Source organism: Squalius cephalus, assembly GCF_949319135.1.
Source record: "Squalius cephalus genome assembly, chromosome: 12".
NCBI classification, from domain to species: domain Eukaryota; kingdom Metazoa; phylum Chordata; class Actinopteri; order Cypriniformes; family Leuciscidae; genus Squalius; species Squalius cephalus.
In genome coordinates, this window is record NC_137133.1 from 27,891,861 (window position 1) to 28,036,039 (window position 144,179).

Genomic DNA, 144,179 nt, shown 5'->3' on the forward strand with positions numbered 1-144,179 from the left:
GAAATGAACATTGGTGAAAATTATTTCCTATTATTTTTTTTGATATGCATTATACCAATTTTGTCCCTCTGCAAACACAAAATATCATCTTAATCCAGACATAATTTTATTTTTGTGCAATGTTTAAATTTATATTCACAGTACCTGTCTGTGCTGTTGTTGACACTGTTGAATAAAAATAATATTAGTACAACAAAAATATTAATCTAATTTTTCCTGCATGAAACCAAACAGTTAAAAAGCAAAGGATTTGTCAATCTATAATTTGTTTTCCTAAACATAAAAAGCAATGATTACATTTTATGTATTTATGTCTTAATATTTCTAGAAACCAAACATGTGAAATAATCTGACTTGATGACTTGGTTTTCAATATCTTGGTTTTTATATAATATGTTATCACTGCTGGCATAATATCTGTTAAAATAGCTTACAGTAAGTGTCCATTTAATCAACAGGTTTCAGCAACAGTTCTCAATACTAATACAAATTTTCACCATCATCATACAGTTGTGCTATAAATCAGAATTTGATGGCCATACCTGTTGTTGTCGTTGTTATTCTTGTTGGTGTTAATGGTGTTGTTGATAGTGTTGGAATTAATGGTGTTGGTGTTGATGGTGTTGTTGTTGTTGTTGTTGATGCTGCTGTTGATGGTGTTGATGGTGTTGTTGTTGTTGCTGCTGCTGTTGATGGTGTTGATGGTGTTGTTGTTGTTGTTGATGCTGCTGTTGATGTTGTTGTTGTTGTTGCTGCTGCTGCTGTTGATGGTGTTGTTGTTGCTGCTGCTGCTGTTGATGGTGTTGTTGTTGTTGTTGTTGTTGCTGCTGCTGCTGCTGTTGTTGTTATTGTTGATGGTGTTGTTGTTAACCCTAAAACAGACAAGAGTGGAAAATTATTATTCAATTATTTCATGTCACTTTTAATATCATCTGGACATATCCAAAGGAATTTTTGAAATATTTGTTATAGATTGGATTTTGAGTTGTATCTCCCAGGATACATTGCCCTATAGGGTTTTAAAAGAAAAAAAATGTAATATATACATTAATACATCTTATTATTCATATTTTTTCACTGCTGAACAGTTTTGTCTTGACATTAGTTCCATCCCTAATCAATCATATAATGTGATTTGTGATACAACTTATAATTTTCTAAGTAACCCTGAAGACTTTAGTTAGACTTTTCCGGTGTGTTTGATTGCAATGCAAAATGTTTGCTTTAGGTCAAACTGACAAAACCAGCACAGAAAAATTTGAACCAAGTCATGTGACCCACATACTCCAAACAGACTAGTGATCGACCAATATTGATTTTTTATAACCGATACCAATTATTTGCATGTTTATGTGCCCGATTACGATATGCAGAACCGATATTTATTTACTGTTATACTTTTGTTTTTGACACAATTATTAGCCTACAACACAAATGAACTGAACAAACTATTTTATTTATAACAATCACTCCCTCCTTGCATAAAAAAACTTTATATTTATACACAAATAAATAGAGGGGTCTGAGTCCAAAAAATAAAGTGCACTGTTTCTAAGTGTCTTTGTTTAAAAATAAAAGCTTTGATGAGGTAAAAAAAATAAAGCACAAAAATGATTCTAACATATATTCAAAGATAGTTGAGTGTATTTTAAGTGGTTCCACATGTTGGAGGTATTTTTTGTATTGTATTTTGTATTGAAATGTTATTCATTGTAAACAGTTTTAGAAGGTTTATGTGCCGTTTAATAGGTTTAAAGAGTGAGGAATAATTCACCAGGTAATATTAATTCACTGTAATATTAGCTGGAAAATAACATTGTCAGAAAGTAACAAACAAAACAGCATATTTGCATTTTCCAACTATTATGTTATTAATTATTAATAATGTTTTTGTCGGTCTAGATCATGAAATCCTTTCTGACAAAGTGTTTTTTATCTATGCATTCACACATAACTTAGGCTACTCAACCGCGATCGCGCGTGGAGATAATAAATAATTAATTTCCACAGAGCGGTATTTATTTAGATTTGTATTAGCGAAATAATGGTTATGTACTAAATGATAATATAATTTAGGGTGTTTAAACGAGATAATCTTGTCAAAAGTTTCATTCAGTGGCCGTACTTGAGCATCCTGTCATCAACCCAGTGAGTGCTCAGTATGAACGAACTTTTTTTCCCGAGACTGTAATGGTGATCAAATACAACAGATAGAGAATTAAATTCAGCGCTTTTATTTTCAACATGCACTCATTCATGTCTGTTTTATTTAATTCATGTAAAGTTACGTCTTTATTGGGGCAGGACATGATGGATTACGCTACGTGACTCCATGAGTTCGTCACAATTTTTTAGAGCCAAGCTGCATAACTAAACTATATCAGGCATTTATGTCTCAAATCTCATTTCTGCATGTCTGTTATGTTAAATAAAGTTGAATAATTAAAGCAAAGCAAGCAGAACATATGATTTACCTGTGCACAGAGTTGTTGTTGACTGATCTCCTCAGATGCGGACTGCGATAGCGGAATTCTCAAAACGGCCACAAGATGGCGCCGTTTATCGGCGAATCCGATATTACAAAACCGATACCCGATTATGGGAAAATGCTTAAATATCGGTAAACCGATACATCGGTCGATCACTAAAACAGACTCAACTATGACATTGACAACAGTACTGAATGCAAAATTATTTATCATGCCTAAAGAATATGTATCCCGTGGTGCACGTTGCCTGTTTCAGGGTTAATGGTGTTGTTGTTGTTGATCATGTTTGTGTTAATGGTGTTGTTGGTGTTAAAGGTGTTGTTGTTGGTGTTGGTGTTAATTGTATTGTTGTTGATGGTGTTGGGGTTAATTGTACTGTTGTTGGTAGTGGTGGTGTTGATAGTGTTGTTATTATTGGTGTTGCTGTTGTTGGTGGTGGTGTTGTTGATGATAGGGTTGGTGTTAATGGTGTTGTTGTTGGTGTTAATGGTGTTGTTGTTAGTGTTGTTGTTGATGGTGTAATGTTGGAACTAAAAAAAAAAACTGACATGACTTTCAACATATTTTCTTATATAAATTCTATAAATTGTTATAAAATATAAATTCTTAGAATCTTGTAACATTTTTATAAAGGCATTGACAAATGTGTAACTCATACAAATGACCTGAGCAAACGTTTATTTATATCTGGAAGGGGAATAACACATTTCAGAACAGTATCTCAATATTTAGAATCATTTTCTAATTAGATTTAAAAAAAATTACATAAAAGATGTTGAGCATCAGCTCAACATGCCTGAACTACACTTAAAGGGATAGTTCACCCAAAAAAGAAAATTAGCCTATGATGTGTTGACATGTGACTTAAATTTCTGTTTCAACATCTTAAGACAATGTTCACAACTAATATTAGCAGGAATAATTTTTTTCAGGAAAGAAAAGTAAGATTAATATATGCTTACTTTATACAAAGTCAGAATGTCTAGCACTATAGGTGGACATGTTAGCTTTAGGTCAAACTGACAAAACAAGCACAGAAAAATTTGAACCAAGTCATGTCAGTATTGGATGAAAAATTATTTCTCATGCCTAAAGAATATGTATCATGTGGTGCATGTTGCCTGTTTTAGGGTTAATGGTGTTGTTGATGATGTTGGCGTTAATGGTGGTGTTGTTGGTGGTGTTGGCGTTAATGGTTTTGTTGTTGTTAATGGTGTTGGTGTTAATTGTATTGTTGTTCCTGTTGATGGTGTTGGTGTTGATGGTGTTGTTGTTGATGGTGTTGGTGTTGATGGTGTTGGTGTTAATGGTGTTGGTGTTAATGGTATTGTTGATTGTGTTGGGGTTAATTGTATTGTTGTTGTTGATGGTGTTGGTGTTAATGGTGTTAGTGTTAATGGTATTGTTGATTGTGTTGGGGTTAATTGTATTGTTGTTGTTGATGGTGTTGGTGTTAATGGTGTTGGTGTTAATGGTGTTAGTGTTAATGGTATTGTTGATTGTGTTGGGGTTAATTGTATTGTTGTTGTTGATGGTGTTGGTGTTAATGGTGTTGGTGTTAATGGTATTGTTGATTGTGTTGGGGTTAATTGTATTGTTGTTGTTGATGGTGTTGGTGTTAATGGTGTTGGTGTTGATGGTGTTGGTGTTGATGGTGTTGGTGTTAATGGTATTGTTGATTGTGTTGGGGTTAATTGTATTGTTGTTGTTGATGGTGTTGGTGTTAATGGTGTTGGTGTTAATGGTGTTAGTGTTAATGGTATTGTTGATTGTGTTGGGGTTAATTGTATTGTTGTTGTTGGTAGTGGTGGCGTTGATAGTGTTATTAATGCTGTTGTTGTTGATAGTGTTGGTGTTAATGGTGTTGTTGATATGTTATTAATGCTGTTGTTGTTGATAGTGTTAGTGTTAATGGTGTTGTTGTTGTTGTTAATGGTGTTGTTGGTGGTGGTGTTGTTGATGGTGTTACAGTTGGTACAAAAACTGACATGACTTGGTTTGAAATTTCAACATATTTTCTTATATAAATTCTATAAATTATAAAGCCTAGGCTACATAAATTCTTAGAATCTTGTAACATTTTCATAGCCTAAAGGCATTGACAAATTTGGAACTCATACAAATGACCTGAGCAAACATTCATTTCTATCTGGAAGGGGAATAACACATTTTTTCAGAACAATATCTCAATATTTAGAATAATTTTCTAATTAGATTATTATTATTATTATTATTATTATTATTATATATTATTTTTTTTAAGATGTTGACAACTAGTGAGAAGACTTACGGATCAGTTGAGCATCAGCTGATGGCTGGCTGTCATGTCGTGGTCTGCCTGAACTACACTTAAGCTCCATTAATTTGCTTAACTTAAATTTGTTACATGCTACATAATTTTTACATGCTTGATTCCTATTTGTTACATTAAACCTACTCAAGGAGGAACAGATGTAACAGACTTTCAATTGTGTTGGTTAAACAATGTGATGGTCATGTAATAAATAATGTAAATAATAATACATAAATAAACAATGTCATGTAATTAAAAAAAAAAATATTTATCCTTATGCGTTTTGCCTAAATTTATAATAACAAGCATGAGCAAAACTCTAAAGGTTATAAAAAAATCTGATTATATCTACCTGCACATGTGTTATTGACGGTGAAGGGGAGACTTGAGTTTGTTACAGTGAATCCATCCAAACATGAGCAACTGTAACTTCCTATTTCATTTGTGCAGGTTGAATTTGGACCACATACAGATGGACTGACCAGACATTCATTTATATCTGGAAAAGAAACACATTTCAGAAAAATAGTTTAATATGTCAAATGTTTAACAGTATTTAGAAAATACCTGAATACATGAGACTATTATAATAACTACAACATCACAAATCTGTGATTATGCAAATTCAATGAATCACCTCTCTGGCAAAGCGGACCCTCTGAAGGGAGAGCTTGAATACATCCACAAGTGCCTCCCACAATCTCATCACACTCATGATAGGCCCTGCAGGTGTCATTGGGCCAAACATGACGCTCCTCACACTTGCACTCATATTGTGTTCCATTTAACCCACACACTGTAACACAATGGCATGGTATGACAGTGCAGTTGTTATACATTAATGGTTAATCTTAATATTTGACTTATTCAAAAATAATCAGGTTGATCAGGATCTTGTATCGTGTATGAAGGGGGTTATTTTGTAATAATGACCGGCTAACAGTACATTATCCCATCTACTAGAAGCCTATATTTCCAAATATATTATCACAAAATGTTGATTTGAGATTGATGTATCCTACTATATTATCCAACTAGGATTTGATCTTAAATCTTCCACTAATAAAATACTTAACATACAACATTTAAAACTACAACAATATTGCACTATTAACTGATACATTATTATTAGGATTATATACCATTGTCTACTGTCTAGTTAGCTAACATGTTTAGCAACAATGTTACGTCTTTATCTATTTTACATTTTTTTTTCTCATTAAGCAATTTGTTTCTCTTGCCAGTTTGTTGTTTTCTTCCTTGTGCTTCACATTAAATGAAAACAGTATTCCAGAGAGCAGTGTAATTAAGTTGAATATTTCTTAAGCATATTTTTTATTTTGACCTGAAATGAATGAAACATTCAGCTCTCACCAGTAGTCATGTCGATATCTGTGATATTTATGCTGTTGCTTAGAGTGAAAGGCAGGCTGATAATTCTGGCGAGATTCCGTAAGTAGTTCACCAGGAACAAGTCAAAGACACTTACATCAATTTCAATTTCATACTCAAACTCAAAAAGTGGTGCTGCAAGAACAAACAGAAAAGGTTTAAGCAGAACAATCGGTACAATTATATATTGTAAAAACAACAACAACTATAACTGAATGAATCTGAATAACTGAATGAATCAACATTCCTGAATGCACCGTTCAGATTTCAGTTAAATAAAATCCTAATTCACTTATGCAGTGTTCTTTGAAAACAGAAAACCAAGAATATAATTACTCTTAATAGCCAACATGAGGCTGTTAAAAATAGGAAAATATTGTTTTTGTACAACTTTGCAAGTGTTTCACCTTCGCAGAACTGTCCATCATTTGGAAGGGCATTGATACATGTACATGAACCATCAGTGATGTCATCACAGGCCTCATATGAGTGGCATGTGTCATTCGGCCAAACAAACAGACGCTCACATTTACACTGATACTGCGTTTCATTCAAAGAACACACTGGAAAGCAGAGGAGTGCAATGATTACCAGAGTAGATATCAGTAGGTATGTTAAAGGAACACACTGACTTTTTGGGACTTTAGCTTATTCACCGTATCCCCCAGAGTTAGACAAATCAAATGCATACCATACATACCTTTTTCATCTCCGTGCGTGCCGTAACTCTGTCTGACGCACCCACCGCTAGCCTAGCTTAGCACAAAGACTGGAGGTAAACGGCTCCAGCTAGCATACTGCTCCCAATAAGTGACAAAATAACACCAACATTTTCCTATTTACATGTTGTGATTTGTATAGTCACAGCGTGTATGAATAACAAGGTCACGTGAGACACAGCCATCTCCTAACCGTATACATACTGGGAACTATATTCTCAGAAGGCGAAGCACTGGTACTTCAGAGTTGGAGTAAATCACTCTGCAGAATATAGTTCCCAGTATGTATACGGTTAGAAGATGGCTGTGTCTCACGTGACCTTGTTATTTGTACACGCTGTGACTATACAAATCACAACATGTAAATAGGAAAATGTTGGCGTTATTTTGTCACTTATTGGGAGCAGTATGCTAGCTGGAGCCGTTTACCTCCAGTCTTTGTGCTAAGCTAGGCTAGCGGTGGGTGCGTCAGACAGAGTTACGGCACGCACGGAAATGAAAAAGGTATGTATGGTATGTATTTGATTAGTCTAACTCTGGGGGATACAGTGAATAAGCTAAAGTCCCAAAAAGTCGGTGTGTTCCTTTAATTTTTTATAACTTTAGTAGTATCACTAATTGTAGGTTAAACTATAACTATAGACATCAGAAGGATTTTTAGCTGATGAATGATGATGGTTTTAACAGGCTCACCTGTTGAAATGTTCAAAGCTGTAATTTCAGTACTGTTGTCCACTTGAAATGGAAGTGTAACAGCAGTCAAAAAAGATCTGATTTTGTTGATCTCTACATTTTTAGGTACAGTAATTTCCACAACCATAATGTATTCAACTGGATCTATACATATGGAAACATAATGTGATTTTAATAACCATGTGTGCAATAGGCCTTTACTCCTAAGAAAAACAATGACAATTAAGCAACTCTCTCAAAACAAATGGCCTATTAAATAAAATAATGTATTTTTATTTTTATACAAATAATGACAAACTATTAATAGGGCATTGTATTGAGTAGAGGACAAAACTGTGAATCAGACCTGCACTTCTTCGTCTTATATGATGCACTGGCTCATCTGTGTAGCTAAACTGGAATGATGTAAAAAGAAAGAAGGAAAAAAAAACATTTTATTGCAGACTTTCAATGAAATTTTTCATCATTTTTCTCATACTGAAATTCATTCATTCATTCATTCATACATACATATACTGTATACACCAACAGTGTTCGGATACATACATACATGCACATGCATACACTAACAATGTTCGGGGTTAATGAATACTGTGTATCTTATATATAATAAAAGTCTTAAAATAATCTTAGATTTGATATTTTAAAAAGACAGGAAAGTTCATCATTCTATTTCATGATTTTCATTGTTGTATGATATTTATAAAACAACCTTTCCCTACCTGTAAATCCATACTTATTTCAGAAAAATTGAAAGTTTCCACAACACATCCATGGTTCAGCAGGATAGCAATGAGGACTCCTAATAGGTATTTTAATGTTTTCCCTGAAATTGAGAAATTATACATTTTCTTAAAGTTGGCTTGAAACGGAATTTGCAATTGTCTTTTCTTCTATATCACACACATATCAAAATACAACGCTTCTCTGACACAAAAAAAAAGAAAAAGACAAAAAGTCGGATGGGACATTGTTGGATCACTTTGGTATTGCTGTGATCGCATGTGAGTGACTTTCACAGGTGAGCTGTAGATTAACCATCAAGAATGAGATGTGATACAGAATGAAATATATAGCCAGTTTAATAAACATAGAACAATCAAACAATGTGGTGAGGTGAGGATTAATCAGAAAACCATTTCAACTAATGATGAACTAGAACACAGGCAAAACAATGACAAAAAAAAAACATGACTAGAAATTAAACAGAATTGAAACTAAACATGACATGACTGTGACAGCGATAGGTTGCCCCGCCCTCACAGCAGTCATCAGACAAAAAAGATCTCATTGCAAGAGGACGGGGAAGTTATTTTGGTTAAAGATTATGTGCATTAAAAAAAAAAAAACTTTAAAAAACTTTTAAAAAACGAAAAAAAAAACGAAAAAAAAAAACGACTTTAACTGAAATTGCACAAAATTAACTAATATTTTAACTGGGGCTTCTTTTGATTGTTACGTTGACAACTAAAATGTAATCAAATGTAATATAAAATCTCTTATTATTGATTATGCTAAAAATATACTGCAGGATTTCTAACAAAAGTATGTTTTAGTTTATTGTACCTTCACTGGCCATGTTTCACACTCAAGGTAACTTTAGCATATTTCTTCAAAATGTGGATTTTCTTTTATTCATCCAGACATCCTGTATTTTTCTGTAAAATAGAACAAATACATGACATATCAGAATCTAAAAGCCATAGGTGTCATATGTACAAATACATGATATTATCATCAACATGAGTAGCTGTTGTAAAAAAAAAAAAAAAAAAAAAAAAAAAAAAATCTTCATACTGTATAAAAGTTTATATGTGATAGCACTTTTAAAGACGCTAACGTTTGTTTATACGTTTTGAACAAACAGACATTCAATGCAAGATAAATAAAATGAGAGTATAGCCTTATCGTAGCTTACTTTTGCAATCGCCTGGACTGAAATCAATTATGCTTTTATTATACATACACACAGAACTCTTTAAAGGGGTCATCGGATGCCAATCGGCCTAATCAGAGTTACAGCCCATTTTCATGTCTTCTTGTAAAGTTTGTAACACACTTTGTTCAATTTTCTCAATGGTTGTGTAAAACAACACACTTTTTACCTCCTCAAAAACAGCTCTGTTCACAGCGACCCGTTTCGGTGCATGTCTCTTTAAATGATAATGAGCAACTGCTCACCCCACCCCTCTCTTCCATGGGGGTTGTCCACACAAGACAAATAAAGTGCTGCTTTGGCAACCTGCCTTGGACAGTATACAAATGGCTGAGGGCGGAAATATGCTAATACGAGACAGACCGTCAGTGGTCGTTGAAAATTCAAATGGCTTGATTATTGAGAGTGTTTAGGCTTTTTGACTATTAAAAAAAAAAGAGCGAATGGATTTTCTTCATTGAATAGTGCTGTGTCCATACACTGCAAAGACACATTTATATGCAAACACCATATAAAAGTGAATTTTGCATCCGATGACCCCTTTAAAGGAGTCATAACCTAGTATTACCTTGGATACCCACGCTCTATTATAGTCTTTCAGGCCCTTCTAAAAAAGAAAAGTGGAAAAAAAATAAACACAGAGCTCCTCTGACCCTTATTTCTGAAGGCATTATTGTCTCGCGAGATCTGATGCGATATTTTGGCTGTCGTGGACGGTCATTTTAATAATGCAAATGAGGGGCGCGTTGATTGGTGGCAGGAAGGAGGCGGGTTGACACCGCAGGTAACTTCAGCATATCATTCCAAAATGACATCATGGCGCAAGTTGTGAATGAACCCGACCTGGCCGCGACCTACGGAATTCAACCGTATATGTATGAGCCAGACTCTGAACCTGAGCTGGAAAGGGAAGATGTAGAGTCGATGGAAGGACGTCTACATCAAGATGTCTCTGAATGGTAAAGACAATCATTTTGACTGAGACATACATTATACCTTTTATTTAATGTAGATTACATTAACGGAGATGTAGTCTACTTTTTTTATCAGCTTACAGTGGTTATTGAGATCAACGTTTGGTGGTGTTTTTGCCTTGTTTCACGTTGTGGTTTTTTAGACATTCATTATTTTTGATATCAATATCCGAACGATTCCGGCGTAAAATGATTAGCACAGACACCTAACGTTAAGCCAGTGGGAAGGGTTGTAGGAACCGCGTCATTAAAAATGAATTTAATCCACTGGTCCCTGACAGCTTGGTCCGTTCTTGGGAGAGAAAACACATTTACATGTTGATTCTGGCAGTCAACAACAGAGCAACTCACGTGTGCACTACGTTTCTGCATCTTTCGCGACTGAATATGAGGGGGAGAGGGGCAGGGCGGGCTTCCTGCAGCATAGGTCTGCGGTGTCCATATATGGTATATCCTGCCCCGTCTTGACGTCAAGTCGGGGCAGAAATTAAAATCTCGTATTTGAGTGCACTTGCACGTGGGCTGGTTTACGAACCCAGGGGTAAACAAACGCTTAACTTTTAAATATCGGCTTCCCGGCCAGTGTATAATCGTTAGGCAATCATAACATGCATTGATTCTCGTGGAAAAGTGAAAATTACAGGTCATGACCCCTTTAAGTAAAAGCATTATCAAGATAAAGGTCATTGTATACAGAAGTGTACATTTAAACGTTATGTTTGCCAAATCTTCTACTTCCATCATGTGCAACTAAACCTCTACAAATGATTCAGAATGCTGCAGCTCGTCTTGTCTTTAACGAGCCAAAAAGGGCCCACCCACATCACTCCTCTGTTCATCTCTCTGCACTGGCTACCACTCGCTGCTCGCATCAAGTTCAAGGCATTGAAGCTTGCTTTCAGATCTATCACAGGGTCAGCTCCCTCCTACTTTCACTCACTCCTACGAGTCTACATCCCTACCAGAAACCTACGATCAGTCAATGAGCGACAGCTCGTGGTACCATCACAGAGAGCCACAAAATCACTCTCCAGAACATTCTCATTCACGGTTTCTTGCTAGTGGAATGCTCTCCCCACCCTCATCCGGAATGCAGAATCCCTGACAACATTCAAAAGACAACTGAAAACTCATCTCTTCCATGAGCACTTAACCTCATTAAAAAAAAAAAAAAAAAAAAAACACCTTTCTTTCCTTTTCCTTCCATCCTCCCTTATCGGGTTTATGCTACTCTGAACAATGCCTGAACTTCTTATTTTGAACACTTCTTGCGTTGTTTTTGCCTCTTCACGATGACTCGCTTAATTTAGTCCTAAATTGTAAGTCGCTTTGGACAAAGGCGTCTGCTAAATGACTAAATGTAAATGTAAATCTCAAAAAGGTAACACTTTACAATCAGGGCTCATTCCTTAACATTACCCAATGCATTAGTTAACGTAACATGAACTAACAGTGAGAAATACTGTATATTTTTTACAGCATCTATTAACCTTTGTAAATGTAAGTTAATAAAAATCCAGCTGTTCATTGTTTGTTCATGTTAGTTCACAGAGCATTAATGTTAACAGACACAACCTTTAATTTTAATAATTTATTAGTAAATGTAGAAATTAACATTACCTAAGATTAATGTTTGCTGTATAAGAATTGTTTATCATTAGTTTATGTTAACTAATGTAGTTAACTAATGTTAGCAAATGAAACCTTATTTTAAAGTGTTACCCTCAAAACAAAACAAGAATTTCTATCTTTAATGAGTGTACTCGTAAAACAAGAGAGCAGATATATTTTGATATACAGTACATCAAATATGTATCAGATTTAAGAATTGATTTCCCTGCTAAGACAAAAGCTGAGATAAAACTCACCCTATAAGGACAGAAGATCGCAAAGAAAGAGCACGGGACATTGTCTTGTCCAAACTTATCTCCTTGTTTATATATGCATCCCCCCTCTCCCTCCTCCCTTTCTTTCCCCCTGATTCAAGTCACTAAAAGTTCACTGAAAATGCCTATAGATCACATATGATGTATCTTGTGAATCTATTGTTTTTCCTTTTCATGCTTTGTATCATTTTAAATGTCTCAGTGCGATTGGTAAAATGGTTTTAATTTCATTGCAGTCATTGGTATTATGAGAAAGATTGAAAACTTAGGAGAATCCTGTTCTCCTCTTTGGGTGGTCTCTCTTCAAGATATCTGATAATTCTCTCCTCTCCCCCGAAACCAGGTGTTATCCCCTGGGGTACATGAATTTACCCAAAACAACTCTTTTGTTGTTCTGTCTGGGTATTTAAGGGTAAGTGGCAGAGCAGTCTTTGGGAATCTGTAACCAGGAAAACCCCCATGCAGTGCTGTGTCAGTGTCTTCCACACTCACACCACTGCGTGTCTCTGTCACGAATGCATTTCTTACTCTTGGAGTAATATTTGAGCAAGTGATGTCATGTATTTATTATTTCCTAATTGGCTTTTAATCATTTACTTGTGTAATTGACATGATACAATTTTTACCTGACAAATAAAATGTTATATTTGATTTAGTCTGGACACTCCTGAAATCATTATGACCAGTAGATTATGAGGAGGCTGGTGCTACCGCAGATCTGTGTCCAGCATAGATCAAACTAAAGGCGCATATTTCAACGGAGCAGTAGGCACGTCATCTGAAGACCTTTTGATTTCTGTCTGTCACTGACCTGGCAAGTTGTAAAGAACTGGCTAAATAAACTACACTTTTTTGTATGAGTGAGCAGTAGGCAACCAACTAAAGAGGTATTAGCAAACCCTGCACCCTCTGACCAAGATCAGACTGGCAAGAATGTGTCCGTTAGATCCATGTAAACCCGGGGCGTGTGACTCTGTGCGGCATCGGGTCCCTTAATGAATGAATAAAGTATGGATACTCAGAATAATCAAAGATCTAAATTAAGTCATAATCAATATTTCTGATTATTTTCTAATAAGAAACACGATCTAAATTTGATTATCATTTGAAATTGGAGTCAGATTTAGCGTAGAGCTAAAGTAATATTGAAACTAAATTCTAATAAATATAGTGAACTTCACTGGAGCGCTGAAAAGACATACACGCATTATACCTTCGCCCACACCGTTGGATTCCTTCATTGGGCCAATGGGTGGTCTTTACAAAGATATACATGTTAAAGAACAGAGCATTCTTACCTTGCTTCTGGAAAATAACAACGCTGATATGATGCCCTAAACTCAAGTGATCTGTCTGATGATCTGCATTTTTGTTTCCTTTCTGAAATGACCCACCCACAGAACATTACCCATTACAGATTTTATCCAATAGTTCTAATGCATTTCTCAATAATGAGTGCATCTTTTCAAAACTCATCACAATAATAAAGACTTGCTTAAGTTAGAGTGAGTTATTCAGTTTCCTGACTGACTGCATTCCTTGTTTTTTTGTTTAGCTTTTTATGTATCAGGATCCTTTAGTTTCAAAAGTAAAGTTTCATAGAATGTGATTCTCCAGGCAGGTTTTTGTTAAAGCTTAAATATTCCCTGATTTATACATGAATATATTTAGGGTAACAAAATTGTTATCATAATAATATAATCATACATCATGAATAATCATAACCATCATAATTAGGAGTTTTGGTCTGTTTTGTTTTGGTCTGCCTTTTCAGACCAAAATATGCAAATAATGAGGAAGGACACTTTTATATCTAATCAGCAACAAGGGTTGCACCTGTCAGACAGTAATCATAAAGGTGATGATAGCCCAGCAACATTGCTCAAAAAAGTTGCTCTGTGTATCATCGCCTTTCGTATCGCAACACCTGAGCATTACACCAACAGGGACTGTAGGAACATTGCATTCTAAATAACATAGACATTGAGTTGGTCCCCCCTTTGCAGCTATAACAGCATCCACTTTTCTAAGAAGCCTTTTCACAAGATTTTGGAGTGAGAATTCTGTGAGAGTTTTTGCTCATCCAGCAGAGCTCATCCAGCTGATGTTGGACGAGAAGGCCTGGCTCTCAATCTCCGTTCCAGGTAATCACAAAGGTATTCGATGGGGTTGAGGTCAAGGCTCTGTGAGCCGAATGGGTAAACATGACTTACTCTGAGGAAGAATGTTTTCACATCAAAGTGCTCATCTCCACAAACTTCAAGATTTTATCAAAATAGCTCATAACCTGCTCCTGGTGAGATACTGTCGACGTAAACACACCTGAACCAGCTTTTCAAGGTCTTCAGACTCACTGGAAAAAGAGATGTGCTGTGTCCGAAATCAAATACTTCTCTATTATACAGTAGGTGAAAAACAGTATCCCAAAATACCAATATCCAAACATAGTCTTCGAAAAACAGTAGGAAAAAAGTACCCAGATGACCTACTATACAGGGCACTATTTGAAGGGAAAGCCAGTTGTAGTCGTGTCCGAAACCATAGTGGACATTATCGATTGCACTCATTTAATCCCATAATGCACCGCAATAACGAATGACAACTGGGGCACGTTCAAGTTCAAAACGGTGCGCAACGTTTTGCTACGGTTTCCGGGTTGAACGTCATGTTTCCTGGAAACGGCGTGCACCGGTGTGCAACGGGGTTTGAGATACGTTTTCTCTTGTTTGGTGGGTGTGTCAGAACTGCAGTCCAATCAGCAGCAACATGTATATAAAGCACGCGGTATTAAAGTGCACTCGCACAATGGGTTCAAGGAAAGTAATTTACAAATGTGTTCGATGCAGCTCGGTATACGCAACAACTGAGGATATTAGAAGACATGTTTGTTCTAAGTTTTATTGTAAAAATATAGGATACCAACATAATGATGTAGTTGTTTATATTGTTTGCTTCATTGCAAGTGTATGACATTTGGTATAGAAATAAAAAATGGTAATTAAGTGCTTTTCCTAAAAATGAGAAAGAAAATACAGGGTATTAAAACAGTATGAACTACAAATAAAGTCAGTATGTGAGGCTAAATAGATGTGTTTTAGTCTGAATTAGGTAAGATGTGTGCTTCCATTTCAGTTTCAGCAATCCCTTCACTCGATTGGGATGTTCTCTTTTGTTCTGGGCGGCAAGTGCAGTAACTGTAACATCGGGCATATTTTGTAGTATTAAACACATATTTATACCAACTTCATCAGGCTCCGAAAATTCTTCACAAAGAACACAAAGAATGGCCTTCTCAGCTGCCATAGTTGCAACTCTTGCGTCATCAGAACAGTGTGTTCAACGCATCACCGTTTCTGTTTAAAAAAACGTTGTAAAAACGTAAAAAACGTTTTGTCGGGGCTGAACGCAGCCCTGATGTACACTCAACGTTTAGAAAATACCCATAATGCACTGTGTGGCCATTGCCGAATGAATGATGGAGCTCACAGCTGTATCATCCATCCATCCGACTTGCTGTCATGCTGATGGATCTAAAATGTTTATGGATGAGTGAAAACATTCATGTTTTTTAACATGAATGTGGTATGAAGCAGGTTGAACTGCTAATAAGAGACAGATATCAGCGCCACACGCGAGTCCCACGGATATAAAGGAATAAGGACATTTAATTCTACCGAACTACCCGCAAGTGCACACAGGTCAGTTTATTTGATGAATTAAGCTTGTGAGGTAACACAACGCTGTTTCATTTGGTCTAATGTTACATATCATACTAAACAGCATTTGAGTGTGTTGAAAGTTATAATGTTATTCTATGTGTTAGTTTATTTGCTATATGAGACTAGCAGTAAGCTAGATCAACATTAGAGTAATATACTGATCATATTCTAACATTACATCATGTTGAGCTATATAACATTGATTTGTTTTATGTACATTTGCTCACCTGTCTAATAAAGTACATGCAAGAGCGTCTAAAGTACCCTGTCAAGACATGACTCGTGAAGCTCTGTCAAGTTGTCAAGCTCTGTCAAGTCCAAGTTAGTCGTGGACGTGAAGCTCTCGGCATCTCGAAAACGCCACGCTGATATTAATCCTCGTTTTAGTTCTCCTTTTGTCCCCAAATCTGCTTGCCATGGTCCATAATGTTTGAACGGAACAACAACAGCGTGCCGCAAGACGTTACGCACTACGCAGTTGTCCACGTCTGTCGCCATGGTTACTATGGCAGTACAAGCGGAAAACAGGGATAACGCGGATATTACGTCATTGACAGGCGACAAGTGAACAAGGACAGGCACTTTTTTAAAATTGTGAATTTCTCTGAATTTACAAATTCTTGGAAACATTTAGGATAATGGAAGTACACAATTGAAAGAATGGTTTTTGGATATTTTGATACAAAATTCGCACATATTGTAGCCTACCTTTAAATGGTGGTAAACAAATGTGTGTCAGTATTTGATCCGCGGATTTAAAGCTACAATCCCACCGATTTACGCGTGTCAAACAGAGGAATACTCCAACAACAAAACGATAGAGATGCCTCTGAATATTACAAGACGTTTTGAAGTGGCAAGTTGTAGAAAAACAGAGTCTTTGCATTGCCATCCTTGTGATTCTAACATTAAAGGGGGGGGGGTGAAATGCTCATTTTCACTCAATCTCCTGTTAATCTTGAGTACCTATAGAGTAGTATTGCATCCTTCATATCTCCAAAACGTCTTTAGTTTTATTATATTTATAAGTGAAAGATTGGCTGTACCGAGTCTTTCCGGAAAAAACCGAGCGGCTGGGGGCGGGCCGTGTGGGCGGTGTGCTATAGCTGTGCTAACTGATCTAACAACAACACAGAGAGACATTTGAAGTAGTTTACTCACCGTGACTGCTCGATCCTTAAGCATTAGACGATCTGCAAATAAGTCGATCTGGGCTTTGTTTATAAAACAATCATCGTCGAAATGCAGGGAACAAAGAGTCGTGCACAACCTCCGTTGATGCTTCGAAAAAACAAACTCCATCCACTATTCCCTTAACGCTGGGTTCTTTGGGAATCTGTGCAGGGTTGTCTTGCCCTGCCAACCAAAAACCCACTTCTTTGGTGACATTGACTTCCCTAAAAGCCGAGCATAGCGCTTTGAGGTAACGTACTGCTTTCGCTCTCTTCTCTCTCTGGTCTGCGAGTGCGCGCGCGGCCGCGGAGAAGTGCCCTTAGGACCCATATAAGGAAATTCCGCTCTATCTTACGTAAGACAGAGCCATACTCGAAAAAAACTTTCCGAAACTTGTGACAAACCGGAAGGAGTATTTTTGGAACAAAAATACTCCTTCAAATGTACAACTTAACTTTTGAAACTTTGTCCATGTTTAGCATGGGAATCCAACTCTTTAACAGTGTAAAAAACTCAGTATGCATGAAACAGCAATTCACCCCCCCTTTAAGAAAGAAACTTTTTTTAACGAAGTTCCAGTCAGATCGCGTCAGTAAGACACTGTGTTATGTTGTTCACTTCATTTTACTGCGGATTTGTACAAGACACAGTTTGACTTTTCAGAGAGACTGAAAATAAAAGAGGACACAGTGCCAACTACATTGAATGTCCTGAGTAGTACATTTTGCCGAGTAGGATGCGTTCCTGGGTACATTTTTTTGATCATTGAACAATATTCCTGTCTGAAAATGTAATCCTAACCATATAAACCTGTATAAACCCTACCCTTAAGTTATCCCTAAAATCAGAGGGACAAGATAAGTGAATAACACTGATGCAGAAGCATGAACTTAACATAAATTGTAAACGTGTCCCTCAAATCAGTTTGGTTGATCGGAATGTTGTTCCAGGATCAACAAAGTGAATGTGAAATCTGGGGGCTGTTCCATAAACCAAGATTATAGTATAAGCCAGGCTTATTTCGGTTAGTCAGGCTTATTGTCGGTGGATTCTGTTTCATAAAACAAACTTAAAATAGTTCAAACTCAGTTACCCTGGCAACTTATGCTGGGAAACTAGCCTGGTCCAGGGCAGGCTAACTGTCAAGCTAAGCCTCAGTTGTTACACAGATCCTCTAACACTGACCAATAGGAACACAATGATATTACCACTGACACTCTCTCATACCATTATTGGACTTTATTAACCACTATTAGTCCAAAAATAAATACACAGTATACAGAAAATCAACTTAAATAAGGCTACAATGATAAATTAGACAATATAGACCTATATTGGGAGAAACATGTCACAAACGCATAAAACAGCACACAATATACGCTGTTTGATGGTGGATCGATTTGATCTATGATCGACCTCTAGGGCTGCTTAAGAAACGCGTGCACACGCAATTATCTAGACTAGATAAACCTGGATCAAATTAGTGAGATTGCGTGAGCTTCAATTACCTTTTATGGAACCACTTTAGCCCCAACTCATTTGTTAGGCTCATTCAAGTCCGGTTTTGGAGTTTAATCCCCGCTTCTCTAAGCGTCTTTTATGGAACAGCCCCCAGGTTCTGCTTATCGCATACTGAAGAAAGCACGTAGAGAATGCTGCTTTTGTTCCGGTTTTGATCGCTGTAATGCCATCAAGTAAAAGCTTCAGTGAGTGAGATCTTCTGGTTTGTTATCAGTAAGACATTACAATGTTTCATTTTATTTAAAACACAACACTGCAAATGACAATATACAGTATAGGCCTATGTTTTTCACTTTATCGAAAAGGATGAATGATGAACAGCCTATAAGAACGACGGCGTGAAGACCACATATTCATTCATAATTTAGTTTACACAAAACAAAGCAAGTCATCTTTTGTCAATTATGGAAACTCAAGTTTAAACTTTATTGGCCACAACCAAGACTTTTTAAGCAATTGTAATGCGCATGTTTAACATTGTTGGGAAATATTTAAACTTTGTAACAAGACATTTTTTCAACATCAGAAATTTTCAAAATTCCACTTGTGTAATGACAAGGACGCTGAAAATGATACCCAATATTAGCAGTGGGTGTTTACTTCCAAGTCTTGAATGCAGCATGCCCATCAAAATTTAGGGCCCTATTTTAACGATCTAAGCGCATGGTCTAAAGAGCAGGGCACAAGTGCACATGAGTGTCTGATCCACTTTTGCTAGTTTAACGAGGGAAAAATGGTCGGCGAGCCCGGCGCATGGTCTAAAAGGGTTGTCCCTATTCTCTTAAAGAGTAATGGGTGTGTTTTAGGCATAACGTTTTCAGTTTTTAGTTTCTCAGTTCTCTCCATAGCCTATATTTATGATTCTTTGCCGAATGTGTTGCTTCTCTTCAGGATTTAGCAGCCACTTGAAAGTTTGCATCTAATCATGATGAAAATTTGTGTAGGCTACTTGTTAGGAGATAACGCTGTATAGTCCACATGTTGTACTTGGTACTAATAAAAAGTTGGCATTGTTGGCTTGCTTGTCCTGTAAATCTCAAGAACTAAGAACTTTCTGGACCTCATGCTTAGTAAAACATTACATAACTCATTGCTGCTAAACGTTTACTCTCTGAATTAGCCACTTCGTAAAATTCGTACGAATTGCCGTGTGATCGGATTGAATGAATAGATCATTTTTTCCCCATCATGAATGGATAAAAATGACTTACTCTGAATTGTGCACAATTAAATTGTGCACAATTAATGAAAACATTCTCCCTCAGAGTAAGTGATTTTTATCCCATTTTTTCCCAACAAACTCAAATTAACTTTATACTTTTATCTCACTCAAAAATGAGTGAAGTTCATGGACAAAGCAAAAAATGAAGACATAAAATGAACTATTCATAAGAACATCACATGATAACAACCACAAATTATGACAAAAACATTTAATCATTTGATTTCTCAGGTTTCATGATAATTAATAGGTTTCATGTGAAACAGCCATTAGAATACATATTTGCTTTGTTTGTTTCCAAAAAGCTCATCCAAGACTCTTCCTAAGATCCAAGAGTTCAGCTGCTATTTCATCTTGACCTAAATTTTTTTGTCTCAAGTTCAACAGTAAATGACAATAAACACCCTGTTATTAGGATAAAATCTCATAGTCTCACATATAACACCTTGACTTGATTTAACAGATTTTCACAGACATAATTCATACGAATTTTACTAGCTGGCTAATTCGTCCGAATTCATATGATCACACTCGTATGAATTATAGCCACCTTTTACTCATTAGTACGAATTGGTCGTGAGATAGCGTTGCACATTCTCTCTGTACCACATATCATAATCTGCAGTATTTCATATGTATATATATATATATATATATATATATATATATAATGAAATACAAAATGCTGTTTTGTACTTTGTATTTTAAAGGCTAAGCGTTTAAAACACATTTAAGTGTGGTATTTTTCTATAAAATAATATACTTTATTAAAACTTCTTTATTAGACTGCTGATTTCCTGTATCAACTCAGGCAACCCCAACTTTTTATGCATATGAGCTGCAGATGCCAGAGAGAACAGCTCCATCTAGCGGATTTTCCTGCAAGGAAATAGAATTCAAGGGCTGGAATTCAATTCGAAAAAATAAAATAAAATTAAATTAAATTAAATAAATGTAAAATAATTCACATAACTGCATATTCAGTATATAATCGGATAATTTATATAGACCGTTATAATATTATGTCATTAAAAAGGTTTGTCAGAAAGAAAATGTTGCAGGATGATCATTCATACTGATAATTCAAATACATCTCAAGTGTGTAGCAAGTGCTCATCTGTATTTGATGGTTTTGTGAGTTATTTGTTATTTTATTCTGACATATTACAATCTCATTCTCTTTCCCTCCACTTTCCAGTCTGCTTATAAACTGTTCGGTCCAATTAAGGCAAGAAGAAATATTATTATTAGTGTTTCATTTTGACCCAGCAAGTTAACTTAGTAATTCACAAGTATTAAATGAGTTGCTTTAATTATTGGTAATTATTGGTTCAAAGTAACATTTGTACGTTTTGGAAACATTTGTAATTTAAAATAATGGAGCAGAAAACCAGGATATAATTAAACCAACCAGACAACAATTCCACATAAAAAACAAAAGTGAACTTCACATAGCAAAGAAAACATGATTGGTGAAAAATTACCCCAATTTTTCAAGTATAGGTACAAGGCAATACCCAATCACTGTATATTGCACAATACAGTATAAAGTCATATTGTAACCTTATTTTTAGACTAATCATCTGAGAACATAGAAACATTAATTCCATAAAACAGTAACAGACATTGCAGTGGAGGAAACACTTTTGGAGTGTCTTTTTAATGTTCATAATGGCATATGAGCTGTTGGAGCTGTCTGAAGATGTAACTGCCGAGGAAAGGTTGGCATCAGACACGTTGTTGGGCGCCCAAGGTTTATCAATGCATGAGGGCAACAAAGGCTATCCTGCATGGTGCAAGCCAACAGAAGATCTGCTGTGGCACAAGTCACGCCATTTTGATGATGGTTATGGGAGGAATGTGTCAGAACACACAGTGCATCACACTCTGTGTTCATCTCGGTTGGTTCCTGCCAGCGAGCTGTTTCAGGACACCGAAGTAGTATGGTTCAAGAGTAGTATGGTTCTAAAATGGGACGCAACCCACTGTCTTCTTTGGGAACCAGAAAGTATCGGCTGTAAAACGCACAGTCCCACAGAAGCAGAACACGTTCTATGGCCCCTATGACCAGAAGAGACTAACTCTTGCGTGAGAAGTGGAACTTGTTCCGGCCTCACTATAGTGGGAAGCACGACATTTAAACAGTGTCCTGAAACAGCTCGCTGCCAGGAACCAACCGAGATGAATAAATATTTTTTATGAGTGGAGACAGGGTAGAAACCCTTCTAGGAACCACAACTCCCCAAAATACTCGAGGTGGCAGAACGATAACTCGAAGAGAATTAGGGAGAGGCAGTTTCTCCAAACAGGCCAGATGGCGAGACAAGCAGCCGATGACGCTCTCGCACAGGTGTATTTATAGAATTGTTTTCGCACATTGTTGCGTCACCTGTCTTCCTCATAGGCAAATAGCTTGGCGTGTAGCCTACTATACGTGATTCAGACAGTGGCTTACACTGAAGGGATTCCCACTGTCAACACCATGACGAGGCGATGATGTTTCCTTAAAAGCGAACTAATTATGTTGGACAAAATTTGCCAAATGATCAACTTACAATCTTCATGGAAACCACAACATTTGTAGGTTACCTGCTTGACTTGTTTGACTTTATCATTTCCTTGTTCTAGTTTTTCAAACGATGCACCCTTCTTTTGTTACATTTATCTGGCACCTCCATCACACTCTCTCCTAAAAACTTCCTTAAAACATCCTACACCAGGGTTCTTCATATCCAGTTTGATCAGGGCTGAAGCTAAACCTTGCATGACAATTTGAAGAAACCTGCCATACAGCATTATTAAGGTACACCAGATACTTGAATTCTAACATACACAAAAGCTGAGTTTAATACAAAACTGAGTTTGCTAGGAATTTTGACAGGACGTTTTTGAAAGGTAAATTTCAGAAAAACAAATCTAAATAACAAAAGTGTTTGAGTGTTCACATTTGTTGAGGACTAAAGGCCCGTTCATAATATACTGATGATACTATACTAAAAACGAATGATAACAATAAAGATATAGTTAAAAAACATTCTAAATATAAAATAATAGCAGAGAACAAACCACAACTATAACATTAACAGCACAAAGAAAAAATATCTTTGGAATCACTTTTAGAACGATTTTTTTAGTTGATGAATGTTAAAAATCATTGACAGCCAATCAGAATCCATCCTGTTTTTTTTTTTTTTTTTTTTTTTTTTTTTTTTTTTTATCATTATTGTCAAATTCTGAAGCTTTGAAAAGTAATAAAATACACACAAAGAAAGTCTACAATGCCATGAATGAAATTAAATACAAAGGCATTTTATTATTTAAAATTTTATTTTGTTCTTTTTTCCCCAGACAGCATAGAACAGGAACAAACATTTAATGACACCAACTTTGCAGCAAATCTGATTCATTTAAAATGGCAAAGAAAGAATACATTACACAAAACACAAACAAAGCTATTGCTCTAGAGACCCATATGAAAGCACATCTCATGCCACCAACCACGTCATTATATTATTCTAAAATGTAGCCTTAATTAAATATAAAATGTGTAAATTGTAACCTGATTTTTAAAAAAAATGACTTTAGAACAGTTCTTCCCAGAAACCAGTAATAGAAAATATAGTTAACATATATTTGCAATGTAGGAAGTACTTTTGGAAAAGCTGTTTAACTGTTAAAGGGGTGGTATAATGCCCTTTTCACAAGATGTAAAATAAGTCTTTGATGTCCCCAGAGTGAGTATGTGAAGTTTTAGCTCAAAATACACAGATATTTTTGTATAGCGTGTTAAAATTGTCAATTTTTGAGGGTGAGCAAAAACGCACCGTTTTGTATCTGTTCCTTTAAATGCAAATGAGCTGCTGCTCCTGGCACAGGGGGCGGAGCTTCAACAGCTTGCACTCACACAGACATGCACTGAAAATTTCTAAAACTTTTAGCCTTTTATGTTCAAACCGGATTCAGACAAAGATGGAGAAACTCAAGAAGAAGTGACAACATGTAGAATGCAACAGGACGTTTCTGAATGGTTAGTTGATGAATTTATGTAGCTTATGTGTAGTTATCTTCTAGTCATTGATTAGCATATTCTGTCATGATAATCTATAAATCTCGTTCCCAGGGGCGGGGTTTATGTAAATTTTAGGGTTGGTGATGTCACTAACCCGGGAGGAATGTCGTGTAGTCCTTACCAGCCGTTTGTTGTAGACCTCCCTATGCTTTGAGCGTTGTAACTTTGCAGATGTTGTTTATGCTCAAACAGCAACATTACACACTAACTAAAGTTAGAAAAGTGAAATTATAATCAGCCACCCCTTTAATGAAGTAGACTATAGTTTATAAATTAGTCAACTATGTATTCAATAAAGTATCAGAGCCACTGGAGAAGTTTGAAAATGTTGCTGCTGAGAAACCGCTGGCTTTAGATACATTGTACACATCAGCAAATAATAATTATGTTACTTACACAAATACAGTATATACACATAAAAGTATATACACAAATGTTTAGTAGGACAGTTTGAAGTCGCAGGGCATCTGTCTGGAACATTGGGGGACCAACTTCTTTCCCCCCACTCTTATCCATGTGTCGAATATATCGAAAAAACAAAATGTTACATTCAGTAATTACATGAATCATGTAGCCTAAATAATAGCATATATATAAAAAAAAAAAAAGAAAAACTACTATTACTGTCGGTCACTGAACATTTCCATTGTAAACAGTTGTCAAATATTAAATGTTTAGCTTCTTGAATCCAGGGTTGTAACCAACATAGACATAGGGTGCTTCTCAATATTCCTCCTTGTCTCCTCCGTCCTCCATCCTATGCTTCTCAATTCTTATTTGTGCATCCTAGTTTCCTTTCCCCGCTTCCTTTCCTCGTGTCTCAGCTCCACACCCTGTAGGATGTGAGGGAAGGCTACAAGGAAAGAAAAGGAGGATGGAGGAATCAAAGGAAAGCGAAGAGTTCAGATGCAAAAAAAAATTTCTTCTAGAATGATTATTTTTATCAAGCTCGTTTATTTAAGTTCAGTAATTTCACTTAAATGGTAATTAATAGGTCATTTTCATTGCCATTTAAGTGAAATTACTGAACTTAAATATACGAGCTTCATAAAAATGATTATTCTAGAAGAAAATTTCAGATGGCACTTAGAAGCTTTTGCATCTGAACTTTATACATCGGAATACTTGATCACTTACGTTTACACGATGGTTTCACACGTTTTGGCCCCATTGGCCTTCCATACTGGACACGCACCGTCAGTGTAGCTGTTGTGGTGTGTTACGTCCCCGACTCCCTGTGGTTGTGCGTGGCTGTGTTCTCTCTCTCTCTCTCTCTCTCTCTCTCTCTCTCTCTCTCTCTCTCTCTCTCTCTCTCTCTCTCTCTCTCTCTCTCTCTCTCTCTCTCTCTCTCTCTCTCTCTCTCTCTCTCTCTCTCTCTGACATTTTCTTAGGCTCGCTCCACCTCTGGTCTGCTGTTGGCTTCCCCTCTCCCCAGGTAAGAAAGTGAATGCCACCCACTGTATGTTTTGAATTTGTTAGTTAGAGTAATTAAGTTAGGGCGTATGACGTTGAAGATTTGATGTCTTTTCTTTTTATTTCTTTTTATTAGTTAGATAAGAAGTTTAATTACAAGTTAGAATGAGTTTTGTTTTGTTCTTTTCATTTCTTTGGCTTCACTAATTGCGTCCCCCTTTTCTCTTGGGTTATTTATTTATCTGATATCTTTTTGATCTGTGAATATTTTGCTAATTTTTCCTTTTTTATATTCACCATTATTATCATTACTAGTGTCCATATTTTTGTATAATTATTTCACTTATGTATAATAAATTATCTTACTTTCGCATTACTTCGTTACATGTTGTCTCTTGCCACCCAAATCACACCAAATTTTATCATGACTTCAATGTTACCTCTTCTGACCCTAGATCATTAGAGTTCGTAACAGGTGCGACATGACACGAGCGACAACGGTCGTGTCCAGTGTAGACACATGTAACAGCCACTTTTTAAAAAAATTTTTTTATGAACTTTCATCGTTTTGAATTGAAAACATGCTATTAGGCTATATGATTAATATGATTCATGTTTTGTGTTTTTGACATATCAGACACAATTTTTATTATTTGCAAATAGTTTAAATTGATTACTTAATAACTACAATAGACTTGGAACTTTTACCGTTCTTATTTCTTTTTCGTTGTTCCCTTAAATCCCTTGTAGTCTTTCAAATATTTAATTCCTTTTTAATAAAAAAAAATACCCAATAACACTCAGTATATATTAGGGATGCCATAATTCTCAGTATCATCGGTTTTGCATTTAAATAATTTCTATGCATTTTATTTCTTTCCGAATTGGCTGTTTGTATGTGCCCGTGAGTCTACACGATGATTTATGTAAATATACAATAAATATGCACTAAAGTTAGGGGGTACTTAGCTACAATTGCAATGCAGGTGTCAGATTTCACAGGTGAATGGTGAAGTGAGGTTTCAGTAAGCACAAGGAACCACCACAGTCTTTCAAATCTGTGGTGTGGGCAGGGGTGTGCGATATATCACAGCTGGAGTGTGTTTCTTCCGAAGAGACCAGTTTCAGACAGGCATTATGGCAATCCTAGCCATTTTCGGATAAACGAGTTGGCTTTTCCATCCGGCCTGCTTAGATAATGGGATCTCGGACAGCTTAAGCGGCCACATTATCCTCTGGTAAAGTATGGTGTGATAGCACCGGGCCTTAAGTTTTCCCGGGAGCTGGCATTCATCACAGCTTCCCCTGCTGGTTTGTCAGAGAGTTCTGCCGTATAATGTCACCCAAGGCTTTTAATGGGCCGGTCAGCAAGAAGGGTTATCTTCTCACCGCCGACGGTGAAGGTGGTGTGATCACTTCTAACTCCCTTCCTGAGAGAAAGGCTTCGGGACTTGCCAGGTTTGATCTTCATTCTTGCCCAGGACATTAGCTCATCCATTCTCCTCAGCAGCCTTGATGCATACATGGGGCTGTTGGCAGAAGGCCTGTCTAACTCCTCCCACCACCTGCCTTTCCCCGATGAGGATCATCTCAAAGGCAGACACAAAGAGAATGGGGGATATTGAGCACCCCATGGCGATGTCCACTTCTAGCTGCTGCCATCCGATTGAGAACTCCTGAAGGGAGATGGCCATTCGCAGGTCTTTGAAATAATTTGAGACCAGTATCCTAATGCTGCCGGGCATGAGGAAAAACTCAGTGGCGTAGTCGAGGAGCTGCTGGGCTACTGAGCCATATGCATTTGCCACGTCAAGCCACATGACGTGCAGGTCTGATCTTTCCCGCTTGGCCCGTGGAATCTGCTCCCAGATTACTGAAGGGTGTTCCACACACCCTGTGAAGTCATGGACCCCCGCCTTCTGGCAGCTGGTGTCGACATACCCATTCTCCAGCAAGAAGTTGGTCATTCTTCTTGCTAAGACGGAGAAGCAAATCTTGCTTTTGACGTTGAGCAATGCGATGCTCCGGAAGTGGCCAATTTCCCTGGAGTCCTTTTTCTTGGGGATGAAAACAGCCAGAGCACTCCGCCATGCCTTATAAATAGTAATTTTTCTCCTCTTACTGTTCCTGTCGCCTAAGCATAGAATAACAAAAAACACTCTGATGTGCCAAGCCATCAGAACCAAACGAACCGAAAACCGTGGTTAAAAAAACGATGTATGTATCGAACCATGGGCTAACGGTATTGTTGCATCCTTATTTATTTATATATTCTCATGGATCAGATGCATTGTTCTGTTGGCATTTACCCTTGTAGGGTTAGAGCTGGTAAGGTTCCTTATGTGCTTTTAGTCCCATTGTACCCTGTTTGTCATTAGCGGTGATCATGTTAATTGTGAAACACAGAGGAAATTATTTATTTTAACAAGATCATCTTCATTCATATTTTAAATTTCATTATCATTGACAAAAAATAAAATGTATCTGTATTTTGGTGACTAAATGAATCAGAGCAAAACATTGGCTTATTTTGATTGTTATAAACTGCCAACTAAAGAAATATTAAATATACTGCAGGATTTCTAACAAAAGTATGTGTAGTTTTTTGTACCTTTACTGGCCATGTTTCACATTCAAGGTAAATTACAATCACTCCAGCATATTTCTTCAGAACATGGATTTTCTTTTATTCATCCAGACATCCTGTATTTTTCTGTAAAACGGAAAATTCTGTCTTATATAACGTATCAGAGTCTAATAACCACAGGTGTCATATGTACAAAACACAGGCATAATGAACACTGATGCAACAGAAGTGACGTGATCATGAACACAAGCAAAAAAAAAAAAAAAAAAAAAAAAAAAAAATCGTTTCATACCGTAAAAATTATGTAATATTTGAACGCATTGATTTTCAAATCTAAAAACGCTAATGTTCATATATATATAGTTTTGAAGAAACAGACATTCATAGTAAGAGAAATAAATGGAAAGTAGCCCTATGAGCTAAAATCAATGATGCTTTCATATTGTACTTTAAAAAAGACAGCAGATATATTTTAAAGAAGAAACATATTTAGATACCTGAAACATGATACCTGAAGTTATCTGTCTGAAGATCATATCTGTCTGAAGGTCTGAGTTTTTGTTTTCTTTATGATATGATCCACCTACACAAAATTCCCCCTTACAGTTCTTATCCAATAGTTTTCTTAATGAGTGCACCATTTCAAAACTCATCACAATAATAAAGGAAATTATTAAATTCAAGTAGAGCTTAAATCTGCATATGATAGACAAAGTATATTTTAGATTTATAATGCTAAACATGTCTGAGTACAATAATACACTTACAAGTAATGTATTTCAGCTATTAAGTTGTCTTACTGCTTAATACCCAAGTAAAAATAACTGGCAACACTTTGGAGTAAGGTTTCATTATTTAACTATTATTACTGGTGTGTATCCCACTATGCACACTAGTAATGTTTATTTTCTAAGGCACATTTATAAAAGGTACTTAAATGTCCTAACTAAGGCTTAATCTAAGCCCTGTCCTAAACCAGGCCAACATGAACTAACAATGAACAACACTTCGACAGCATTTAGCCTATTAATATTAGACCGTGCTAATCTCAACATATATAAGTGTACTAATATATTTTTAGATCAAAAGTTGTATTTGTTAACTAACATTTTCATTAACAAAGGTTAATAAATGCTTTAAAAATATATTGCTCAATGTTAGTTTATGTTAATGTACTATATTAACTAATGTCAACAAATGAGACCTTTTTGTAAAGTGGATGACTGCAAATGTTACAGAAAACAGACGAGAGATTAATTTCCTGCACTGACTGCATTCTTTTCCTTTCCTTTCATTCATTCACTCCTTTTTTTTAAATGAAAGTGTCCCGAAGGTTACAACTGAAAATTCACACAATCTATTTTGTTGATGAAATGAATAGGTTAACCATCATAATTAGGAGTTTTGGTTTTTAGGAAAAATTGGTTTATTTAACTGTTTAATTTGCACTCCTGTGAACTTGAGCATAACCTGAGTCCTGCAAGTGGAACATATATGCAAAATGCCTTTTCAGACTAAAGTAAGAATGAGGAAAGGCACTTTCTTGTGTAACATTCTATTAGCAACATGGTTTGCATCTGTCAGTCATCATTATAAACCTGACAGACTTCCTCTTTCCATCTGAAATGGGATTGACCCTATATGAATTCCTGAAAATTGCTCAAGAGGGAGAATGCTTACAACAAAGTGCACATCTCCACAAACTTCAAGATTATGTCGTAATAGGTTATGAGCCACAAAATGAACTTAAAGGGATATATTGCCATTTTTATGCCACTCAAAACTGAGTGCAGCTCATGGACAAAGAAGAAACCCACATGAAAACAACCACAAATTATGACAAAAACTTTAATCTGTTGATTTCTCAGGTTACATGATAATTAACAATAATAATAAATGTCTTGGTTACATGTGTTACACTTTAAAACAGCCATAAGAATACATCTCTTTCCGCTCCATGATTTTGTCCTTGTTTGTTTCTAAAAAGCTCATCCGACACTCCTTCTAGATCCAGGAGAGTTACGAACTGCCATTTCATCTTGACCTATATATTTTTTTAAGTTCAGCGGCCAAGCGACCTGAAACACCCTGTTATTAGGATAAAATCAACATCTATCCCATAGTTTGACATCTAGCACCAGAGTGACTTGATTTAACAGAGTTTAACAGAGACATTCTCTCTGTTCCACATATCTGCAGTATGAATACTGAAATGCTACATCTAAATATTGTGAAATTAATTTTTGGTGGTACTCTAGCCTGTGTGAAATTACTTCGCAATCATACTTGTTTTTTTGTCCTCTTTTATTGGAAAAGCACATGGGAAGGGAGTTGTATAGTGAATGCACATTATCCACAGCCATGATTTGTATCATAACCAGTAGGAATGATTTTCAATGCCCTTGAAATCACATAAAACACAAACAAAGTTACAACAAATGATCTAAACAAGCTACAGTAGTAATACTTGTGAACAAAAAAAGGAACAAAAATAGCTTGCTAATTAGGATGTGTTAATTTGAAAAGTAGCAATAATAAAATAAAATAAAAATAAGGTCAAGGGACTAAATGGTTGATTTAACAATTTACAAAACCGCTTTATAATTTACATCACATAGCTTTTGAGTTAGACATCATGCTGAGGTGTGTGCAAGAATATGCTGCATGTTAGAGAGGTTATAGCATTGACACCAGCTGTATCCAGAGAACGCTTCATTCGCGCTAATGCAAGCGCAAGGAGCAGCTTTTGATGTGCAGATGAACTCCCGTCTGAGCATTCCAGAGGTTTTAAAATTGCGTGCACGTGACTGAAGGACACAATGGAACGGAGTGAGCGCACATTTGTGTGTCCGTCACTTTGCTTCTGTAGCTGACATTAGTGAGATGTTGTAAAGGTCTAAAGGAGGTCAGGCAAGTGACTATAGACCGAGTCGAGTAGCGTCTGGCTTGCTTCTTGACTCTTCACCCCGGCGATCTCGAACAAGCGGTCCAGCTTGTCCTCCGCCATCGGGATCTCCTCAATGACATGGAGCTCCTCGGGGTTGAGAATGTGCAGCATATCATCGAAGATGGGCTGCAGGTCACAGGGGTCCAGACGCACCTGTCGCAGCACAGTGTCCTTTTTCTCTGAGGGACAGAAGAATCCAGCGTTGCCATTAACATAACAAATATTTTACGACTTATTCATTATACTCTTTATGATCGATTACTAAAAGAAAAGTGCAAAATATTGAATACAATATATGGTAGAACACAATGTATCCACAAGGGGGTAATACTGTAAAAAATTACAATACCTTTCACATGTTTGGGGAAACCTGTTTAAACCTGGCTTTTCCTGACACTTTAATTAAAAACTATAATTTAAACTTTAATTTAACTACTTACATGAATTTAAATGGTTAAATCACAAGAATATAATATATATATATATATACAGAGAGAGAGAGAGAGAGATGTATCTATATAAAATAATATTTATAGAAATAATATAATCATAATAATAAAGAAATCTTGTATTTATGTATATAATGTATATGTATATAATATATTTGTGTTTTATATATTTTTATAATTTAAATAATATTCAATTAATTTATTATTATTATTATTATTATGTATTATTATTTCGGAATATATCTAATATAAAATAAAATAGCATAACACTTAATACATAATAAAAGTATCATAGCCTATCAATGGTAACATTTCTTATGATTTAATCGTTTGCATATTTAAAGCGGTTAAACATATGATGCAGGAAAGTAAAGCTTTCACAAGGAGGCCATTTTTACAAACTATAAGAAATTACTTTTCATCACAATAAAGATCATCAAACAACACTGAAGTATTTGAGGAAAACTGTTTATATCTTTGAGGAATTCAGGGCACTTAAATGATGTTAAAGTTTATTTAAATTGTATTATATTTTAATTAAAACTCTTAAATTACGAGAAACAAAATTAAATAATAATAATTCATAGAATATTATTATAATTTTTTTAATATTATTATATAGATCGGGGGGTGTTCAGCAGTGTTTAGCTCCAACTTGCCTCAACACACCTGCCTGGAAGTTTCTAGCATGGCTAGTAAGACCTTGAATAGCTGGTTCAGGTGTGTTTAGTTGGGGTCAGAGCTGAACTCTGCAGGACACTGGCCCTCCAGGCGCAGGATTGGACACCCCTGTTATAGATTTTTTTTTTTTATTACCAACTCTTATTGGTGTGTTGTTCTAGCTGTGTTCTTGTTTATCCACGTGCTCTTACCTTTGGTTATAAAAGAGCCCGTCCGGCTGAGGGCAGAGTCCTTGCTGGAAGTGGAGTCACAGCGCAGCAGTGGCTCCGATTCGTCGGGAAAGAATCCCTTGGTGCGCTCCATGGGGGACTGTTCCACCACCACACCGGGCGACTCTAAAGGCTTATGGCTGGGGCTCAGACAATGGCTTACATTCACAGCCGTCATTAGCTTGTTCAGGTCAACCTACAGCAAAAGAGGTGTCACAGTACATGTTAATGACGGCGATGAGAAAATCATTCTGGCACACACATATTTGTTTAGAGATTCCTTTTCAAGCTGTTCTGAACTCACAAGTGTAGTCTGTCAGGACAAACAAAGATTTCTTGGAACAACTATTATGTGAGTAATGGATTTGGAAGAATGAGGGTCTTTGCTGATAGACAGCGATGACTGTATTAATGTGTGGGCTCTACAAGTGTATCACTATGTGCCCATGGCCGGGTCAGTACAAAGGGTTCGGCCTTCGCAGACCTGGACCACCCACATGAGTCCTGTCCCTGCTGCCCTTTGCGTCATGGGAGGACAGATGAAAAAGATCAAGTACAGCCAGAAATTCGCTGCCCACAGAGCACATAGCCTGTGTTACATTCACAACCCCCCCCCACACACACAAATCATACTTGTTATGCCAATGTGTTTGAACATGAATAGTGCATTTCCTAGAATGAGTTCACAACAAGTCGGTACAATCCGGATTTTATTACCACAATCTAGTACTGTTCTTTAGTCTGTATTGGATACTAAAGGCCAGTGTGGCCACCATTTTAGCGAACTATGAATATTGAACTTATCCACAATCCACAATTCATTCATTCATTCATTCTATCTATCTATCTATCTATCTATCTATCTATCTATCTATCTATCTATCTATCTATCTATCTATCTATCTATCTATCTATCTATCTATCTATCTATCTATCTATCTATCTATCTATCTATCTATCTATCTAATCTATCTATCTATCTATCAGCATCAAAGGCTATATTCATTGTAAAAATAAATAAATAATACATAAAAATAAATAAATAATACATAAAATAAAATATTGAAATAACTCAGTTAAATAACTTTTTAATGTTTGATAGAAATTCTAAAATTTCCATAAAATAAAAATAAAATTTGATATTCATATTCTACAACCATCAATCATACAATACAACCAGTGCCAAGTAACATTAGACACAGGAAAAGTCAGTAAAAGATGCTTAGCACTTAAAATAACAGGGTTCTCTGGAAATCATTTGATTGTAATGTAGCAGCTGAAATCACAATCAAATAGACTTGGCGGCCACTAAAAAAGCTGTGGTGATTTCCAGGTTGGGAAATCCTGACATAAGCTATTCAGGGAAGTGTATAATAGCCTGGGCAGTTATTCAAACTTTAGAAGTGGCAGATCCGAACTGTAGGAAAGATGGAAACCACTCCATTTCCAGGAAAGTTTCCCTTGGAATAAGCAGTGAATAATCAATGGCACGTAGAAAAGCAGACCATTACTCTGAGTGGCACGCTGAGAGATCACATTTAGTCATTCATTAGTCACCCCACATAGAGAAAAACAGCTCTGAACTCAAAGACACCACCAATTAAGCAGTAAAATGGCAACACAAGTGGCCAAGAAAGTTAATATATGAGTAATGTAGCATTACAGACCATTGGCATTTTTTTCCGTCTGCTATTTTTCATGCTATTGCAAAAGTACATCAAATATTTGAGAGTTTTTCTTTAATTAAATGTGACCACTCACAGTGATGACTTCAGAGGTTTTCTTTTTTTTATTTATTTTTTTGTAGTCCATACAAGTTGTATGGACTGTTTTTATGATTTATCTTCCACGGAAGAAAGAAAGCCATATAATTTTGATACAACATGAGGGTGAATTTTCAAACTGGGTGAAATATTCCTTGAAACAGTAGGAACTAAGCTGACAGATAAGACTGCTCCACCCTGTCCCAGAAGTCATCTATTGGTGCTGAAAGGAAGGAAGCAAGTGTGCCGCAGCACATGCAAGATACAAAAATAGATTTTTTTTACAAGGGAAACCAGAATGACTGTGGCAATTACAGATGCATCTCTCTGGTGTGCATTGCTGGCAAATATTTACCCATCTATATCTAACTGCAAAAGCTTAATGCCCCCATAAAAGTAAAAAAAAAAAAAGACTTATTTTTCTTTAAAATTTGACATTATTTTCATGCCAATTAAACGTTTCCCCACAAAATAAAATCACAATACTAAGAATGAGCTTTTTACAGTAGTCTAGTGTGCTTGAAACTAATTTTATTTTTAAGATGTCTTCAGTAAAAAGAGTAATATTGTGAAATATTATTGCAATTTAAAATAACTTTTCTATTTTATTAAATTTTTAAAATGTAATTAGTTCTTGTCATGACAAGGCGACTTAGTGCTCAAGAAACATTTCTTCTTATTACTAATGTTGAAAACAGCGGAGCTGCTTAATATTTCTGTGGAAACCCTGATACTTTTTTCAGGATTCTTTGAATAGAAAGTTCAAAAGAACAGCATTTATTTGAAATATATATTTTTTAATAATGTAAGAGTCATATTTGATCAATTTAATGCATCCTTGCTGAATAAAATGTATACATTTCTTTAAAAAAGAAGATCCCAAACCTTTAAACAGTATATATGTACACATATCAGCCTTATCTTATTAGAACCCATAGTGTTTGTATTAGAACTGACTAGAATCTGCCCCGTTTCCATATCTAAGGTCTAGTGTCAACGACACCAACAAACACATTATTCTGAGCACACAGTCTACTGTTCAGACAAGTTGCATGTCGCAGGAAGAAGGATGGGCGTATACCCAAATATCTTTTCTATTCACATCCAGCAGAAAAGCTGTTGGCAAACGTCTGAAACCACAACATGGGAGCCGCCAAGAACGCTGTGCCATCACCCACCAGGACACAAGCCACAGATGTGGAAAGTGTGTCACTCCCACACTGATCTTATTAACCACAGCTAACACTGCTCCAGACTCAACAAGACCACCTACAGAACACAGCGCATGGTCCACATCTGACTATAGAAAGCTTGCTAGTGGAACTTTTAACATTATACATTTAAAAAAAAAAAAGACCAAAACTTCTTTGTTCCTTCTTTATGGCTTGGAAAAACCTGTCAAAATGCTGTATATAAATAGTAGCACAGGACAGACTGAGTGCTGGTGACAGCGTCTAAAAGTTCTGGGGCTGTTTGGCTGGCATCCACGACAAGTGGAGCGCTGGGTGTGTTTATCCTCTGAGGGCCCTTATCTGAGGTTTGCTTGCATGTTGAGTACAAGTGGTATGACTTTGTATCCTTTGTAACTCCCTAAAAATGCACGTCTCTCAGTTTCGTTGGCAGTAAAAGAACTATCAACACAAGAATCCCAAAGATAATCAGAATGAATATGAAATTAAAAAGTACAAGAGACTAAACATTTGATTAAATTTAGCATATTCCTTCCTTACTTTCCAGACATTTCTGGGCATCGAAGTGACCAAATGTCCTTAACACATTTAATCTGACACTAACATCTGTCTCTTCCTTACCATGTGCAGTTCATTCACCTGACGGGAGGTTATGCGTGCTGTGGCACTGTGGAGTATGGGATACAAGTGATTTGATCTGGAAACACGTGGCTCTGATTAATGCAGCTCTTTCTAATAATGAAGTTTCATTACTATACCCCCCCCCCCCCCCCCCCCTTGCTTTATCAGCATTGCTAATTCAATATCAGATCTTGTAAGCATGTTTTTGCTCAGAGAAACAGAAAATGCCCTCACCAGGACCATGTAATTCTTACGTTCCGTAGTTCACATCTCTTAAAGAGATGGTTCACCCCAAAAATAAAAGCCCCGTCAGCATTTACTCTCATGTTTTTCTAAACTTGAATGACTATCATTCATTTATGGACCATAAAAGAAGATATTTTGTAGAATGTTGGTAACCAAACTGTTTTGATTACAATTGACACATTTCTCAAATTATCCTCTTTTATGTTCCACAGAAGACAGAAAGTCATACAGGTTTGAAATGACATGAGAGTAAAGGATGACTGAACTGTCCCTTTAATCTGCAAATATTTATGCAGTCATGCAACAAATATATCTAAATACCAATTCAGATTCAGCTTCTGAAAAAAAATAAATATATATATATATATACATATATAATAATAATAATTCATGGCCATTGTAGCCTAAAGGTTTTTGTGCAATAAATGATGTTGAACAAAAAATAAATAAAATCTATGTAAATTTTGTAATGTCTATTTCATGCTTTTCACACTTAACTAAATTATGACTTTAAATTATCTTTTGGGGGTAATTTCTCAGACAAATTTGATGCGCATTTAACTTGCAATTAATTAGACTAATTATTGGCACATCATGCATTTAATTAGATAAAAATTTGTAATTGCTTGACAGCCCTATTTATAATATTCAATGATTCTAAAATATCTTCTTTTTTGTGGCAGTTTGCAATTTTTCTAGCAATAAACATATAAATTAAATAGACTTTTAAATTAAATAAAGTTTAATAAATAAAATATAATAATAATAAAAAAAACAGGGATCTAAATAACAAGTTTGCAAATTTGGGGAAAATAATTTTTGTTTGGGACCAAATTTTGCTTAGTAGTTACTGATAAAAATATTCATTGTCATGGTTTTATAATATTCAGTGATTCAAAAATCATTTTCAAATTTTAATTTAAGGTCGAGCTATTCCTTTAAAGTTTAAACTCATAAAAAACATGAGGACGAGTGATGTGAATGAATGGAGAACTGCTTTAAAAAGGTGAACAAGATGTGCTCTGAGAATGCTCTACCTTTACAGACGCAAGTTCAGTGAAAGTCAACGCCCGCACTGGCAATTAGGTGATTATGAGGTGGCGTTGACAGGCAGGCATATAAATATGTCTGAGAGTTTTATCTCAGTTTATCCTGGTTATATCAGTGGCATCCAAAATTTGTCCAAAAGCCTTAACTTCACCATCTACAGTGACCTTGAGACAAGGACAGAGTAAATAAAGTGGCTTATCAAATCTGCACACAGGAAAGGCTTGAAACACTAAAATGAAAGTTGATGACTGATCCTCCATCTCCGGTAGCCTGTCAGGCCTTTGTCATTAGTAATGCAGCTTAATGGGATGCAGCCAGGAGTCATGAGGCACTCATGTGGCTTGTTTAACCTTCTGCACACGTATTATCCAAATAGAGTGTTATTAGACCTGGGGCGTGAGTGTTATGTAAGACTAAATACACATGACAACTTGATCAATTATCGTGGCCTAATACAGCAGCTTGTGGCTTGACTATGACAGGAAAAATGCTTGCTAATACAAACATAAAATGTACACCATTTAATCAACTTTCTTTTTTCCTATTTTTTGTAATATGAATAAAATATATTTCTATATTAATAATAATAATAATAAATTTATATAAAATATTCAAAAAAACAATACAAATATTATTAAAATATTTTTTTTTTCTCACCTTACATGAGAAAATGAGTCCAGCTGTATCAGTAGCCTTATAAAAGTTGTTTTATTCTACATGAAGCATGTTGCCTCATGGGTGCCGCTAAGTTGAGGTCACATGACCAGCTGAAAATGGCTCACTTGTTCATCCTGTAATCACGGCTGACTGTAAAAAGCTCACGTCTACAATGATGTCTGTGACTGAAAATGGTTTTGCAAAAAAGAAACACTTCATTGTCAACCGAAAACCTAGAGATGCTCACCTGAGGATTGTCTTCCATGACACTGCGTATCTTGTCCACCACGTCAATGCGGCGTTGGCGGTGAAGGGCATTGATCAGCTTAGCCAGGTTGGCGTCACTGTCACGTATGGTCCAGTGCTGCAGGGCAGCGTACGCCCTCTCGTGATCTGCCGAGTAGCCGTTGGAAAAGGCGGCCACCTCTCGCTCGTTGGCACTGGCCAGAGACTTGTACATGTCGATCCACTGACTGCCAATCTGTGCTGCCACCAGCTTCAAGATGTCAACACCTATAGAATGAGAGCAAAGGTCAATCAATCCTATGTTCATCTACTGTATACTCTAGTTTGAACCTTATAGAGAAGTACAGTACACCATTACCATGGTATTACCTTCGATATATTACAGTGCAGCATGCCATATATTGATATACAGTGACAGTCCAGTTTAAAATATGGGGCAGTATGTATGCATTAAGAAATTAATACTTTTATTCAGCGGTTGCATTGTATTGATAAAAAACGTTAGTAAAAACTTTCTTGCAAGGTTTCATAGGATTTCCATTTTAAATATTTGTTTTACTTTCTATTTGTCAATGAATAAAAGTTATATGAATAAATAATAATGATATATATTTAACTGATTTCAACATTGATAATAATAAGAAATGTTTCTTGAGCACCAAATCAGCACACTAGAATGATTTCTGAAGGATCATGTGACACTGAAGACGATAATGATAATGATGCTGAAAATTCGGCTTTGCTATAACAGGAATAAACTACCTTTTAAAATAAATATTAAATTAGAAACAGTTATTTTAAATTGTAAAAATATTTCACAATATTACTGTATTTGTAATCAAATAAATACAGCCTTGGTTAAGAATAAGAGACATCTGTTCAAAAACGGTAGTGTATGCATTGACTTTTGTATCTGCTGTATCCAAAACCATTAATGTGTCTTGGAAATGTAATGCAGTCAGCATGATGTGCAGTTGGCGCAGTATAGTGTAGACAGACACAGTTAGCGAATGGCATCATACAGTGTAGAAGGGCAGCACTCTTGGGTTACAGTACACCAGCGGCTTCTGTGGGACATGCTGTCCCATGGATAAGGTCATAAGAATAACCTAGATTGATGCCTGTGTTTATATACTTGGTGTAGTGTGACAAACCTCCTAGGGAATCCTTCTAAGAGTGAACCTCAGAGAAATGTGAGCGCAATCTTAATGATTAAACTTGCACGATATGCATATATGTTGCATATTTCCACTTGATACTTATTAGTGGTGTTTGTTAACAGTCATACTTATGGTTTGGGATCTGAATGTTCCCCAAAGTATTAAACTCCAGCAAGTACTGTAACTCATCCAGCACCATGTGTGCTATAGACATGAATGATAAATCATGAATATATCCTCCACCAATATATACCTCCCCCAAACTTTGTGGGAAAATCCCATATATTCACAATGAAGAACACAAGCCACATCAATGATACTAAACAAATACTGCTATGGATCAGAATACAATGCGTTCCAAGCTAAGGTAATTTTTTTATGACAAGCACCAATCTGTTTTTTTCCACTTTTTTTAGAAAATGTAAAAATCTAGTTGTATTTCATTATATATACCCGCTTGATAATTATTGTGTAAAAGCAGACTATTAAAGGATTAGTTCACTTTTGAAAAAACTTTTGCTGATAATTTACTCACCCCCATGTCATCCAAGATGTCCATGTCTTTCTTTCTTCAGTCGAAAAGAAATTAAGGTTTTTGATAAAAACATTCCATGATTTTTCCCCATATTATGGACTTCAATGGGACCCAAACGGTTCAAGGTCCAAATGACAGTTTCAGTGCAGCTTCAAAGGGCTTTAAACGATACCAGACGATGAATAAGGGTCTTATCTAGCGAAACGATCGGTCATTTCAAAAATAAATAAAAAAGTTAAAGATTTATAAGGACAAATGCTCGCCTTGCTCTGTTCTGTGATGCGCGTTCGTGACGTCACGTAATACGCAATTACGTTGAAAAGGTCACGCTTGAAAAATTTCTGTCCTGAAGAAAATTTTCTTTTAGGCTTTTTAATATTAAAGCACCCAGGATACGCACACGAAATGGCCATTTAAACGATAAACTGACACAAATACATTTGAATATGTGTATATGGTCCTCCTTCCGCACATTTGTAAACACGTCAAACGTGACCTTTTCAACGTAATTGCGTATTACGTGACGTCACGAACGCGCATCACAGAACAGAGCAAGGCGAGCATTTGTGCTTATAAAACTTAAACTTTTTTATTTATTTTTGAAATGACCGATCGTTTCGCTAGATAAGACCCTTATTCATCGTCTGGTATCGTTTAAAGCCCTTTGAAGCTGCACTGAAACTGTCATTTGGACCTTGAACCGTTTGGGTCCCATTGGAGTCCATTATATGGGGGAAAATCCTGGCATGTTTTCATCAAAAACCTTAATTTCTTTTCAACTGAAGAAAGAAAGACATGGACATCTTGGATGACATGGGGGTGAGTAAATTATCAGCAAAAATTTTTTTTAAAGTGAACTAATCCTTTAAAAAAGTGAAAAAACACCCATATAGTTGTAAAAAAAAAAAAAAATAAGTATTAAATATGTCGAATAAAACAAAATAATACTTTGGTAACACTTTATAGTGTCCTTGTTACATATGTTACATGTACTTACCATAGTGATAACAGTAAATTATGCATAATTACATGCAACTAACCCTCAACCAAAACCTAATCCTACCCTAACCCTATAGTAAATACATATATTATACATAATTACAATTATTATTACACAGTACTTAAATATATAATTACACGGTAACAATGACACCTTAATATAAAGTGTAACCAATACGGTGATATCAATAGCCGCTTTCCGACCGGAGGAACCTTTTCACAGTTCCTAGAACTATTGGCTTAAGTACCCGGATGTCGGCGTGTTCGCACCGCAGGAACTAGGAACGATTTTAGTTCTAGGAACTCCATTTGGAGGAACTAATTTAGGTCCTACTTCAGAGTAGGGTCTAAACCAGCACTATAGGAACTACCCGTGACGTTAGTGTACGCTGATTCACCGAACGCACGTGGAACACCAGCACCCGCCATTTTTAAAACAGCTAGAATGTAAACACACAGATTATAGCCTATATATTTACTCCATAAACTAACTATACAAAGTTTAAACATGGAAAACAGTGATAGATGGGTCTCTAAACCTTTATGCTGAAGAGAAAATCCAACGCAACTTTGAGGGGACCAAGCCAAACATGATTATGTTTATCTGCCCAGCTAGCAACACTGGACATCAACCACACGGCATAGGCTGATAACCTTTTTTTCATATACTGTCTACTTTCTATAACAGTTCTATCTAATAACATATTAAACAGTACTGTTAGACAGATCGCTAACTAATAAACACAGAGAATGCGAGCATTGTTTGCTCTGGCGTTCTCAGCGCCGCCAAAATAAAGGTCCGTCGCGCCGTCAAAATAAAAGTCACCGTGCTTGCGTCACTCCCTTACCCCTCCTACCAGTTCCTATGGCCACTTGGCCAGTGCGAACGCAAACAGCAAAACCGAGTTTGGGGGAGAGTAGTTCTTAGAACTGTTTAGAAGTGGACAGTTCCTAGAACTAAGTTCCTGTAACTACTTGGTCGGAAAGCGGCTAATAACTACATTCTATAGTTTATGAAAAACTCTTGTTTGTCAAAGAACAAATTATAAATCATGTAATCTTCCATGAAGAGGACCCAACATAAAACAACACAGATCAATCCATGTTGAATTCGTGTCTACTGAAGATGAATGTGACAGAGTTCAGCGTAACAGGATGACTGTGGGGGACAACTGCTGCTGGAAGGTATTAACGCATCTATCTGTAAGCCAGATCTGTCTTATTTGGGATCCATCTGTAGCAAATTGAGTGAAGCTCTCTGAGGGTTAGCGTGCCACTGACTGTACTGCGGATCTAAAAATGCCAAGCCTGCGGGCTGCCCATCCTCTCGCCTGTCGTTTCCAGAGGTCGCTCCGGCATGACAGAGTGCTCTGTCTGAGCGATCTAGGCCAAAGTCGATAGGTTGCGTGATACTTTCCCTTGTCTATGACTGTACTGCGTAATGGACTAGGTTGCTAGTCCTGAAGGCAACTTTTATGGAATGCTGGGAAAACATGTGCCACCACTATCTGAATGTACAGCGTGTTTACAAATGTTTCAAGGCTTGTATGTGCTTCAGTCAGCAAGTATAATGTTATTCTTGAACTCTATGTGACCATATACACTGTAAAAAAAAAATATTTTTCTAAGTAAATAAAACTAAAATGATTGGAATATGTTTTACAAGAAAATAATACATTTTTAATAAAATAATAATAATAAAAAAATAATAATAAAATAATAAAATTGATTCTTATTATAGAAAAAGTCATTCTCCATCAGAATTTCACATTTAATTCAATGTTAAAGGTGCATTGTGTAATATTTAGGAGGATCTGTTAACAGAAATACAATATCATATACATAACTATGTTTTCAGTGGTGTATAAAGACCTTCCTTAATGAATCGTTATGTTTTTATTACCTAAGAATGAGCCATTTCTATCTAAATACACCGCGGGTCCCCTTACATTAAAATAGCCATTTTTGCGCCATCATGTTTCTACAGTAGCCCTTAACGGACAAACTGCTCTACAGAGCGCGTTTCGTCACTATGTTATTCTTCGTTCAAAGAAGCTAGTTAAAGTCAGCGAATAAAACACTGACACAATGATGAACAAGTAACAATAATATTCGCAATAACATATCGTTTTACTGATTAATTAAGTAAATATAATTTCTGAATGTATCTTTGTAAAGAAACCTCAATGCTTAACTGGCTACTCTCTGCTGTCTCAAACGACAATATATTTTCCTGTCGGCCACCGTAACTTCTGTTGGTTGCAATTCGCAACCTCACCACTAGATGCTAAAATTTACACACTATACCCTTAAATGTTGTCTATATGCATGCAATAATATTTGAAAAAATATTCAAAAATACATACAGTAACAAACTGACATAGCGAGTGATGCAAGTAAGTAGTCACAAAATCACCCTTTTGTGTTTAAAGGAGACGTATTTGAGACGCGTCACTGCCAGGTGTAAACGGCTGACCACTTGTGATTGACCACCCTATGTGTATCATAGTAACAGCTGTCAATACAAAAGGCATAAGTGAAAGTGAGGAAACACAGTGAATCATTTACATGTACAAGGACAAAAGCTTATCAGCCACAGCCGTTTACAACAGAACAAAGCCTTAACGTCTTCATATGAGAAATCAAATGAGGTGGCAAACCGGCTGCAACAGGTCTAGGTTGGCTGGGAAACAAAGGGATCCTCAAAGGGAGTCAGGACTTCCCCTTTTGTAGTGAGTCGCTGTGGTGGCTTTGCCGGAATGTCTCACAGCAACGCAGCCATCCCATAAATCCCTGACACCTCATACACGATACCAGCCGCAGTAATTACCACTTCCCCATCAAAACAATGATAAAGACCAGGGGAGGCTTGCTCGCAAGGGGATCCTACAAGCTTCCCCCGAGTTTCCCTGACTCTTACACAAAATGCTGGCAGAGTTAGGCTCACCCATGAAGTTCCTAATCGTCTCTTATAAAAGCCCCAGCCCACCCTGATTCTGGGCAGTGGGCTTTTATAGATAACACCTATTGCAGAGGTTGTTATATGGGGCGTACATGCGGGTGGTTCTACGTCTTTGATCTCCGCTATGCGTGCTTTGTTATACCTCCAATGAAAGAATTCATTATTTGTACGATCGCTCCTTCATCTTTATATATGTTTCCCATGCGGCCCTTTATGGCCATTATTTCACTAATGTAGTAAACGGACACATATGCACATGCACTTCAGGCCGCCCAATTACACACCTTGAATGCATTAGTGAAATGTTTTGTTGTGTTTGTGGAGGCAACCGGCTGTGTAAAGGTTACCTGTGATTTCTAACATGATTCGAGGAGGCTCTACTATATTAGTTTAGCGTGTAATAAATTATTTGCTCGCAGAAGTCAATAAACAACGCAATTGTTCACGTTTAAGAGTGCATGGGAGAAAAACACCACAGTAAAAATAGTGCAAATGTTGGTTTTTTTTGTACCTGGTGGAAGTGTTTAACTTTTTCTTTTTATTTACATTTTATCCTCGTGAGCAGGTCATTGTTTTTCCCTTTCCTTGATATCCCACTATTTTCAAGGGCAATTAACTTTTTGAATCTTGTGTTAGGTTGCTAGGGTGTTAAGGTGTGGACATATTTATCATTTTTTGGCAAATTCTTATGGTCGAAATCCAGACATTTCAATAGGAATCCATGTGATTAGGAATTTCGCATAAGGGCGAATGATTTCCCCATGCACATTTTTCATCAGGTTTATTTGGTCAAGTGAATACTCTGTTTTGACCAACACAAAGCTGCTTGGTTTGACTTCTGTGTGAGTTGTGCTTTATACATCACTACACTATTGACGATGGACAATGGACATTTTTTGCAATGAATCATTGCTACATAGTTCCTTACTGGCCTAAATTTAAAATAGCCCAGGGGCCGTATTCACAAAGAATTTTAAGGCTAAAAGTAGCTCCTAACTGGTGAATTTAGGAGCAACTCCTAAAAATAATGGGCATGTCACTCCTAACTTTAGGACTCCTAATTTTTTTCACTAAGAGTAATTCACGAAGCATTTTAGCCCTAAAAGTAGTACCTAAGTCTGGGACAGCTTAAAAGAAGTCGAGAGGACTCCTAACTCACTAAGACCTATTCACAAACCGCTTTTTGTGGCATTTCACGTTGCAATGTTTTGAAATGTGTATGCGGCGGCTACAGGAGCTTCCAATCGCGAGGGAACAATTTTGCATTGTAGGCATAACTAGGGATGCAATAACGCCACCAACAACAACCAAAACTAGGCTACTCATTGCATGTAAACTAATTGTAACGTATCATTGTGAATCAAATTAAAATGTTCTTCTCTTTGCAAACGTAGGCAGAGGCATATAGTGACAGATTAATTCAATAATGTTGCAAAGATATTGCATCAATCCATATGTTTCATTAGGCTACTAGGCTATTTGTTTTGCCTTACTCTTTATTCATTTAGGCTATTTATTCAGTTATTCATCATCTTCCGTCCTTCGCACTACTTGTGTAGCGCACGCATTCTCAGACCTGTCACCTGTCACTCATCATCGTAGGGGAGGTGTTTGGAATCATTCCCGCGTTACAATCATCAGCCAATCAAAGTGGTCACTTCAGTCAAGCTCGTGCATGAGTAATGACGTCATCCATAGCAACGAAGACTCACTCTTAGTTTAGGAGTTGTCATTTTTCTTTACTAAGAGTAGGTCTGAAAGGCGTGGTGAATAACTTTTAAGAGAAAACTCCTAGCTAAAATCTTTTAGTGGAATTTAGGAGTACTCCTAGTGGTAAGATAAAATGCTTTGTGAATACGGCCCCAGGTAAAAGTGTCTATATGATATAACATTCCTTAGATTTTTTCAATGTTTTTTTTTTTTTTCTCATTGTATTGTTCATCTTATCAGAAATTGTAAGTGTGAATGCTTTAAAAGTAATAGCACACCTCCTCTCAGCAAACCACACAATTTAAAGGGATAGTTTACCCAAAAATGAAAATGTTGTCATCATTTACTCATTCACCCTCATGTTGTTCCAAACCTGTATGAGTGCCTTTCTTCTGTTGAACACAAAATAAGATATTTTAAAGAAGGTTGGTAACCACAGACCCTTTAATAATAGCCATTGACTTCAATAGTATTTTTTCCTACTATGGAAGTCAATGGCTACCATCAACTGTTTGATTGGCAACATTTTTTAAAATATATATTTTTGTGTTTAACAGAGGAAAGAAACTCATAGGTTTGTAACAACTTGAGGCTGAGTAAGTGATGACAAAATGTTCATTTTTTGGTGCACTATCCTTTTAAGGTACCAGTCACGTCTTTAGCACAAATGTGTGGAATGAGTTACATACGCAATACTTATGGTTAGGGGTTTGCTCAAGCATGAGTCCCTAGCAGAGTATACGCTGAATTCAGAAACCTTTCAAGACACATAATTCAGTCCATCTTCTCATCTCCCACAAGGGCATGACTGCTGATAAACTCCTCTAACGCTAAACCACAAAGAACTGGAATAATCTGGTTCCAACTGCTCATGTTTGAAGCAGTCACACACAGGCAGATATCTGAGGCCAATATAAGCCATTACCCATCACAACAGTCCCAGCTAACCTAGCAGCCTCTGATGCATTGTAACAACCAGGTTATGGGGCACAGAGTGTGAAATAAATAATAAAAGAGAAACCCCAGAGAAGTAAAGCAAAGGCTATCCAAGTAGCAGAACGAGAAACAGAAAGAGATCAGGTTCTTTATGATCATGTGACTGACAGAAAACGAGAGAGGTCATCTTGACATTGGCCTTGTTTGCGTAACTTTTGAAGTTCTCAATACAATATTGTGTTTTCTAGAGCAGAATAAATGGGATTAACAGCACTGATGTGATGATAGATCCACAGATACTCTAGTGCATTGGAAATTCATTGTGCCACTTTTCATATTGTAAAGTGAGTGTCTGGCATCAGCCAAAGCATATAGCTATAAACACTATTTAAATCAGCAATCTAGTTCTAGTTAAATGTGAAGTGTGTGAAGCCACTGATCAGCCAAACAAATAGCCATGCCTCAAAATCATGCCATTGGTTGAATCATTGTTGCTATACTGGGCTGGTTGGGATCAAACAAACAGAGCAATGTCTTGAAACTACCACAGTATTTACACTTTTCTGGGAAAATCAACCTGTGAATGATTTACTTATAGATTACCTGGGATAGGAGAAAGTATTTTAACATAGAAAAAATAAACACTTCACCTTTAAGTTATTTGGTTAAATAATTTTAGTATAAAGTTGAATTTATATTAAGCAATTCAATTTTCAGATTTTAATAAAAAAATATCTCTAGGTCTACGAACTTCTTCACACCTAGTCTGAAACAAACATACTTTGGCAATACAATTCTTTTAATTTAAGTCGATTTTTTAAATTGTTTGGACTGGCCGATTTAATCAGGTATTTTAATGACATTTTTTATTAAACATTTTGACCAAAAATGGTGTTAAATGATTAATATAAATGGTGAGAAATTACATAAAAATAATTAAAATTACCAAAAAAAAAAAAGTAAAAATTATAAAAAAGGAAATTTTATTTTATACAGACCCCCTAAAACAACATGGTGATGAAAAAAAAAAAAAAAAAAAAACATGATATTGGAGGAAAATTTACATTTCAATGCTTTTGTGTTCTTTAAAAAAATATTTGCATTCACCCACAAAAAGCACTGAAATATAGTTTTTTCTCCCACCTCATATTATTTCCATCAGAAAAACTTTGTTGAAAGTTTTGAGAGAGAACATGAAAGTATTGAAATATAATGTTTCCTTCCATCTCTTTTTTTTTCAATCACCATGTCCATTTAAGGCTCTGTAATTTTATGCTTTCGTGTTGTTTAATCACGGTTTTAACTCACCCTGTCCATTTGAGTAGTAGATCCACCTCTCCTTGGTCTGCGCTGGAGAGCTAGGCTTCTTGTGGATGGCTTTTTCCATGATGCTACTGGGATCCTGTCTTGGACCCTTCTTCAGTACCCGCGAACTGCGCTTTACGCTGCATACCACGATCACTACCAGCACCAGCAGAAGCAGCAGGACTATCATCCAAGGCAGGTGCTCATTGATGTCAAAGTGCTTGTGCGTGCTAGGCCTCGGCGAACCCCTGCGGATAGGCCGGTAACCCAAACCTTGGGCCTTGCCCTCAGACAGAGTTTCCACAGCCTGTTGGTTGTCAAGCTGTGGGTCTCGTGATACGGAGAGCTTGTGTTGCAATTTAGGAAGGTCCTGAGTTGCAGCAATTAAGAGTCCTGGATCCTCCTCACTAGCCTTGGAGGAAGCTGTGGTTGTGGGAATGTCTTCGGCGCCGAGGGACGTTTCTGTGCTACTTAGGGCTGGCTCGGCTACATCCTGAGTCTCTGCAGCTGGTAAAACTGCAGTACTTGCTGTGTGCAGAGTGGATCATTTAATTGCAGGCAAAAACAGAGACAGAGAGAGAGAATTAAATACAGACCTAAAGATGAGCTTAACCTAGACAACAAACCAGAAGGGAGAGTATCTAAAACTTTAATCCAGCATCAAGCTTGCATGTGTAGAGAGCAAAGTGGATATATGCTGCTCAAGCCAACATAATCTCACATGGATTTCTCATCTTAACTGCTCAGATCTGACCCAAAAACTAGTCAATGCAATCTGAAGAATCAGAAATTGTTCTCTTATGGAAATGTAAGATAAAACAGAGGGATAATACCACTGTCAATACTACTACTGTTTCAGTGAAACATTGTTTTTACGATTTCACATTTTTTATTATATATTTTTTTACATATTATATATCAAAACATTTTACACGCTACTGTTCAAAAGTTTGGGGTCAGTATACTTTCTTTTAAAAGAAATTAATACTTTTATTTAGCAAGAACGCATTAAATTGATCAAAAGTGACAGTAAAGACATTTATTATGGTGCAAATGATTCTATTTCATATAAACGCTGTTCTTTTGAACTTTCTATTTATCAAAGGATCCTGAAAAAAAAAAGTATCATGGTTTGTACCAGAGTCCTGCAAGGGTTCGGGTACCCGTTTTGCTCAAACAGGTGAAAAATATCCAACTGTGTCGGATACGGGTGCGGGTCGGGTCGGACACGGGCTAAACACGGGTCTAAACACGGGTTTAAAACAATCACGTGCAAACGTAAAAATATATGCATATTTTTAGGAACACATCTACAAAAATATGTCTGTATTTCAAGTTGATAAAATAATTTAAAATCCACATCAGTTTATTTGTGCCCACGCCCTCCCAGGTGTCTCTATACTTTCACTTTTAAAAATTCATCATAACCGCGCGCGCGATCTGCTTGCAGTCATCGAGATGGATGCTGAGGAGTTGAAGAAAAGAATAGCTAGTGGAGATTGTAAAGTTGTCGACAAATTTGTCATAAAAAATCAAGTCCAGTGTGTGGGAGAAATATGGAGTATTCTGAAGGCTTTGCTGCATGCATTTTCGTGTTGGATAGCCGCAAATGTGGAACTTCATCGTTGAGGAAGCACGCAGATAACTGTCGTAACAAACCAAGCAGTTCTATCGAAGTATGTGTGGTGTGCAGGGCCTGTTTGAACCCAAAATTGTCAGATGTAGGCTAGACGAAATTGCGTGGCAGATATAGTGTTGTAGCCGCGTCTGTTCGATTGGTAAAATGTTATTTTAGGCAACTCAGTTTTGTGGTAACGTTAGCCATGTTCTTCATGTATCGGCCTTTTGACAGCTTCAGCTGAAGTTGTCCTTGTGTTAATGGTCGTGTGATAACTTCTGTATGACCTGGCAATAAACATTTTTGTAAGTGTGTCTATAATGTGATAGTCTAAACTGATTTTATTTCGGGTCGGGTGGTCGGTTCTATTTTAAGCGGGTCGGGTCGAGTGCGGATTTTAATTAGTGCTGTTTTAACATTGATGATCATAAGAAGAAATGTTTCTTGACCTCCAAATCTATGGAGCTAGAATTGTGTCTTTATTACATGCGCGAAAATAAATGATCTGAGAGAAAAAAAAAAGTTTGAGAGAAAAACTTATCACACTAATAGCAAAAAAGCATTTCATGAGAGAAAAAAGAATATTTGAGAGAAAAAGTTTTCATAACAATAGCAAAAAAAATTAATATTTGAGACTAAAAAAAGTTTTGAGAGAAAGTATTTTCTCATAGAACATAAAAAAATATAAATTTGAAAATTTGAAAATTATTTCTGAGAAAAAAAATCTCTCTCAAAATACTTTGAAAAAAAACTCTCAAATATATATTTTTTGCTATCAAAGTGTTTCTCTCAAAACGCCTTTCTTTGCTCTCGATGCAATTTCTTGCTCTCGTGTCAGGATTGTGCTTTCGCTGTGAAACTTGTGTCATGGGCGGGGGCCACGTTCCTATCGGGTCTTGTCTTGGGAGTCGAACTGAATCATTACACCATTGTTCGGTTCACAATTTTTCAAAATCTTTTTTTAGTCTCAAATATTATTATTTTTTGCTATTGGTATGAAAACTTTTTCTCTCAAATATTCTTTTTTCTCTCATGAAATGCTTTTTTGCTATCAGTGTGATAACTTTTTCTCTCAAACTTTTTTTTTTCTCTCAGATCATTTATTTTCTCGCATGTAATAAAGACACAATTCTAGCTCCAAACAAAGAGCCAAAACAATTAAACTTTCAAAACCATTAAAAACTCTTATCAACCCTAAAACTTTTGAACAGTAGTGTAGGTGTAAATTAAAAGATGATAAATGTTTTTGGTGCATGTATTATTATTATAATAACATTATTCAGACAGTAGGCTATAGAATTAGGGCTTCAAATGCCTAGCAGACACTAAGTGGAGGATTTTATCTCATAAACAGCTATATGATACAGGACTAAAAAAAGTCCTCTAAAGAAACCCTGCTGAGGTGGACACCATATATTCACATCACATACAACCACTGCTGTTTTTAAACACCAATTTAGGGAACTTGATGAAAGGGTTGAGCAATCATGTTGAACAGAGGGAGCTGTTAGTAACAACCAAACCAGGGGTGAAATCACTCGTACAACAAACACTCTCTATCTAGCTAGATCTATCTATCTATCTATCTATCTATCTATCTATCTATCTATCTATCTATCTATCTATCTATCTATCTATCTATCTATCTATCTATCTATCTATCTATCGACACACGCTAATCAGTAAGGAATAGCTCTACATTGAGCTTTTTCACTCTCACCTCTATATGCTGACTCAGTGCTGGAAACCGTGGAAACGGAGGCCTCTCCAAGTAGGACATAGACTGAACTCATTGGGCCACACACACTATCTGTCTTCTCTGTGCCTTTAATCAGCAGCGTTAAGCCCAAAGACGCGCAATCTGAGTGAGCTCGGCACCTCAGTGCATCTGATGCCACGTTGGAGAAGGTGCCACGCTGACATGGCCGGCAGCGCACATCCTCTGTTTCACTTCCTCGCTTTCGGACGCCCCACCCCGGTGGACATAATGAGTGGTGCTGACACTTTCCACCCTGAGAGAAGCTACCTGGCGGACACATGCACAACCGATCAGTGGTGGACGTGCAGGGAGTTTTCTCAACAAAAGGGGCTTGGCAGCTTCTCTGACAGGGGTGACACTGCTGAACTCCGTTCTCACCCCGGGTGAAGGTGCCGTCCGGGCAGGGGCTGCATTCCCGTATGCTGGCCTCTGTGCAGTGGGAGGACACGTAGGTGCCTGCCGGACACTTGTCGCAAACCAGCTTGTTACCAGTGGCGGGGTCGATGTGTTGGTAGTGCCGAGGAGACAAGGGCTTCTCTGTGGTCGGGCTGGGGGTCAGTGTGTGGGTTAAGACGTCACCGACCAGCAGAAGCTAACAACAATGAAAGAACAAGAAGAGGACTGTTATACAATGACTATACAAGCAATCGAAACACACAATATTGTCCTTTTAGCATGAATGACCATTGTCTCATTGGTTTGTATTGTAAGATGAGTCAACAATATAATAATAAAGGCCACTGGTACTGGGAAGGAAAGTTTTTTTTCTCTGATGTCTTTTTAACAACTACATGACAAATTTGACATTTTAGAAAACTGGGCTGCACACGGACAGTGTGCGCGGATGTCCGGGGACCCTCCTGATGACGAAAATTATGTCACGCCGAACGCGGACGGGTTTAATGCATTTTTCTTTGGACCAATGATAAACTCCTTTAAATTCACTTGTGATATGGGAAGATTTTCAAAATACTTCATCCAAAGGGAAAGTAGACATTTTTGCTCTCCTTTTTTTCAATTTCATCAGGCCTTAACTGTAAAGTTTAGCCACTCCATGCAATGAAAAACACTAATGTGCACTGTCCCGGATGGGTGGGGAGCTTTGCTTTTGTTAGTCTTAATGTGTGTACTGACTGTTAACCAATGAAAATGAATTGATAAAACAAAGAGTATGCTGTACAAAACAAGTGTCCATTGGGCTAATAATAAAGATCTGATTGACTGATTATATCAAAAAAGTGAAAAATCACCATGACAATTAACTATACCTTTTAGGTAATGAGCATTATGAAATATCTTTATTGATGTCATACTTTAGGGTCCACATGACCTCAAGAACTTTATATTGTGAGATCAAAATGCAGTGGAATTGGATCGCCATGCATGTTATCCTTAGTCTGCCATGTGAGCAGCCAGAAATGTGAGCAAGTCATAATTCTTCTCTAAAAAACTGACAATAAAAGTCTGCATAACATTTACACAGTCTGAAGCAAATCACCCATGCAAAAACACTTCAACAACATTGAACCCTGGAATGTGTTGACAGCACTCTCACAGCCTGGTGACCTTCAAAAAATAACTTTTAATGACAAGAAGCCTGTAAACACAGCCGCTTTTATGTTACTTCAGCTTGAACGTGCCCCATTGAAAGCCAAATTCCGATCATAACGGTGCCCCTCTTTCCTCCGGCACATCCAGAAAGCTGACTGCACAGCATGTGAACTGCACCTAATATTCTTTATGATGCTAGCCCACATTTTAATTCCGCATATAAATGGGGCTTTGGCCACGACAGGCATCTTGGGCTCAGTACAAAAGTAGTCACCAAAAAATATGATCCTGGAAAGCGTGAACATCCAACACACAAGGGCCTCGCTGCATCATCAGTTTCTAAACACAAAGTTCTATTAACTGCTGATCGTGAATCCCCTGGAGTTTTATTACAGTTCCTCAACAACAGAACAGACCGCACAGAAGAAGTATAAAAGCGCAGAAGACTAATTTCCTTGCTAATACGGGGAGGGCTGAATCAAAACAAACGTGACATTAATATTCTCCAGCCAACACATACTGACATCGCTGGGAACCGCAAGACGATGCCAGACCGATTGGGCTCGGATACACGTGTTGCTCTTCGTGAGGTGATGGGGATTGTTTCAGGAGGACACACTGAACATGAATAGCGATTAGGCAAAGCTGTTCTTTCCCAGCGGCCTTAGCTCTAGAAGAGGACCAGAACAGACGAGGGTTTGAAGTAGGCCAGCGAGGGGGACAACTTCACTGATGACAGGACAATGTCTATTCGCTTACTGTGCTACTAAAGCAAGAATGAGTACACTGTTGCCTCAAGTTCACAAGTTTTCTTTCAACCGGCTTTGAAAAAAGAGGAACGAACAACCTAAGATAAGAGGAACACTCTTTCACGCACTCTTGGTTTCGATAGACATGATGTACAAAACAGAAAGACATGTTACAACTCCACCTTCTCATCCCACCCAAAAACAAGGGCACTTGTATGAAACCTAATATACAGTCTTGGGCATTTTTATGAAAGCTTATATAGATATGACTTATTATTATGTCTATTCGCATTTTCGACCATCCATGTCTGTGTAATGTCTTGCCATGTCTCGAGTACTGGCACTAGCTAGCTGTGACTTTCAAAGTGCAACTTTTAAAGACACCAGAATATCTCTTCATGCACTCATAAATTCACTTAAATTCACTTAAGAGTAATACTTACTTTTCTCTTCTGCTGATCAGAAAACCAAATGATCAAAAGATATTGACCATAAAGCCTACTGTATCATATTTGATACATGAAATTCTAAGGCCTCTGAATTATTATGATGATTAAACTGTGAAAAAACTGTAATATACACAATCTAAATGAATATGCCTTCTGATCACAAGCTCTAATCAGAAAACTAAGCATTTAAATATAATCTGAATAAGACATAGCCTATTATTGGGGGATATAGAATGACAAGTGATAGTTATACAGTTTTGAAAAGCCTCATTGACTTAAAATCTATCAGAATGTCCTCTCATATAGCATATAAATATAAGAAACTAAAGCAAATGACATAAGTTTGATCAATTTGGGCCTCTGTTTTTTTTCCCTCCTCAAGTGTGACTCCATATTTTCATTATATAATACTATATTATGCATAAAAGCCTGATATATTAAATATGATACAAAACAACAATTACATATTATTATTTATTTATTTTTTGTCTAAAAGTCCAATAAACTTTCATTTAAAAATAAATATCTTCTGAATATCATTTAATATGTCCAGCTTTACAAGGTTAAATTATTTAAAGCAGTAATTTACAACTGCTTGATTGTTGACTCTGTGAGATATCTATGTATGATGCTTCTGAATGACTCATGGGGTTTCCTGACTAACCAGTGAGTAAATGGACTTGGCGTTTCACTGATTACATGAGCTTGCAATCTGGGTGAATAGACTTTACATAACTTTACAATTATTTTAATTACTGAGTAATCAATGATGAACTAAATACTAAAGATATGTGGAGAGACCAAATGTAAAAGTGTCATAAAAAAAACACTAATCTGGGGTTACCATGGTTTTTCAGTTAATTTATCTATGAATGGACTTCAGGATAGGGTTTTTGAATGTGAATATTTGTTGATTCTCAAGACAACATAGGGTGTAAATCTACAAGAACAGACACAGGGACAGATGTGATATCATAGGACTCCATGTGTCAGACTCTGCTCGACAAAAACAGGGCACCTGTTACACCTCCGACACATCATAACTGAAGACTGCAGAGCAAGAACAAACACTCCCTGTCTGGAGCCATTCATGCTCATTTTATAATCGACAACAGCCAAATGAGTCTGCAGGCAGCATGAATGAGCAAGGAATATTCCTGCAAATGTCAGGCCACCTGCCAAAAACATTGCATCATTTGCATCTATGCCAATAAATACATTTTTAACGGTGCATGGATGATTTTAACTGACAGAGAAAACTGCTAATCCTTCTGGCGTTGTGAGGCTAATAATGTATATCAGCCCACAATGATATCAAAAAACTAAATCCAATTTTTGAAAACTGAGCTACATTAAGGGATTTAGCCTAATGGTCCCCTGATAAAGACTTGCTAATGGATAAGCCAGTCTGATGTGATATACCAAATTAACCTCAACTGACTTCATACTACATGGGAATATTAAGTCATGTTAGAGTATCTTCAAAACAATAAAGCCATTGCTTCTGATACAATGACATAAGTCATGCCAATGTCTTTAAAATGATAAATGGTATTCATAAAATATAAAATATACAATACTAAATAAATTACATTAAAATCATGACTATAAGGATGTTAAGTCATGTAGATCTCTTTAGTATAATACATAGCCTAATATTAGGATATTAAAAAAAGAATATTAAGTGACTGTATTAAATATAACTAGTTAGGGATTTTATGTAAAGCTAATGTCTGATATATAGGAATAATAAGTCATAATAATGAACAACAAAAATCCAAATGCTCTTAAAACGTATACAAGCACAAAATGCATACTTGCCGTATTAATATCTCCTAAAATAGGTCAAGTTGTGTCCCTAATTTAACCTTTAGCGATTCAACATTTCATAGAATTGTTTTGTTTTTTTTAGCTATTTAATATTTAAATATTGACTAATGTATGATTTAAAAAAAAACTGTAACACAAACAATATGCTACAATGACAATATTTTCCATCCAGGCTCTATTATCTTAAGCTGCCTTAAACCTAGGTGCGCCACAGTGACAACATCTCTAAAATAAAAATAACTGATTTATTATTCTGTCTTCATCTTTTGTTTGGACTCCATCCTCACCACTGTAGTATAACACCAAGTGCGACACCAGGTACATCTACTGTCCCTTTAAATAGAACAAAAGCCAGAATATTCGAGAGGACAAGAGAAGCATAATGCGAAAACAAATGTATCCTTGACTTACCATCAGCGAACAAGTCATAGACATTTTCCCAGGCATCGTCCCAATAGAATCACTCTTGTTTAAATATGCCCAGGTCCACATCTGTTACTTTTCGGCTTCATAGGTGGAGCATCAGCATCTCCGCATCAACAGGACACCCACATTGTTGTGAGGTATTGTCCCTTTGCTGGCGTCTTCCCTCAGTGCACAAATTTCGTCCACTGACGCCTTTTTATAGTCTGTTGCCCGGAGTGGACGGGTTTCAAGTAGTAGGGGATAAGCGCTTCGTTTTGGAAGAAGAACGCTATAATTCCCATAGCGATGATGGATGGATCTGTGGACTGAAGTCTGGCTGCTGTTTGTCCAGGCTACGGATTCTCTTCCCTGTGCCGCAAAGACGAGCTGCGGATGATGGGCGGGAACTGGCGACACGCGTCACGAGCGAAACTCGCCACTGGCTCATATTCGCCGTATCACAGGCCTGATCCGAGACGGTTTCCGGGAAGATACTGGGGCTGCTGTAGTGTAAAGTGTACAGTAGTGTACCCTACAGGGCTTTAGACTAAAAAGTTGTTGCACAGGTGTACCGGGCGTACCACACAAAATTAATTATTAACATTTTGGAACACATTGTGGCAAATCATTACAGGAAATTGGACAATGCGACTTTATCCTTAGGCCTAGGCTACTCTATCGGTCAAAAATGGTCAAATGTTTCTGTGAGAAGTTGCTGATGCTTACCAAAGCTGCATTTATTTATTTGATAAACATAGTACAGTAAAAACAGTTATGTTGTGAAATATTATTACAATTTAAAAATATTTGAAAATGTTTTTTCTTTTGTCTAAAAGTTCAATAAACTTTCATTTAAAACGTTTTTTTCTGAATATCATTTAATATGTCCAGCTTTACAAGGTAAAATTATTTAAAGCAGTAATTTACAACTGCTTGATTGTTGACTCTGTGAGCTATCTATGTATGATGCTTCTGAATGACTCATGGGGTTTCCTGACTAACCAGTGAGTAAATGGACTTGGCGTTTCACTGATTACATGAGCTTGCAATCTGGGTAAATAGACTTTACATAACTTTACAATTATTTTAATTACTGAGTAATCAATGATGAACTAAATACTAAAGATATGTGGAGAGACCAAATGTAAAAGTGTCATAAAAAAACACTAATCTGGGGTTACCATGGTTTTTCAGTTAATTTATCTATGGATGGACTTCAGGATAGGGTTTTTGAATGTGAATATTTGTTGATTCTCAAGACAACATGGTGTAAATGTTTTAAAATGTATTTTATTCCAGTGATGCAAAGCTGAATTGTCTGCATCCATTATTATTATTATTGCACATTTTAACAAACATAAGATACAAATACAGACAAACTTTAAAACAATAAACAAGTTGGTAATTCTAATATGGTTTGGTGCACAGTGCAAATTTTTAAAACAATGAATGAAACTGCTTAAAGGAGAACTCCGGTCAATTTTAACATTGAGCTCATTTTTTTGTAAATTTGGAGTGCTGTCAGTACAGAGAACAACGACAAAAATCGGTGTTGCCTACACCGTGTTATCCTCTTTTTAAAATTTGCACCGTTGACTTAAATGGGGCAAGTTTTAAACCTGCTTTTAGCCTCTTAACATCCTTGATGTGTCATTACAAGTGCACAGCCAATGTGAGTTATTCCTTCAGAGTGAACACAGTGAATCTGACTGCAGTAGATGTGAAAGATATGAATAAAAATGAAGTTAATTCGGCCAGCGCTCATACTATTTCCTGTTTTCGGTCGAAATCCACAGTAGTCGATTGTCGAGTTCTCCACTGTTGCTTAGTTACCTATGATCACGCGCGTGAACTCGACAATCGACTACTATGGACTTCGACCGAAAACAGGAAATAAATACAGGTATGAGCGCTGGCTGAATTAACTTCATTTTTATTCATATCTTTCACATCTACTGCAGTCAGATTCACTGTGTTCACTCTGAAGGAATAACTCACATTGGCTGTGCACTTGTAATGACACATCAAGGATGTTAAGAGGCTGAAAGCAGGTTTAAAACTTGCCCCTTTGAAGTCAACAGGGTGCAAATTTTAAAAAGAGGATAACGCGGTGTAGGCAACACCGATTTTTGTCGTTGTTCTCTGTACTGACACCACTCCAAATTTACAAAAAAATGAGCTCAATGTTAAAATTGACCGGAGTTCTCCTTTAATATTTTTCTGGAAACTGTGATACTTTTTTAAAAAAGATTCTTTGATTAATATAAAGTTCAAGAGAACAGCATTTATTTTAAATAGAAATATTTTGTAACAATATAAATGTCAACTGTCACAATTTATATGATCCTTGCTGATTAATCTCTTATTAAAGTATTAATCTCTTTAAAAAACACAACTTTTGAAAAGTGTATCACTGTTTCCACAAAAAATATGAAGCAGCACAACTGTTTTCAACATTATTAATAAGAAATGTTTTTTGAGCAGCAAATCAGGAAATAAGAATGATTTCTGAAGGATCATGTGACACTGAAGACTGGAATAATGATGCTGAAAATTCAGCTTTGCCATCACATGAATAAAGTACATTTTGAAATATATTCAAACACAATATATATATATATATATATATATATATATATATATATATATATATATATATATATATATATATATATATATATATATAATAAATTACCAATTTTAAAATAGAACTAAACATGGGTCCATGAATATGTACAATGTAGGAATGTTTGTATGTATGCTTATGGCTACATTGTCCAGTCTCATTTGCATTATTGTTTGAATGAAAGTGCCGCATTCAAACACTCATTGTAAGGCCTCAGACATATGCAAACAGAATGCTCTTCTGTGTCACTGGCACAAGGACAGAAGATCATTTCCAGTGTGTCTCAGTCTCAGACAGGCAGAGCTCAGAGGCCACAGGCAGATGAAGAGCGCACCATCTGGACAGGCCGACACGTGCAACTGAGTGCTAAAAGGATGAAACGGGGAAATGCTCTCACGTGCCACACAGTTTCTGCCCCGGGAAATCACTCTAAGTGGGTTGACTTAGATGATAGGGTAAGAGAAATGCCTCGGTCTGACTAACATTAGTGCATCCATGCTGAAATGTACAACAATATGGCTATGTGTACCACACACCACCTAGTGCTATATTCTACACGCACTGTGGACTTAAAGTTTTTCCATTTTACTAGATATATTTATGTGGGCTGACACTAGATTATTTGTTAGTCAGCATTTTCTGTAGAATGTACAGGGATAAAGAGAGCATCTGTATCTCAAGTGTTCACACATTTTAACCAAACTTTGGAGTCCAGGAAGCGCTCCTCTACCATTCCTTTTTTCATTGTTCACACATATATCTGAAGCAACCAAATGTTTACATGCCAGTCATAAATAATTAGAACTGTAATACTCAAAATAGCCTAAATGTTATTTGTAAATATAATATAATATAATATAATATAATATAATATAATATAATATAATATAATATAATATAATATAATATAATATAATATAATATAATATAATATTACTAAGCTGATGGTTTGCTCTTTTCCAAGCTATGCAAATGTGTAAAGTTTTTAGCATAAAACAGTCAATTTGAGGCTGTGGTGCAAAAACATATTTAAAATAACGTTATAATAACTATGACCTGCCTGAAACTGCATGTACTGTACATTCAGCAATCAATGAAGATCAGTAAAGAGTTTGCTTTATATTTTGGCACACAGCACCATTTGATTTCATGTGAACAAAAATACATTTAAAGTCATTTGGAGAACAGAAGGTAAATAAAAGATGAAATAAGAAGGAATACCGTTAAAGTAAAAGAAAATACAGTGTCATTCCACTCTGTCTTAGTTTTGTAGATTGTTCATATTCTGCCCTCTGCTGGCAAAAAAGGGCAGTTTTGAGGACACAAGGAGAATTTCATTAACCTTATTTGATCTAATATAAAAAGCAGTTTCTACAACTGATGTTGGATTTAAGGGAGTTCTAAGACTAGGGCTATTTTTTTCCCCCAGTTGATATTAAGGCAGTTTAAAATGAATTTAAGTTAGGATAGATTGGAGATGGTATAAAAGGAGGCAACTTCTGTTTGTGCAAGTCTACACAATTGCATGGAGTGCCCAGCAGGGAGAGACAAAAACCACAGGAATGTATTCAAAGAATTGCTACCACAGAAGGTAAAATAGCAATATAAAATAAAATAATAAATTAAGGTTATTTAAGGCCATTTGCCCTTGAACAGTCTTGGAATGCTGATAGTAGGTCTGAACTGTGTTTATGAGATGATCAAATAGACATTTATAAATCTACAATTTGTGCTTTGGAACAACCCATAACGTTTCAGTGATGTTTATGTCTTGGGATTAGGAAAGACATGGAAAGCATGACTTCATTCTGGAGCTTCATTTCTAGTGGAAACCATTGGACCTTATGACCCCAATAGATAGATGTTTATTAGATGGATGTAAATTGTGGGTTGACGCCATCTTTCGGCTTTTTCTGAACTCAGATGTTTTTAAGTGCATGATATTTTTCCATAACTCTTATATTATTATTATTTTAATTCTCCTCAAATGTCATTATGCCTTTTTTTGTTGTTTTTTGTCATTAACCAATATTTGTGTGTGAAGAATAATAATAGCAGTTCACAGAAATTCATAATTTACTATTTTGCTTTATTATTTTTCTTCTTTGTTATTTTCTTTTGTTATTTAACAGTGCCAAAGCACAATGTGATCCAAAACTACCATGGTTCTTTTCCCTTCATCTTGATGCAAATAATCTTTCACAATTAATGTAATTGTTTGTGGTTGTTGTGTAATCATGGACACAAGCAGAGAAGATATCATTTCAAACAAGCCATAAAAACTTAGGGAAGTACATGCTTATGGAAATTGGCTTTGATTGAGGCAATTTCAGTTTACAGTTAACAGCTTAATAGCCAAATTTAATGCAAATAATTCAGTCACAGAGAGACATTCAGCTGAGCGAAGACGAGATTTCACAGCTAGCCTACTTCAAACCTACATACTCTGTTGACAAAAATATAATAAGTGACTGCAAATGACTGGTATTCCCACTCCCAATGTAAATGTAGCATTTTTTGTACTAAAATATTTAAGACATAATACATTTTTAAAAAAAATGCTACATACATTATGTAAAATTATTTTTCATATACAATAAAATATATTTTCCAGTTGGTTTACAATGCTCTACATAATCGTACATAGGCTTGTACATAATATATAAAGATATATTAATTTAATTTATATGTAGTTAAATCACTGCAAGATGTGCGTGGATAGCAACATTTATGCTTGAATACTCAATTTACACTGAAATGTCACACTTCAGCCTCTTGTATTCCAGCGAGGAAACCTGACTTCTCGCGGGATCCTCCCGTTGAAATATCGCGGAGGCAAATCTAAGAAAGGTGGAGACTTCGGGATAACTTCCTGCACAGTACTCTTAAGAATCATACCTCACAGTTTAACACCAGGCCGACATTTAAACCAAGTCGAATGGATTAATAGCGCAAATAAACTCGCTAACAAGCACTTCACCAACACGATTCCACGCACAAGGATTTACTGCTAGCATTCAGTCTGCTAGCTAACATCAGCTAGGACGGCAGATTGTACACATCAGATCAAGACGGTATCGTATCGAAGGACAGTATGGGTGAGTTCAACTCGCTTATTTTCGATCAGTTACAGTGTTGCGTTTCAGCTTCCAAAGGAAACAGCGCAAACGAGTCACATCAGCGTCATTTACAAAAATGAAACTGTATCCAAGTTGAAAAAAAAAAAAAAAAGAAAAAAAAACTTATGATCAAATGAAAATTTGACTAGGCGCCAGTGTCGCAAACTGGCTAGGCTTGTTTAAACCAGTAAATTCGATTCGTTTTGCGTCATGATTAATGATCCGTGCCCTTCCACTACAGTATTATTGTTTACCTTTCGGATGTAAGTGGCATTGACTTTGTTTGATTGGTTTTAAAGCAGTTTGTACTAGTTGCTGTGGCTCTGTTCCAAAGAAGCCCCCTTAAAGGTGTACATAGTAATTTTTTAATTGCTGAATACAATTTTACGTTTAAATAAATAAACTGCACTTTTGACAGGTCCATTACAATGATTTACACTCACATAAGATGAAAAATCCAGACCATGTCAGCTTTCGAGAAAAGCTATTTTATTTAAGAAGAAGCGGGTCGCCCCCTTAAGGGCGCCGTCATGTTTACATCACATGACCTCCTGTGCCATTAATTGAATTACTACTATTATTAATAACAACAATAACTTGTGTCATTATCAAAACCACCGGTACGACTAATAAGAATCAGTTAGGTAGGTATTTGGTAAACAAATGTAGTGGAAAACGTTAGGTTAGTACCTGTTCTGCACTGTCATGCTCTTTAGCACGACTCAGCTGGTTTAAATAAAGTGCAAATGTTATGAGTTGTATACAAATCCTCTTTTGAGTTAGGTTCATTTCCATTTTTACTCCTCTAGATTTCAGGTTGTTGACTCCAATTAAACTTACTGTATTCTCATTAGCAGTTACTTTTATTGTACTTCTAGATTTAGTGAGGGAGTCAGTGGTGTGTTTGTTTTATTGGCTATTTTCTCTGTCAGGTGACCAAGACTTTTGGCTCATGCTTGTATTGTTAGTAGCCAGAAGCGATTTGCACATTCAAAAGTCAATTTTATGACTGGTAAAAATGGCTGTTGGTCAAAACTTTCTTAGATCTTTCTTCATCACCCATGTTATAGTCTGAATTATGGGTTTTATGTGAAGTCAGCTATAACACTCTAGGGCAGAGTTTTTTGATCTCAAACCTGTAGTGGAATAGGTGTTTGAACATGTCCCTTTTGCATTTTCTGTTAGTGTTTAGTGTGTACAGAAGCATTGACTTTTAAAGGAAAAAGTTCAAGGAAATGTTTTGGTTTTTAGATGTTACATGGGGCATAATGGTCATTTGTTTTCCCAGCTGTAGGTTAGAGTGAATGTCTGGCTGGCAGGCAGGTTGCTTTCGTGGCCTTGAGTGCCCCCCCTCTCTCGTCAGTAATTCATCATGTTGTCACAAAGTTATGTAAGCGCAGGACTGGAAACTGAACCCACCAGGAAGTATGGAAGTGTGTTAGAGTAATAAGTGTACTTTGTGCAGGTGCAAGTGGACATCGCTTGGTCATGTCAGGTCTTGACTGCAGACAGTGTAGGCGAAATGAAAATAAGTGAATGTGTGGTTTCAAAAGGGACCTTTAAAACTGATCTGTTCTTCTTCCTCTCATGTGGGAATATTGTTCACAGGTCTAGTGATTTTGTTAACAGCTAAAGTGTGGCCTAATAATGCTTAGTTGAATAGTAGACTTTTACTTTGTCTGTACTAAAAGTCTGTTGTAGTTTGCATATTTCTTAATGCAATGATTTTAATTGATAGATCAACTACATTCTTTTTGCCAGCAGGACACTCATGTAGCAATGCGAATTGTATAGAATTGACTTGAGCCATTCTTGTTGAAATTGTCAGATTCCATTCTGATTACTTAATACTTAACAATTCCATCAACTAATCTTTTAGGACTAACTGCACCTAATGTTCAAAAGTTAGGGGTTGGTAATATTTATTTTTATGTTTTTGAAAGAAGTCTCTTTTGTTCACCAAGGTTGCATTTATCTGATTAAAAATACAGTAAAACAGTAAAATTGCAAAAATATTATTACAATTTAAAATAACTATGTTGTCTAGGGGTGTAACAATATATCGTGTCACAATATATTGCAATACAAAAATTCTGCAATATGCATTGTTGATGGTGACTATCTGTATTGTGTATAGTTCACCCAAAATGAAAATTACTGTGCAAGGGAAAAAAATCTTTACAGAGTTTTTTTTTTTTTTTGGTGTCAGTAGTATTTTAAACTACTATGTTGAATATAATGTATTATAAATGCAATGGGCGAATATTTGTGGGTCATTATAATGCCAAATGTCTTGTGTTACCAGTAAAAATGGCTTATTTTAAATATAGCCTATCTAGTCAGAGTGAAAGCCTGGAATATTGCAATAATATTGTATCGTGATTTGTATCGAATCGTGACATGAGGGTTTCGTTACACCCTAATGTTGTCTATAACTAACTGTCTAACTTAAAGTGTATACAATTTTTTTTTCTTTGAATAGAAAGTTCAAAAGAACATTTATTTGAAATAGCCTAGATTTTTTCTGTAAAAATGTTAATGTTTACTGTCACTTTTGATCATTTTAATGCTTCCTAGCTGAATAAAAGTATTAATTTCTTAACAGAAAACTGTTGTAGTTCAGTCAAGAACCATTATGATTGATTCAGTGAGTGAGAGAATGATTAGTCTGCTTTGAACTGAACATCACATAAAGTTCCTCAAGCACTCATTTCTTTTGCCGTGCCACAATTCAGTAGTGGTGAAGGAGACACTATCAAGAGTGCTTCAGTATGGTGTTCTTTCCACATTAGTGGAAGAATTCAGATGGTGATGAACTGTTAATAATAACCGATGCTTGAAAATAATTTTGTTTAAAGGGGGGGGTGAAATGCTCATTTTCACTCAATCTCCTGTTAATCTTGAGTACCTATAGAGTAGTATTGCATCCTTCATATCTCCAAAAAGTCTTTAGTTTTATTATATTTATAAAAGAAAGATAGGCTGTACCGAGTCTTTCCGGAAAAAAAAACGAGCGGCTGGAGGCGGGCCCTGTGGGCGAAGCTAAAGCTGTGCTAACGCGCCGAGCTAGTAACAACACACAGAGACAATAGAAGCAGTTTTACTCACCGAACCTTTATCATTGTGACTGCTCGATCCTTAAGCATTAGACGATCTGCAAATCCGTCGATCTGGGCTTTGTTTATAAAACAATCATCGTCGAAATGCAGGGAACAAACAGTCTACACAACTCCGTTTATGCTCAGGAAAAACAAACTCCATCCACTGGTGCCTTAACGCCGGGTTCTTTGGGAATCTGTGCAGGGTTGTCTTGCCCTGGCAACCAAAAACACACTTCTTTGGTGACATTGGCTTCCCAAAAGCCGGGCAGGGCGCTTTGATGGCGAACTGCTTTCGCTCTCTTGCTCTGGTCTACGAGTGCGCGCGCGCCCGCGATCTTACCGGAGAAGTGCCCTTAGGACCCATAAGGAAATTCCGTTACATCTGACGTCACACATACCCATACTCGAAAAAAACTTTCCGAAACTTGTGACAAACCGGAAGGACAATTTTTGGCACAGAAATACTCCTTCAAACGTACAATTTAATTTTTGAAACTTTGTCCATGTTTAGCATGGGCATCCAACTCTTTAACAGTGTAAAAAACTCAGTATGCATGAAATAGCATTTCACCCCCCCTTTAAATATTTTTCTAAAACAATATAGAACCTGTTCTCCTTGAATGAGAATCACTGCTCTGACATCATCCAAAACAACAACCCCAAAGCTGAAAAATGTAAAGAATCTCAGCAGCCTCTCCCTGCATGCTGACTACTGTGCTAGTTATTGTGCCAAGTGATTTTGAAGAAAGGACTCTGGTTGACTTCTGAAGTATGTATAATAATCTTAGATTTGATTTTGTGTTTGACTGACATGCTGGAGAATCTCGGCTGTGGTCTCAGACTTTGGCCCCAGTGTATTATTTTCTGAACCAAACACATTTTTTTGCTTGGAGAAATCAAAAAGGAAGCAACTTCATGTTTGACTTTGAGAAGTAGCAGGCTAGCTTGCAAATTGAGCCGAAATACTTGTTGTTTAAGGTCTTGATGGTGGTTGTTGTTGCCATATTCCACGTTAGTCAAAAGGACTTTATAACTTGACCTTTTCATGTTTGAATGTTGGAAAAAAACTATTTCTTGGAGGGCTGTAGGAACTTCCCTTCTGGTTGGTCTAAATTCTGCTTCCTCCTGTGTAAATTTCAAATCTTTAAATGAGAACTAGTTTATTCACAGGGTGTGTGTGTGTTTGTGTCAGCCAGGGTCTTGATTAGCTAAGTCCAAACTGCTTGAGGGCACTATGAGGTTGAATTGAAATGAAGTGTCCCATATTAGGTGCTCTATTTCTTCCGAGCTCCAGTCACATATTGATTGTATGTGTGTGTTTTTGTTTAGTGTAGTAGTTTTATTTTATTAAACCACTGACCCATTTAACGTCTGACCTCCCACTCTGGTTCACGACACACACGACTCGTCTGGCTTTCACATCTACAGTTAACATATGCTCTAAACAGTTTGTCTATGGATGTTTGAGGTTGTCAGCACATGGTTTTTAAAAATAGAACCTCTTTATGCACATTTCATTTATGTTCAGTATCAAGGATGTTTTCAGCAGGAATTTACATTTAGAGCTGGGAAGTCATTATTCTGTTACTAATTAGTCTTGCATAATCAGACTTTTGACTATAGGCAGAAAATCTGGTCCAAGAGCTTCCTATTTGTACTGACATGAATGTTAAGTAACCAACCCCAGTTTTTATTTATTTATTTATTTAACATAGGTCGGATGAGAGGTTCTACAGACAATGTTGAAAACATTTGTTAAACTAAAAAAAAAAACAGCATACATGCCACTGATGCCAGCTTAAGGCATCAGCATTGTAGTAAACATTTTTCATAATATAGATAAGTAATGAAGTTACTAGGGCTGCACGATATCAGAGAAAACCCAGACTTAGTGATGTTCTGTTTTCTGCAATATATATTATGATATGAAAAAAAAAAAATCACCAGATGACTCAAATAGCTCTGTTTGGAAAAAAATTATAATTCTAGAATGATTGGGGTGATTTTGTACGGGAGTGAATCTGCATAGAAAATAGGCTAATAAACAAATTACAAGCACAGATAAATACAATAGAACAGAAATAAAAATGAAATAAACAGTGCTTTATGTTTTTCAGGTAGGCCTAATAGTATTAAGGTACAGAAATTGAATAGTCAAATGTAAAATAGCACTGCATGGTCTTCACTGTATAAATTAAATAAAATTAATATTTGTTACAGCTACAAAAGTGATTTTCTCTTTGTATTTTGTTGTTTGATTAACATTGTCACAGACAGCAGCAGGTATATTAGGCTGTTGTCACTTTAATCAGTGCATACTGATTCAATTTTATATTGAATCAGTATGCACTGATTCAGTATAATGATACCCATCTGTTTTCTTTCCCAGTTGTTTACGTTCACGTAAGCCATGAGCGACTGTGTTTTAGGGCTGCCCCCAACTAAAAATGTGTCTTGTCAACTAGGCCTAGTTGTTGTTCATTTAAGCCATTAGTCGACTAATCGCACGTTTATATTAATTTATTTACTTAAATATATACTGGGGGGAATACTAAACCATAATGAGCTTTTAATAAATATAGGCCTAATTAGGGTTGAGCGGTATGTAGGCCTGTCGCGATAGTCGATAAGTCAATTAATCGCACGATAAAAAAAAAAGAGCTCGATAATTTTTCCGGCCGCGATAATTCCATTTGCATGCTTGTTTGTTTTCCTCGTCTCTCTCTCTCTCTACCAAAGAGACTGTATGACCACTCTCGGTTCTTTAGCGTATAGGAGGAGTGAACTGTCTTCGTCTCTTGTAGTTGCATGGTCTTTGTGTGGGGAGGCGGCGCGCGGCGCTTGTCAGTCACGTATGGGAAAGCGCCGGCGGGACTGTTTGCGGCTACTGCCGGGAGAGAGAGAAGACGCTAGTTGTGAGTTGCGACAGCGAGCCCGATCACATGAAAATGCGTATCTATACCACGAATGTTATTTCTCGTGCCATTTATACGCCAAAAATAGTTTTTGCGTGCATATGATACGCTCTTTATGGCGTGTAATACGCACGCACTCCTCACCCCTAATCCTAACCAACTATTTTCAGTGCGTAGCATACACGCAATAAAGTGCGTCTCCGTCTTCCCGACAGTACACAATCACTTGACAAAGTAACAGGAGGACAGTGCAGAATGGTGTGATATGGCTTGTTGAGGCTTTTTTTTTTATTTGTTTACAAAGGTCCTAACTGGCAGTTTTGCCTGTTATGGAATGTATCACTATTTATGCCTAATGTCTAAAGCCTAATGTTTAATATTTTTTGAAGTGCAATTTTGTTTACATCCATTTTATTTATTAACAGACATTTATTTTGTTAACAGACACTAAGAGTCCATTGCTTTTATTGTTTTTGGTTGTTTTGTTAATTTTTTTGGATATAAAATGTTTTCCGTTTTCAATGTTTAATATTCTTTAGAAATAAAAGTTTATAGATCGTTGAAAAGGTACCTGCATTATTATGCCATTATAATTATATTACATTAAAAAAAATGGTCTCAGAACGACAATATTATCGTTTATCGTGATAATTTCTTGGACAATTTATCGTCCAGCAAAATTTGTTATCGTGACAGGCCTAGCGGTATGACGGTATTGTGACCATGCTACTATAAAGCTATATAACCATGAGAACCAGACCAAAAAAGTTATGTGCACCTCTGTTTATATTGTCATTAGTGGTAGAATTAGTAGTAGTATTATTATCTTATTATCAGTTAATTGTTACTTTCCCCCCCTGCAATACTGAATGACCAACGTCTCAAGCATCACAACCCCTAAGTTCTGTTAAAATGACAAATGCATTTTCATTCGTAGATGGTTACCACATTTTAGTTCTAATTACCTGTTAAAATGTATTTTAAAAAAATGCTTGATTTGACTGATGTTAAAAGTGTAGTTGTTTTGCTTTCAGATCATCTCACATGGGAATGTATCTTAATGTAAAAAAAGATACAAAGTGTAGTGGATATGCCTTTAGAGAAAAATGCACCTTTCATACAGATCACATAATCAGAGAGTATTTGTTTTTTCAATTGTTTTGTTTTTTTAAATTAGACATTTCAAGCTTTCTACATTTCTCATATCTGCGAGGCAAGTAGCCTTGCCTATATGCTGAGTTTCGGTACATTTTTGTGACATGCTCCTCTTCTGGGTCATATGATCCTTCAGAAATTATCCTAATATGCTGATTTGATGCAATAGGAAACAATTCTTATAATTATCAATGTTGAAAATAGCTAGTTGTCTGGTTAATATTTTCGTGGAAACCATGATACCATGATATTTTATATGCAGTTCTTTGATGACTAGACAGTTCAAAAGAACAGTTTTTATTTGAAATATATTTTTCAAGTCTTTACTATCACTTTTGATCGATTTAATGCACCCTTGCTGAGTAAAACAAAAGTATGAATTATTTAATCGTATACTGACCGAAAACTTTTAAATGTAGTGTACATTTAGACATGCTTTCTTCTTACCTGAATAATTTTTTTAATTGCAAAGTCGTCATTAAAATTTGTACACATCTGACCGTAATATAGCCTAAAGGAAAAGTTTGCCCAGAATTTCTTTTTTTGTCATTGTATACTACTTATTCCAAACCTCCAAACTTATTCCAAACCAATTCCAGTTAGGCTATTTTTCTCAAATACGTGAAGATTCTATATTACAGATGATGATACTATTGACATTTTCATTAATTCCACATAATTCCACTATTACTTTAAGATGGCAAGAACACTGAAAGCATTATAGTGCTTGTGTGTGTTTCTCAGCTCTTTGATCCATCTATGATCTGTAACGGTTCCCAAAGTTTAGACTAAACAAGGGGCCGCTTACTTCAGCTCCACCTATGGAAATTAGTTTGAGAGATCATTTCAAAGATTGTATTTGTTGGATCAAACTTAAGTAATTATTAAGGCATAATTTCTTGTACTCAAAATGTTATTTTCTACTGTCTTCAGTTTTTTTGTTTAATTTCACTGGCCCGGCTTATTCATGCAGTAATTCACAAACTGGCAACTGTTAATAGCATTTTGAGTAAAGCTTTAAAACATTTTGGCAATAAGAAAGCAGAGAAGTAAATGACCTAATCTGTTTTCCTTTCTGAATGGCTGCAGAGGGAATAAGAGCAAATGAAAGCAGAGTCGTACTCTGGATTTGTGCCTTGCCTTGTCATTATGACAATTTCTGCAAAGCTCTGCTCTAGATCAGGATGCTTCGGCAGGCGAAAACAGAGAGGCTAAGTCAGCAAACTATCGTTACAACATGGGATACATGAGCTACTACACAAAGCAGCCATGCTGTTTTACTAGACACTTTCAGTTGACCTCAGTTAGTCTCTGCATTTCTGTTGTATTTGCCCTGACCTGCATACAAAATAAAGGATGTATGTGTCTAGTGACACACCGATGAAGCCTTTGGAGTGAGTTAATTTGGAAGTTCTTCTTTCTATTTTTCTTTCCTTTTTTTGATTTGGAAACAGACTCGAGACTAAATTAGAAGCAAAACCATCTAACCTACAATTTATGGTGGTTTGACGTTATATATGACTTTGTCTTCTTCAAAATACACCAACAAGAAGAGGATGAGACAATGACTGTGAGACAGCCAGCCTTCACAAAGTGCAAAAAACAGATCCATCTAAGAGGAAAGATAGCAGCACATGGATTGGCGTTCGCTCAAAAAGGCTTAGGTTGCGTGTACCTGTTAACTATTGTTTAAACTTCCCAGAGAGCTGTAAGGTGCTTGACCTTGTGTGACCTGCCTCTTTTGAAATGGTCTATTCAAGTCTAGATTAGGGCTGTACGATTAATTGCAATTTACATGTAATCACACTTAAATCCACTGACAAGCTGCACACAAAATAATCGCAGCCTTTGCCAAATCGCGTGCGGTTTTATTGCGATTAATCGTGCAGCCCTAGTCTAGATGTGTAAAATGCAGGTGAAGTTAATGCAATTTTTGAGTGATTTCACTTTTCTATATAGCTTATTTCACCCAGATCCTATTAAAATATGGAAAACTGTTCCAACATATTGGGATTTTATTAATTCATACATTGCGAGTACTTTCCCTATTCTGGAAATGTTACTATAGGGTCTGATGCCGGGATTGCATTTGGCAGTTTGGCCGTAAAATCTCCAGAATCAAAGCCCTTTGTGGATGTCAGCTTTTGATTTGTCTACCCATATACTGCAATATAATTAAAAAAAAATTTTTTGTTTATCATCTTTTTATTTTATTTTAATCATTATTTTACCATGAAATTCCCATTGAGAGAGACCTGGCCAAGGTGGTAGCCATACAAACTAACAACAAGATTAAAATGTCACGTCATCATGATAAATACATCATGATTAATGTTGGGAGTCGAGAGAAATTCAGAAGTTTTGGTTCCGAAAACGGTTCTGGAGTGATGTTGTGCCTGCTGTGGAGCTCGCACCAGTGCGTGCTCGGCAAAAGTGCGGATAGAGTTCCCAGTTTGACAGCAAAAGGGGCGCTTGCGAGCACCCTTCTGAAACCTAAAATGACAAATGGGACACTCTACGTTTTTGATGGTACATTACGTTTTAGATGGTAAACATGGTGCGGAAACCACGCAATGTGCCACAACCCCTCCTGGAACTTAAAGCTGCTGTCCGTAGCTTTTTTGGGTTAAAAAGTATCCCAAATAAATTGTTGAGCAAGTACATAACCAGCCAGTGTTGTAAACTATCTGCTTGCTTAGCTTTACTTAGCTCGATTCAAAATGGTAAGCTTGTAGTTGTAATAATGTTTTTAATTCCAGTGGCACTGGTGGATTTCCGCCGGAAATTCGAGCATGTCTTTGCGTCATTACGTCACATCTGTACACATAAAGAAGGTGTCTCTGATAGTAGGCTATATTGTGTGTGAGGATGTTGGTGGTGGAGATTTATAGCCTTTTCTCACAGCACTTGATATAATTAAACTTATCAATTTAATGGCGGATCCAGAAAGGTTCAAACGACAATCACCAGTGACAACTGGAGATTCACCCGTTGTAAATAGTGAAATACTTGCGACTTCGGAGAAAAAAAGAGACTGCAACCAGCCCATGCGAAAACAAGGACAAATATCGGAAGGGCATTAAATGTAGGCCTAGTCACGCAATGCTGATGTTGTTAACATTAACAATTTGCGTCTCAGCGTCTCTGGGGGTGAATGAGGAGTGGGCTGGCCCGGACTCCGGGCTTCTGCATGATGATTGGAGGGGCTGCATCTCCTTTTGATTGACAGCGATTTCATACAATAAAAAGTCGCTGCCGCTGAAGCTATTGGAGCTCAGTCCCATCGCGGATTTTTCAAGTGATAGTCAAAAGACAAACTGCTGCTACCTATTTCTTGGTATTTGCTTGTCGAAATTGCTAGCCATTTTTAATAATACATTTCACACAATTATAAATTTATACCTTTATTATATTATTACTTATCCTATTATATTTTTTTATAATATTATTAGTAATAATTAAAACAATTATTATTTAAATAATTAAAAATAGCCTATATATTATTAGTATTATTATTATTATACTTAATTATATTATTATTTATACCTTTATTATATTATTACATTTATACAATTATACCTAACTCTGCTGGCCATTGAGAGGACACTGGTCAAGTCACCGGAAAAGACGCCTAGTTGGAACGATATAGGGTCACAGAGCATTTTCTTGAAAAGGAACATTGGGCAGAATTTAAGTATAAATAAATGGACAATTTTTATGATGTAGGCCGAAAATGAGCTTCCCCTCTTTGAAAGACCAGCAGCCGCCACTGTTCCAAAAAGTAGAATCTGTGATTGCGAATGACAGCATCCACACTGGCACGGTGACTGGCAGCCACACATTCTCCTCAAAACATTGGATTCATCCGCGCTGTGCCATGCTGAGGCACAACGCACGTAAAGTTGATAATTCCGCGGATAACTGCAATTGCAGATTTCGAACAGAGATGGCGACAAAGAGGAAAAACTGCCGACTGTAGTAATGGGAAAATGACCACTGAGTGTCACAGGGCTGGTACCAGATTTATTGTGAAAGGTGTACATCGTTTTTCCACCGTTGAGTCCCCATGGTTTAGATAGGTGTTTCGGTATGCAGCTGAATTACTAAAAGTAAATAGGCTTTATGCAGAGAGAGAGTTCTGTGCCTCCTGTCTGGATCTTACATGTGTGGTCAAGCATCTTCTACCCCTTCTGAGAGGTATTCTCCACTGCTGGAGATACAAGAAGCCAGGAGAGGTCTCCCAGAGGTCTCCCAGAGACTCTCCCAGAGGTCTCCCAGAGACTCTCCCAGAGCACTGCAGACATGTTGATTTTCCTTCAGAAAAGTAATTTATGTTAAATTTGTTGACATTACTTACCAGTCTGTTAAATCCATTTGACAGTAAATAATAAACACAAAAAGGATTGTTTGAGTTGAGTATTGTCCATTTTTTTCCCTTGCTACTATTTTTTTTATTATTAGTTATTTAATAATCGGAATCAGAACCGGAATCATTAGGCGGAACCGGATAAGTTCCTAAGATTCCCAACGCTAATCATGATACAAAATTCACAAAAAACAATATGATGTAGGGGTGTCACAGTACACAGGTATTGACATAATATTGTAGCTAATCGAGCGCCAGAACTGGTTGACATTTAAACAGCAGGTGGCTGTATTGCTCCTTAATGCTGGTTGCCACCCATTATAAAATTAAAAAGAGAAAATGCAAAAGTAGCGATATTTTATTTATTATTTTTAAATTTCTGGACATAATATCTTTATTGTGATTCTTCGGGCCACAATAATTTTGTAGTGAAAATCTGATATTGTGACAGCCTTAATATGATGTATTGTTCACTGTTGCAATATACCTGCCATGTTTTTAGCAGCAAGAAAACGGCTTCCTTGTCAAAACCAGATCTTATTATTTATTTATTTATTTTATTTATTTTTTTATTTTTTTAACAGCATTGCATCTCATTTGTGATCAAATTTTCAAAACTGTTGCCAGTTACACAGCCCAATGATAACATTGACATCCAGCATTTACTCCGATAAAATCAGTGTGAACGGGGCATATTTCACAGATTCTTCATCATCATGTTGGCCTGAACCGGTTTATTTTGCCTATCTCAACAGATGCTCCCGAAAGAATTCCTCAGAATATGTGGGCTGTACATGGTATTTCATTTGATGATTACAGCTGTAACATATTGTTTGTAGAAATACTGTGCTTAGACATAACCAGCTGAGGTAGGGATGAGTTCCTGTCAGACACCCTTACCTCTTCCCTGTGTTTTCCATGAGAAGTCTCTGCTATCTCTGGCATCGCTGTGTAAATAACCTCTGTCAACAGAGGTACTGTGTGCGTATGCTGCCGATCACATTCTTCTCAAACTCATGCAACTCTCACAGTCAGATTTAGGGATTTTCTTAATGCATTGTCTAACTCTGTACACTTTTTTTTTTTTTTAAAGACTCTGGAAATGGCTGGGATATGTTTGTGTCTGGGTGTCCTTGGTAATGATTAGGTAGCGGAGAAAAGCACATTGCTCTGACGTCACTTTGTTTTTCCCAAAAATTTGATGGACACCATACCGCTTTGCTTGGATACGGACATTCCTGCTGTTAAATTGCTGTTCCATTGTCCCCATTAACATACCTAGTATATTTGAGTAAAACATTATTTATAGGCTGTGCTCTGCTGGCCCGTGGCCCAGCTGTTCTGAAGTTTTTGCTCAAAAAAGAGGTCAAACAATGGTGGCTGTAAAGTGCAAGGCCTAGATTTCTACACAGTTCTTTGCTGGTCTTGGTGTGGAATGTGTTTATTTAGTCTTTAAAGGTCAGAACCAACTATATTAGGACACTCTTTGAATAATGGACTAGTCAAGTTCATGTAGAACTTTAGATAGCACTTTAACCCCTGTGTTTGGATTAAAAATCTTAGTATGATTGTTATGGTGAGGCACAAAATTTACCCTAATTGGATTTAATACAATTAACCAGAAATCTGTGGACAAACAAAAAAATCTTTAACATGAATTTTTTACACACATTACAAAAAATAACTTGAGAACAATTTTTTTATAAACTAAATATTTATTCTCAATATCTAAATACCCTCATAGGGTAACATACTGAAACACTAACATAATGAAATGCGTTAAAAAAGGTTTTCATTTTGGGTTTGTGCAGCTGCCTAAAATTGAAGTTAACTTGCAAACATTATAGTCATAATAAAAACAATGTTGTACACACATTTCGCAAATCATCAGTGTCGACACTTTGCAGGCATATTCTTGATCCTAAACATCATAGGTTAACTGGTATCTCTGACAACTCAAAATCAAAATGGGTCAAATAGAGGATCAGTTCATCCCCAAATGAATGTTTCATGTAGTTCAGATAACTTTTTGACTACATGTATGATACTTTAATGGTGCTTTTAAAGTGGCCACTGGCCAAGATGTTCCACCGAAATTCAACGTATGCGTTTCACAGAAAATATCAAGTCACATGGGGGTAAATGGAACATCATTTTAATTTGTGGGTGAGCTGTTCCTTTAAGGACAATCAATACATTTGAAATTGTAAATGTACAATATCAGTTTCAGTATATGTGTCATATATGCAAATATACCAGCATTTGTTTGTCAGATTAACTATTATTTTCTTCATTTGTTTTGCTTTATCAGCTTGTACGCCTATTTGATGTGAAAAGGCCTTTGTGTTGTTCTGTACAAGTGCTTGTTAAGTACCTTTATGTATCCATGCTTTTCCGGCAGCTTGTCACAGATATTTGTTATCAGATGCTTGATCACAGCATGAGTTTCACGCTGACTGAAGTGTGTTCCTTTCTTTGCAGTTGAGGTGGTGGTGGAGTATGACTATGAAGCCCTCCACGAAGATGAGTTGACCCTCAGGCTTGGAGACGTGATCAGAAATGTGCGAAGAATCGATGAGGATGGATGGATGGAAGGAGACCTCAATGGGAAACGAGGCCTTTTCCCGGACAACTTTGTAAAGGTAATTTTAAGAATGTATAGTATATTGGCTTTAAGTGAGGTGATAAGGAAATAATGGTGGTTAAAAAGCTTTGTGGTTAGCACAAGGCCAAAAATTAAAGTTAATAGGAAGGAAATGTTTATCTTTAGGTGTTACATTACAAGTTTTGAATTCCGTTTGAAATCTTAGCATGTGTCATTGCATTTATAATCTCATCTTCAATTTGTGTACCTCTTAGTCTTAAGTAGTGTTTTGAGTTGTTTCTGAGGCAGCTTGAGGAAACCCACATTAAAGTCGGATGTAATAGCAAATGTTGTCAAAGGCAGGAAATTATTGCTTTGGTTTCCTTGTGGAGATCCTTTAGGAGGGTGTGAGGTAATCTTTCACTCCCTGAACTGAACTTTGATCCCGGAAAGATTTGATAGTCGGCACTCAGGTGGTTTTAGGAGAGGACCATGGAAAGCGAGCAGGTAGGAGCTCATTTTAGTTCGTCTGTCAGATCGTATCTTGGGCTCGTTGTGTCTGGAAGACGTGTTACTGGTAATGTTTTGTCTTAAGGTGGTTTTCAGTTCATTCAGTTTCTCTTAACGTGGCACTTCATTTGATTGCTCGTTTCACTGAATCACCAGACAGATCACAGATAGGCCAGGATTTAAAGGGCACTTACAGGAAAAAAATTTACCTAAAGAGAATTACATAGTTTTTACACAAACTGCACTATTTTATTGTGTGTTGAAAGTAAATTTGCTGGGTTTTTTTTTTCATTTGGAATATTTGTATTTTGAGTAAAGATTTTATTTTTATTTTATTCAGCCAGGATTAGTTTCCAAAGCAAGTTAGTTCTTAACTTAGGACATCTGTAATTTAATATACTAATCCAGACATGATTGATATATATATTTTTTTTATCAATGATCTAAAATAGGAGTGACTTGTTTTCTGCATGAGGGTGTTACAGTAGATCATGTGCTCTAGATGCATGCATCATATAAATTCTTTTGAAATAAACCTAGACATCAGTAAAATAATCACTGAAGTAGTACTTATTATTTTATTTATTTATTCAAATGTATTTCATTATTTTTTATTATAAGAAAATCAAAGGAAAGCTGAACTCAAATTAGTTGAGGAGAGGGGAGTAAGAAAAAGGAATTTGTTTGTCAGCATCTCTGAGAGAGGAAGTTTGGAGCGGATGCAGCCTGTGGCATTCTCCATTCTGCACCGGAGCCTACAGGAAAGCTCCACACGCCTGTCTCTCCACCAAACCGTGTCTGAGTCCATCTGAACCCAGCTGAAAAGGCCACTTGAGAGATTCAGTGATACTATTGTGACAGTACTATAATGCTATTGTACCTTGATATATATTGCATAGTACTGAATGATTACCATAGTATTAAATAATACTTCAGGGTACTTAAAAAAATGTCATGTCCAAAAACAACATGGTATCATATCCCAAAAAAACACGGTAGTTTTATATTAAGTGAGTTATTTAAAGACTAAATAAAGCAGGTACAAAATAATCTGAGATTTGCATATGAAATGGGTTTAAAAAAATCTAACATTTTTAAAAAAATCTTATTGTGATTATGCATACTGTGCCACTAGGTTCACCAAATGGATTTTTAGCGCAATTTTCCACCGGACAAAATTGCGATTGTTAACTCATGATTTCTGTTCTGTCTGTGCGCACCAATCTTGCACTTCTATCTACTCCTCAACCAGACCACCTAGAGACTTCGGGTTTTCGGCATTATGTTAAGGAAGGTCTAATCTCGGGAACGCACAAAAATAATCCAGGAAAAGATTTACTATCTCTTAGTGTTGTGATCCCATGACGTGAGAAAATTGTGCTAAAACACTCACTGAGTTTTTATTACTTGTTTTTTAACTTACTGAATTCTCATTTAAATTTTTGGATTTTAATTTTACAATACAGCACCACAAAACACTTACTACAGATACATTTTTTTTAAGAGGTTGTGGTGAAACACGTTTATAGGTAATTCATACTGATGATGAAATCTATTATTTAAAACAACACTAACACTTGAACATTCCATTTTAATTAGGGATGTCCCGAGCCAGTCTCAAGGATCGGTATCGAGGTCGATTAAAGGGATAGTTCAGCCAAAACTGAAAATTAGCCCATGATTTACTCACCCTGAAGCCATCCTAGGTGTATATGACATTCTTCTTTCAGACGAATACAATCGGAGTTATATTAAAAAAATGTCCTGGCTCTTCCAATTTTCATAGTGAGAGTCAATGAGTATATTTTTTTTGGAAGTCCATCAAATCGCACCCATCCGTGATAAAAGTGCTCGAAACGGCTCTGCGTGGGCTAATAAAGGCCTTCTGAAGAGGAGCGATGCGTTTGTGTGACTCACGTTTTGGCTTAAGTCGACTTGCGTACGGCCGTCTGCCGGAAGCTAGTTATTTTAATCGATAACATTTTAAAGGGTAACTAAACCCTAAACCAACTTTTTTTAGTTAATGATCTGTAAGAATAGGGCTTTATTAGTGCTGTTCATTGATTCGAGTAACTTTTTTGTTACACGTAGGTGTAGTGTTGCTGGTTGCAACAGCACTGCTGGACTGCATAGCTTTCCAGCAGACTTGGAAATTAGGCGCCAGTGGTTGCATGCACTTGGCCTGGAAGACCGCGAGTTCCCACTTAGAGCTCAAGTGTGCAACCTGCATTTTACCAGGGGGCCAATGTTTCGGAAAACATTGAAGCTTCCCCGGGCGCCGCCATTGATTAGCGGACCCCCACCTGCTGTTAGCATTCCATTGACTCCCATTCATTTTGGCGTCACTTTGACAGTGAATAACTTTACATCTGAGGCGTTTAAAGACTCCATTTGTCCATTATTTATTTCTAAAGAAACACAAAAATGTATAAAAGGCTCCATTACCTTGTATCTTAAGTTATGGCCCCGTAGAAGCCGTTTTTGTAAAAATAGGCTAACGATTGCGTCATAACCATGCGACTCTCTGTCGCACAGTAGAGAGATTACCGTATGGACAGGATGAGAAGCTCGCGGGCAATTGGGGGACGTGGAGGCAAAATGACAAAATAATTAATCAGAATACTTAGCAAAAGTTTCTCCTGCTCCTAGCTCATAGACACCTCCTACTCACACTCTCCGTCTCTGCAAGTTTCGGAAGGGAATGATTCAGATTTCTCTTGGCACAGCTACTAGAAGACAGACGGGTTGCTCACGTCACATCTACGTCGTCAAGCTCAGTTTGAGTCTGCGCAGTACGCTCAGCCATCAGGAAGTGAGAGCTTCTAATTGACTTCACTTCACTTCGTTGAATCCAATGGGGTCACGGTGTCCATTTCTTTTACTGTCTATGCATTTTACGCGGGATTGCTTCTCCAACGCAATAGAGGTGGAAATGGGATTCTCCACACAACTCGTGCTGAAAAGCGACGCAGTGCCAAACGCTGCTCCTCCTGCATGGACTCCACCACCGCAGCGGCGTCTTGATGTGAGTGATCATATATATTTTAATCACAATTTAGGGTTAGGCTAAAGTTAATCCTCTGGGGTCGACAAACGCGCCGGCGCATTTTGCTGGATTTTTTCACATAGCGGCAAAATATGAATATGCCTACAGAGAGCGCGCGCTATTGACATCAACTCACTCGATAAAACTCATCAGATGCATATACATTACGTCGTCTAGCGAGTCTGACAGCAGCTGTCAATTAATCCGTCACTGCGGGTCTCAGGTGCACGCCCCCCGCTCAGCCCCGCCCTCGGTTTGTCTTTCTATCTCCGCTGGGGTCTGCCCACTTTTCCAGCATTTTTCAAATATTGCCAGTGGGTGGAGTCAGGCTCTGACCAGGAGTTTAGTTACCCTTTAAATATGGATATTTTTCTTACACGAACGCATCACTTCACTTCAGAAGGCCTTTATTAACCTTTATTTTACGTCATCTATGACACTGGTGTCGTGCAGTAGGTGGCGGTATGCACCTTCAAGTGGGATTGTCAATCGCCATTAAAAGGGAAAGAAGCAGCTCAAGGCAAGGCAAATTTTATTTGTATAGTGCATTTCATACACAGTAGCAATGCAATGCGCTTCACACAAAAAAAAAAACAAAAAAATATGGAACTACATACAATTTTGGCAATAATAAAAATAATTAAAATTCTATATATATAAAACAACAACAAAGAGTCTGTTAAAAAAAAAGAAAATAAAAAATTAAAAAATGAAAATAAATATATTTATTTATTATGCATTAACTGTAGAAAGCATCTGAAAAAAAGCTTGGTCTTTAGTCTAGTTTTAAAAATTGTTTATAGTTGGAGCGTTTTTAATGTTTTCTGGAAGCTCGTTCCAGAGATGGACGCCAAAGTAGTTAATGCTTCCCCTTGTTTTGTTCTGACAATAGGTTTTAGTAGAAGCTGTTTATGTTGTGATCTAAGGGGTCTTGGTTGAGTATACTGTAGAAACATATCATGAAGGTATTTAAGTCCCATCCTCTTTATTGACTAATAAGAGTGCCTTAAAATTAATCCTGTATCTAATTGGGAGCCAGTGTAAGGATTTTAAAATTGGAGTAATATGATCTATTCTGTTGGTTTTTGTAAGGATCCTGGCTGCACTATTCTGTACCATTTGGAGCGGTTTTAAAGTCTTTTTGGGGAGTCATGTTAAAAGCACATTACAATAATCAATCCTACTAGAAATAAAAGCATGTATGATCTTTTCAAGATCCTCCTTAGACATGAATCTTTTAAGTTTATTAATATTTTTAAGATGAAAATATGCTGATTTTGTGATTGTTTTTATGTGACTATTAAAATTTTGATTATTATCTATTAGGACACCAAGGTTTCTTACCACTTCCTTTGCTATTAAGCTCTTTGTTTCGAGCAGGGTAGAGATTTTACATCTTTCCTCATTTCTTCCAAAAACGATAACCTCAGTTTTATTTTTATTGAGCTGGAGAAAGTTCTGTGACATCCAAGTATCTATTTCTTCAATGGACTGACAGAGAGTTTCAATGGGGGTATAGTCATTAGGCATTAAAGGTAGCCTAAATACATTTGTGTGTCATCAGCATAACTGTGGTAAGAGATTCAATTTTTCTTTATGAGTTTACCAAGTGGTAGCATATAAAGATTGAATAACAGTGGACCCAAAATTGAGCCCTGGGGAACTCCACAGGTCAAAGATGTTAGTTTTGAGGAACAATTTCCAATTTTAACAATAAAACTCCTGTCACTAAGATACGATTTTAGCCAGCTGTTCACAACACCGGTGAAGCCAACCCAATGTTCCAGTTGATGAAGCAATATGTAATGGTCAACAAACAGTGTCGAAAGCCGCACTGAGATCCAGTAATACTAAGATGGATTCCTTGCCTGCATCTGTATTTAGCCGGATGTCACTTGTGACTTTAGCAAGAGCTGTTTCTGTGCTATGGTGAGTCCGGAAACCTGACTGAAAATCGTCTAGGCAGTTGTTAAGTGTTAAAAAATATGTAAGTTGATTAAAAAAATGTTTTCAATAATTTTGCCAATGAACGGTAGGTTTGAAATTGGCCTATAGTTGCTTAATATGGATGTGTCTAAGTTATTCTTTTTGAGAAGTGGTTTTATAACAGCAGTCTTTAGGGATTTAGGAAATGTGCCCATTTGTAAAGATGAATTTATAATGTTAAGCAATTCTGGTGCTAGAATATGAAAGTATCTAGTGTACAAGTGGAAGAGGTGAGGCTTTGTACTGTTTTATTAAGTGTTTCAGTCTCGATCAAACTGAAGTTAGCCATCCTGTTTAATGTTCCTGTAGTTATTTGTTCAGGTTGCATAGTAATATGCTTTTGATGTATTATGTTCAATCTAATTTGATCAATTTTGGATTTGAAAAAAAAACACGCAAACTCATTACACTTTATGGTCGAGATGAATTCAGGTGGCAGTTTTTGAGGGGGGGTTTCAAATGGGCGTGCGTGATGCGCAAGAACCAATGAGGTCTGTTCTATCGTTTCACACATGCTTCCGTGATGAGCGTATTTGATGCGCACTTTTGTAACGGATCACTCAAGTCATTTATTAACTGTTTATTTTTATCTGTCGTTCAGAATATCTGAGACGTTGTTGCCATAACACGTTTCAATGGGCTACGTCGTGCTTCGGACTTAACTGAAAGACTGGCATTCTGACACCATGAATTTCATGGTTTTTTTAACCTTATCTCTACTTTTTTTTTCTTTTTGTTGCAATTATTCTGCTTACTGTACAGATAAAATTCAAGTTTATATCAGTAGTCCCATATTCATAATGTTGACCACACTGTCTGTTTACAATGTCTGCCATTGTAACAGATGGTTACATCTACGTGTGTGTGTGTGTGTGTGTGTGTGTGTGTGTGTGTGTGTGTGTGTGTGTGTGTGTGTGTGTGTGTGTGTGTGCACGCGCAAACCGCTAGGAAAAGTTGGCACGGAATTTCGGTACTCAATATTCAATGACTTGGATTGTGCGCATAAAAAACTTGATCGGGACAGCCGTACTTTGAATTTGATTTTATTACATTTTAATTGCTACCTTAATTAATTCAGTTTAAATTAAAAGGCATTCTCAATTCAGTGCTGAATTGAATCTTAAATAGGATCTACCAGGTCAGGGATTTTTTGTTCTTGTTATTAGTAGTATGAAGTGTTATCCTATACTTTAGAATCCTCCTATATCCATAAATGTTTTTAGAATGATCTTGCAGAAATACCATTCATTGAGAGGGGAAAACACAGAGCAAGTTTCAACTAGATGAGTTGAAAACTTAGGGTGAGAACATGTCTGTCTGTTTTGCTGGAGATCTTATCACTCCTTTGTTTCTCGCCTGTCGCTCTCTCTCTCTCTCCAGCTTTTTCAGATTGTGTGAGGGAGGCTGTGCTGTTTGGGAATTTACATGTGTTTGAAAAAGGTGTATGTGTAGGTGCTAGTTGGTGGTTTCTGTTAAGTTATATATGACGTGGGCGTGACTTGTGTTAAAGTAGCAAATTTTAACCTAACAAAGAGTTCATGGTAAAATCAACAGAACTTACAGGTGCTGCTTTTCTTGTTTTATAGATTCTGCATTCATTCCAGTTCAGTTCAGTTTATTCATTATTCATTCATTCATTTTTATATATGTATACACACACACACACACACACACACACACACACACACATATATATATATATATATATATATATATATATAAATATATATATATATATATATATATATATAAATAAATGAATGAATGAATGAATGAATGAAAGTTCTATGGTAGATATATTTGCACCTCTAAGAGTGATTAAAATGTGTAAATACAAATCAATGGGCTTGTTTACACCTGGTCTCTTCATGCATTGTCTCTGATCAAATAGCTATCTGATGGTGAAAACACCAGGTGTAAATGCCTACCGAAACGCTTTTGAGACAGATTTATATCCGATTGCTTAAACCACTTCAGGAGGTGGTCTGAGACGCATTCCAAACGAAACTGTTAACTCAAAGTGTAAATGCATCTGGCTGTTGAAACCGCATATGTAAATTTTACTCATCCCAAAATGTTAAAAAATAAACATGTGAGAGCGTGTTATAGGCTATATAACATGTTCTAACCATATATGACAGCGCTACTGCAACATGCATCGCCACAGATAAGTAGTCGAGTATCTCTTCAGCAAGCCAAATCGCAAACCGACTGCTGTCGTTGACGTGAACTTTGCGCGTAACTAGAACTGTTTTACCAAAATCAGATATCCAGGTGTTATCCAGTGACCAGGCCCAATGCTCTCTGAGAAATGACTTGTTAAGGGTACAACGTCCATCAGGTTCCAAATAAACAGAAAATTACCTTTTTCTTTGTGCAGTGTTTTATTCACTGGATTATAAAAAAAAAAAAAAGGCTTTACCATATGATTATTTAATATATTCATTTAAGTATTTTCATTTAATTTCCAGGATTTTTTGATGTTTTGATGATAAATTGTGATTGAGGAATAAAATTACTTATACCATGGTGTAAGATTTTGGTCACACTACCCACCTATATTCATAAATAACAACAAAAGATATTATTTGTGATTTTATTTTTATTTAATTTTTTATCAGGTGAAAAAAGATGAGCCAAAGTCCAAAGAGGAGCAAAAGGAGGCTAAAGAAGTGAAGGAGGCTAAAGAAGTGAAGGAGGCAAAGGATGAGACTCCATTACAGCGGCGACCATCAAATAATGTAGCAAGCCTGGTTCAGAGGATCAGTACCTACGGCATCCCGACCGGAGGACTCGGCTTACAACCCCATTCTCAACCCCGTGCCTCAAAAAAGAGTGCGTTTCTATCTATGTAAACTATTTTGTTCAGAATACCAAACATAAAATGTTCATACTACCTGTCTCTTTGAATGCTCTAGACTATGTGAACAGCAAAAAAAAAAGGCCCACACTTCATAAAATGTATCCAATCAGAAACGCTCTCTACCTGTAAATCATTTTGGACGTATATGAGTTTGCTGACGTCGGGTTGACTGACATGTCTATGGAGGAAGGCCGCGTGGTCAGTGTATTGGGGTGGTCTAATTCAGTCTAGTGGAAATTAGCGTCATGGCTTACAGCATTTTTAATGTTAATTAGCTATTGGTGTGTCATTGTTTAATCGTTTTTTTATCATTAATTTGTCACCGTTGGCTGATATGATTTTTATATTGTTTACCGCGTATGGTAAATTCTTTCGTTACTATATGTTTTTGGTCTTTGTTTGACTGGAATTAGAGTTTAGCACAAAAAGAGTTTAGCAGATAACAGCTTTGGCCTGTAGTGGGCAGCAGTAGCTTTCCTTTTGGCTCATGAAGCCTGTTTTAATTTCCTCTGTCTGAGACTTGAGTGTACGGCTGTCTCAGATTTTAGAGGAAGTCCACTTGATCCTCTCCAGCTGCATAGGAACATTATCACAGAACAAAGCGAGTGTGATGCCATCCTACATTCAAGGCTTCTGCTGAACAAATCATCTAAAACGGTGATAACAGTGGAATGTAGTTGCGCTTCGCTTACTCTCTTCCTCTGTGCAGGTACATCGCATTGTACCCTTGAGGAATTATTGGATATTTTGTTTAGTTTTTGCCCAATGTATTTTTCATTTGGAGCTAGCTAACCATAGAGATAGTGTTCAGACGGGCCCTCTTCTAAACGGTACTGTGGTGCATTAATAGATAGTAATACCATGATAATGAATGATGACTATGTTCACATAATACAGTATTTACATGATACTCCAAAGGACACTTCTGTTCAAAAGTTTGTGTTAGTAAGAATTTTTAAAGAAATTAATACTTTTATTCAGCAAGAATGCATTAAATTGACCAAAAGTGACTGAAAAGACATTAGTAATGTTACAAAAAATAACTATCAAATAACTTACTTTTCATCAAATGTATCACTTTCTTAAAACTAATTCGGCAAATTGTCATTCAAATATCACAGGAACCTTTTAAAGGTCAGTTTTAAAAATATGTAGTTTTACTCATCAATAGTTAGCAACATATACACTACTGTTCAAAAGTTGAAGTAAAAAAGCAGTCTCTTATGCTCAGCAAGGCTGCATTTCTTTGATCAAAAATACAGTAAAAACTAATATTGTGAAATATTTTTGCAATTCAAAATTACTTTTTATTTTATTTGAATATATTCTAAAATGTAATTTATTCCTGTGATGTCAAAGCTGAATTTTCAGCAGCCATCACTCCAGTTTTCAGTGTCACACGATCCTTCAGAAATCATTCTAATATGCTGATTTGAAACATTTCTTATTATTATAAATGTTGAAAACAGATGTACTGCCTAATATTTTTCTGGAAACCATGATATTTTTTTCAAGATTCTTTGATGAAAAGAAAGTTGAAAAGAACAGCATTTATTGGACTCCCTTTACATCCTTGCTAAATAAATGCATACATTAAAAAAAATAATAATAATCTTAATAACCATCTTTGAATGGTAGTATAATTGTTGAATAAGTGCACTTTTTTCACAGCTAGTGACCGTTAATGTTTCTTAATTTGGCATGTAATAGACCTTAGTCAGGTTAGACACCATGTTGACTTAGCACTGATGAAACAGAGCTGTGAGGGACAGCCTTACAGTCTTTACAGTGGCAAGCACTGTATAAAGTTCTTAGATCTTGTAATTGTCACAACTCTAAACTTTCAAAACTGATTTGTAGAGTTTAGGTCTACTGAATTTTGTTTTCTGAAAGAGGTTTCGTCAGCCGAACAATCGGTATGTTGTTAAACAACATTAGGCCTATAGTTCATTGTGCGCACTGTAATTCTCCCCCTTACAGCGTTTCTCTTTAAAGGGCACATGAATCATCTCAAGGAGAGGGTGTGGTGTTTGTGTTTGAGAGTGTATGTGTGCATTCAGGTTCAATAAAGACTCTTCTTGATTTGGTTGGTTGTCACTCATTGAGCCCTCTTCAGGTAGCTTGGGGAAATGTATCCCTTGCATGTCTACTGTTATTGGCTGAGCATGTCAGGCCAGATCCAGAGTGACTTAATGTGTTTTCATTACAGAGCCCAAGAAGCGTCAGTGCAAAGTCCTGTTTGAATATGTTCCTCTGAATGAAGACGAGCTGGAACTGAAGGTTGGAGATATCATTGACATCACCGAGGAGGTCAGCAAATCTGTCTTTTGTGTATATTCTCTGTTTATAGAAAATCACACACTGCACATGTGGTTTGAGATATGATGATACTGAAAATGTTCCTTTTAATTTTAATTTCTCACAAATTGAGCATCATTTGCTTGTATTTCATTTACCCATTTGCTCAGCTTTTTCTCATGGGGTAATAATAAAATGTAGTATATTTATAGTTTTAATAAAAGTTTCTCCCCAAACATTCTTTTATTCATTCATATCAGTGGATCTCAACCAGTGGGTTGTGAAAAAGTCAAAGGTCTATTCTGATAGGCTGGCAGATGTCTAGAATTTATTTTATTAAATGCAAATAAAACAATGCAAGTAACCTGCGCATAGTTAGTAAATTAATAAAATGAATGGGCTTACATAGGGTAAATGCTTCACTTTAGGGCTGCACGATTTGAGAAAAAAATCTAATTGAGATTTTCCTGGATAAAATTGCGATTTATATATAAAAATATAATATACTATAATAATATTAATATAATATACATTACTCCAGTATTCAGTGTAACATGATCTTTCAGAAATCATTCTAATGTCATTCTAATATGCTCTAATATGTTGGAAACAGTTGTGGTGCTTAATTTTTTTTTTTCAGGATTCTTTGATGAATAAAAAGTTAAAAAAGAACAGCATTTATTTAAAATAGAAATCTTTTGCAACAATATTGACTACCGTTCAAAAGCTTGGGGTCAGTAAAACAATTTTCTTTCTTTTTTGAAAGAAATTAATAATTTTATTCAGCAAGTATGTATTAAATTGATGTGAAGTGATAGTAAAGATTTATAATGTAGAAAATATTTCTATTTTGAATAAATGCTGTTCTTTTTAACTTTTTATTCATCAATTAATCCTGAAAAAAGTATCACAGGTTCCAAAAAATATTAAGCAGCACAACAGTTTCCAACATTGATAATAACTAAGTATCAAATCAGCATATTATAATGATTTCTAAAGGATCATGTGACACTGGAGTAATGGCTGATGAAAATTCAGCTTTGCATCACAGAAATAAATTGTATTTTAAAGTATATTAAAATAGAAAACTATTGTCAAAAAAGCAGGCTTGATGAGCATAAGAGACTTCTTTCAAAAACATAAAATATTAGTAATGTTTCCAAACTTTTGACCAGCACAGTATGTGTGTGTGAGTGTGTATGTATATGTATGTGTATATATGTATATATATATAAAAGAAGAAAAGATGATTTGTTGTGCTTGTTGACTGCACAATTTGGCCCAACACTTTGTGCTTTTATATTAATGACTAATAATTATTATGATGGTTATTATTGTTGCTAAATAGAAATATTAAACAAAATAATAAATATTACTATTATAATAATTTGCCTTGTAATAATTATGTCTCACAGAAGTAATATAACTTATGGCATTCCAGGAAATCCCTAATGTGGACAAAGGCATCCTGTTATTGCTGTAGCTGAATAAAAAGAAGATAGAAAGCAATGACTGATTAATAAAGTCATTTGATAATAAAATGATCTTTGTTTTATTTTCAGTTTTTTTAACACTGTACTTTAAGTCCAGCCACATTTAATGTGGGCCCATTTGTATTTTATACATTTTTGGGGACTTTGCAGGGTGATAATAATGAATTTCAATTGAGGAATTGAACAAATTATGCTTTAAATAAGTTTGCTGCTGTGTTGGTTTGTCACTTGATGTTCAATGTAAAATCTGGGTCCTAAAGTGAAACCAGTTGAAACTCACTGTTGAAATTGAGTGTTTGACAGTTCCTGTATTAGTGCTGACTGTGAGTGATTTTTAGGTTGAGGAGGGCTGGTGGAGCGGAAGCATGAATGGGAAGTCTGGACTTTTTCCGTCCAATTTTGTCAAAGAAGTTGACTCAACTGAAGACACAGAGACCAGCGACTTTACAGAGGAGCCAGGTACCGCTCAGCTAATCATGTGATGCATTCTCAGGGAGGACATGTCCTTACAAGAAAACACTCAATAGAAACCTTTGTTGTGTGTGCGTGTGTGTGCGTGTGTGCGTGCGTGTGTGTGTGTGTGTGTGTGCATGTGTGTGTGTGTGTGTGTGTGCGTGTGTGCGTGTGTGTGTGTGTGTGTGTGGTTTTTGAGTGGTTTTTGAGATGTTTAGACCTAGTCAAGGCATCTGCAGTCAGCATAACTTTTTGTTTTGAGGCAGTAGGCCAACTGAAGCCGTCTGAAAGTTAGACTGTTCTGATAGGGTTAGTGAGAGTTTTGAAAGAAAGTAATACTTTTATTTAGCAAGGATTCAATAAATAGATCAAAAGTGACAGTTAAGACATTTATAGTGTTACAAAATATTTATATTTCAAACAAATGCTGTTTTTTTTTTTAGCTTTATATTCATCAAAGAATCCAGAAAAAAATATATCACGGATCTGCAATATTGATAATAATAAGAAATGCTTTCATTTTTCTTGAGCACCAAATCAGCATATTAGAATGATTTCTGATGTGACACTGAAGACTGGAGTAATGATGCTGAAAATTCAGCTTTGGATCACAGGAATAAATTACATTTTTAAAATATATTCAAATAGAAAACAGCCATATTACATTGCAATAAAGGTAAAAGGTAAAAAAAAAAAAAAAGGTAAAAAAATAAAAGTGACAGTAATAATGTCATAATTTACTTACTCTTGTTGATACACATCTGTATGATTTTCTTTCTTCTGTGCAACCCAAAAGGAGAAATTCTAATTTTACGGGTTGTTCTTTACCACTCAATTACAATGAATGGACACTGAGGGATTCAAACTTAAAGTATGCTGAAGCATCATAATAAAATTAGTCCATATAACTTGTGTGTTGTATTCTAAGTTTTCTGATTTAATACAATATCTTTATATGAGCAACTGACCGAACAGTCTGTCTGAACAAATGATTCAGGTTAGTTTTACAGTCTTGAACAGATCAGTTCATTGAAAAGATCGGACTCATAAGAACAATGAATTCATTTTCAGTTCTGTCGTCTCATTTTTTTGTGAACTCATCCTTTAAATAATATCAGTTATTTTATCAATGTTTACTTCACAAGTGACATCAGAACTTTGTAATGCTTGTTGTGGCAGTACTCATACAGAGGTGTGTGTTCACAGATAACACAGATGGACCGTCTAGCCCCACTTCCCCTCACCCAGGCAACGGGGTCATGGCCCAACCGAAGAAGATTATAGGCATTGGCTTTGGCGACATATTCAAAGAGGGCTCTGTAAAACTGAGAGTCTCCCAAAGAGGACATGTAAACGAAGAAAAGAAAGAAAAAGTAAGTGTTGTTCTGTGCCTGACAAAGTATTTCCTTCCTGTAAACTGCAGGACCTCTTCCGATCCCAATAATTGCATCAAAGAAAACTTTTATTATTGCGATTTTCACGATCAAAATGGATAGGGCTGTGCAATTAATTGAATTTCGATTTTGGCTCCCAACGATCACCAAAATAGTACAATCGAGTAAAAACGATTATTTTGCCATGTTCTGTTTTGCAAGAACACTCTTATTTTGTCTTGTGTTCTGAATGACGCGCACATCTGCCCTTCCCGAAGCCATAAACTCTCTCAGCTTGAATGTTTAAACTGATAAGACTTAAAAAGAATTGAAAATGAGCAACTTTAGTTACGATGCAATGCTGGCCCGACTCCTAAACGCGAGAGTGTAGTTTTGACGCTTGTGTAGTTTTTCGAATACTAAAACTCTCATTAGTATTGAGTATTAGTAGACTGTATGCTTAATATCTGCTGACTGTTTATTGTGATGCTCCTGCAGCAGACATGCTACTGACTATAAGTAACTTTGCAAGTACATGTCAACTTATTCTAACCCTAACCCTACCAGTCTACTAATACTGTGTGTTAAAAATGTGTTAATGTGTTAAAGAGACCATTAAAATAAAGTAAAACACTATTTTTTATATTCAGGAGCAATGCGATTGTGGCCTCCCTTTTTTCTTCTGATGCCCTTTGGCTTTCCAGTTTCTAACTTTCACTCTTTCTGTCTTAATCTTTATTTATCTGTCCTTCATTGTCTGTCTTTCTACCGTTGTATCCGTTTATCTCAGGCAAGAAAGCTAACCCTGTGACATCACAGGTTGTTGTACAGCGAGATGGCAGCGCCTTTGCTAGCCATAACAAAACATCATCTTTTTCTTTCAAATGGTTACATTTATTGTGTTTGTTATATAATTTTGGATTAGAGTGGAAATCCATTTACTAAACAATGCTAACTTGACTTCATTTCCTCAAAATAGTGCCATATCAAATTATATCATTGTCTTGGCATGTATGAAAATGTGTTCTGCCCATTCCCATAGCCATAAGCAATGGAGCAATGAAGGGTAATTACATGTCTAACTGCTATACAAGTTTTTCCAGTGATTGCTCAAGACAGTACATATAGGCAGACAGTCTCATGGTGAGACCTTCCTTTTTAGGCAATATGCCTCTATTTTTGGACTTCATTATTTAGGGTGGCTGATTTTTGAAGCATTCTGGCATGCACTAGTTCTCTTATTATCGTTTGTGCTCTGCACAGCTCAAACTGAGAGCGGTATATCCCTGTCTGGCCTTTTGTTACATCTGCAAATAGCTGGAATGCAGCACTTTTTTTAGTTTCTAGAAGTGAAAAGTGCATTTTGTTAAAGGAATAGTTAACCATAAAATGAAAATTTCATCATTTACTCACCCTGGTGTTGTTCTAATGCCAGATGTCCTTCTTTCTTTTTTTGGGACCACAAAAGGAGAAATTTAAAAAAACATTTCCCACTCGCACTCATCAATATAATGGCAGTAGACAGCGACCAGCGTCATGCTTTTAAAAAAAAGAATTAAAAGCATCACAGAATGGTCCCATGCAATATGTCGTATAATCAGGGGGTATACGATAGGGTTTGGTAAAATAAAATAAAAAAACAGCAAAATTGAATGTATTAGGATATACAATGAAAGTCCATTTTCTTTGAAATTATATATATTTTGAAAAGTGCTATAAGATATAAATCTAAATTGATTTGAAAATGTTTTTTCTCATATTCTGATGAGTATAAAAATGTTTTGTAGAAAAGATACAAAGTATTTTCCAGATAATGTTTTAGTAATGTTTTTAAATTTGTATTCATTTTTATTATTTAATGTTTGTGTATGTGTTTTGTGTATATAAAGTTTTCTTCATAATATCATACTTTTTATTTTTCTGCACACATTATAAGTAGATCTATATAAATGAATATGTATAGCTGCCTTTATATTTGAGGGTCCTTTGCATTAAAAAGTTTTGAAACCCCTAATATAAATAACGATTAGTTACATTTCTCACTGAATTTTCTGTTTCACTTAGGAATAATTCTATTCAGAAGATAAAATGTTTTTAAAGAACTCTCTTATGCTCACCCCGGCTACATTTATTTGATAATAAAATAAAAAAACACAATAATACTGCAATATGGTGAAATATTGCAATGTAAAATGGCTGTTTTCTATTTTAATATATTTTAAAATATAATTTATTCCTGTGATGGCAAAGCTGATTTCTCAGCTTCATTACTCCAGTCTTCAGTGTCACATGATCCATCATAAATCATTCTGATAACAGCTGTAATGCATAATATTTTAAATAGTGATACTTTTTTCTGGATTCTTTGATGAATTGAAAGTTCAAAGGAACTGCATTTATATGAAATATTTTAGAAATGTATAATGTTATACAAATATTTCTGTCACTTTTGATCAATTTATTACATCATTGCTAACTACAAGTATTCTTTTTTTTTTTTATCATACTGATCCCAAACTTTTGAATGGTAGTGTACATCATATTTAAGTTGTTAAATGCGCCACAAATTACCTTCCATTTTATTTTTAAGTAATTTAGTTCTGTTTACAGCATTAATGCATTTAACCAATACTTCCTATTTCCCTTTTTTATCACATTTTGCATCCCATTATGTCATTCAGATTAGTTCTGAATGACTCGCGGAGTAATAGACGTAGTAATCTTCTACTACGTCTATTATCAAGAGCTCAGTGGTCATTTATAACTCGCCATCATGTGATGTAAGGGTCAGAGGATTTACTAAATACATGTAGGTTTCTTATTCACTATTTGCTTACTCACTAAAAAACAAACAGAAAAAAAACATTGGGTTTTGTGTCCTTGCGCAGGTGCACTGCAAAATTCAAGACTAAATTTGCCATGCTTTCCCATTTACTCTGTACATATGTAACAGGCAACAGTGGTTGTTGTTTACCCAGCATTCCTTTCATCCAGGCATGGCTGATCTGTCTCAGTCTGTACCTTCCAGTGTGCAACTGCATGTGTTTGTGTGGCTGCCGTGTCAGTAAATCCATATGTGGTTCTGCTTCATTTTAGCCAATTCCATCATTACCATCTGCCACAAAACCCACCCCATTGAGCTCTCCTGAACCCCCTAAAGGAGAAAAAGAGGCAGAGAGCAAAGGAAAAGGTGAGTTCATGGGGAGGTTGACATAAAGCTGTATATGATAATCAAAATAATGATAGGAGATTTATGGAAATGGACCAGACAGGAATGCCTGAATCCGACTGCAGTGATTATGACTAGTTGACATGAGTTTTCCTCCTCTCGGGAAATAAAAGCCCAAATTATAGATTGGCATACCTATCTGTTTTTGAAAGTGCCTGTGCTTTATGAATATATAATGAGTTGCGAAGTGCATTTTCTTATGCAAACACCATCAGATCTCAGGGGGAAGTAGGAATGCCAACAGATAGCTTTCACCAGCCATTATAGATCCCTTTGGGTGAAGTTTCTATATGCGTTGCCATTACTTTAAACATTAAATGATGTCTGTACAACACAAGCAGAGCAAATAACTTGGCAATGTGGCACTTCAGGCACTTTTTACAACACCAGTTTTTAGTAAAGAGACTGCTGTAGGCACATAAGAAATCATTGTAACTCATGTCATGGGTATATTCTTTTATTTTTCTTGTCTTTCTGTAGTAAAAGAATACTGCAAGGCCACTTTCTCCTATGAAGCAACTAACCAAGATGAGTTGGATTTAAAGGACGGTGACATCATCCACGTACTGAGTAAGGTATGTAACAGACAGATAAAATGTCTTCTCAACCACAGGGATTTCTAAATAAACGACACATAATCAAGGAGCATTTTTAATTCAAAGCATCAACATTAGGAACATGGGTAAATAAAAAGGGAATAAACTCTTTTACTTTTAGTGTTAAGTTATCATGGAGCTGTGTAAACCAGTTTGGGCAGAAGGGCTCCACCTTTTGCAAAGGCGTTCAAACCAGTTAATTCTGATCGCTTCATTTAGACCAGTTATTCTATATCATGTACTGTATTTTAGTCTGGTGTGTGAGTTAGGTTAGATTTGTGCAAACTATGCCAGAGAAGTATATTCAATGGTACATGTTAGAATTACCAGCCTGATCTCACGGCAATTCGTACGAATTCATACGACCTCACTCGTACGAATTCGTACGATTTTTGCTAAATCGTACATATTTTACGAATTGCCCAATTCTTATGAATTCATACGAATGACCTACCCCTGACCCCGCCCCTAAACCTACCCATCACGTGGTTTTAGACAAATCGTACAAATTCGTACGAGTGAGGTCGTACGAATTAGCCACTTTTTATCACTCGTACGAATTCGTACGAATTGGTCGTGAGATAGCGTTGGAATTACATATTTATACACTGTAATTATGAAGAATATTGATATCTTATGCATTGAAATCACCCTTGTTAATGATTTAAAGGAAAAGTTCACACAAAGATGAAAATAGTCTAAACCTGTATGACCTATAATGCAATTGTTGCCATTACAGAGCCCTCAGATGGGGATTCTGATGTGAAATCATTCTACAGTGATCAGAGACTAAGCGTTTTGTAGTGTATTCCCCAGTGTGTGTGTGTGTTTGATGCTATCTGCTGACACTTTGAAAGTTTATATGAGAATATAGCTGTTGTATATCATACTAATAACTTCTGTTCTGTTAGAAACCCGAGGATGTGTTTGCTTTATTTAAGTTAAGACACATGGAGACCGTTTCACACATTCACCTTTTGTTTGTCAAAGGCCTTGAGCAGGAAGCAGATCAGAGCTGGAAAATGTTTTATACATGACCACCATCTAGTGGCAAGGGATATATCTACATTTTCCATTCATAATGATGTGTATTTAAGCTTTTAATACATACTATTCAGAAACTGTTGTGTAGTATTTCATGAAATAATCCATTTATGTTCAGAGTGGTTGATGGTTTTGATGTTTTAGGACACAGGAGAGCCAGGCTGGTGGAGAGGAGAGATCAACGGCAGAGAGGGAGTTTTCCCAGACAACTTTGTTGCTCTGCTTCCTGAGACAGACAAAGAGGTAAATTTACATTCATTGATGCTGTTATTTATGTCTACCTTAGGAGTCTTCATTATCCGGAAAGGAAATTGAACAACCCAGTGCAGACGTGCAATTTAAAGATTGCAGAAAGGAAAGTTATTACCTCAAAACTACCAGTCTACAGTTACGACAAGTAAAATCTTCTTTTTAAATAATCTCTAATCAAAAGCTATTATTTTCTTTGTTTATACAGACACTAACATCCAAAGGCTCCTTTAAAGTATCTCCTAAACAGGAAGCGGAGGAGGTAAGCTATGCATATTCTTTTGTCGGAAAATTGCTTATTGGAATACACTTCTTTTTTAAATGGAAAAATATATCAGTTTTGCAGTCCTTTCACGTATCAATTTGTTACATTTCATACATTTCAATTCAAAAGTTGGACACACCTTCTCATCCTTTGTGTTTACTATAATAAAATCATTAAAAACTATAACAGAAATGGCAGTATGGGAATTATTTAGTGACTGATTATTTACTTTCTCCAAAGTTGCCACCTTTAAGTTACTTTATTGTTAAGACATTTATATGTACGCACAATCTTATACAAAACTAAATCCAAGCATTTTACCATTGATCTCAAGGTTTTTAAGATCATGAAGAAGTATGAATTCGGGCAATTGTGTCTTAAAGGGATAGTTCACCCAAAAATGAATTTGTCACCATTTACTCACCCTTATGTTGTTTCAAACCTGTATGAGCTGCTCCTTTCTGCTGTTGAACACAAAAAAGAAGACATTTTAAAGAATGTTGCTAACCAGACAGTTGACGGCACCCATTTACTTCCATAGTATTTTTTTTCTTTTCTATTATTGAAGTCAATAGTCAAGTCTCCGGATACCAGCATTCTTTAAGATATCTACTTTTGTGTTCAACAGAAGAAAGAAACTCATACAGGTTTTGAATTTTCATTTTGGGGTGAACTATCCTTATACTTCTGACTGGTAGTGTATATCGAGTGTCATCAAAAATATTGATATATATATATATATATATATATATATATATATATATATATATATATATATATATATATATATATATAATATTATTATTATTATTATTATTATTATTATTATTATTATTATTATATATATATATTTATTTATTTATTTTTTTTTTTTTTTTTGCTAAATCTCCTATCCCTGTTTTTCAATGAATCCCCTGTACTAAAACTTTTGATCAAAGACTTTAAGAACAAAAATAAACAGCAGTCCAGACAATATCCGACGATATCAAATAACATGTGACTTTTTGTGATTCACTGTTGGGGATTTGAGCTTGAAAGAAGCATTTAAATCAATTGGAGCCACTTATCTTCACCATGTGTTTCACAAACACAGCTTCATTCTAGCTTCTGAGGTCTTTACCCCATGTTTAACCTCTTTTTGGCAAACTGTGGAACAAAAGGCCCCTTTTTTATTGTGAGGAGCACATTATTTGTTCAAAGCACCAGCTACCATCACTAGAGAACAAACATAGTTTTGTGCATGCAAAAGTTATGCTCTGCCACATCCATTTTCTGGAGAAATTCTGTGAATCCTCATATCCCTCCACTGACTGAGGTCATGGTTTGATATGCTCTCGGCATAAGTGTTTTTCTTTCTTTTTTCGAAACATTTTCATTTTCAACCTGATTGGCCTGAATGATTGTCTTTGTGCTACTGCAGTGAGAATGTGATGAGCTGAAGCTCATGTGATGGCTTGTTGAGGTCAGCGAGCAGTTCATGAAGATGTGAAAGTGTTCATTCCTCCAACGGACTCTAGGCAGCTCATGATCAATCCTTTATCCTATAAGCATCCTGTCAGATGATAAGATGTGATCTCTGTATCATTGGGCATTTACACAAAGGCAGTTTCTGTAAATTGTTGTTGACTCATATTATAGAGCATTCAAATAAACACAGTACGCAAGATGTGGTTATACCACAATATTGGGCATTTTAATCTATTGTTATTTTATCATTTATTAATAGTGCATTTATATATTATCAAAAAATATTTTAATTATTTTTTGATTGAGTAGTAGTTGTCTGCATTGCCTTATATTTAAATGACTATCATGGCAAGGCAACTCTTGGAAGAGTTTAGCATGGTAACTGAGATGGACAATGTTAATGTATTTGTTGTTGGCGGAAAAGAGCTGCTACGCTCCAGCTGTTATTGCTCCTGATGCTGCTGCTACTGCAGAGCAAGTACTAGGGCTGCTCGATTATGGCAAAAATCATAATCGTGATTCGTGATTATTTTGGTCAATACTGAAATCACGATTATTTAACACGAAAGTCTTATTTCATGATACAAGTCATTTTAAACATGTTCACAGTTCAGCAAAAACTAATACTAGGTTAATTGATGCAAATAAAAATAATTCAAAACAGTTACAGAAGGCAAGTAAACAGTCAGCAATAAAATAAGAACAAAAAAACTAAGTACAAACAGTACTTTAGGTTTTTCACTTTCAGGAAGATGAACTCACAGTGGTATTCAGGTATTTCCTACAACAGAAATTGAATAAAGAAATCAAATGAAAAATAACACTGCTGTATACATTAAATATAGACGAATCCTTATTATCTTAATTATTCATTCAAGAGCAGTGAGTGAGTCATAAATGTTGGCTGCTGTCACTTTAATAAGAGCTGCACGGATCCAATATACTGTTACACACACAATTCAAACACTCTTTATCAAATGTTTACATTCGCTTAAGGCATAAACGACTGTGTTTCACAGTGTACTTCGCTTATCCACGTGGTTCTGCCCCGTCTCGGAGCGCGAGCACAGGAGGCCATCTAGGGAACAGCGTCTCTTTCACGGCTTCATGCTCTTTTAATAACACTGTCTAATATCAAGCACATCCTGCGGTTTAGCAACAGTAGACTGCATTTTACATCACTCACTTATTTGGCTGATTTGGATGTTACGTTTGACTTGGGGAGGAACGAAAGCACACCGCTTTGAAGGAAAGGAAAGTGCGCTGGACTGAATGCAGCAGCGGAACAATAATCATTTTACTTTGATTGTTTTGTTTTCATAATCGTTGGATGCCGAAATTGAAATACGATTAATCGCACAGCCCTAGCAAGTACAGAGACTAGCATCTATGAAATTACCCGTAGCAGATCTATACAGGTGGAGCTGGGGAAGGCGGAGGTTTTCAGAGGAACCTTGAAAGCGCAAATGTTGCAGCAAGCTCATTGGCTACAGATGCAACAGGAACCAGTCAGCTAGTGCCATGTAGTTAACAATGTAATTGTCAGCAGGTTGTGTTAAGGACCAATCAGCCTTAGCCATCTAGAGTTTCATGATAGAACTTGGTATATATGTATTGCATAAATTGACTGGATTACACACATCAGCCTCTGTGTTGAACTGGAATTTATTTTTATTTTTATGAAATGCTAAAACATTTGAATAAACAGTTTTTTTTTGTAATTTTACATTTGAACAAAGAGTTCCAATCTGCAGGATTTGACTGCTTTTCTCTGTTTGCTGTGAGCGATTGAACATTAACCCCTCAGCCCTTGATTTCCAGGTATGTCTCTGATGTTGAGGGAGAGGAAATTGTTTTGCTTTTCTTTGGCCCCAAACAGATTTCTTCACAGATAGGGTTGGTTAGAGACGGTCTAAGTCTAATTTCTTCTAAATTGTGAGCTGTTGAGGTTGCTTGAGCTTCCTGTGACGGTAATTTAACCAAATGTATTACTGTCTCACTTCACTAAGATCTTACTTCAGTGCAATTACTGTAGTAAATTGGCATTTAAGCTGCATCCGATTTACAGAGAGGTGCCATCATTTGTTTTATTTACTCCACATTTTTGTTTAGTTTTCCCCCCAATTTGACCAGTGAGACTTCTCTCTTTTTAGTTTAACATAAGTGTGACTGTTTAAAGTGCCCCTATTGTGTTTTTTCGAATATTACCTTTCATGCAGAGTGTAATATAGCTGTTTGTGAATGTAAAATGACTACAGTTTTAAAGATCAAAGTGCAGTTCAAATAAAAATATATTGTATCCTAAAAGAATGAATCGATTCTGAACTACCGGAACAAGTTGTCAACAATTCTAGTCTAACTTCCTGTTACATTGGCTTGCCAGCCTATGGTCTTCTTTGACCCACCCTAGTTGTAGCTGATGCCTGGAAGGCTGTGTATCAAACGCTGAGGAAGTCTCCGGAGCTGAAATTCAGATAAAATAATGGCTGTTTCATTTCCGACATGCGCTGTAAGCAATCACAACAGACTGTGCCATTTGACCAAATCAGAGCTGAGTAGGCTCGCAGAAAGGAGGGGTTTAGAGAGAATCTTCATACGAATTTTTTTCAGAATTTAATTTTTAATTTCTTTGAGAAATTAGGTGATGTAAAATGTATGTTATGAGAAAATTACCTTGGATGCAAAACTACGGAAGCCCTTAACCGCAACGTAAAAATATATTATTATTTTTTTTAAATCTAAAATTACGAGATTAAAGTCAAAATATTTGGAGAATAAAGTCAAAATCGGGCTAAAATCGTGTAATCTGAACCAGGCATAAAAGTAACCGTACTGTCTCCCTCTTCACTGTAAATCCTTTCTGGATACATTTTAAGTGCATCATTCTGTATCCAATCATTTGCCCGGATCCCCTGATTTCCTCAGATATAAAGCTGGCTACCTCCATCCAGTCTGAAAAGTATTTCTGCCTGTAAAGTTTATTCTGACGCAGATAATCAATACCAGTTTGGTAGATTAGCACCTGTAGAATTTCCTTTTGTTGAAAGCCCAGATAAAAGTAAAAAGCTACTATTATGTTTAGATCCATGTCCGAGACAGTTCGACTTCACAAGCGAAATGTTCTCGAAATGTTTGGACTTTAATCTTGAAATGTTTAGACTTTTTAATCTCGAAATGTTTCGACTTTATTCTCGAAACGCCACGACTTTATTCTTGTAATTTTAGGGGGAAAAAATGTAACGGATTATTATTATTTTATTTATTTTTTACGTTGTGGTTCAGGGCTTCCGTACAACATTTTTAATCTTTGAAATTGCATAATAGGGGCACTTTAAGGTGAGCGGTCCAATTTAGTTGGCTTTTTTTAATTTTTTTTAGAAATTCTTGTTCATTGTCTCTCTGAATTATTGGAAGGCAATTTCTTGCCCTGTGTTTTGAATCCCTCTTTATTCTTATAAACCAGATATCCATTCATATTTTCCTTTCTTCTCCCTCATGATGATTATCCAGAACATAGTGGCATAAGCATCTTTTTGCTAGAGCACTAGAAAGTATATATTCTGCTGTTTTTCTTTGTTTTTTGTAGACATGTCGTATGAATAACTGAACTTATGAACCAGAATTTTGACAGTGTCAAAATTAAATCACTGTTTACTTAGTTATTACATGTTCCTGGTCTTATTGTGAACAATTCATCAATTCAAGTGTGGCAGAGCATTTGTATAATCATCTTAATCTGCATTCATGCATAAGTGATTGAACACCAGAATCATGTACATGACAGAGGTTATCATGCTGACCTTCTCATAAATGATACATATCTATGTCAGTTGCAAATGTTGATCTATGCCTGTGTTGTTGTTTGAACTTTCACTTATGCTGATACAAAAGAGGTGAATTATTATGGTAATCAGTGCAGCCGATTCATTGGCACTGAAAGTCATCAAATCCTCCATCAAAGAGGAGGCTGGGGGATTTCCAGCCTCAGCCATTTCATGTTTCAGTTCCTGCTGACTTTGGGTTGTTGGGCTTTTTAAGATCCTGTTTTAGTTATGTTATATGCAGAGTTATGCCGCTAGGGGTTATGTTAGCCTGACCTGTGAAGAGACTAGGTTTGGGAATCGGAAATCGATTCCAGTTCTAAAATCGGATACTCAAGGTCAGGAATCAGATATTTGTTATAAAATGTAAATTTCGATTACGCCTATCAATTCCTGTGCGCGCATTTTAATGTGGTTTTAAACCCTTCAAGCGCAAGAAGACGCAGAAAAAAAAAACTAAATTCTGCACTCGCACTCAGTTTTCTGTGCTGGGCACATCTCATATAGTGGATGGATACTGAATTGAGTTCTTTTTCACAACTTCTTTGCTCTTTTTTCCTGTCAGTGACCTTCAAGATTCAAAATATGCTAGTTGATGTCCGATTATTTGCTACAGGCAGCTGACGTGATTTGAAGGGCCTTGACAGTGGTACTTAAAGGGAACATGCCAATATTTCTGCATTGGTGTGTGAGTGGATAATAACTGGTGGAAGATGCAGTCACAATAAGGTCTATTACATCCATTAAGAAAAAAAAATCCCAGGATGTCCTTCGGAAAAAGAGTTGGGGTTAAACCCCGGCATCCTGGCCAAAATTTGCCCATTGGCCTCTGTCCATCATGGCCTCCTATTCATCCCCATATATACAGATTGGCTTCATCACTCTGTCTCTCCTCCACTAGTAAGCAGTGTGGGCATTCTGGCGCAATATGGCTGCCGTCGCATCATCCAGGTTGATGCTGCACATTGGTGGTGGTTGAGGAGATTTCCCCCTTCCATATGTAAAGCGCTTTGAGCACCCAGAAAAGCCCTATATAAATGTAACAAATTATTATTATTATTATTATTATTATTATTATTATTATTATTATTATTAAAAGTTCCATGAACTATTGTGTTTGGGTAAAACCATGTTCTCCAGCATAATTTGAGAATGATCCAAAGAGCATGTTGTGCTTCAATGGAAGCAAAATCATGTGACAGTCTGTCAGTTCTCACAAATTGTCCTTTTTCACAGACCTAAAAGTTTATTTCCAGGTTTAAATTAGATTTTAAATCCCTGATTTTCAATGCATTCTCATATTTTGTTGTTTCTCCACAGAAGCCAAAGAAGCCCCCACCACCATCCAAAACCACAGGTATGTCACATTTTTAACATACCATTTCACATCTCACTGATTGCATGAATTTGATTACATCACTTTACTCTTCTCTTTTCATTTCAAGCTGCTGTGAGATCTTTGAGGTATAAAAAGAGCTTAAAGTGTCATCAAACGTATTCTGGTTGCTGAAATAATGCTCAATAACTCTCGCAATCATATGTGATAAGAGCCACAAAATCCCTCTGATAAGTTTAAAGGTCATTGTCTTCAAACATCTTTCGCTTGTTTTTGCTTGTCATTGACCTTCAAGATTCAAAAGATGCTAGTTGATATTCAATTGTTAGCTGCAGGCAGCTGACATGATTTGATGGGCCTTGACAGTGGTACTTGAAGGGAACATGCCAATATGTCTGCATCAGTATGTGAGTGGATAAACTGGTGGAAGATGGTATATTGATTTGAGCTGCTTCCTCTGTGGTTTTCAGAGAAGTATGCTGGTGTATGGTGAGAAGATTAGAGGTGATGCAAGATAATTTGGCACATTTAATTAGGGCATTGAACACAGAGACCATGCGTGCCCACACACTCACGGATGCATTTTGAAAATCATTATTTTTAGCTTAAAGGGATAGTTCACCCAAAAATGAAAATTCTGTCATTAATTACTCACCCTCATGTCGTTCTAAACCTGTAAGTCATTCGTTCAGCTTCGGAACACAAATTAAGATGTTTTTAATGAAATCTGAGAGCTTTCTGTCCCTCCATTGACAGTCTACGCAACTACCCCGTTCAAGTCCCAGAAAGGTAGTAAATACATCAATAAATCCATGTGACTCCAGTGGTTTAACCCCAGCTCGCTTAAAAAAAAAAAAAAAAAAAAAAAAATATATATATTATTATTTTTTTTTTTAATAACATATATATATATATATATATATATATATATATATATATATATATATATATATATATATATAATAGATATATATAGATATGTATAAATAGATATGTATGTATGTATGTTTATTTTTCATTTAGTGTTAACGAAATTACATTATTTACAAAGAAATTGGCAAAAAAAACAAAAAAACTTTTTTTAAATTAATAAAATAATTAACAGTAATTGGTTTAATTTACAGCTTTAATATAACTTCATGACAGCTATACTGTATATTCATAAACACATTTTCTAGAAAACATTGTGTCATTTGTTTATAACATTATTTATAATGCCGTTGTCAGTTTTTTAGTCGAAAACGGTGTTGTGTAAACGGCCACTAAGACTGATGCAACAGCTTGTAGTTGACTATTGTTAGAGTGTCAAAATCAAATGATCTGGCAATGCAGATGTGAAGTTTGATAAGGCAGCTGTAACAGTCAGTCAGTCCCTCACAGCTCTTGTCTGCGAAACATGCAAACAATAAAAGCGAATGTGCATCAAAGGAGACCGCATTATACCAATTGTGTTATAGAAAGCTTGCAGAGGGTTGCAAAGATTTGGTCTGTCTTTCCAACCCACACAGGAAATGCAAGTCATAGACTGTATGTTTCCTATTCTGTTCAAGTGCCTGTCTCAGAAGTCGTTTTGTTTTTTTATCTGCTGGATCTGGAGCCGCTGTATCTCCATTGTAGTACCTAAAAACATATTGTTAACTCAGACAATATGCTTCGTTTCTCAGTCCTGAAACCAGAGGCCCCCAGTGTGGACAAGAAGCAACCGCAGCCACGGCCTGAAGATAAAGGTAAGAAAGGGTTCGCTGCCCAGTTTCTGTTATACCACAAATTGAAATTGACCTTACTGACTGTGGTTTCAGTTTTATTGACAAAAATCACCATGGCCCTTATTTGCTCTTTTTCTTTTTATTCATTGAATTATTTGCCGAGCGCCTATTAAGAGTCTGTGTAACCTGAGGAGAGAATCATTCTTGCTTTCATGCCTTCAGACATTTCACTTTCATACCCAATCTTCACTGCAGATAAGCAGTCACAATGCAACTAGATTGCTAAAGCATAAGCTGTCTATGTGCACTGCAAGAACCCGACATCACCACACTTACAATGTAGTCGTCTTTGTTGATTTTGATAATTGATTTGTTTTAAATAGTTTAATTATTTGGATTATTATTTTAAACATTACCATTCAAAAGTTTGGGGTCAGTATATTTGTATTAGAAAAAAAGATATACTTTTATTCAGCAAGGATTCATTAAATTGATCAAAAGTGGCATTAAAGTAATTTCTAATATTATCAACAACAACAAAAAATCCTATTTCAGGATTTTTTCAAACTTTCTATTTATCAGTCTGGGTGGGCATAAAGAACAATAACTTTTCTTCACAGCAAGAACAATAACTGTAAAGATAACTATGACGACAACTTTATTAGCATCCACACCAGTGGACGATGTCATTCTACAGGATTCTGATTGGCTGTCAGTGTATTTATCATTGTGTTGTTGCTACTCTGATGAAACAGCGTTTTGAACGAATCTCCTGATTCAATGACAAATAAAACAATTTAACATTTAAAACATTTAAAGGTATAGCGGAGGATTTTCTTTTTCCGGGTGGATCATCAAGACTATTGGTCCTCCTAAGTGTCAATCATTCTGGTGATATGTTTACGTAAGGCCGTGATATGTGCTCGTGCACACGATTCACACGATGGCGTGCGCTCAAAACACAGGTTGGGCTTCCCACTGATGTCTCAGTCGCGAAGTTTCTTGACAGGTAAAGTTTGGCATGCTATTTGGAGAAATCCATTTAAAATCACTGCTAGTAAAAGTTAATGTAAGCTATGATTAGCTTGTGCATGCTCTCTCGTGCACACGTTTAATAGGCGTTCCCTCTCGGGAGCAGGTAGAGTGTTGCGCATGTGCATTTTTTCAAAAAGTGGAGAGGGCGGTTCTTTTCTAAAATTCGGGAAAATCCTCCGCTATACCTTTAAGGTGGTTGTCGCAACGTACTTGTGTAACGATGAAATTGGTGGGAGTTACTTTCAAAAAGTGATTTTCTCTATTTTGATCACTAAGTAGACATCAGTGTTTACAGAAACTTTTAGCCAGTACTTCTATGATAATCTGAATTATTGCAATAGAGGAATAACAATACTGTGTGATTGAAAAGGCTGTTTGTGAAGCCGTATTATACATTCACTGCTCTCCCTGGCTCAGCGGTAGCAACAACACAGATTTGAATGTTCTGGCACAGTGACAGGCGAATCGTTGCAACATGCGCCACTGCCAAATTGTTGTATCAATTGCTTTAATGAGCTCATTGTTTCTGTCTAAATTAATACATGATATTAGCTAACTGTATGATTTGTTTTTTATGATGATCATAGAACTGTTTTTGACACATGGACATTACTTGGACATTACATGGACACAGTCACCTCTGATAACAGATTACTCTAAATCATAATGTAGAAACCTGCATTTTCTGTAAAGCTGCTTTGAAACGATATGTATTGTGAAAAGCGCTGTACAAATACAGTAAATGTGAATTGAATTGAATTTAGGAATAAGATTGTGTGAGTGTTAGAAACGTTTAATCATGCAGCTCTATCATATATAAGCAAAATGGGCATTATACCTGAAATATACCCAGATATTGAAAATGAATTAAATGGAAAGCTAATGAAATGGAATAAAGTTGAAGCAGGAAATCTGTATCGAGACCATCCCTATTTACGAAGTTGATAATATAGCTCAAGGTTGATAGGCATCATCAAAGTCATCTAGTGTGTGCACTCTGAATACTGTTAATGAAGAACTTTGTGTAAGTGTTGACTTTGTAGGAAAACTGTCATGCACTATGAGCACCAGGATGTCTGAGGATCTGCTGTTGTGTTTGCCTCAAGGACATCCTGCCGAGTACTTTCTATTCATATGAATGTCTGTCACTACTGGAACATATATATCTGATAAACTCTGTGGTGTTTGAAAGCTGGACTCTCTTATTTAGAACCAAGTGTTACAAATTGAACGATAGACTGTGAATGTGAATATCGGAAAGTGTGATGAAAAAATGCATCGATTCAAGAAGATGGAAGCAGATCGATGTGGTGAAAACATCCTGCCAAAATCTCCCCTGACCTACTTTGAAACATACATGTCAGTGTAAACGCTTATGAAAGTTCCTCATGTCATTAGGAGAAGTTCAGTACATTACATGCATTACACCACTACTTAAATAAGTGGCTTCTGTTCTCTTGGGTTTCCACTGATTTTTGTGATTGTGTGCCAAGAATCAATAGACATACAATTAGCATGTTTCAAAGGATTGAGAGCTATATGAAATGCTTAACCTTATAGTAATATCCTGCATTTAGATGATTAAATCTCTTAGCTATCAGAAGCTTAGAAGAGACACACATGAATTAATAATCCAAATTAGATCAATGAGACATCTCAAAACATATATATATATATTTGTCATTTGTGTCTTTAAAGTTGTCAAGCCCTTGCCAGAGAAACCAGCCAAACCTGCTGGCCCCATCGTCCCCCCGAAAAAGCCTGTGCCTCCAAGCAAGGGACTGCTGCGTCCTTCCATCCACACAAAACGACCTGACTTGCCTCTCACTCCATCACCAGCCGCCAAGCAAGTGTTAGTGTCACAAGCTTTATTATAATGCTTTTTTTGTTTTTTTCAGAAGATTCCCAGGTGTTAAAAAGTATATTAAAATTATTATATAAATTTTTGTGTTATATAAAATATTAAAGTATAATTTGTCCCAAGTATAAAAATGTTAATTTGAAATATTGAAAAGCCAAATATTTCTTCTTATTATTAACCCAAATATTATAATATTTAATATTATATAAGGATTTAATATTATTATAATCGCATAAGGTCTAAATGGCAACATAGCTTTGCATTTAGAGTGTGACTGTGATGCCTCTTAAATCCCACAGGCACAATGGAGAAGTTCCCCTCTCACGAACAAAGTCAGAGACCGAACCTGTACCAATCAAGCCAAAATCTACTGTTGTGGACAGCGGCGAGAAGAATTCAGAAACGGGTAAGTTGTTCTTTGCTGGTTTTGATATTCATTGATCATAACATGGCTCGCTCAGTGGTTTTTTTTCCTTTCTCTCAGCTCAGTGTGTTTTTTTTTTTTTTTTGCTGTGGTGTGGGTGAATCCTAGCTCTGTTTGTGGATAAGCACTGCGGATCACTTTCTGGGAGCAGAATTATTCCTCTTGCACAGAAAGAGCATGTTCTAAATCCTCAGTAATCTCCATGATTTCATGCCCTACTTCTATCCATTTGTCAACCCATCTTGTGCTTAATACTGCACCAGCCACCTTTTCAAAGATTTTAGTTTCATGTTAAAAATGACCTGTGACGCTTCAAAAAGTTCATAAAGAGATCGTAAATTTAATCCATATGAATTGAGCAGTTTAGTCCAAATTTACTGAAGAGGCTCGACTGCTTTATATGATGAACATGTAAAGAGCCAGGCATTCAGTCGAGATCGTATCAGTTGTTGTTGATTGTTGTTGATTGTTCACAAACCCTTGAGAAGATAATTTCATGGGATTTATTATTCTCAAGGAGCCACAGATAAAGGAAGAGACTTGTTTATTATTTATGTAGGGGCTCTTTGGGTGTAATTTTTTTTTAAGGATATCTTTAGAAGTCTTTGGCAAGTTATTTCTCAAGGTTTACCAAGTTTTGAATCTTGGAATGCTTTGTCTCTGCTTTGTGATAGGCCTAATTGCAAATTAATTAACTCTGAATCCTGAGCTGGAGATGACAGTCTTTTCGGATGTTAAAAGATATTGGCTGTAAAAAGAATATTTCGTATAATTAAATTGCTTATTTTTTTGATGACTTAATTTAGGAATCTTAGTTAGAGGTAGTGTTGTAGTTCTCGAGACCGGTCTCGAGACCACATTTTAAAGGTCTTGGTCTCGTCTCGGAATCGACCGCATTTTTACTCGGTCTCGTCTCGGTCTCAGACGAAGAGGACTCGGGATTTTATTTCAAGACCACAACTGAGGCATATCACGAAATTATTTGCGTGAAATGAATGCGGGAAAAGCTGTTTCGTCACCGCGGCTGTCGTCGGGGAAACTCTCAAGCATTCAGCGTGAGACTCACGCAATTTACACTTTTCACACGCTTTCACGCCACACATCCATTTTCTCACGAACAGAAATATCGCGAGGCAAAGAGGACACGGAGACCGACAGACGAGACAGAGCTGGTTACTTATGATATAAAAAAATCAGCTCTCAGATTCTGTCTATTCTATTACGAAATTCAAACAATAAATACCGTTTTGGCGCTTGTAAATGTGACAGTGCCTCAGTTCAAGCGGCACGTGAACCGATCATCTCTACTAGCTAATAGTAAATACACACAAATAAACAATGTTGAAAGATACAGTAGGCTATAACTTACCGAAATGTATATTCCTCATACATAATATAGATCAATCAGTGTTTTTCAACCATGGAAAGAGGTAACAGCTGGAGAACAATAAATTGTCACATAACATTTACCTCAGGAAAGCCATTAAATGACCATAATATGTATAACACGTTTAGTTGACTAGAAAAAAAAAAGCTGATTATTTTGCTAATTATGTGTAGATATATTATTTATATATATATATTTATTATATTTTACTTCTATCATTAAGTAAAGTTGTTGTTATAATAAAAAACGCATTATATTTAATTTGAGTTATTTTTAACCTTAAATATAGCAGCTGATAGAGCTCTCTGTATGTTTACAGCATTATGTGAGATTTGTTTGCCTATCTTGTGTATCTAATATTTATCCAAATGAGTCAATATTGAATCAAATCACAAGAATTTAATTGAATTTAAATTGTGAAATTTGTGTCAAGCAATACAAATTGTAGCTTACCAGAAATTTTACCATGTAAACATTGTAACATGTTGTCACTAAACCTAATAAAATTCTGTTTAATTACTAAAATGTTTTGACAATCACAATACACTTATTGTGATGCAAGATTGTTATTTTTTACGGAACTTTGAGTTTTAAAATGGCCGCATATGCATATTCCACATTTTATCATGCCGTGTGGGGACTTGCACTGGTCTTGATCTTGACTCGGTCTCGGCCTGTCTTGGTCTTGGTCTCGGTTTAGGTGGTCTTGACTACAACACTAGTTAGAGGTACAGACATTTGATAAACTATTATAATCACTGCAGAGTAATCAAAATGTGTTTAATTGGCTGATTAGTGCAACTAATCTCTCCGCTCAAGCTTATTCTGATAACAAGTTTCAATTAAGTCTAGCTGTCTGTATTAAATTCGTTCTTTGGCATTAATTTGTAATACTCTGATGAAGACAAAATTAAAAGTCTTCCAGTGTGCCACTGCATTTAAAGACTTTTTTATCTAAGGCACCATATTTTGCTTGGAAAATGTGTAAAAATTGCTTCAAAGTATAGGCAATTGATGAAAAGGAAACCATGAGAAAGATGACAACATCAAAAAGAAATGACGTTTGAGCAGATTCACTGTTTTTGAATAAAAGCTTCTTTTTTTCTAAAAGGTTGACCAAAGTAGCACCAAAATTGGTATAATCGCATCTTCACGAAAGGCCATGAACATTTCAATGCAGACCTTCAGAAAGAGAAAATCAGAAAGTCAGGTTATGTCACTTTCTGTAAAAGGAAAAATAAACAAGACATCTGCCTTAAGGGCAAGTGATTTATGTCTGTAATCTCTGAAATACCATTCAGAGGCTGGCTGATGTGATAAAATTGTTAAGTAGTTAATGGTGAGCATATAAAATCCGAATTTTAAGTCCCAGATTTAAAGATATCAAACTGACAGCTAAACCAAGATGATCGATTGAAAAATTTTCAAACATGACACAGTCTTTATATACCCATCACTCAGTCATGATTGTAATTTCCTGCTCTGTTGGGTTTTGATCTAGACAGGGTGTACACTTACTTTATTACCTCATATGACTTTTAAATTGGCTCCAAACTCATTTTTTGGCTCAAATATAACTTCTAAATTATAATTCAGCTTAGATGGATCATGTTTGACTTTTGTGACTGAAGACTGTTCTCACGTTTGAAGTAAATATTTTATGTGTCTTATTCCCATAGTTAATCTCATGAGTTTTGATGATGTCTCCTCTACCTCGGAGAAGTTAACCCACCCTACCGCACAGCGACCAAAGATGCCTGGGAGAAGACCGCCTGCTCACAGAGGCCAATCGGTGAGTAGAAGCTTGAGCTCTGGTCTCTCAGTAATATACTAATGCAAAAGTCATAGAAAATGACATAAAAAGTTTTTTTTTTTTTTTTTAAGCAAAACATTTTAATTATAACATTTCATTAAGACATTATTTTATTTAGCACATTCATTAAGTGCCATGCTTCCACTTGGAGATAACATTTGAACTAATTTGTATTATTTCATTAAGAAAATTCATTAAATGCCATTTTTGATAGAAGAAAAACACAAAATAATTATTTATATCAACCAATCAGCATTTTTATAATCTTCAATAAATACATTTTCAAGTTCTTGGTTCACAGAATTGTTGTGCTAGTTTGTGTTAGTAGGTTTTTTTTTTTTTTTTTTTTTTTTTTTTTAGTTCAATAAATGTCATGGGTGAAATCACAGATGTCACATAAACCACAATCTCAAACCAGTATCTGCTAAATCTCTTTATACCATAAGCACTAAAATTTGTTTTTAGATTTATACATCTATTTTGAGCAGTTTTTGCGATGTTGAAGAGTGGCATAGAGAAGGGATCATGCAGTTCTCCAGTCTGGATCAAAAAAAGCTTTACTAATGAAAGCCCAGATGGGATGCTTGTCGAGTATAGCGCTATTTGCACTTTGCTCTTCACATGTTTTTCTAAAACGCTCTGTAACATCTTACAGCCGAGCAAGGAGATTTGCGAGAAAGCTGAGAAAATCGAGGAAGTGGATGAAGTTGACCCCGTGCCTTCTGCACAGAATTCGCTTAAGGTAGATCTGGTTTTTACCTTGAATATATAGTACACAAAAAAAGAAGATTCTGTAAATTAAATACATGTTTAGAATGAAAGCAGCATTTTTCATTTTTGTTGAACTATCCCTTTAATGCAAGAATCTTATGTGCCTTTCTGTAATATCTGAGTCAAGTAATTGAATAGCTAACCAAAAGATCTGGTCTGATTATCTGTGGCTCCTTGAGAATAATACATCCCATGAAATTACTTTCTCAGGGGTTTGTGAACAATCAACAACTCTTGATACGATCTCGACTGAATGCCTGGCTCTTCTTTTTCAATGAGGTTTCAGCCCTGAGGATTTTAGTATGTAGTGTTCTTTACATTAAGCTTATGTAAAGTAGACTAAAACACTGTCTGGTTTCACACAGATGGTTCTCATATTTGGTCATTCTGTCAAAATCTCTCAGTCAAAAAAGAGAACTATTGATTGTATGGTAGTCGTGAATGGGTGTCTGGTAGTTTTTGGAATGAAACCAAAAAAACTAATAAAATAATATTGAAATTAATTTGGCAAATAATGTGGTTGTAGTTTGATCAGTGATATGTTTTGTCGTTATTGCTGTTTTTTAGGTATAAAAGCTTAGATATAAAAGCTAAAAGAAATGTAATTGAAACCGCAGCTTTGTCCTAATTTGCCATTTATCTGCAAAACTAATCCATTTGAATTGAGGGGTTTAGTCCAGATTTACTGAAGAGGCTCGATCGCTTTATATGATGAACGTGTAAAGAGCCAGGCATTCAGTCGAGATCGTATCAGAGTTGTTGATTGTTCACAATCCCTTGAGAACGTAATTTCATGGAATGTATTCTCAAGAAGCCACAGATAATCAGACCAGATCTTTTGGTTAACTATTCAATTACACAATTCAGATATATAACTTTTTTTTTCACATATAAACATTGATCAGCGAACATAAACAGAAGCTCAACCAAACCTGCTTGACATGCGAGAACGAACCTCATTGGTTCTTGCGGAAGCTCAAACTTGCTGCGTAAATCGAACATGCTTGAGCTCCCGTTTACCACAACTGGTGTAAGAGTTGATGAATATATGTGAATAAAATCCTAAATGAAATCTGTTCATCAATTATGCTGTAATGTTGAAAAAATTGACATGAAATCAGTTGCAGTATTGGTATCAGTTATGCTGGCATTAATTAATAAAAAGATACCATTAAATAAATATTTAAAATGTAATTGTTGGAGATTAAATGTGAATCACTTTTCACTCATCACGATTAATTACAGATAAATGTGCAATTTAGTTTTTTTTTATTATTGTTTGACAGCACTTAACTTAAACTTAAAAAAATCAGAAACGTTTTGATTAATGGGAATTATAAGCGAACCAAACTTTGGACAAATGAACTCAGACCACCTTCTGGATTTGTGTGACTTTTTCTTGTGGTTTGGTGATATCTAATTTTTTAGCAGTTTCATTTCATTACATTTAAAGTGGAGTAGTGATTAATGTTCCTCCTAATCAGGGGTTTCTAGCAATTTTGAAAATGACATCAGCCTCTCAGCTGGAAACACCTCATCTTGTTGGTTCAAAGTCACCTGCCGTTGTGTAAAGTTCTCAAATCAAGTGAAATCATCCTTGTACATCAGACTATAAGGGAAATAGTTCAGAAATTTGAACAGATCAAAGATAAGGGTATTTCAGTAAAAGGATGTAACAGTTGTATTGTTTGAAAAGGAAATGCATACACCACTAAACACACATATAAGCATTCATAAAAAAAATATTTTGCTACTTCATACTATTGAGACACTTTTTGTTTTTCTTGCAGACGTCCGTCTCATCGCCCTTACCATCTACGGCACCTAAAGCAATGTCATCCATCCATATTACGCCTGAGCCCAAACCAAAAGCTGACAAGGAAGAGGAGAAAGGATCTGAACTAGATGACCTGAAGGCTCAGATGAAGGAGCTAATACTGTCTGTAGGGTTACTAAAGACACAACAGACGTAAGTAGCAACGCTGCGTATTAGTTTTTTTCATGCTGCTTGGTTTCTCGTATTCTCTACTGGTCGAGGTATGTCTATAATGCACAAAAGCTATTCATTTTTCAGATGCTTTTATACAAAGCATCTTCATCAAAGTAATTCATCTTAAGGAGGCAATAACTTTAGAAATGCTAGCAATGCAAGTATCAAAAAAGTATCACTTGTCCAGAAAAGTACCAGCTAAAACAGGTTTTTTGATGGCCGATGCCGATATAAAGTCGACATTTATTTATATATACATATATATATACTTTATATTTATTTTAATCAATATTTAATAAATTATAAATACATTAGAAAACAAATCCTTATATAAATAAAACAATTTTTTTAATATAAATAAATTTAAATAAACATGCTTATACTTTAGATGGCAACTTCTTGAATCTGCAATCCTATTACAGTATTTTTCACAAATAAAGTAATTGTTTGAAAATATATGAATATGTGAATAAAAAGGAAGTAAACACTGTAACAGGGCACTCAGTAATCTGATAATTTTGTGCTCACTGGTAATCCTATTTTTTCAAATAAAGACAAGGTAACGCTAATTTTACATACAGCACACAGTGAAAACGATATGAATATGACAGTGGGCAACTGGATATAGCACAGCATATTTTAAAATTAAGGATTTAAAGTTTTTCGATCGCGTCTCTTGTGAAGCTGATCTTCTGTTTGCATTCACTCACTTTGCACTTCCGTCACTCGCAGTAACACGTTTATGCAGGCTACAAATGCACACTTCACAAGATATCACAGCTGGTTTCCTTTAAATCTGCAAGGTTTGTGAAATTAAATGTTTATTAGATATTCAGAGATTTGTTTAAATGATATAGATGTGCATTTGCTGAATGTTGATGGTAAATGATACAGTATTTTAGTCTGATTGTTTGCCTTTTCTGTTACAAATAATATAAATGCAACGCTTTACTTTTTCGCATACCATTTACTTTCTTTGTTTACCAGTTCTGTCTAACAAAGTATTAGATATGACTGACAAAGATCGTAAACTAATGAAGACTGAGAATGTGAGTGAGCGCTGTGTGATCAGGCGCTGGTGTTCTCAGTGCCACCCATCAAAATAAAAGTCCCGCTTCCAACACATCGGCCAATCAGAAAAACTTACCGGCCGATGCCGATATTTAAAAAAAAAAAATGCTGATAATATCGGTCGACCACTACAGGGAGGGATACAAGAAGTAGTGAAAACATAGAAGAAGATAGGTGCTCTCAGAAGAGAAGAGTTTTCAGCTGTTTGAATATTGTCAGGGATTCTGCTGTCTGGATAGGGTTGGGAAGATCATTCCGTCTCAGTGAAGATAAAGTACATAGAAATCACCCGCAAACTTAATGTTTAGAACCTCTGTTTTCTTTTGTAATTCTATAACTTTTTTCATAACTTTGCAGGAGAGAGCTTAACGAACTCCGAAAAGAGCTGGACGATGAGCGACTCAAGCGGGTGGCCCTGCAGGTAAAGCGATCTTTAAATCAGAATTTCTCTTTACAGCTTGTCCGATTCTGTTAGTTTGATGTGAATGGATGTCAAGAGTGTGGTTTCTGAGGGCAATGAAATGTAGGCGGGATACCTTGAGTTTGCCTCCACACTCAGCAGGGTGAACACAAAGGGTCTGACTCAGCTCTGAATCTCATGCTGAGTGTTTCTTCCACTTACTGACCACACAACTAACTATACTGAATCAGAATTCCACCTCTACTAGCCACCAAGGGGTACGGCATCAAATTAGGACAAGGTATCGATTTTGGCAAGAGGTGATTGAGGTGATGTAAAATGTTCTATACCTCTTTGCCGCTGTCTGGTGAAAATCTCCAAAAACGCTACTTTTCAGGAAATGGAAAAAACACTGTGTTTTACAATTAAACACCTTGTTGTCAAAGCTGATATTGTGGCTTTATAAATAGTCAGACACTTGCATGCGTCATTATAATATTATGTAAGGAATAATTGACTCCGGGCTGTTGAATTGTTTGAAAAATAATGCACACCCGAGGTGGTAATGTGACCACGAAGCGGAGTGGCCGTTACACGTTGGGTGTGCAATATTTTTCTAACAACAGTCAATCAATTATTCTGCTGTGGTTACCACGCCTCAAAACATTGTTCAGATGATGTATTTCAAGACGTTTGTCAGGTTTCTGTCATTAAAACGCTTTTGAAAAAGCCTCGTTGCTAATTTCAAAACGTTATTTTAGAGCTAGTAACAAATACTTGAGCCACTGATGGCAGACTAATGCAGTTATGAAAGAGTGAGAGAGAGAGAGATAATAGCGAAACTGCACTCGCTAGTGAAAAACGTCATGTAGATTTTAAGTTGCTAATGTTCTACCGATAAAATCGTCAGAGCAGCGCTGACAGCACACGAGTGTGTGTCCTTACTGTGTGTATGTGCGTTTGAGTGGGAGAGAGAGCGCGAGAAAGAGATATGTGCTTTCCCATAATAAATGCATAATACATAATAAAACACAATTTTGTGGCAAAAACTCAGAAATAATTTGTCGGTTTTATCCTATTGTTTGCTATATTTATTTGCTTTGTCAGTGTCGGTGTGTAACTGAAATCATTTGGCGAAGTTGTATGGAACTGTAATGCGGTCAAGACCTGCCTGGATCTACTTTAGCCGTGCGTTTCCCTGAAAATAATTGCACACCTTGTTCGTCAACCAATCAGAATCAAGCATTCAACAGCACCATAGTATAATAACATATGATTAATTGCATTACTTTTTCGTTATAAAGTTTGCTGTAGCTATGCGGTCAATCGGTTTTTCCTGTAATTTGGCCAAAATCTCATGTTATTAAAGACGAAGCTGCATGGCACTTCATTCATGAGAGGGGTGGGTGGAGTTACTAGGTTTGACTGACAGTTTGAGGATCCAACGGAGTTATGAGGTTTAGTCACAAGTTCTTATTAATACTTTTCATTGGTTACGTTTTTGCAAAACCCTCAGAAAGATATGAAGGCTGACCAATAGTATTGATTTATGGAATGCGCAGATACCAGGTTTCTGCTTGATAGCGACATCTTGTAACATACTTTTTATATTATTTTTCTTAACCACCTTATGTATCCCACACAGTTTGTGTGCTATTACTTTTTAAGCAATCAGACTTACAATTTGAATTTAAATTCATTTGAAGTAACCAAAGACATGGGCAAGCTTTCATCATTTTCTTTAGAAAATGTCAAATTTGTAGAAAATTTAGAAAATGATTATGAAATGCCATTTTATCCAAGTTACCTTAACTGAAACAGCCTTTGAACAAGCTAACAACTTTAAAAGGAAGACTACGTTGTTTAACGCATCAGTCACCAAAATTACTTTGGATAAGAAGTAATCTGTACTTTATTTCTGCTGGTAAAATGTTTTTTATAGATATTTTGTGTTGGACTTTGTTACGTTCATGATCACCTTACTGTTAAACATCAACTAATTTATGACACAACGCTTCCTCACCATTGGCGAACTTTTCCAGCAATCCACGTTTTCACTTTTATATGGTAGGCTGCAATATTATACATCTTCTGAAATAGTACAGAATCTTTGGATCAAAACACAGGTGAAGAAGAAGCAGAAACAAGCGATAGAAGCATTGCTTACGCACATGTAAGCTAACGCGATCATCAAACATTAAACAGCATATAAATTAAAACTGCCTAACGTAAACGAATGAAATGTCGACCCAGGACGAGGTATAGGACTTTGCAAGCTTTGAATACAACAACATATTCTGGGTACATAAAAGTTTTGTGAAAATGATCAAAATGATCAGGTTTATAATGCAAACAACACTTCACCATGTTAAAATGTTTGTGTGCTTATTTCCAGATGGAGATAGATAAACTGAAGAAGCTTGTACAGTCAACATGAAATCTGGCTCCCTGAACTGGACCGATGGCTCCGCTGTCACGTCACGAGTGGAAAGCGACCTCCAGATGGAGGGACGATATCATTCACGTCATCATTACACTCTGACTTACTCCACAAATTGTAAGATTCACATATTTGCACATTAGGTTTTTTCTAGGTTTAGAAAAGTGTAATTATGACAGATGTATATGGTTGTTTTCCTCTCTTTTTTTTCTTTTTGCCAACAAAAAATGATTGAGGCCTTACTTTACTACTGTGCTGGATATGCACTCTGGGCACTTATTGAAAAGTGCAGCAGATTATGCATTTAATACTACTGAGTCTGTATAAATGTTGGGGGATTATCTTGTTTCCTTGTTTTTTTTTATGACGGGTTAGTTTTTAAAGAAAACTATCATGATCTCAGCAACATTCTGTCTATATAAGCCTCATTAGATGATTATCAAATGTATGGCGTACTCTTGGTTCCTTAGTGATGATGTATTCTGTTGTTGTTTCAAAAGGGAGAAGATTTCTGTTTGTTTTTTCTCTAACATTCCTATCCAGGGTAACACTATCGTGCCTGTTAAGATTTTTACAAGTGTTAATACTGGGAGCTCTCATACAATATAAATATATATAAATATATATGTGTATACTTAGATCTACAGCATGATATATTTTTATGGTCTACTGATTGACTGGGATTGTGTACCTGTGTTTTGGTTTAAAACACCCAACACAAGAAAATGTGGCTTCGACAAGCGGTGCCATATCACCATACGAATGGCAGAAATCCATTTTGCAATTTAGGCTTCGGTTTAATGGCATAGAATACCGGTGGTTTTGTTCTGCATTTACTCCCCCTTGCAAAAATCACGCTGAAATTTTGGCGTAAACCTCTCTGACTGCTGTTTCTACATGGATGGTTGGCTAGATAAAACATCTGGCATGATAAAATATAGATGTTGAGCAATGAACACCTCAGGTTATAGACTGGTGGTTGGCACAGAGGGAATGAGTGGCTCTCTGAGGAGTATTTTTTTGTATTTTTTCACCTCATTATTAACAACTGTGCAGTAGAAGTACTGCTGACCAAAATTGATATTTTAGTGAATTGGTTCCGATCCTAGAATTATGCAATCAATAAAACACTCTCAGGTACACTGGAGTGTGCCTACTCCTCAGGCCTCTTAACCCTTAAGCTGAAAATACATTTTTAAAAGCATTCCTGACCAGGGATTGTTTGTTTGTCTCTGTGAGAGTGTGCGGGAGTTGCTGATACAGTAGGATGTCAGGTTGATCTCTAAAGCAATAAACAGACAAATCTTTTTGGTTTCCATTTCTTCATGTTTAATGAATATGTTCATGTTCTGATGCTCCAACTTTACAGGATCTCCCATGAAAGTACATGAAAAAATTGTCATCTATGTTGTCTGAAATTGGGTAGAACACATTCCATTTTATTATTTTATTTCTTAAGATCTGTTGTGCACATACAACATCTATCAAAATGATCTTGTTTACATGATTTAAAACTGAATTGCATGAGCTGAGATTTTTTTTTTCCAAACGAAATAAATGTTTATTTACTGAGATTGTTGTGATTATTTAGTTGTTCAAGATTTTTGTATTATGGTTTTTACTTTTTTTTTTTTTTTTTTTTTCTCCAGAAATATTTGAAATTGTTTTCTTTTTGGGGTCAGTATTTTTTTTTTTTTAAGATTTTAAAGGATAAGTCTCTTATGCCTATACCAAGGCTGCTTTATTTTATCAAAAATAAATAGTAATATTATTAAATATTACAATTTAAAATAACTGTTTTCTATTTTAATATATTGTAAAATGTTTGTTATTCCTGTGATCAATCTCCACTCCAGTGTTACATGATCCTTCAGAAATTATTTGCTGCTCAAGAAACATTTCTTATCTTCGGTGATGAATACGTGTGTGTGTGTGTGTGTGTGTGTGTGTGTGTGTGTGTGTGTGTGTGTGTGTGTGTGTGTGTGTGTGTGTGTGTGTGACAGTTACACTTGAGATGATTTTAGAACACTACCTGAAATGAAAGCATATTTTAATTTCAATCAATAAAAGTGCAATTTTGTTCGAATTAATTCTATATAGCCCTCGTTGATTATAATGGTGGTAATTAAGGACATGCAAATTGGATGATGATTCACTTAAGGAATTTAAATGTTTTACTAAAAGAATGATGATTAAATTCACATCTCATTCGGTGCCAATTAATCTTTCCCCTTTAGAAGATCTACAAATACATTCTTAATGTCTGGAGGTCATATGCATACAGCCTTTTAGCTCTCGTATTGACAAATTCAATCGGAGAACGAGGGCATTTTGAGATGTTATAATTATGCACTTTAACAAGTTACAAAAGGCAGGGAACTCTTGGAAAGTCTCCAATCAGCAGAGCTGGACTCAGACAGATCCATACGCAGAGCCATGCTGTGAGAGACACACTTTTCCATCTGCTGAGCTGCCCAGAGCCAGTGTACATCTTCTCTGCAGCACCATGACATGTCCTACCAGAACACATGAGACGCTCAGTCTGTGTTTTCACCACAGATCCATCCAATCCATCACTGATCTTAACAAAGCCAGTCAGATGTCAAGATCATGTTTAATCGCGTGTCTTTGTCAGGTCTACAATATGCCCCCTTCAAAAGCTGCAGCTATTCAGACACCTGTACTAGCACTATTATTTATGAGACTACAGGCTTTGCACTTACTTTTGCCAAAAAAAAAGACAGCCCTGTAATTTAACTGCTGCCACCACAGTAATGCACACAATTTGTGAGAATGTGAACTTTGTGCCTTTAGCAACTAAAATCTACTTATTGCCTTAAAGAAACAACTTTTTAAATATTATTAATTTAATATTTGATGCAGCCTCCTGACACTGGATCAGTGAAGCTACACTAGTTACTGTTATTTGATTGGGAACATTAACTTAATTGATACCATTTCACAACTATGTAGAAACTAACATTGTAAGTAATTAATATATGATATGATATGATATTATAATCTAATACAATAAGAATATACAGAAGTTTGGAGTCATTAACATTGTTTTATTATTATTATCCACCAAGGATGTATTACATTTTCAAAAGTGACAAAAATGACAAAAAAATTCAAAAATATTTTTTATAACAACAAATACATGCTGTACAGTATGTTCTTTTGAACATTATATGCATCAAAGAATCCTGAAAAATGTATTATAGTTTCCACAAAAAATTATTTTCCACATTGATAATAATAATAATAATAATAATAAAGGTTTATTGAGCTCCAAATCTTAGAATGATTTCTGAAGGATCATTGGCCATTGGTCCAGAGAATGAGGCAAATAAGTGAATTTTGCCAAAATAATGTTCTCAGAACATTCAGAAAAACTAGTTTCATTTATAAGTCAGCTGACAACTCATTAAATGGAGTCTTGTCATTCTCATAGAGTTGTTTTGTGCTCTTTCCTAGAGAGCCTTCTTTAACCAAACTCGTGACTATCAATGGTGTCCATTAATTTGTGTGGTAATGTGCAACCCTTTTTTAAATTCTATGGTCACGGTCCCATAGTGATGGATTCAGCTGGTTTTTTTTTTTTTTTTTTTTTTTTTTTTTCTATTTCACAATTTAAAAGTCTCAGAAACAGGAACATGTGATTACATTATTTGATTTTCAGATTATGCCGTTTATAACAAGTGAAGGTTGCTGATAGATAGGAGATGATTGTATACTACTTTATTAAGTGTACTGGATAATGGAATTAAGCTCATCCATTATTCATTATGCTTGACTACACACTTGCTACACAAGTGTCTTATCATACATCACAGCTCTGCTGTCAGTAAACTAAAATGAACCATTTCTGGCAGTGATCACTGCAAAAGCTGGGTTTTCAGTTACAAAACGTTTTTAAACGTGACATGAAGGCCAAGTAACCCACACTCGGAATTTGAGCAATCCATCTGTCGGACAATTCAGGTTAAGATTAAATGATTTAGACTCAAATCAGAATTTTATGTCCACTTATTGTTTTATTTGTTGATTTTATTAGCATGAAATAAAAGGAATAATGCACAGTCATCTGTAGTCATTATTGTGAAATTATTGCACCCTCAAAGTGCTTCAGTCACAATTGAACGCAGTGATTTGTACCATTGAAATCTTTCGAAAGCCCTTAATCAACAGTCACTCTGAGAAACCACGTCAGAAATGGCCCTTATAGAACTTATCAGGTTACTAGCATCTGATCATATCAAGACTAGCATCTTGATATGCCACACCTGTGAGGTGGATGGATTATCTCGGCAAAGGAGAAGTGCTCACTAACACAGAATTAGACAGATTTGTGAACAATATTTTAGAGAAATAGGCCTTTTGTGTACATAGAAAAAGTCTTAGATCTTTTGAGTTCAGCTCATGAAAAATGGGGGCAAAAACAAGTGTTGCGTTCATAATTTTGTTCAGTATAAGTGATATAGGAGCTTTTTATATCTTTTGCCTTTGAAAACTACACTGTTAAAAATGGTACTGCTATTTACTTAAAAAAAATTATGGTAACAATATTACACATAATATTTTTGAGTAGTTAAAGCTTGATTTCATTCATGGAATCTACCTGAATAAATCATGTAAAATGCCCTAATTTATAGTCTATGACATAATGAATTAAAATTTTTTAGTGAAATGTGCTTTTTTATTTGAATTATTTTTTATTCTCAAAATTGTGTGAAGTCAAGTGAATGGATATGACCTGTTTATATTTAACTTTAAGATATATTGTTTTATAAAAAAAACTGTATGCTGCTAGGACAACACAGAATCAAACTTGTTACTGCACTATCATTAGCAGAGTTATTGCTACATGTATGTAACAATATGCTTCAGAATATTTAAAAAATGCAGTTATTCACAACCTAACCATAAGCCCTACTCTTCTGCACAATGGTAACGATCAAAACTTTAACATAATAGAAACTCTTTCAAATGTCAAACATACCTGAACATTAAACATTAACAGATGTTTCCCTTTACTCAAAAACACATGAAATAACACTTAATTTCAAGATTTACTCTCCATTTCCAGCCATGTGCAAAGCATGCTGGGAACAAACAATGGTGTCTCTAAATAAAACCGCATAAATGAGCTATAAATTCTCTTAAAATAAATAGGTAGCCCCTTTTCCTTAATTTTATGAGGTTTATCAGTTCCTCAATTCAAGCCTTAAAATTGTGTATGTTTCCTTAAAAAAAAATAGGAAAATGCATCTCTTGGTATTATTAGTGAAATGTTCTCAATATTTTCAATAAAACACTGAACCACAATTTTCTTAATAAAATATACATAATATTTTTAATGATCACCTCAATTTTTTTTAATGAAAATTACAAGACTCATGATTATTTTTTTACAGTGTAGTCTATCCCTCACTGCCACCTGTCATGGCGATGCTCTGAAGAAGGTTTATAGGTAACCTGATAATGAAATACATTGTGGCTTGAGGTTTAATGGTCTTCTGAAAATTGAATGTTTGAAAGAAAATCTTTGTCTGTGCCTGAAAGGTAACTACTTTTTTTTTTTTTTTTTTTTTTTTTTTAACAATAGAGCATCTCACTCATGTGGTCTTGCTTATTAACCCCTCACACTGGGGTTAGAAATTACATAGCAAGCACAGGTTTTTCATCCACAGACTTGTGGATGTTTTGCCAGATGGACTGCAGTGCTGACCTTGAAGATTATTGTCCTGCATTTTTTATATTTCTATTCATCTGTCTTTAAATAGTGGAGAACACAATGCTAAAGCAAGCACATACAGATGCACTATAATAAAAGCATCAACCTACTGACCTATTGCTTATTTCCATAAAATGAACAATGATTAGTTATTTGCAATGACTTTTAAAATGAACATTTGATGGCATATAACAGCCAGTTTATATTTTATAACAAGATGCCAGGTAGGTACAATATGTAATATTTAAAATGCCTTATTGTTTTTACCCACAGAGATTGTTGTATGGTTATCTTGTTCTCTGGCTGGTTATTTATGTCGTATTCTCATTTATGCAACTTGGGTTTCAGGGTCTTATCCATATCAGTTAATTATTTTGGCAGGATTCCTTATTACATGCATTTTAAATTGGTAGATAAGTGACTCTTCAACACAGTCCAAGGTCTGAGACCACTAGACTTTTCTAAATTAATTCAGTTTTTCTAATACAAATTTACTATCAGCATAACAGCATAATTTGGTTTGTCCTACTTTTAATTTAATGGAAGAAAGAACATCTGACCCTCTGTACAAAATAATTAGTTTTTCTTCATGTCACACGATAACTTTACTTTGTTTGAAAAAAAATCAACAGTTCTATTTATTTCCAAGTTTAAATGAAAAAAAAAAAAAAAAAAAAACTCCCAGATTGTCAGGCCCCCCATCAGACTTTATTTCATTGCAAAGAATGTGTTTTTGTGTTCTAGACTTTTTAATAGTCACTGATTAAATGGAATCATGTGTAATAGTGCATTAGTCCTACTATATTTTCAAGCCTACATATGAAATGATATCTCTGTGTTTCATCCATTAGTGAAGAAAGTCAAGTTTAAAAGAGCATCAAAGAGTGAATCTCTCTTATCCCCATGGAAATTGTTGTGATTTTCATCTTTTTGTGGAGAAATGTTACAGGTCTGCTCTTTATTCTGCCTTTTCACGTGTCATGACGTTACAGCCAACTACTTCCAAATACTGTAATATATGTGTGAATCTGCTAATGCATTTCTCTGATGCGCTGCCAACAGTTGTTTGGCTTTCTAAGCCACTATTAAAGGTGCAAATGGACCTTGTTCCACATAAAGCACTCTGTCCTCTGGCTCTGACATTTTAAAATCAGTTGCACCAAACTTTAAATTGCATTTCACTAACACAATGTGATGTGTGGATAAATGAACATGAATTGTGAAGAAAATGGATGCTTTTAAATAATACAGTAAAGAGGCGGGGGCTAGCTGTCACATGTTTCAGTGTATAGATAAACACTGATATATCTATATTAACTGACATAGATAAACACTGATTTCAGATATCAGCTGTAGATGTTTTTGTGTTTCCTGTCATCTCAGCTTTTCAATTTAATACGCCAGATGTGGCTAGCAGCACAAGCAGGAAGTAGAGTTTGTGTAAATTCACCTCATTTCAAAGGTGAGATGTCAAGCGTCTGTTTCAGACAGATCTAAGATCAGACAGATCTATTATCTGTATTTGCATTTGATCTCACTTATACAGAACGTTGTGGTCCTCCATGTTTACCTTTAGTTTTGGTAAAAGTTAATCTACTCATCCTCTTCCTTTAAACTACAGTATAGCATGTAGATTATGGCTTTAGATGGTTGTGCATGCTGACAGATGAGGGCTGTTTCTCTGAGTTGAATTTCGGCCCCACCAAGTAAGGGAAAAGATCTCGGTAAGCTGTTAAATGTATTTTTGCATTCCAGTTGCAACAAGGAATGTTCATCCAGATCATCAAAACAATCAGTCATCCGATCATCAGACCTCTGAAGTGGGGAATATCAACATTTTTCTCTGATAATGCATGCATGCGTTCTGTCTTTCTGATCTTCTCCCTATTTCCATCTTTTCATTGCTGTTCATGTAATACTGCCTTCCTTATAAAACCATCAGCCAATTCTAATGCAAATTAACACATATAATGACATACATTGCTTTCATTTATATATGCATATAAGTGAGATATTAACTTGAACACACTAAGTGCCAAATATGTTTTTCAAATCCTCTCAGCCTGTAGCCACTGAATCAACTAACTTGATGTGAAGCCATTATTACCCTAATCCTATGAAAGTGCATTGCTTATATTAACTGATTTTTTTGGGCTTTCTTCTAAACTTAATGGGTTTATGGTTGTCAGGAAGCAAATAAAAACGACAATATACATTTTATAGACTATTTATATTTTGTACATTTAACATTTTATAACATATAAATTTCAATTAGATAAACTTTCCTTTGGGCTCATGTCAGGATGTGTGCTCTAAAGAGTATGAAAATGCATGAAAGGAGTAAATAGGTTGGGTATTCAAGTAGGATGTGTGGAGTTGTTTCCCCTCTGAGATATAACTATAAGAGGCTTTTACATTTTACATTCGCTTTTATCTACAAATGTATATAATTATTTCATATAAAATGTGTATGCATTAGCATTAATTTTTAGACTTTCATCAGTGGAAAAGCTCTCCTAGACAAAAAAACATTTCAGTCCTTTCTAACAGTTGAAAATTAATCATTGTGCATGGTCCAGAAACGTAAAAAAATCTGTTTATTTAGAGGCAGCCGAGAGAAAAACATGTTTTTATTGGCTCTAAGATCATTTTTGGCTGAACATGGAAAAAGAGCAAAGGTTGTGTGAATTTATAAGTAACTAAAATAGGAATGGCAGCAACTGACCGATGCTTGCGTAAAATTTTACAGGACGCTGCATCTGTGGCCTGAATCCCCTGAGTATGTTCAAAAATACGCATCATTTCACAGTGTGCAGCCATGTGTTGTTTCCGTTTTATCAGCAGCTGGACGGACATGAAGTTTCAGTGATGCAGAATATTTTATGATTAACCCTTTCACGCATAGTGGTCACTACAGTGGACAGCTATTCCAAAAAAATTGTTTTTGCAAATGCATGGATTTTTAAGGCAAGTTGCACATGAACCGCTACAGTGGACTCTTGTGCATCATCCTATACATTGCCACCCAGTGGCAAGCCCTTGTATAAGGATTTTTTTCACTCCAAACCAAGATGGCTGACAGCCAGCCAGAAATGCCAAGTTCCTCTGGAATATCTGTCAGATCCTTCTATTCTAGGAAACTCATGCAGGTCCAGTAAAAAAAAAAAATTAATAAATTAAATAAAAATTGCAACATCAAGTAACACTTAGTCATGTCATTGTTAAATTTTCCAAGTATTGATTTTAGATTGTGGTAAACTCTGATTAATCATCTGTCCACTAAATTGGACATCATGCATCACTAGCTATATTTCAGCTACAATTCATACTATTACTGTGACTGTTGTTCTTGGAAATCTGCAGTAACTTTTTATTTTTTGGCTATAAATAAATGTATATATATATATATATTTATTTATTTTTTTTGTATTTTTTTTTTGGATATGTGTAGAGCTTAAGAGCAGGGCATGATTGAAAGGCCCACAGGATAGTGGTGGAAATACCATCTGAGTCAAGTGAGGATGATGCTAGTGGTAGTGAAGAGGAATGGCAGCCAGAAAGAGGAGGATTAGCTAATGCTAGCAGTAGTGACAGTTGAGACGAGGGTACTGAGGGATCTAAGGATGCTGAGGATGAGGGAGATGAGGATGAAGGAGCCAAGGATGGAGCCAATTATGAGTCACCTAACAGAGGTCAATGGAGAAAGCAGACTTATCTGGAAAGCCAAAGACAACCAATTTGAGGGAGAGTTGCCTCCTTTTTTAGGAGAGTGGAAAGTGAATGTCCAGGGAACAGAACCAATAGATTTTTTTTATTCACCTATTTCCAGAAGATCTGATTGATGAGATTGTGCACAAACCTGTATGCACTCCAAAAAGCATAGGAACGTCTGGCCTTGACAAATGCTGAAATGAAGACCTTCCTAGGAATAAACATGGTCATGTCATACGTCAGATACCCAAGATCAAGAATGTACTGGTCATCAGAGGAAGGTCTTCGTCTATTTTATAGAAAATGCCAAGCCAGTGAACAGATTTGAAGAGATTCTGAGGTACATTCACTTTGTTGATAACTATTCACAGGATGCTGGAAATGCTGATAAGCTGTTCAAATTTAGACCAGTGTTGGATGCTCTTGAGAAAACCTTCTGAAGAATTTCAATAGATGAGCAAATCATTCTCTTCAAGGGCAGACTGTCTCTTAAAGGGGTCATATAATGTTACATGCACTTTTACAAGCTGATTGTACTAAAAAGTGTTTTGGCAGTGCCTGTACACAACCATCATATAATGATAAAAATCCATCCAGTGTTTTTTTTTTAATCTCCTTATATGTTTTCAAATGTTCATATGTTCTCAAATCGAGCCGTCTGACCGTGTGACGTCGCACGGTCGGACGCCCCTCCCACGATTGTTAATTGACAGCAGGGTTTCAACACAGACCCGCCCTGAACGAGCTGTCATCATAGTCCGCCATTGTTGATACGCTGGAGCAGAATGGCGTCTAAGCGATTTTGGTGTTCTGTTCTTGGGTGTAATAACGAACACAGCAGTCATTTTGATGTTCCTAAATCCGAACCACTTAAGACGCAGTGGCTGAGTTTTGTTTTCGAAGGGAACATCAATGCATTCCTCTCCTCATGGCATTGCAACATCGGGGCATCTATGGCACCAGCACAATCAGGATCAACAGGCTCCATGGAGCACAAGAGAAACTGAAGGGTGAAAAGCAACTCAAGAAAGAAGGAAGAGGAGCCTGCTCTGCTGTCAGCAATGGTCAAAACATCACCATCACATGTTGGCTAGATAGTTCAGTGATCCACATGGCCTCGTCCTGCACTGGCAAGTCCCCAATAGATGTGGCCCAGAGATGGAGCAAAAAAGAAAAGAGGATGCTCAACATCGAGAGGTCATATTCTGTAAAGCTGTACAATCAGCACATGGGTGGAGTGGACCTCATAGATCAGTGTGTGGCAATGTACCCCCACAGACGCAAGAACAAACAATGGTAAATCCGAGTGTTCTTCCACTTCTTGGATGTTGCCATTGTCAATGCCTGGCACCTCTAAAGAAGGACCTTCTGCACTTCAAAGCATCAGTAGCTCGTGCACTACTGAATGCAAGTTCCACCAAGATACGCACAAGAGGAAGACCCAATGCCACCCCACCTCCGGTGAAGCGCCGAGCAGTGTCCAAGGTACCCTCTGAGATCCGGTTTGGCCCTGGGAACCATTGGCCCCAGCTCATCAAAGCCAAAAACGCAAACAGGTGCCATGATGCTGCATGCACCCAAAAAACAAAGTACATCTGCATGCAGTGTCTTGTGGCTTTGTGCTCTGGGTGCTTCTCCAGGTTGCATACCAAATAGTCTTCTCTTTTGAAGTCTCTCTGCAGTGCAAAGAGCAACAATGAAACTAGAGTGTCTTGACAGTCAATGGGCTTGCTTGGGTGGAAAACTGTCACTCCACAGCCATTACATAATTATTGTTGAAATTAAGAAGTTGTGTTGTGTTTAGAAGTTAAAGTGTTTGCAGTAAAGCTAAGCAAAATCATTCAGCATGAGATCTAGTGCTGGGGGAGTGATGGATTGTGAGAGACTTTTGAATCTACAGCAGAGTGAAATAGAGTGTTCCTCAATTGTGTTTGCAATAATTTAAGCCGTATAAATATATATACAGTACTGTGCAAAAGTCTTAGGCATGTTAATACCCCCACCCCCCAAAAAATGGTTTTAAGTCAGTTATTTATATATTTTGCTGTAGTGTGTCAGTAGGAAATATCAGTTTACATTTCCAAACATTCTTTTTGCCATTAATTGTAATAATCCAGTGAGATTTGTGTATGCACAAGTAATCTGACAACAGCCGGTATGATCTGATCTCACCATCATAGAGTCCGTCTGTGATTACATGAAGAAACAGAAAAAACTGAGACAAACTAAATCCAGAAGAACTGCGGGTACGTCTCCAAGATGCTTGAAGAAACCTTCCTGCAAAGCTACAGTACTGTGAAAAGTACTGGGGTCTCATTTATAAAACTGTGCGTAGGAACCTTACTAAAAGTGTACGTGCGCCCGAAAGCCAAAAATGGCGTACGCAAAAAAATATTCAGATTTATAAAACCGTTCGTACGCCAGAACCTGCGCAGAATTCACTTTATAAATCCCAGTCAGAGGAAGATTGTGCGCACATGCGTCTCCTCCCCGAAATAACCATATATGGAGCTTACAACGCCTAGTTTTACTATGCAGATCCTCATCTGCATATCATTTGCATATGATTATTCATCCACGTGATAACGTTTAACGGTACAAGACACATTACATTAATAAAAATCAAGTAGTTGCCTATCCTTGCCTTGTTTTTGAATACATAAATCAAATAGTGTACATACATTTCAATACATTTCAGAGAAAGTTTTTCTCAATCTTTTCCACTGGCCGAATTGTATTTTTAATTGATTTATATTTTTAATGGAAACAGATAGGCCTTGGGCATTATTTGCACGAAACTATTTTCTCAGACAATCTGGTATTATCATGATAAGCAATTATCTCTGTGGTTAAAACAAGGAAAAGTGTTCAAAAACATCGCATCCACAACAAATATTTCTATTGACTGAATTTGAATATAAAAATGTTGTAACTTCTCAGTAATGATTTCATGTTTAAGTGCTTAACTCCATTAATTTGAATGGCATATTTAATCTAAATGTTTATATCAGAAGTAAAACATAGTTTAAATCATTATTTTATTTATTTACACTGTTATTTGCGTCAGTTTCACTAAACGGCCCAACGCGCTCGCTGGCGCGGACATTTAAGAAGGGATGGATATTTGCTTCAAGTGACAGGCTTGGTGAGTGAAATTATATTTGTATTATCTTTCTGTATATGTTTAATTTTCTTTAGATTTTCTGTCTAAAAGTGACCAAAAAGACACTTAACTCCAGCTCACCATCGGTGTCGCCAATTCCCTTTGTCTCCAGAATGTGCGTACGCACGGCTCAAAGTTTGCTTAAAGGTGCGCACATTCTCCCGTCAAGTTTGTTTTTTATAGATCACAACCTTTGCGTGGGAACTGGCGTACGTACGTTTCCAGTCCCGTTTTGTACGTACGCACGCTTTATAAATGAGACCCCTGGCACTTGTGTTAAAATGCTGTAAAGTGAGAAAGCTTTCAAAAATAAAATCACAAATTGAATTTATTTATGATTTACTTTTATTAACTAATTCAAATCAATATATGGTGTAACGACCCTTTGCGTTTAAAACGGCTTTTGTCCAGGTACACTTACGCATAGTTTTTCAGGTAGCTTTGCAGGAAGGTTTCTTCAAGCATCTTGGAGACGTTTTTTCATTTTATTACATTTTATTCATTGGTTTGTTAAATGCATACAGTAAATGCATACATACACCTGAAAATCTTTTTGAAAAATGTGTTTAAAAAAAAGTTAAAATATTGTTTTTCATGCCCTAAGAACAATAAAAACACATATGAAAAAAATCCTGACTGAGGATGTCATAATTCATGCATGAAAGGGTTAAATGGATATAGGCTACACTCAGCATAAAATAAATAAATAAATAAATATATTAAAAATCCTCTCTTTTTTTCTTATTTTTTCCAGAAAGATGTCTTAACGTGTAAATATTTGTCCACAAAAAGATTCAACAACTGAGACATAATCTAAACAAGTTTCACAGACATTTGACAGACTAATGACAAACTAAACAGAAACAGAATAATGAGTCCCTGAACAGAGTTTAGGCCCTGTTTACACCTGCTATTAAGATGCGTTTTGGTCGATCCGATCACAAGTGGACGATGCTAAATACAGATGTAAACGGGGTCTAAATGGTTTTGAGCTTGTCCACTTTCAACCACTTCCAGAGGTAGCCTAGGCTGCGTTCCAGTCCAAAATTGTCATGCCCTTCACTCGCTAACTTCCCTCAGTCTCGTTCACTTCGGATGTACGTCATCGCTTACCTTGCACGAGTGCCAACTACTGGCGGAAACTGCAATGGGCTGAGTTGGAACGTCCTAAGCCCTTGATCACTTGGAATCAGCTATGGAGTTGATTTATTATTTAAAACATTTTTCCTTTTAAGAATTTTTTTAATGCAGCATCCAAATGTGTATGTGTGTTTGGGTTGTTTTAAATAAATAAATAAATATATATATATATATATATATATATATATATATATATATATATATATATATATATATATATATATATATATATATATATATATATATATATATATATATATATATATATAATTAATATCATAGAGTTGTTTGTTGTGGTGGTGATTAGACAAGATCTGTGGTGACGTCTCAATTGTACTGCATTGTGGGACATATAGGTGCCTGAAGTGTAGCCTACATATGAAGTAGACTCGAAATCGGTCAAAATCAAGGGAATGAGGGTCTGTCCATATAAACTTCCCTCGTCCACTTCACTAAGTGGAACGCACTTCAAAATGGCGGCAGGGATTCCACCGAGGGGAAGTGAAGTTCGCAAGTGCGTGTCTAAAAGTGGACTGGAACGCAGCCTTAGTCGAAAATGCATTTGACAGGATTGCTTTTGTAGACGCTCATGTGGTCGAATGTATTAGAATAGCCACAAAAGACCGCCTACTCTCCGCCTACTGACTTAATGCATAAACATTATGGGAAGCACGCTAGCCTGATGGGATTTAAACCTTGCTGGCTGGGGACCCAAGTTTGGTTTGAATGCGAAAAACACACCAAGCACAATGTTCTCTCACCATTCCTGATTTCTAACACCACTCTCTTTCTTTGGCTTAGACTAGCCATAAGAGCAGAAACAAAAGCTGTTGCTCTCCGTAGCCTATGTTTTTCCGTAATTTTGCATTTAGTTCACTCACATCAGTGCATATGAGTTGATCATTTGAGGACTGTTTAAACTTAAAGAATGTTTAATTTACACTAAAATGACTTCTTGTTGGTTTAATTTAAACCACTTGCTTAAATCTGGCCTGGGGATTCCCAGTTTCCAACAGGTTTTGCATGAGACTTAATTTGAAGAGTAAATGTCAGAATTGTTTCATGTATTTTGAGAAAAGTGAAAATGTTAGGAGACTTGTTAGGGTTTATTATTCTGTTGTATTAGATGAGTATTGATTTATGGTTCTCCAATTATTGCTTACACATTGTTATTATTGTAATTAATTAGGCCTATATGAATTTATTGGAAATGTAATGATTACATTAATGACATTAATATTATGATTATGGACAGGCACTATAAATTATAATATATTGGTGTCCAATCCATAGCATGATTTATCTACGTGTGTTATTACCACATGATTGCTTGATTGACAGATCTATCACATAAAGGGGCGGAGCTTTACCGAATAGAACAGTCAGTGCGTTATCTGAATAACCAGAGAGAGAGAGAGAGAGAGAGAGAGAGAGAGAGAGAGAGAGAGAGAGAGAGAGAGAGAGAGAGAGAGAGAGAGAGAGAGAGAGAGAGAGAGAGAGAGCACCTCAACTGAAGCATTTAATAACAGACGAAAACAACACCGGTGCAGTCTGTGGTTTACAAACGTGGATTATGGAGAAGTTGCCAACTCAATTTTAAGATCATTTCAAGACGGGAGAAAAGTGCTCAAATCCCTCGGGATGGTTGAAGAATCACAGCAAGGTAAGCATTTGTTTTTCAGTAAACATCATTATGAGCGCTTTCCGTGGGTTTGTTAATACGTTGCGAGCACATGTTGCGTCTGTTGTAGTTTAGTTATTTGCTTAAAATCGTGTGTAGGTGAGGACTGAATAATGTTGTGAAAAAAAATCCCTGAACAATTTTAAAAGTTGCAAATGAATCCTTGGCTTTATTGTTAAAATAATACCATTATTAAAATTATATTTTTATTTTGTTTTTATTTTTCAAATTAGCTGTACAGTCTCCTGTACAATGTCATGTTTAATATTGGGTTCTTCGTTGTAATAGTAATAGTAATAGTTGCAAATAGTGCATGTTTATTAATAAAGGAGAATTATACAAACCTGATTGGATGACTGACAGCTTTGGTTTGGTAACAGATGGATCCCCAGACATTCTGTTTTGAGATAATCAATACAATAGGCTACGTTGCATTACAATTAGATTGAAATATATTTAGGGGCAAGACATCGACATCAAATGAACAACATCTGTTAACAATGTCTCAATGTTCTTGAAATATTCTCTATTTCAACTTTAATAAAAGCATTAAATGTTTGACGTGCTGCCGGACTAGCCATTGCATCAGACAGATGTGCACAGCTATAGCAACCCACTCTGATGACTGCAACAAAGGAATGGTTATTCCTCTTATAGCAAGTCACACTTCTCTTGTTAGGGCATTTCACATTTGACTCTTTTTATTCTTTCTTTTTTTTTCTTTTTTTTTTTTTTTAATGAATGGATCTCAAAAACTGACTACAGCATTGAAATGATTGTTGCATGCATCAAGTGATCAACTCTTAGAACTTAAGTCTATTTTTAGAAATTGCATTATTTAGATAACCTATCTGGGGGAGGAGACTGAGGGTTTAGTAACCTAACCTCACACATTTTCACAACTCGAGTATGAAGTGGCAGGATGCAGCATCATCTCTGATCTCGCGGGAGATGAATTCAAAAGCTGTGTGTCACCAGAGAGTATAGTGAATGCTCATTAAGTTAAGCCATGTTTGTTATCCATAAATCCACTAGAAGCGTTAAAGTGACTAACAGTGTGTTGATAGGAAACTCAATTCTTTACTGTGTCCTTTTGAGCTCATTCTCAGTTTTAGATGACTGATTCAATGTCTTCAGCTGTATAAAGGTGTGTTTTGAAGGCTTTGGAAGGTATTATTTGCCACTCTGCCAAGTAATATCATTATTTTGATTTGTCTTCACCATTCTGGAAAAACAATCTATATAATGGAAGCAAGTACCAGACTTACAAAATATGGCTCTAAAATCAAATGTACCTTTACTGCACTGGGAAGGAGTTATTGTGAAGTTTGTCTCTTGTACTAGTAATTGGTTCTGCTTTTCTCCTAAAATACCTGGTGGGAAATGTCTTCTCTACAAAAGCAATTGTGTTCCCAGATGTAGCCTACTTCTTCAAACCCCCCTTCTAAAGAAAATGTTAATGTATTGACATTTGTCTTTGATTTGTTTATTCCCAAAATTACGATTTTAACAATGTTAAATAAAATTCTAAAAAAGTCAGCATCTCAAGGACAACCCTTAAGCAGTCTATGGGGACTTTAGTAGTGAATGTGTGTGAACATAAGGTGTCACGGTTTGGGGTTGAGGAAATGAGACGAGGACCCAAACGCAGAAGAAATAAAGGCTTTTATTAAGTAAAAAATAAAACAAAATACAAACAAAACTACCCTGAGGGGGAAGACTCAGGGTAGACTCAGGGTCAGTGGTGAAGACACATCAAATTAATGATATTACTTGGCAGAGTGGCAAATAATACCTCCCAAAGCCTTCAAAATAGACTTGGACTTGGACTTGATGAAGAACACACAAGGGTATGACAACGAACCAGCACAGGACTGCAAACACGGGAAGAATAAATAGGGAGACAGGGAGGACAGGTGGGGCAAATTAATCAATAATCAGGTGTTAGACAATCGACAGGAGAGCACATGGCACAAGGAAACGCATGACAAGCCAAGCCACGTGTTCACACAAAACATGACAACATGAAAGCACACAGCTAGTGGAAAACACAAGCTGTGTGCTGCACAGTACAAGACTAAATATGACGTGAAAAAGCACGCGGCCGATGAAAACATGAACCGCGTGCTACACAGAAAACACAACAACAGATGCAGACAGGAGAGCGTATGGCCCGAGCGAACTCGAAACCGCACGCTCACACGACAAGACAGAGCGCACGAGAACGAGCGAAAGCCCATTCCGTGCGCTCACAGAGGACAAACACGCGGAAGCATGAATGTCCGAATTCTGCCACAGAACCGAAACCAAACTAGACAGATGTGCCGAGATCCAAACACCACGCCCCGCACATGTAACAAGGCATACAGACAAGAGAGCGCACGGCTCGAGGACGCTCGAAGCCGCGCGCCCACACAAAGACATGACAAAACAGAACCAAGAAATACACTAGACTAGACAGAAGTGACAGAACCCTGACATACGGTATATTACACACACACACACACACACACACACACACACACACACACACACACACACACACACACACACACACACACACACACACACACACACACACACACACACACATATATTATGTAAACAAAAACTTGTATTTTAGATGCGATTCATCAATTTCACAGCACCAAAATAAATATAATAAAACCTCAAAATGTCAAACCAAATAATATTTCTGTAAAATAAAAACTTTTTTTTCTGGACATTTGGGGTCAACCTCCTCCATCTAGATCAGTGGTCTTATCTGGTTTTCTTTAAGGACCGAGATTTCTGCAGTTACTTATGTTCTTTGATTTGATACATTTTTATAATTTTATAAGGAGTTCTTTTTTTTTTTTTTACAATTATCATTGGAACTGACAAATAAATGTCTGTAATGAAACCCCTGCTGTTATAGTAATTAGCATTCTGAAGTGATTTACTGTGACAACTTGTTAGGCATGTGACTGTCAAATTTTCATGTTGCGTATTTGCTGAAGTTTTTTTTCATGGTATGCACATTATCACAATATTGAAATAAGTTGCAAAAAAAGTGTTGTCATACTATAACAGGTTCAATAACTTATAACAAAAATAACTGAATATTTAAATACAATAATAATACTCAAATGTATAAAGTAAACCGATGAAAGTGTTTATAAAGAACAATAGATAACCCTTTACAATAAGATCTCATCAGAGCTAATAATGCATTAACTAACATTAACAATGAACATGATAACGTTAGTAAAAAATACAACTGATCATTGTTAGTTAATGTTAGCTCAGGTTTTGATTTTAATAATGTATTATTAAATGCAGAAACTAACATTAACTGAGATTAATAAATGCTTTAGAAGTATTTGTTATTGTCAGTTTATGTTAACTAATGAATGAACTAATGTTTACTACTGAAGAATAATAAAGAATCAAAACATTTACAAATTCAATTTTGTAGTCCTAGACTTAACATTGAGTGTTGGGTTTGTTTGCATCAGAGTGCATGTGCCTCTTTGACGTAGCATATAGCGGTGTTGTGCATTTTAACTGTTGATGGAACAATATTCTTCAAATGCATTCTAAAAATCGGAATAATTCGCAATAAATAACTATTCACTGTATTTTAAAGTGTCCACGATAACAGTACCGTGCATTATCGTGATATATTGTATTACCGTATATCGGCACATGTCTAGTATAAGTAGGACACGGAGGTGCAAATATCACAAACACAACATCACCATTTATTCCAGAACTATGTCCAATTTAATGACCTAAAAAGGAAAGAGAAGCTTTTGCTGAATCGTTAATGATAATCATTAACACACGCATCAGTTACAGCATTGCTCAGTAATATCTCTGTAAATGTATGTAGAACATATCTATGGTAGTGAGACGTGTCTGATGTGGCACTAAATTGCACATCATTAGACAACCTGTCGTTAACCCTTGAACATCGCTCGAGTTCCTGGTGAGGACCTGCTGAAAATGACATGCTGGCAGGTCTGACTCATTTCTTAGCTCTATGCCATTATTTCACCTCTATCTCAAAGGCATCAGACTTTTGAAGAATCATTCATGTGATTATTTTAAATCTTCCTGCTCTGTTGTCTTCATTCTTTTCCTTCCACTAGAACATTTTGCATGGCAGTGCGCAGGGACTCAGCATGTATTGATTACAGATATGAAGGGAGTGTCTTGACATCCAGTAGCCGATAAGAGATGACAGAGTTTGTAGAGCTTAGTTTGAAGTGTCAGAACATGCAGGAGGTTTTTGAATCATAAAGCTGTTGGATGTGACTCCCCTTCAGCTTGTCTTAAACTGAGTTCAAAGACTTTTCTGTTTAAGCCTTTAATTTATTTATTTTTATTCTGCAGGAAAGTAATCAAGTAAGGCCCTAATGGAGAATGACACCTCCATCCCCTCGGGCTACGTCCCACATTACCTTCTTCGAGGGGATCCCTTCGCCTCCAAGCTGTCCAAGGAGGCAGACATAGTGGCGGCGTTCTACATCTTTATCATTGGTAAGTGTACAATGTGGACGATCATGTGAAAGAGTTCTTTGCAAGCATCATGTGAATTGTCATTGATAAGACCAGTGATAAATTTGAATTCAAATATTTAAATTAAGTTATAGCAGAATGTCTGGAATTTTTAGAGGCCGTTGTTGTACTTACACTGCCGTTCAAAAGTTTGGGATCGGTACGATTTTTTATGTTTTTAAAATAAGTCTCTTATGCTCACCAAGGCTGTAATTATTTGATACAAAAAAAAAAAAAAAAAAACAGTAATATTGTTAAATATTATTACAATTTAAAGTAACTGTTTTCTATTTTAATATATTTTAAAATGTAATTTATTCCTGTATTGCAAAGCTGAATTTTCAGCATCATTACTCCAATCTTCAGTGTCACATGATCCTTCAGAAATCATTCTTAAAATGCTGATTTGCTAGTCAAGAAACGTTTATTATAATTATAAATGTTGAAAACAGTTATGTAAAAAAAATTTCTGGATTATTTGATGAATAGAACAACAGACAACAGCATTTGAACAATGCTGTTGTTCAAGACAACAGCATTTCTCTGAAATAGATAGCTTTTGGAACGTTATACACTGTCGTTCAAAAGTTTTATTTCAATACTTTTATTCAGCAAGAATGCATTAAATTTATCAAAAGTTACAGTAAAGACATTTATAATGTTACAAAAGATTCTGTTTCAAATAAATGCAATAGTTCTTTCTATTCATCAAAGAATCCTGAAAAGAAAATGTCCACAACCATTTTCAACATTGATAATAATAATGAATGTTTTTAGAGTATCAAATTAGCATATTAGAATGATTTTTGAAGGATCATGTGACACTGAAGACTAGAGTAATGATGCTGAAAATACAGCTTTGCATCACAGGAATAAATTATATTTTAAAATATATTCAAATAGAAAACAGTTATTTTAAATTGTCATAATATTTAACAATATTGCTGTTTTTTTTTTTTTGTATTTTTAATCAAGTAAATGCAGCCTTGGTGAGCATAAGAGACTTAAAAACATTATAAATCTTAATGATCACAAACTTTTGAACCGCAGCGTATTTCTTGTTGATTTGGAGAAATTTCAATTTTCGTCTAGCAAAATGTCTTCAAAAAACAAGATATAATGACATTTTGATGATATTTTAGTTACCAACAATGAAAGAAATGTACCTTACTGACTCTCAGTGATGTCTGAGAATGAGGTTTTGCTATCAGATTTATTGCCTTAATTTTGCCTGAACATCTAACAGCCTTGCATAAGAACCAATTTTAACTTTGTGAAGGTTGGTAAGGCCTACACATTGCTAATGAACAGTCTTGGGAGTAGACCTAGACTAGACACACTGATTTAATAATCTTTAAAACAATGGGTCCAAACCCTGATTGTTAATTATGAATGATGCACAAAGACTAACATAATTGAATATTGATTTAAGGAGACTGTTTTTGTATGTGTGCACCAGAAAAAAAGATTCTGCTTTGTTTTCTTTATGAATTGTTGGATTTCACTTGACCATTCACAGAGAAACCTAGAAAAAAACAAACAAACAAAAAAAAACTCATCATTGCGTATTTTAATGAAATTCTTGTATGTTTTTGCACCTTTAACTCTCAAATATTCATTATTGCCCTTATTGTCCAGCAAGTCAAGTGTATCTGAAGAATGAACGCCTCTCTTTTATTTAAAACTTCATATATTACCATATCAGCTTGTTTGTTTTGTTTGTTGTGTGTTAATGTGCTCTGATGTTTTGAATAATCAGAGTGATAATCCGATTAGATTTAGCAAGTGTGAACGGCAAAAATCATGTGAAATGCGATCTTTACAAATCCATTTGAAGCTACGTTCATATGTGGTTTGAAATCCTATTAAATGGGATTTCTGGAAATCCGTTTCAGTCTGACTGCTCTGTTCGTGTCAGGGACCAATCAAGCTCGGTCCCATCCACCACTCAGCGTTCACTCTCACCTGAGTATTGATCACATGCACCTGTTCCCAATCAGCACAGTCATTATCCAGCACATAAAACTCATCTCACAACAGCACTCCAGCGTCAAGCCTCGAATAGGACAGACCACTTACCTGCTTGTCTTCATAGCCCGTTCCCAGTTCACGAAGAGAAGTATACTTATCTGAAGATTGTTAAACTCTGTGTCTCTGTTGATCTTCTTCCAGATCCGCTAAGTGATTCCTGGTCTGATCTCCCAGCTCCTGTGTATCCTCAGACACTGTTTCCATCCGATCTGTCCGTTCCTGTGAGGAAAAAAGACCAAGTATTAATGACTTTTGTCCACTACTATACAACGTATTGTACCGCGGATATACTCACCTGCTCACCTCCAATGCATCGTGTGATTGCCACCAACTTTGCCACTGTTTCACCTAATTATTCATCTTGCACTTCATTCTTGTAAATAAACACTGTGTTTGGATTCACTTACCTGGTCTCTGGCTTGACCATAATACCGTCATGGATCCAACACAGCCAGAAACCGCTCCAACGCTGAGCACAGCGAGCCATTCCAGCGCTTCCGCAACATCCACTCCTTCGCTGATGTACGTTGCTAGCCCAGCCTCTAGACCTGCGCCCTTCTCTGGCAGGGCGGAAGATTGCAATGGTTTTCTGCTTCAATGTTTACTGGCCCTGGAACAACAAACACATCAATATTCCACAGAAAGATCCAAGATATCTTTTATTGTACAACAATTATCCGGGCCAGCTCTAAGATGGACAGAAACCCTCTGGTTCCAGGAAACTCCAGTTACAGCATCCTTACAGAATTTTATAACACATTTTAAAGAAGTGTTTGGCCGGCCAGTGGGAGATTCCTCCGTCAGCGATCAGCTCCTGCAACTTTGACAGGGTAAAGATTCAGTGTCTGAGTATTCGTTGAAATTCAAAACCCTGGCCTCAGCTAGTGGGTGGAACGAGAAAGCACTCATCACAGTGTTTCGAAGGGGGCTTAATCCCACACTCTGTCTACAACTAGCCATTTATGATGACAACATGGGGTTAGAAAAATTGATGCAACAAGCCCTACGGGTAGATCAGCGATCCCAAGTTTGTTACCGTGACATTCTGAACCAGGTTTCCACTCCTCATATGAATCTCACTGAACAAGTGGTAACACACGGGGTGGAGCGGATGCAAGTGGAAACCAGCAGATTATCCCAAGCAGAGAGGAAACGTCGCTACGAACTCAAGCTATGTTTATATTGTGGAAATCCAGGCCATTTTCTACGATTATGTCCATCTCGTCCTCCTCGCTTGACGGTGAGTTCGATTTTTCAATACCCCCTCCGTTTCCTCCCCACTCACGATCTCAGTGACATTAATGTCTCCTAGTTTTAACGTTTCAGTTTCTGCCATTATTGATTCGGGGTCTGCAGGGGATTTCATCTCGGGAGAATTATCTTCCAGACTCAAGCTCAAGAGGATCAACACTCCGAAGCCATACTCCATCCACGCAGTAACTGGAGAGATCATCAATAAGGGGTATGTCACCTACCAGATCAAACCAGTTACATTGTGTGTAGAGAAAGACCACCAGGAGTGTTTTTATTCTTTTATTCTTGAAAATTGTCAGACGGACATTATCCTAGGTCGGTTGGGCTGATTCGTCATCAACCTGAGATCGACTGGAAAACGGGTAAAATCATTCGCTGGGGTTGCAAGTGCTTCTTCACATGCTTCAATGATCATCCTCAAATCGCAAACAAATTATCTATATCAGTCCACGTGAATTCTACCTCAATTGAAAGTCCCAACGAGAAACTTTCAGTGATCACACCTCCATGCTATTCTTCCTTTGCCGACGTATTTAGCCCTGTGGAGGCCTCCAAACTACCTCCACATAGACCCTGGGACTGCGCCATTGAGTTAATGCCGGGTGAACCTGTTCCCAGAGGTCGAATATATTCCTTATCCATTCCAGAACAAGAAGCCATGCAGAAATATGTCCAAGAGACCCTACAACAGGGGTACATTCGACCTTCTACGTCTCCTGCAGCTGCTAGTTTCTTTTTTGTCCCTAAGAAGGATGGAGGATTAAGGCCTTGTATAGATTACCGAGCCCTAAATAAGATCACGGTTAAGTTCAGCTACCCCCTCCCGCTTGTGCCTTCCGCTCTGGAACAGCCCAGAGAGGCTACCATGTTCACCAAACTGGACTTGAGGAGCGCCTACAACCTGATCAGAATTCGGGAAGGTGATGAATGGAAAACAGCGTTCATAACACCAGCAGGGCACTACGAGTATCTGGTTATGCCTTATGGGCTGGTAAATGCTCCCTCAGTCTTCCAGAGTTTCATGGATGAGGTGCTTCGAGACTTCTTGAATCGTTTCGTACTAGTCTATATCGATGACATTTTCTCCAATAATCCCTCCGATCATCAACACCACGTCTCTCAGTTGCTGCAACGACTTCGGGAATTCTCACTGTTCCTCAAGGCGGAGAAGTGCACATTTCATCAAGAGTCTGTCAACTTCCTGGGATATCGTCTGAGCAGGAGAGGGGTGGAAATGGATGATAGTAAGATCAATGCAATCACCACATGGCCCGTTCCCAAATCTGTGAAAGAGTTGCAAAGATTTTTTTGCTTTGCGAACTTCTATCGTCGATTCATTGATAAGTATAGTATGATGACTGCCCCATTGACCTCACTCTTGAAAGGAAAACCCAAAGTCCTCAGTTGGAATCCAGAGGCCCAAGAGACATTCAAAGCCTTGAAGACAGCTTTTACAACTGCCCCGTTGCTCTGTCATCCAAACCCCGATAGAGTATTCATCCTAGAAGTCGATGCGTCGACTACAGGAGTCGGAGCCATACTCTCACAACATCAAGAAAACTCAACCAAACCCATGCCTTGTGCTTTCTTCTCGAAGAAGTTGTCCTCTGCAGAGAGCAATTATGACATTGGGAATCGAGAACTTTTAGCAGTCAAACTTGCACTTGAGGAGTGGAGACATTGGTTAGAGGGGGCCAGACACCCACTCGTAGTGTTAACAGACCATAAGAACTTGCAGTATCTGAAGGAAGCAAAGAGACTAAATCCCTGTCAGGCCAGATGGGCCTTGTTTTTTACCCGCTTCCATTTCACGATCTCTTATCGTCCCGGGTCAAGGAACACTAGAGCGGATGCCCTGTCACGTCTCCATTCCCCAGAAGAAGTTTCGGACGAACCTGAAACCATTCTTCCTGCCAAGATATTCGTCAATCCCATCCAATGGGACCTAAACGACCAGCTCCAGGAAGCATCACAAGGTCTACCTACCCCTCTTGAATGTCCTCCGGGGAAGACTTATGTTCCCGAAGCCTTCCGCACGGCTTTATTCTCCTCTGCTCATTCCTCAGTAGGGACTGGCCATCCCGGGACTACTAAGACATGCACATCGATCCAGCAGAAGTATTGGTGGCCAGGTATGCACCAAGAGGTTAAAGAATTCATCCAAGGTTGCCAACTCTGCGCCATGACCAAGGTTCCTCGACACTTACACTCAGGGAAGCTGTTACCACTACCCATTCCACAGCGCCCCTGGTCACACCTCGGAGTAGATTTTGTCACCGATCTACCACCCTCTGAAGGGAATACGTGTATCCTCATTACCATCGATAGGTTTTCTAAAGCCTGCAAACTAATTCCCCTCAAGGGTCTCCCCACAGCCTTTAAAACTGCGGAATTACTCTTCGAGCATGTATTCCGAAACTTTGGGATCCCGGAGGACATTGTGTCTGATAGAGGACCGCAGTTCATCTCTAGGGTTTGGCGAGCTTTCTTCTCACTCCTGAATGTAACAGTGAGTCTGACATCCGGGTACCATCCACAAACGAATGGGCAGACGGAACGTAAAATCCAAGACGTCAGTCGTTTCTTACGTACATTCTGCCAAAACAACCAAAGCATATGGAGCAGATTATCTGATCTGGGCAGAATATGCCCAAAATTCGCTCTGTCAAGTATCCACTAACCTCACACCATTCCAATGCGTTCTGGGTTTCCAACCCCCGTTATTTCCATGGTCAGGAGAGCCTTCAGAAGTACCTGCAGTAAATCAATGGTTTCAGCAAAGTGAAGAGGTTTGGAATCAAGCCCACCAACACCTTCAACAAGCCAGGAATCGGCAAAGACGGTTCGTAGATGTCCACAGACAACAGAATCCAAACTACCAGCCTGGTCAACTGGTATGGCTCTCAACACGTCGGGGTCCTAGGTCCGTTGGCACGGACCCTGGAGGGGGGGGTAATGTCAGGGACCAATCAAGCTCGGTCCCATCCACCACTCAGCGTTCACTCTCACCTGAGTATTGATCACATGCACCTGTTCCCAATCAGCACAGTCATTATCCAGCATATAAAACCCATCTCAAAACAGCACTCCAGCGTCAAGCCTCGAATAGGACAGACCACTTACCTGCTTGTCTTCATAGCCCGTTCCCAGTTCACGAAGAGAAGTATACTTATTTGAAGATTGTTAAACTCTGTGTCTCTGTTGATCTTCTTCCAGATCCGCTAAGTGATTCCTGGTCTGATCTCCCAGCTCCTGTGTATCCTCAGACACTGTTTCCATCCGATCTGTCCGTTCCTGTGAGGAAAAAAGACCAAGTATTAATGACTTTTGTCCACTACTATACAACGTATTGTACCGCGGATATACTCACCTGCTCACCTCCAATGCATCGTGTGATCGCCACCAACTTTGCCACTGTTTCACCTAATTATTCATCTTGCACTTTATTCTTGTAAATAAATACTGTGTTTGGATTCACTTACCTGGTCTCCGAGTATGTATCCTGACAGTTCGGATTTCCCGTGGTTTGTGGCTTTCTCATGCCATGTAAAATGCATCAGACGTTGTTATAAGAAAACATGCTGAAAGTCGTTGCAGAAACAAGTTTGCGTTGTTGCAAAGTGCCGGACGAGTAGACAGACATAACAGATAACATAACAGAGATGTGCTTTAAAACCGGTGGAGACTAAAGCATGTAATAAAAGTGACATGTGCATTGTAACCCATACTCGGAATCAGTCCTCTGCATTTAACCCATCCAAGTTAGTGTACACACATTAGGAGCAGTGAGTAGTGAACACACACTGCAAACCGTGAACACACACACACACACACACCCGGAGCAGTGGGCAGCCATCTTTGCTGTGGTGCCCGGGGAGCGATTGGGGGTTAGGTGCCTTGCTCAATGGCACCTCAGTCATTTCCAGGTTACCAGTTTGACTTTCTAATCATTATGCCACGACTGCCCCAGCAAACCAGCCTCCTATGTTTCTGCCGCCGCCTCAGAAGACGCAG

General features: G+C 36.5%; 4 protein-coding genes across 9 annotated transcripts in view; 2 read left to right on the plus strand and 2 right to left on the minus strand.

Moving 5' to 3' along the window:
- The window catches only part of LOC307167976 (adhesion G protein-coupled receptor F5-like), a 26,187-nt gene extending 12,346 nt beyond the window's left edge, over positions 1-13,841 (minus strand). Inside the window, exons 1-11 of one of the 2 annotated variants that reach the window (XM_079887368.1) lie at positions 13,681-13,841; positions 9,153-9,244; positions 8,309-8,412; positions 7,933-7,981; positions 7,587-7,730; positions 6,582-6,737; positions 6,157-6,309; positions 5,420-5,578; positions 5,135-5,281; positions 543-872; positions 145-165 (exon numbers count right to left, since the gene is read on the minus strand). In XM_079887368.1, the coding sequence (XP_079743494.1) occupies positions 145-165; positions 543-872; positions 5,135-5,281; positions 5,420-5,578; positions 6,157-6,309; positions 6,582-6,737; positions 7,587-7,730; positions 7,933-7,981; positions 8,309-8,412; positions 9,153-9,165 (1,276 nt within the window). In that variant the 5' untranslated portion in view covers positions 9,166-9,244; positions 13,681-13,841. The remainder of the gene's footprint in view (positions 1-144; positions 166-542; positions 873-5,134; positions 5,282-5,419; positions 5,579-6,156; positions 6,310-6,581; positions 6,738-7,586; positions 7,731-7,932; positions 7,982-8,308; positions 8,413-9,152; positions 9,245-13,680) is intronic. The other variant, XM_079887367.1, reaches the window with a different exon arrangement.
- Positions 13,842-30,414: 16,573 nt separating this feature from the next.
- On the minus strand, positions 30,415-56,515 carry tnfrsf21 (tumor necrosis factor receptor superfamily, member 21). 2 transcript variants are annotated; one of them, XM_079887373.1, is made up of 7 exons: positions 56,120-56,515; positions 51,508-51,721; positions 51,091-51,396; positions 47,756-48,280; positions 38,147-38,412; positions 32,355-32,568; positions 30,415-31,212 (listed from the first exon to the last, which is right to left on the minus strand). In XM_079887373.1, exons 1-7 carry the CDS (start codon positions 56,198-56,200, stop codon positions 30,983-30,985), a joined length of 1,836 nt encoding a protein of 611 aa, XP_079743499.1. In that variant the 5' UTR covers positions 56,201-56,515; the 3' UTR covers positions 30,415-30,982. The 2 variants fall into 2 exon arrangements, with proteins under 2 accessions (XP_079743499.1, XP_079743498.1); XM_079887372.1 differs by having other exon boundaries at positions 51,091-51,721.
- A 5,042-nt stretch (positions 56,516-61,557) lies between these two features.
- cd2ap (CD2-associated protein) lies at positions 61,558-118,312 on the plus strand. Of its 4 annotated transcripts, none has more exons than XM_079889353.1 (19): positions 61,558-61,837; positions 75,877-76,037; positions 84,143-84,356; positions 86,594-86,694; positions 88,514-88,634; positions 89,835-90,001; positions 93,098-93,191; positions 93,711-93,805; positions 95,015-95,113; positions 95,328-95,381; positions 101,993-102,029; positions 103,673-103,735; positions 106,448-106,601; positions 106,910-107,016; positions 110,101-110,213; positions 110,890-110,976; positions 112,796-112,974; positions 114,424-114,487; positions 116,862-118,312. In XM_079889353.1, the coding sequence occupies exons 1-19, from the start codon at positions 61,834-61,836 to the stop codon at positions 116,901-116,903; spliced, it is 1,956 nt and encodes a 651-aa protein (XP_079745479.1). In that variant the 5' UTR covers positions 61,558-61,833; the 3' UTR covers positions 116,904-118,312. The 4 variants fall into 4 exon arrangements, with proteins under 4 accessions (XP_079745479.1, XP_079745481.1, XP_079745482.1 ...); XM_079889355.1 differs by having other exon boundaries at positions 106,448-106,595; XM_079889356.1 differs by lacking the exon at positions 95,015-95,113 and adding an exon at positions 95,157-95,223 and having other exon boundaries at positions 95,326-95,381.
- A 13,820-nt stretch (positions 118,313-132,132) lies between these two features.
- opn5 (opsin 5) overlaps positions 132,133-144,179 on the plus strand; it is a 20,725-nt gene continuing 8,678 nt past the window's right edge. Inside the window, exons 1-2 of the mRNA XM_079887376.1 lie at positions 132,133-132,320; positions 136,716-136,862. Of these exons, the coding sequence (XP_079743502.1) occupies positions 136,739-136,862 (124 nt within the window). The 5' untranslated portion in view covers positions 132,133-132,320; positions 136,716-136,738. The remainder of the gene's footprint in view (positions 132,321-136,715; positions 136,863-144,179) is intronic.

Excerpts from the sequence above, each read along its gene's own strand:
- cd2ap (XM_079889353.1), top strand. Across the intron at positions 103,736-106,447 it reads GCCACGGCCTGAAGATAAAG|TTGTCAAGCCCTTGCCAGAG; the intron begins GTAAGAAAGGGT and ends GTGTCTTTAAAG. Across the intron at positions 106,602-106,909 it reads TCACCAGCCGCCAAGCAAGT|GCACAATGGAGAAGTTCCCC; the intron begins GTTAGTGTCACA and ends TAAATCCCACAG.
- tnfrsf21 (XM_079887372.1), bottom strand. The coding sequence starts at position 56,200 with ATGTGGACCTGGGCATATTTAAACAAGAGTGATTCTATTGGGACGATG. Across the intron at positions 32,569-38,146 it reads TCATGGAAGACAATCCTCAG|GTTGACCTGAACAAGCTAAT; the intron begins GTGAGCATCTCT and ends CTTTTGCTGTAG. Across the intron at positions 31,213-32,354 it reads GGGCTCTTTTATAACCAAAG|AGAAAAAGGACACTGTGCTG; the intron begins GTAAGAGCACGT and ends TCTGTCCCTCAG.